This window comes from Ascaphus truei, chromosome 18 (genome assembly GCF_040206685.1).
Source record: "Ascaphus truei isolate aAscTru1 chromosome 18, aAscTru1.hap1, whole genome shotgun sequence".
NCBI lineage: Eukaryota > Metazoa > Chordata > Amphibia > Anura > Ascaphidae > Ascaphus > Ascaphus truei.
In genome coordinates this window covers 37,070,346-37,214,524 of record NC_134500.1, presented here as the reverse complement: position 1 = coordinate 37,214,524, position 144,179 = coordinate 37,070,346, and the positions used below count along the sequence as shown (strand labels likewise).

The following is a 144,179-nucleotide window of genomic DNA, read 5'->3' as shown; positions in this document are numbered from 1 at the left end:
AATTGATAGATACTAAGGCGGCCTTTAATTTAGTGTTATCATCCCAGGCCGAGAAGGAGTTAGCTTGGTCCAAACGCAGATTTTATGAAAAAGCCAACAAGCAGGATACTTTGCTAGCCAACAAGCTCCGAAACAAGCTTCCAAACTTCCGGATAGCGGCAATTAGAACGCAGCAGGGTGCCCTCACCTCCGATCCGAGACAGATAGTGGAAGCATTTCGGAAATATTATGCTACACTGTATGATGGAGATAAGGTTACCCACAACCAAAAAACCTCAGCTACCTTAAAGAGGTTTCTATCTGAGGCGCAGCTTCCGACCCTGGGCAGGGTTGAGAAAGAGGCCCTACAGGGTGATTTCACCCTGGAAGAGATTACGGAGGTAATTAAGTCACTCAAACCAGCCAAGGCCCCAGGTCCTGATGGCTACTCTAATTTGTATTACAAAAAATTCTGTAAGACCCTAGCCCCTCATCTTCTGAAATTATTTAACGGGATCCTGGAGGGGGAGCCCTTCCCGACCCAGATGCTCCAGGCATCTATCTCGGTGATCCACAAACCCGGTAAGGACCCGGCAGACTACAAGAGCTACCGGCCAATCTCCCTGATTAATTCGGACATGAAAATCTTTTCCAAATTATTAGCAAACAGGGTGGGTAGTGTCCTTCCGGGCCTGATACACCCGGATCAAGTAGGCTTTATTGCAGGCAGACAGGCAGCAGATAACACCAGACGGATAATTCATCTGATAGATTTGGCAAAAAAGAAACACATTCCGTCAATGGTGTTGAGTCTGGATGCCGAGAAGGCATTCGATCGTATCGATTGGTCTTACCTACGAGAGACGCTGGGGGTGTTTGGGTTTGGAGGCCACCTTCTAGAGGCAATAATGGCCCTATACTCAGAACCCACAGCAAGAGTAAGGCACCAGGGTTTCCCTTCGGAACTATTTAATATTCGGAGTGGGACCCGTCAGGGTTGCCCGCTGTCCCAATTACTTTTTGCCCTCTGTATCGAACCCCTCGCAGCCCACATTAGGTTATGCCCTAATATAACAGGAATCCAAACGGGGGGGGCAACATCACAAAGCTGCGCTGTATGCGGATGACGTGATTCTAACTATCTCTAAACCGCTGACAGCCCTGCCCAGTATCTTTGAGATCTTGGGCACCTTTAGCATGATCTCAGGGTTTAAAATTAACCAGGCCAAGTCTGAGGCGCTCAACATCAATCTGCCAAAACCAATTGAAAAATTATTAGAGCTAAACTTTAATTTTAAGTGGCAATCCTCCGCTATTAAATATCTAGGGGTATATATCACCAGGGATTATAATACTTTATATAAAGCAAATTTCCCCAAGATGATGAAGAAGCTAAAGGAGGATCTCAGGGTTTGGGCGGGTTACGGGATATCATGGTTCGGCAGAATTAATAGCGTGAAGATGAATTTACTGCCCAAGCTGTTATATCTGTTTCAGACCCTACCAATACCGTTAGTTAAATCTGAGATCCAAGCCCTTCAAGCTCACATCATCCAATTTATTTGGAATAAAAAACGCCCACGAATTGCAAAAAGCCTACTGACAAAACCAGTGGTAAAAGGAGGTCTCTCGGTACCTTGCTTGATGGCGTATTATAAAGTGGCACAATTAAGCCAAATCATTCAATGGCATGCGGACCCCACAAACAGAAGATGGACAGAGCTGGAAAGGGAATGTTGTGCACCAGTGGCACTCCATGATTTGATCTGGCTACCAAAACAATGCAAAAAAGGCATTGGGACACTGCTCTGCGCTGTAGCGAACTCCTTGGCAGTTTGGGAGACATCCAAATTGAAAGCTAATCTAACCTCACCACAAACACTAATGACCCCCCTATGGGGCAATCCAGATTTTGCTCCGGGGCTGGTAGGCGATAAATTTATAAAATGGACGCAAGCAGGGTACAATCGATTAAAGGACCTGGAGGGTACAAGATCTATCAAGACGTTCGATATGTTGAAGGACGAATCAAAATTACCAAATGTAGAGTTATTTAGATTCCTCCAGGTCAGGGCATTCTATAACAAATTCCCCGTTCGTCCCGCACGAACTAATTTTGAACAGCTGTGTTCAAATCCAACGGACACAAGGGGACTGACTTCTCGAATGTACAGGGAGGTAGTCTGTCCGGCTCAAGTAGACAGCCCCCGACTACGATACATGCGACAATGGGAGACAGAGCTAGGGGATACCTTAGAGGACGAAGAATGGGACTACATATTGCAAGCTGCCGCGAAAAGCTCAATATGTGTCACATTGAAGGAGAACGCATAAAAGGTTCTTATGCGGTGGTACCATACCCCAGCTAAATTATCTAAATTTGTCAGGGGTTATTCGCCGCTCTGCCCTAAACAGTGCGGGGAATTAGCTGACCTTAAACACATGCTGTGGTCATGCCCAAGGGTGGCCCCGATTTGGGAAAAAATTCGAGACTGGTTGCAAGGGATTCTCGATTTAGAGATCCCCCTGGACCCATGGCTGTTCCTTTTGGGCAGGCGGCCCCAGGACATGTCTAGAATGACACACAAATTGGTCATGCACTTCGCGACCGCCACCCGGTGCGAGATTGCAGCATTGTGGAAGCAGAATGAGATCCCAATTATCCCCAAAATCAGGAACCGAATTTGGCATGTTTGCCAGATGGAACAGTTGACGAGTTGGGTCAACGACTCTGGCACTAAATTTCTAAAAGTCTGGGACCCATGGCTAGAACAAACCAACATCCCAGGGTTGGACGCCGCCTCCATTTTGCACTAATAATAATAAATGCGTTCTCCTTGGATGGGATAGACTGGACACGGACGTAGGGACACACCAGTCAGAGCCACCCAACAGTTACGCTGAGCGGCAGGTTCATTGGAGAGAATACCCAGTCACTCGAGGTCGCTTAGACCCTCCTCCAGAGCTTCGCAAGATCACCCTCCCTCTCTCCCCCCCACCACCTGTGTACCCCCCCCCCCCCAGTCTTGTGAGTCGAGTATGTCTTGTCTTGCTTCCCTTTATGTGGTTCGTCTGGTGCTGTTAGTGTCGACAGCTGTTTAACACAAAAAAGTGGACTGACTGTAATGTACGCCTATGGGTGGTGAGTTTCTGTATATCTGCTTTCCACAAATAAAAATGAAAGTTGAAAAAAAAAGAGTGAGAGTGCCAGCGTAGTGATCCACAAGTGGAAACTATGTCGAGCAATGAGTGAGTGACAGGACAGGCAATATAAAGTGCGGCTGACCAATCAGAAGTGGGGGCAGACCTGGAGGAGTGCGTGGAGCTGTCTTAGACATGTCCGCTTGATTGGCAGGCAGGTGAGTACTTTTATTCTGGGAAGACAGCTTGTACGTATACTGGGGGCGTGGTTTCACTGCTAGTGCAGTGAATAAATTATCTTCACCTGGCGCACGCTGTCCACGCGCGTGCCCGGGACACATGGCAGCCGCATGGGAGAGGGACGGCTTAGGAGCAGAGACGGACCGCCGGGGACGGCGGGGAACCCCCAGGACAGCGGAAGGTGACCGGCGCCGGCGAGGGGCATGCACCACGACAGCAGCGGGAGGCAAACGAGGTGAGGAGGGGCCAGGCCGCGGGCGCCGCGATCCCCGTATCCTCACAATACCTTTCCCCCTCAGGGTTGGCCTCAGGACGATCCTCCCATGGTTTGGATGGAAACTTCTTTCAGAAACGTTTGAGAAGTCCGGGTGCATGAATGTCTTTAAGGGGTACCCACGACCTTTCCTCAGGTCCAAAGCCCTTCCAATGGACCAAGAAATGGACCTTACCTCTCGAAAGATGGGAATCTAGTAAAGCTTGGACCTCGTACTCTTCGTTGCCCTGTATGAACACTGGGTCTGGTTTAAGAGTGTGGTCCGGAAAGAGGGAACTGGAGATGAACGGTTTGAGAAGCGAAGTGTGAAAGACATTAGGGATTCTCATGTTTTGAGGATATTGAAGTCAGAAGGACACCGGGTTTACCTGCTTCATGATAGGAAATGGACCCAGAAATCTAGGTGCCAATTTGGGGGAAGGGGTCTTGAGATGGATATTCTTGGTAGATAACCAGACTTTGTCCCCAGGCTTGTAGTTGGGTGTAGGTCGGCGATGACGATCAGCCTGGGTTTTAGAAGTCAGGGAGGCCTTTTGAAGTGCCGATTGAATTCTAGACCAAGAGTCCTGTAGGAGGGAGATGTGTTCGTCCACGGTTGGTACTCCAGAGGAGATATTCGAAATAGGAAGGCGAGCCGGGTGGAATCCGTAATTAATAAAGAAGGGCGTCTCACGAGTGGACTCGTTCCTGGAGGAATTAAAGGCATACTCAGCCCAGGGAAGTAATTCCGCCCAGTCATCCTGAGAGTCAGAGACGAAGCACCTTAAATATTTCTCGAGGGATTGATTAACCCTCTCGGTCTGACCGTTAGATTGAGGGTGATATCCTGAAGAAAAGGAAGAGGAGATGCCCAGTCTTTTGGTGAAAGACCTCTGGAATCTGGAGACGAATTGAGAGCCCTGATCAGATACGATGGATGTAGGAATCCCATGGATCCGGAAAATCTCTTTGGATAAAATATCGGCTAGGGCGGGTGAAGAGGGTAATCCTTTGAGAGGGATGAAATGTGCCATCTTGGAAAACCGGTCCACTACTACTAGAATAGTGTTCATGCCATTCGACCTAGGCAACTCAACAATAAAGTCCATGGATATGTGTGACCAGGGGAGCTCCGGAATGGGTAAAAGTAAGAGAAGGCCCTGGGGTTTCTGACGAGGAATCTTGTTACGTGCACATACCGGACAGGACCGTGTGAATTCGAGAATGGTTTTGGCCATATTGGGCCACCAGAAGGTGCGACGGATGAGATCCAAGGTTTTCTTGAATCCTGGATGTCCTGCCGAGTGGGCAGCATGTCCCCAATCAAGTATCTCAGGGACGAACTTGGGCTCTACGTACAAAGTGTCCTTCGGAACCTCAAGATCAGTCGGAAGATGTTTTTGAGATTTAATGATCTTCTCAAGATTCTTGAACGCCGCGATTGCTAGGATCCTTTGTTTAGGAAGGATGGACTCTGTGTTTTTTTCCGGTTTCTCTTCAGAAGAGTATTGTTTAGAGAAAGCATCAGCCTTGATGTTTTTGGTGCCAGGAATGTATGACAAAATAAAATTAAACCTAGAGAAAAATAACGACCAGCGGGCTTGGCGGGGACCCAAGCGGCGGGCATTCTCGATGTACAACAAGTTTTTATGGTCCGTGAGAATCGTGAATGGCAGTTTTGATCCCTCCAGAAGGTGCCTCCATTCTTGAAGAGCTAATTTGACAGCCAAAAGTTCCCTATTACCTACGTCATATTTTCTCTCCACTGGAGAAAACTTCTTAGAGAAAAAACCGCAAAGGTGAATTTGTCCTGGGAAGAAAATCTCTGGGATAGAACCGCGCCAGCCCCACAGTCCGAAGCATCAACCTCTAGAGTGAATGGAAAATTAGTGTTTGGATGTCGGAGGATGGGAGCAGAGACGAAAGCTTGTTTCAATGATTTGAAAGCCGTGACTGCCTCGGGAGACCAAGATGAAGGATCTGCACCTTTTTGAGTCAGTGCCGTGATAGGAGCGATGATGGTGGAAAAGTTGCGAATAAATTTCCGGTAATAGTTACAGAATCCTAAAAATCGCTGAATAGACTTGAGGGAATCGGGTTGCGGTCAATCCACTACGGCTTTCCGTTTCTCGGGGTCCATGGCCAAGCCTCTGTTGGAGATAATGTACCCAAGAAAGGAAGTGGTAGACTGGTGAAAAAGGCATTTCTCCATTTTGGCAAACAACCGGTTCTCTCGGAGACAAGAAAGCACAAACTTCGTGTGGATGATATGGTCCTGTAGGTTCTTGGAAAAAATAAGGATGTCATCCAGATAGACGATTACGAAATGATTAAGGACATCCCGAAAGATGTCATTGATAAAGTCCTGAAAAACTGCTGGTGCATTGCACAAACCGAAGGGCATCACAAGGTATTCGTAGTATCCGCTACGGGTGTTGAAGGCAGTTTTCCATTCGTCGCCCTCTCGGATGCGAATGAGATTGTACGCCCCACGAAGGTCAAGTTTGGTAAAGAGGTTGGCCCCTTGAAGTCTATCAAACAGCTCAGAGATGAGTGGAAGTGGATAACGATTCTTTACCGTAATGTGGTTCAGGCCCCGGTAATCAACAGTCGGAGAGTCCCATCTTTCTTCTTGACGAAGAAGAGTCCAGCCCCCGCGGGAGAGTTGGAGTGACGTATAAAACCCCGTCTCAAATTCTCACGAATATATTCATCCATGGCTTCCATCTCGGGTAACGAGAGGGGGTAGGATTTGGACCTGGGCAAGGTGTACCCAGGTACCAGGTCAATCGGACAGTCGTATGGACGATGAGGGGGTAGGAGCTCAGATTGTGTCTTGCTAAAAACATCCAAAAAATCCACGTATGGGGAGGGTAAGTCTCTCTTAGGATTGGAAGTGTTAGCTAGTAATTGAGACGGACGTACCGTAGATGATGAAGATTCCTCAGAGTTATCCCTCCAGACAATGGGGTTAGGAGATACCCAATCGATATGTGGATTGTGCTTCTGCAACCAGGGCAGGCCAAGAGTGATCGGTGTACCAGGAGCATGAATCACGTCAAAGTCCAAGGTCTCCTTGTGGGAGTGAGAAGAAAAGGTGATGGGACCGGTCTCCAAGGAGATATATGCCGCGGAGAGCGGCCGATTATCAATCCCGACCAAGGCAATGGGGAACTTCTTCTTAGAGATACAATAGGAATCTGATTCTGTTCGGAGAAGGTCTGGTCCACAAAGTTCCCTCCTGCGCTGGAATCAATGAATGCTGCTGTGGAGATACGAAAAGTAGGACCAGAAAGAGAAACGGGAATGGTCAATTTTTTAGGGAGTTCCCTCCTGGATAGGGGACAAGAAGATTTAGCACCCAGGGAGAGCCCCTTCGTACTCACTGGGTTTGGTCGTTTCCCGGAGATGGTGGACAGTCACAGATCCGCTGCTCAGAAGATCTGCAATGATAACACGACTCTCCGGTTGGGCGAAATTGTCGTAAGGGTACCCGAGGACGCTGGACTCCGAGTTGCATCGGCTCTGGGGCTTCCAACATGGACAGCGGGGGGAAGACGGGTCTCGGGGTAGTAGAGAACCTGGAGAAAGGAGCACGGAAAGGTGTAGACCGGGGTTGCTGACGCTGAGCGCGACGTACCTGAAGACGCTGGTCCATACGAATTGCCAGGGTGATGAGGTCCTCCAGAAGTCCTGGCCAGGGTTAAGAAGCAAGTTCATCCTTCAGAGAGTCCGATAAGCCTTTCCAGAAGACGGAGACTAAGGCCTCCTGACCCCAACGAGTCTCAGCTGCTATGGTCCTGAATTCCAAGGCGTACTGGGCCACAGGCCGACGTCCCTGTGAAAGCTGCAGCAGGGAATCAGAAGCAGTCTCTTGTCGTGCGTTGGTATCGAAGACCTGTCAAAAGTCTCGTCTGAAGGCTGCGTAATCTCGGGTAATATCGGGACGCAGTTCCCAGATTGGGGAGGCCCATGCCAGTGCATTACCTGTGAGCAGGCTGTAAACATAAGACACCTTTTTACGACCAGTGGAATACAGCTGCGGAGCCATATCGAACTGGATCTCACATTGATTGAGAAAACCACGACAGGTGTGTGGATCCCCCGCGTAGGGCTTCGGAGTCAGAATCTTCGGACCTGGGGATGAAGTGGATATCGGATCTGACTGCGCCGGCAGGGCATCCGCAGGTGGTGCCTGAAGAGAAAGGTTCTGTACCTGTTGGGAGAGGAGAGCCACTTAAGGCCTGAATTTGTTGGTACATGGCCATCATCATAGAGTCCACGTCTGTCTGGTCTGCGTCTTGTGGGCTCGACATAATGTTACGCCGGTGCTGCCCGCAGACCAGACCCATCCCTTATACTGAGGTGAGGGACGTATATGAGCACGCACCCACAGCAAAAGGAGCGTGTCCGGAGTGTGGTGTTTTAGGCATTGCCAGGCCAGGTGGTGTAAGCTTTAGCAATACTTGCCGGTACTGGTAAAGAAGTGCCGTCGTTGTTGCCGTTTAGCCAAGGTCAGGGATTGGAGAATTCCGGAAGGTCGGAGTCCAAGCAGGGGTCGAGAGCCAGAGATTGACGTCCGCCAAGCCAAGTCGTAACCTGAGAGAATAAAGAGTGAGAGTGCCAGCATAGTGATCCACAAGTGGAAACTATGTCGAGCAATGAGTGAGTGACAGGACAGGCAATATAAAGTGCGGCTGACCAATCAGAAGTGGGGGCAGACCTGGAGGAGTGCGTGGAGCTGTCTTAGATAGGTCCGCTTGATTGGCAGGCAGGTGAGTACTTTTATTCTGGGAAGACAGCCTGTACGTATGCTGGGGGCGTGGTTTCACTGCTAGTGCAGTGAATAAATTATCTTCACCCGGCGCGCGCTGTCCACGCGCGTGCCCGGGACACATGGCAGCCGCATGGGAGAAGGATGGTTTAGGAGCAGAGACGGACCGCCGGGGACGGCGGGGAAACCCCAAGACAGTAGAAGGTGACCGGCGGCGGCGAGGGGCACGCACCATGGCAGCAGCGGGAGGCAAACGAGGTGAGGAGGGGCCGGGCTGCGGGCGCCGCAATCCCCGTATCCTCACAAGTTCACAGTTGGCACCTGCAAGCCATTAATTTTTTCACATATTTATTACATTGGTTTGGTTATGTTTGCGCCCCCATTTTCTTGTTTTTGTGGTCACTTGTATGTGACCAATAAATTGGATTTTATATAACAATATTTTTATTTTATTCTTTGATTTTACAACACCGACTTAGGGCTCTATGCAGTAAGAGCCGAAAAAGTGCAATCGCCAAGGGTTGCCGATAGGCCTTATTTTGGCGATTTGCCCTCGCAGTATTCAGTAAGGGCCGAATCCATGCCGATCCCTGCCGAATCACTGCGAAAGCAAAACTGCCGATGAGCCTGTGCCGATACAGCCTGGCTCCCGATAACCTGCTGATAGGCCTTTTCTGCCGATAGGTGTTTGCAGCAGAGAGAGACCAGCCGCTCTCACAGCGCAAACATCGGCAAAATATAAATTATTTATAAACAACTTTTACTCTTGGTGTACATGTGCAGGGGGTCTCCGGAGCTGAACCGCATTGGTTTCAGGTCCGGGGACCCCCTGCTTCCCGAGAAACAGGCCCCTTTATGAGGTGCCGGTATCATTCTGCATTTAAAGGTCCCGATCACGTGACCGCGGAATGTAAACAAAGCAGAGGGATACCGGCACCCCATAAAGGGGCCTGTATCTCGGGAAGCAGGGGGTCCCCGGACCTAAAACCAAAGCGGTTCAGCTCCGGAGACCCTCTGCACATCTACACTATGAGTAAAACACACATATCAATAAACACTCGTTCCTTACCTTTGCGGCTATGTGCTACGGTAACGAAGCAGCATAAATGTATTTTTAATAATAGTGTACTGTGAGCAGGGGGTCCCCTGAGCTGAACCGCATTGCTTTATGGACCAGGGACCCCTGCTTCCCGAGTTACAGGCCCCGGTATGTGTCATCGGGTGGCAGTGTCGCCGCCATCTTTATAGCGTCCCATTCGCACCGTGTCCGCTATAAATATGGCAGCGACACTGTAACCGATGCCCCAAACCGGGGCCTGTAACTCGGGAAGCAGGGGGTCTATGAGCCACACATCAATGCGGTTCAGCTCAGGGACCCCCTGCTTCCGCACAATAGTATTAAAATACATTAATGCTGCTTCATTACCATAGCGTATAGCCGCTAAGGCAATGAAGGGGTTAAGGCAGAATAGCATGTTTATTGGGGACATTTGCCCCCAATAAACATTGCAATAAACAACATACACCCCCTGTGTATTTAAAATACATAAACAACAATAAATACATTAAATACATATAGCACTCACCCATTTCCGGCTGCCACGATGAAGGCCATCCTCATCTTCATCCTGCCCATGCCCCCTCCGCTGCTGCAAAACAGACACAAGAATTAAAACATCCAATGTAATGCCCCCTAACCCCTTAATCACCATAGCGGTTATTAACCGCTACAGTCATTAAGGGGTTAACTCACCACCACCCACCACTCACCCACCACTCGGGACCCTACATACCCTCCCAAACTAACCCCCCACCCCGTGAGGCCTAACCACCCTCACCCACTACCCACAAGGGAGGCCTACCCACATACCCTTGGGGCCAATATACCCTCCCCCCACCCCCAGTACCCACAATAAAAACAATTCACAGCCCAACATTAAACATCATTCTATTTATTAAAAACATAACCCACCCCCTGTGCCCTCCCATAAATACATGATTTATCCTTTTACATACAGGGTTCATACACCAGCCCCACGCGAGTCCCCGGCGGGCTGGCGGGGCACATGACAGACCTACAGGGTACCAGCAGCTTGTTTCAAACAGGTTCTGGAGGCCTGTTGGTGGGTCCCGCCAAGCGCCATGGCCCCCAGGTGGTCTCCTTGGGTCACCGTGGGCCACAATCGGGTCCCCACTGTAGGCCCGCGGATGTCTGGGAGCCCCGGGTCAGACCCACAGGTGTCTGTGGGGCCTCGGGTGGTTCCCACAGGGGTCTTGGGAACTCATGAGTGCTCACTACGGGTCCGCGGTGCACCCACGGATGTGGGACCACCGCTTCATCCCCGCACCTATGGGTCCTCGGTGCCCCCACGGATGTGGGACCACTGCTTCATCCCCGCAGACTACGGGTCCGCGGCGCCCCCACATATGTGAGGCAACCACTTCATCCCCGCAGGTGTCACCCGTGGAACCACCAGCCTGATACCCGTAAGATACCCGAGGAGACCACAGGTGGTCTCCAGAGGTCTCACACAGAACCAAGAAACCAACCCTGAATGTAAAAAAAATAAACCTGGCCTATACATTCAATACATACATCCCCCCCCACCCCAAACACCTACAGTACAATAATGTGCTAAATAACTATTATCCAGATAGGGATAATAGATTTTTGCCCATTATTAAACACATTAACTAGCATATTCAAATAAATAAAGTACTACTGACCTCATCAATAAGAAGCCCATGTCGCCAGCAACATCCTTGACTTTCGTTGCCCACAAAATACATAGCCAATACAAAGCCAATACATTGCAATTACATTCAGATATCAATTAACCCCTTAAACACCTTATCGGATAATAACCGCAAAGGTAATTAAGGGGTTAAGCCACACTGGCCCGATACCCACCCTTCACCCATTCATTTGTACAGTGGCTTCATCATGCAACTATATATATATATATATATATATATATATATATATATATATATATGAGAAAAAGAGAGGAGAGAGCGCACGTAAATTTAATGAGGGGAAGGGGGAGAGGGGGGATAAAAATGCACTTACAAAAGTACAAATAAAATAGGCATTGCGTGATATAATCACCACCATCCGGTTATTTGTTTCTGTCCTTATGGTGAAATCCGCTCTCAATGCAGGATGGGCAAACGTCCCTGCAGAAGTCTTCAGCAGATTTCCAGGGCCAGTAGATGTAAAATGTTAGTTTGAGAGTCCAAGAAGGTAGCTCTGAATTGCCAGGCCTCTATAACACCAGCGCATGGATCGGTCCACTCCAGCGCTCTATGATGACGTAGTGTCAATGCGTCCAACGTGATGACACTCCCTGACGCGTTTCGTTACTCACGGGCAACTTTCTCAAAGGGCAGTATGGAGAAGGGATACGGCTGGCATTTAAATACATAATCTGATGCTATTGATTGAAAAGCACGCCCCTCCTCAGCTGGAAGGTGCTAAGCGCTGATTGTAGTGCTATTACCAACTAAATATAAAATGAAATATGCGTAGTTACAATATTAACCACTCGAATTGGAGGAGATAGACTACAGGGTTAAACCATAATTACTGAAGTTACTCAACCTAGGGGAAAGAATATATATTTATATCTTATAAATTAATTAAAGCTATGACTCTATAAGCTAATAATAAAACAATATATGAATACAGACAAACTCATTACCCGTAATAAATCACATATAAAACAATGTTAGTTGTAATAAAGGAAAATATAGATCATACATTACAGATATAATAACCGTTACATTAAAACCAGAATGATCTAAAAAGGAAATAGATTAATAAACAATGAATTTAAATGATATATTAATCAATCTATATTGGATGATGAATATGTCAAATAGGGTATGACGAGTATATATATACATAAACAAGTCGTATGAAATGGGGATGGCCATGCCACGAACAAAGCAAGGTGTCAGGAGGGGAGTAAGTAAAACCTACATGAACCATTGTGTTGAATAAATATAAAGGTGATGATAACACCTGTGATATGTGTGTTCATCATTGTCAAAATATTAAATGTGATTGAAACTGTGTATGTAATAATAATTGGATATCTATAAAAATGAATAAATGTAAATTATTATTATATTGAATGTATATCCAAGTTTGCAAAAGACACAATAACTCAACTTAATAAAACCTAATACCAAATATTGAATGTGTACATGTGTCCATAATTAACTATATTTAATAAAAGTGTAAGACTACATAATAGGGGTGATGTATGTGTGAATGATTACATAATGTGGTGGATCAGCACCATTCGTGAGTGTATAGTTTTCTCTTAGAATAGAGCACAGGTATAGATTTTTAGTTGTTACTATATTAATTGATTTTTTATTAGGATTGTAATTTTATTTATGTTCTTTTTTGATTTGATTATTTTTATGAACATATATTCACTTGTAACACTTTTTTGAGATTTATATATCACCCAGAATCAGAGGCGCTGCCTTTTTCCTTTGTTTGTTTTCATATATATATATATATATATATATATATATATATATATATATATATATATATATATATATATATATATATATATATATATATACACACACATGATGAACCAATATACAAATAAATGTAGAAGGGTTATCAAAAACATGCTGTACTACAAATAACACTTCTCCATACAGACACACTACAATAAAATCAATTTCCTTTAATAATCCAATCTGATATTCCAATCAAAATCCTCAAATGCCAATCAAAAACCTAAATACAATATATGCACCATATACATTCTGCAACAATAACATATTCAAAACAAAATACCAATACCTCCAAACAAGTATACTATTTAAACCAATCAAGTAAACATAAATCAATTAGCATTCATTAATTACATCCCTAAACAAGTTACATTCCATCCCTAACAATTAAACAATTAACTAATTCAAGCATTGAACAGAACAATTTATCCTGTGAACAAATATAAGTACCAACAAGAATACAATATACAAAAGCAAGCCTCATCCTGACCTAAAGTACACCATACAATAGCAACAATTACATCTATCTAATTTTAAAATACAGTATACACACATGTATGCATAGCAGCATATCCAAATTAATTTAAAACACAGCAAATCAAGATTTTAAAACAACATAATTTCTTACCCTATATGTATATATCGATCTAGACATACATACATACATACATACATACATACATACGGGGATGAAGCGGTGGCCTCACATCTGTGGGGGAACCGCGGACCCGTAGTCTGCGGGGATGAAGCGGTGGTCCCACATCCGTGGGGGCACCGCGGACCCGTAGTGAGCACTCGTGAGTTCCCAAGACCCACGTGGGAACCACCCGAGGCCCCACAGACACCTGTGGGTCTGACCTGGGGCTCCCAGACATCCGCGGGCCTACCGTGGGGACCCAAGTGACCCAAGGAGACCACCTGGGGGCCATGGCGCTTGGCGGGACCCACCAACAGGCCTCCAGAACCTATTTGAAAGAAGCTGCTGGTACCCTGTAGGTCTGTCAGGTGCCCCGCCAGCCCGCCGGGGACTCGCGTTGGGCTGGGGTATGAACTCTGTATGTAAAAGGATAAATCATGTATTTATGGGGGGGCACAGGGGGTGGGTAATGTATTTAATAAATAGAATGATGCTTATTGTGGGGCTGTGTATTGTTTTTATTGTGGGTACTGGGGGTGGGGGGAGGGGGTATTGGCCCCAACGGTATGTGGGTAGGTCTCCCTTGTGGGTAGGGGCTGAGGGTGGTTAGGCCTCACGGGGTGGGGGGTTTGTGTGGGAGGGTATGTAGGCCTCCCGAGTGGTGGGGGAGGGTGGGTTAACCCCTTAATGACTGTTCGCGCGAACAGGCTGATGGGCAGAATGGCTGGCAGGGAAGCAATTACCATGGAACACCTAATGTGCTCACCAAAATAGTGCAGAGAATCGTGTAGGGATAAAAAATATATATACAAGGATGACGTGGCTGTATGGAATTACTTGTGCGCTGAATCCATCAAGTATTGGGCATGCAATAGCTAACAGTGTGTAAAACAAACTGCAATATTTATCATTAAAGCCCACAAACACAGCTCCAAAGGTCTTAATTGGGGATAGTGCACACCATATAAATAATGACACAATTTGATACATTTAGAACCAATTGGGTGTATAAATAAGTGATATGGGACCCAAATAATGCAGTGTCATTACACATATAGTAAGGCAATGCCCAAAAGATATTCTGAAATAGTCTAAAAGCATGAGTCCAGAGTTGCTGTTGAAGATTAAGAGTGTAGCAAATAGAGATAACGGTTATCAACCAATGACCAAACAAAATGATATGCCTATGCCGATTGTCAAGATCAGATAGGTGCAAGTAAGAATAAATTGCATATTAGCAGTTGTACATATCAGACCTAATAAAGCCCAGAGAGTGCAATGGTCTGTTAAGGTGCAGATAGTGGCCAATGTCACACAGCACCCAATAAAAGTCTGCCAGGTAAAACATCCATCGAAGGAATGTGCTTAGTCTGCTGTGGTAAAGATTCCTAGTATCAGCGGGCCAATCTTGGGACAGGTATACCTTTATAGGAAGCAACTGAGTTTAAAGTCCTCGTTTAGGCCTCAAGGGCTCAGAGTACCCAGGCTATGAATCAGTGTTGCTTCCAGTTGCAACAATGCTCTGTTGCGGTTACCTCCTCTTCCACAGGTCCGAACCTGGGCGATTGGCATGCAGCGCAAGGTGGATAATCCATGCTTCTTCTCTTTGAAGTGCCTGGCCACAGGTTGGTGTGTCAAATCCTCCTTATCTTCAGTGTCAGCCAGTGCCTTCCGGATGGCCGACCGATGGAGGCACAGTCGCTCTTTCAACATCCTCATTGTCTTGCCCACGTAATATAGGCCACATGGGCATCGAATGAAATACACTACATATTTCGATTCACAGTTCATTATGTCCTTGATCTTTAGCCGATTTCCATTATGCGGATGTTGATATGTATTTCCCAGTATCATATACTGGCAATTTATGCAACCGCGGCATTTGTATACTCCCGCTGGTCTCGTCAGCCACGTTGGTTTTACTGCATACTTGGCTGTGGGGTCTGCCTTCATAAGGTAGTCCCCCAGGTTCCGACCTCTACAGTAGCAGAATCTGGGTGGTTTGGTAAAATCTTTGCCAATAGCCTTGTCGTTGGTCAGAATATGGCTGTGTTTCTGAATGCTCCTCTTAATGAAACCAGAGGCTGTGCTAAAGGTGCTTCTGATGTTAAACCGGTTATCGTCTGTTTTTTTGTCTTTTGGTATCAGCAACCTGCTTCTTTCAACGCTTTTGGCCGGTTTCAGGGCCATAGAGACATCATTGTAGCCGTATCCCCGATTCAGGAACCGATCCTTCATCTCAATCAAGGCCTGGTCCAGCTGTAATGGATCACTGGTAATCCGTATTACACTCAAAAATTGCGAATATGGTAAGCCTTTTTTCAGTGCCGCCGGATGATGGCTGGTGGCCAATAGGAGGGTATTTTTGTCGGTGGGTTTTTTGTAAAGTCTCGTAGCTAGTGTCCCGTTGTGCTTATAGACTATTGTGTCAAGGAAAGACACCTCTTTATTACTGAAATTGACAATAAAGCGGATCGTGGAAGGTATTGCATTAAGTTGGTCCACAAACAATAGCAGGTCATTCTCGGAGCCATCCCAGATCAGGAACAGATCATCTATAATGCGTAGATATTTGGTGATGTTAACATTAAATGCATTATTATTCATAATATACTTCTGCTCATATGAGTCCATGTATAAGTTGGCATATGATGGGGCCATGTTGGACACCATCGCTGTTCCCATTAGCTGTAAATAAAACTGATTTTCAAATTTGAAATAATTTTTATTAAGAATAATGTGCATTAATAATAGTAAGAAATCGGGAGGGGGACCCTGGTGATTGGTGAATTGTTCAAAATGACATCTGCTAGCCTCAATTCCTTCCTCATGCGAGATATTTGTGTATAGGCTAGCCACGTCCATGGTCACCAGAATGGTGATGTCCGTTATGCCCGATAGGGTGCTGATTTGATTACTAAAATCTGTAGTGTCTTTTACAAAAGACTGCATTCTGGTGACCATAGGCTGTAAAAAATAATCGATGTTCTGCGAAATGGAATGTGTCAGTGAGCCTCGTGCCGATATTATTGGCCTGCCTGGTGGTGCGGAAGTGGATTTATGTATCTTGGGTAAAATATAGATAACGGGGATGATGGGAAATGGCTGTTTTAAGAAATTCCCTGTTGTCTCCGTGATCCACCTGTTGGTGATACCTAGATCTATAACTGAATCAATTTCCTTTTTAAAGTTTATCGTGGGGTCCGACATCAAACGCTTGTACTGAGAAGTCATGCCCAGTTGCCTGAGTATTTCACCCCTATAATAGGTATATGGCATAACCACAATACCCCCACCTTTATCTACTGACCTAATGATAATATCATTATTGCCCTGTAGGAACTTTAATGCCAAATGTTCCTCTTTTGTCAGATTTGAGAAACTGGTGGGATAATTTTTTATCTTAGGTATGGTCTCATTTTCAACTAAATTCATAAAGGTGAGGATATTGTGGTTGTGTGTTTGTGGATTGAAAATACTAGGCGGTCTGAATATGCTAGATGTGTCAGTATTCACCATAGCATTATTATCAGACCCTGAAGACCTGCTGAAAAAGTCCTTTAGTTTAAGCTGGCAGTTAAGCCTGTACAGGTCTATCTCCCACCAGAAGGGGTCCTGTTTGTGGGTGGGGACGAATGAAAGGCCTTTATTCAAAAGACTTATTTCAGCAGGATTAAGGACATAGTCGGATATGTTGAATATTACAGTATCTACGTCTTGCCTTTGCTCCCCCCTCTTGTTTGTCGTAAGGGATATCTGCTGCTTCCTCCCCCCTCTCCTGATCTCCCCTCTGCATCTGGGTGTTTTGGTGAACGTGTGGAATGTGGAGGCTTGCCCTGCCCTAAAAAAGGCACCGCTGATGTATTATCAGGATTGTCAGAGTGATCTGTATCGCTGGTATTATATGTGCTGTCAGTTGCACCTGCTTTTTTGGATTTATTAAAGTAGCGTCTGTTATATGGTTTGGTCTGTGAGGTATCACTGATCCCTAGTAACCACCTATACATCCGCCTTTCTATGTAATCTAAAGGCAACATACTGTAGTGTGATACAGTCTCCATTCTTTCTTTCTAGTGAAAAAGGTAATCCACTCACAATTTTCCTTTCAAAAATCAGGCATTACAGAGACACTCCTCTCTCTGTTTAGAGCAATGAACATGGATATCCACAGGTGTAGACCCCTTTCACTTTTTCTCCACCACCGCACGAATACCCAGAAATAATAAGAAATACCAAAATTGCGCAATAACATCTTAAAATGTATTGGAGATCATCACAGATAAAACATATGGCTTCACATAAGGAATAATAGGTACAGTCATTGTACGAAATCCTGATAGATAAAGCAATTCACCGGTACACAGTGTGTTTCTTCCCTCTGCTTCTCTGGCTCCCATTGTTACGCAACTACTCATTAATTACCATCAAGTTTTTATCATATGGATTGCAATTAAGTGATTAATTAATTCACAAGTTCTGTGCCTATAAATATGCTAAGCAGTGATAGGGCAATTAGATTCCTGAAGAAGTCGTACCGACGAAACGCGTAGAATCCTGTGTTCAGTATCCAGTCTGTGCAAGTCACAGTTGCGAAGTCCTGGCAGCCGGAGATCCCCCTTACAGCCCTTACAGCACTTCCGCCCACAGCCCTGCGTCAATCGGATGTGACGTTGATGACGTTAACTAATAGATCACAGTTCACGTTGTAATTGAATTTATAGATATTATTTCTGTCATTTGCTTTTAAACACATTGTTACACATACTGTATTTCACTTTTTTAGGACATTGTTATAAGTAAGCGCCGTTGCAATCACATTTTTTTCACTTTTCTTTGTAATCTGTCTTAACAATCTTCAGTTTTTCTTTTTTATATTTAATAATGTTCTCGCGGTATGCGTCAATGTTCGTCTTAATTTTGTCAACCCAGTCAGTGGATGTGTCTGTACTGAGAATGTCACCGTGTTTGCTGGTAATAGTGTCTATTTCGAGTTTAATTTTTGCAAGCTCCTTGCTGGATTGTTCTATTACTAAAATGACCAAATCAAACGAACATTTGTTCAGTTTACCTATCCATTTTTTAAGAAATTCAGGGTCCCCTCTGCCAATGGTTGGTTGGTTTTTAATACGAAAACCCCTAGGCAATAATTTTTCTCTATGGTAATGGGATAAGGTCACACCATGTAGATAAGCATCAACCTCCTTTTTCTTTAATTTAATCAGATCATGAAATACATCTACTGCTTTATCAGGTCCAAATACAGCATCAATGTCCTCAGTCTACCGAATTTTAGAAATTTCAGCGTCACTGTAGCTTACAGTCTCAGACAAATTAGAAAAGATACCAGCCACATCATCAAATTGATCCATTCGCACCGTTTGTAAATGTTACACAATGTATTGTGATGTAGTAAGTCAATTCTTCTGCTCAGTGTGTCAGTTGAGACAAAAGTTCAGTAACAATCCTGGGTGCACATGCTCATAGCAATAGTATAGAATCCACAGAAGCAGCCGGCACTCCACTTGCAAGTAGAAAAAATTGGGTGCTTGTCCCATAAAGCAATAATAAACCATACGATACCGTTTGAAGCACGAGATCAGGAGACAGCACTCTGGTAAGTTTGATCACAAGTTTGGAAGAGGAGGTAACCGCAACAGAGCATTGTTGCAACTGGAAGCAACACTGATTCATAGCCTGGGTACTCTGAGCCCTCGAGGCCTAAACGAGGACTTTAAACTCAGTTGCTTCCTATAAAGGCATACCTGTCCCAAGATTGGCCCGCTGATACTAGGAATCTTTACCACAGCAGACTAAGCACATTCCTTCTATGGATGTTTTACCTGGCAGACTTTTATTGGGTGCTGTGTGACATTGGCCACTATCTGCACCTTAACAGACCAATGCACTCTCTGGGCTTTATTAGGTCTGATATGTACAACTGCTAATATGCAATTTATTCTGACTTGCACCTATCTGATCTTGACAATCGGCATAGGCATATCATTTTGTTTGGTCAGTGGTTGATTACCGTTATCTCTATGTAGCCAGGTCTCCCCAGCCTGTCAGCACCCCCCTCACCTTTTAGCTGATCGCGGGGGCCGCCGAGTCCAGTGGCGGCTCCACCCGGCGATTGCAGAGGTGAGAGTGGTCAGGTCCCGGCTTGGGGGTTGCCAGGGACGCGTGCAGCCGGTTGCCAGGGTCGCACGCGCATCACGGGGATCCCGGTGCTCCCGGAGCCGGGCTGCGAGGGCGCCGCCATTGCCCCTTAGCTCACGCATGCGCAGTGGTCGCGAAAGCGCAAGGATTACCCCAGCTTCAGGGAGAAGTCGCGCGAGAGTAGGGACAGGTAGGGAGATGTTGCGGCGGCCATTAGGGATTCGCACAGGCGCAGGGAAGGAGCGCACGCGGCCCCAATGTAAGTGCAGCCTCCACGGGACTACAACTCCCATGAGGCTTAGGGTCAAGGACACCAGGTGTATGAGTGTGGCCAATGAGGGCCAAGGATGTCTAGGGGAAGAGAAGGATACATTTCGCGCGCTTAGCCCACGCTGGCAGTTGGAGTCAGGGAGTTGTGAGGGAAGGAAGGGTGCGGGGAGTGATTGCAGCTCCTGCACCCAGATAGGTACCCACACCCCAGGTAGGCCCCAACTCCCCACTAGGTTAGTGGGTAAGTGCTGAGGGAGGCCCAAGATAGGGACGCTGCCCTTAGTGTAGTGCTGCCTTGTCAGAGTCACGGCTGTCCGTGCTGTGAGGTCTGACAGGCAGGCACCTTGTTGCTCAGCACTTTGGCTGCGAGCATCCAGTGGGTCACAGCTTGCTGCTGCAGGCGCTGGGATAAGTTAAGTAGTAGTCATGACTGGGAAGAGTTAAGGGGGTGGGGCAGGTTATTAACCCCTGTAGACCCCTAGGAGTTTCCCCCAAAGCCATTAGAGGTTGCTGTGCTGTAGGGACGGCCTATAGTATAGCGCGTGTCACGTAGTGCTGTAGGGACAGGCCCTATGTTAGGGATCCTGTCACAGTAGGGTAGATTAGATAGGGACACAGCGGACGCTGCGGTTCCTGCTAAGAGGTTCGGATCCAAGTTGGGGTCCGCAGAGACTGTTTCCAGGTTGGGATCGCCCCTGGCAGTCCGCGTGCAAGGAGGCCGGTTGGGGATCAGATGACGTCATCCTACGACTGATCCTTTGTGAAGTTGTTGCTGATCCGAGCACCGGAGTGCTCGGCAGGTACTATACAGTCATAAGTGCACCAACAGGCCCTTAGTGTAATTGTGGCTGCGCAGTCACCCATTGCCTCTCTCTACAAGAGTGCGGGACATTGGGTGGGGTTCTTTGGACACTGGGTGGGATCACCTGGTGTTGGGGAAGCGTCCTGTGGGACGTCGCAGTAAGTGTCTCCTCGAGAGAGGGACACCTGTTCTGATATGTTTGTATGGTCTTGTGTTATATGCTGTTTCCAGTAAATGGTATTAGTTAATATATATATCACTGTGTGTGAGTATTGATTATTTGTATGTGTCCTGCGAGGAACCATTCCCCCTATGGTGGGAGCCATCGCAGGTGGAGGTGCTGAATTGAGTAAGTGGTTACCCCTAGTATATATTGCCCCAGGTTCCCCGTGGCAGAAGCTCAGCCCTCCTGTGAGCCAACAGGTAACGCACCACACCTATGGTAACACCGTATGTTTCTCCGCACCCACAGTATAATCTGCGATTGGGGGGGGGGGAAACCTGTTACATTTGGAGGCGCTGCTGAGAGAGACCTGGGGTGCCCTGTTTTCATTTTTTCCAAATTGTCCAATTCATATTTTTCGCCATGTTTGGGCCCGCAAGCCATGAGGCCCACGAACGGACCAAGAGGACAAAAGTATCCCCGCGACATGTGATAGTAGTAGGGAATGTTCCCAGTAGTGCAGTGAAGTTGAAGGAAATTTCTGAGGCCCTAGGGGGACTCCTGGGCATAGACCAAAGGTGGAAGAGGATAGAGCACCGGTACGACCCCACTGACCAGTGTAGTAGACTATGGCTAGTAGCGGATCAGGAAATATACCGGGAAAATGTCCCTCTGACCTTACATTGCCCAGAGGCCCCACCAGAAGGCTACCCTCTTACATACGCAGAGAGCCTTAGTGAGATTAACAGAACTGTGATCAAAATGGAGGCTCCCTCATCCAGTGAGTCACACCTAAAATGGCGTCTCCCGCCTAAGCAGGAGAGCACATGTGCTGCTGACTGCAAGCCTGCACTAAATTGTGTTGCAGAAATCCGTCCGGGACTGGCGGGAAAACCAGAGCTCCGCCCCCGCAATGTGAGGGACTCAGGGCAGAGCCAGAGCCCATCAGTGATAGAGCGTGCCCCTCCTTTAAATTCCACCAGGGGGAGCAAGCACAGTGAACAGCAATCAGCAACCGCTGTTCCCATTAAAGACAGTACAGAATGTAGAGAAACAGACCCTCATTTATATGGAGCATGGTGGTCAAAAGGAGGGAAAATATCCTTTCTTGTGTGCCCGTGCCTACAAAAGGACTTGAATCTATCTGGTGGTATGGACTTTAACCACTTTAGGCTACCAATAGAATATCGGGTGGCCGTGGTGGAGGACGAGGGGTGTTAAGATGTGTTTGTAATCAGTGTGATTTCCCAGGTGGCAAACAGACCTGGGGTCCCAAGTGTGCCTGCTGCGGGGCACAGTTCCTAAAACCAGTACTGCTGTGTGCTACGGAACCCGCAGAGAAAGATGCGGCTAACCAGTCTACTTCAACTACGGAGGGCCCGTGCGCCCTAACCACTGTTCCCCAGACGGAACCACAGAGTCCAGAATCCCAGGGTAAGGTGTCTCTACCCCCATCCCCTCTTAGTGAATCCAGCGACCAATCACTTGTGGTGATGCGCCTGCCGGCGGACCACTCTAGTGAAATCATCGAACCAACTATCTCGGCGGATACAGAGCCTGCTTTGGGCCCGTGTGCCCTAGAGGAGGTGTATCCAGATGTTGCGGACCCTGCTGTGGGCCCGTGTGCCTTACAACGGCCAGTCCGGCCTAATCCAATGGTACCCTCGGTCCTAGGCTTGGGACCAGTACCTAACGAAGACAAGGGTGAGTTGACTGCCCCAGGGGTGTTGGGTGTGAGCCTCCAGGTGACCGCGGAGCACGGTTGCTCCTTAAGTATGGCCACCAGGGTGAATGGCTCCACTCAGCATCGCGTCCTGGCGGAGGTGTCTCCCTTAGAAGATAGCTGTCCAGTAGTGCGAGTGGACCAGTACCTGACGCTTACCGTTCCGGTGAAGAGAACAGTCAGCTCCTTCGTGGTGTCCGGTGAAGCACAGAGGATACCCGACAGTGTCACTGAAGAAGAGAAACCCATTGCAAGCCAGCAGAGTGGTAAGGAACCTCTTTGCTCCCCACAGGCTCCGATGGAGGTGGTCGTGAAAAAGGCCAGAGTTACGGCTCCTGATCTAGGTGAGAGCCTGTGCGCTCCAACCCAAATGGTCCCAGGACTGGGATCCAACTCTCCCGAGTTTCAAGACAGTGAGTGGACTGTCCCAGAAGTGTTTTGGACAAGTCCAAAGACAGCTGAGGTGGGAACTGACAGCATCCCCGAGGACCTGTTGGCCACCGGGAATCACCGCAGTGGTAAGGTATCTACCCCTTACCCCCTGCAGGGTGAAACAGAGACTTTGAGAAAAGAGGCATTGTTCATTTCTCGCTTCCCAGTGGAAGCCTCACAAGCTCTTAGGGAAAAGGACTGTGTTACGAGTAATGTAGTAAAAGTCGCCCCCTTTAAGCCCAAAAAGGGGCGCCCCATTTGCCAGGTAGTGGACCGCGGGAAAGGTCCTGGCCTCCTGGTCTACCGCATCCATGCTGCGGATGACCGGGTAAAGGCCTGGTTCAAAGACATTGTACTCTTCCGTCCACCAGAGGGAGGAAGTAGTACAGAACCAGTGACTGTCACTCCAGAGTGGGCTCTTCAAGAGATTTTTCTGGGGAGGCTCACAGATGCAAAAGTGAGGTACCCCCACATGATCAGTTAGGGGCACCCCACAAAAGGTCTCAGCAAGCAGCTGATAATCAGCTGGCCTCGGGTATTATTGGGTGTGAATTGCCAGATACCCCGCTCTGTAAAGTCGAAATGATAAGTTGTATTTTATATGCACTGCATTTTGATTATATAAAAATTATGTCGAGTAATGTCATTCCCCAAGCGAGGGCGTTGGGTTTTTCACCAGGGGGAGGATGTAGCCAGGTCTCCCCAGCCTGTCAGCACCCCCCTCACCTGGTAGCCGATCGCGGGGGCCGCCGAGTCCAGTGGCGGCTCCACCCGGCGATCGCAGAGGTGAGGGCGGTCAGGTCCCGGCTCACGGGGATCCCGGCGCTCCCGGAGCTGGGCTGCGAGGGCGCCGCCATGCGCAGTGGTCGCGAAAGCGCAAGGATTACCCCAGCTTCAGGGAGAAGTCGCGCGAGAGTAGGGACAGGTAGGGAGATGTTGCGGCGGCCATTAGGGATTTGCGCAGGCGCACGGAAGAAGCGCACGCAGCCCCAATGTAAGTGCAGCCTCCACGGGACTACAACTCCCATGAGGCTTAGGGCCAAGGACACCAGGTGTATGAGTGTGGCTAATGAGGGCCAAGGATGTCTAGGGGAAGAGAAGGATACATTTCGCGCGCTTAGCCCACGCTGGCAGTTGGAGTCAGGGAGCTGTGAGGGAAGGAAGGGTGCGGGGAGTGATTGCAGCTCCTGCACCCAGATAGGTACCCACACCCCAGGTAGGCCCCAACTCCCCACTAGGTTAGTGGGTAAGTGCTGAGGGAGGCCCAAGTTAGGGACGCTGCCCTTAGTGTAGTGCTGCCTTGTCAGAGTCACGGCTGTCCGTGCTGTGAGGTCTGACAGGCAGGCACCTTGTTGCTCAGCACTTTGGCTGCGAGCATCCAGTGGGTCACAGCCTTGCTGCTGCAGGTGCTGGGATAAGTTAAGTAGTAGTCATGACTGGGAAGAGTTAAGGGGGTGGGGCAGGTTATTAACCCCTGTAGACCCCTAGGAGTTTCCCCCAAAGCCATTAGAGGTTGCTGTGCTGTAGGGACGGCCTATAGTATAGCGCGTGTCACGTAGTGCTGTAGGGACAGGCCCTATGTTAGGGATCCTGTCACAGTAGGGTAGATTAGATAGGGACACAGCGGACGCTGCGGTTTCTGCTAAAAGGTTCGGATCCAAGTTGGGGTCCGCAGAGACTGTTTCCAGGTTGGGATCGCCCCTGGCGGTCTGCGTGCAAGGAGGCCGGTTGGGGATCAGATGACGTCATCCTACGACTGATCCTTTGTGAAGTTGTTGCTGATCCGAGCACCGGAGTGCTCGGCAGGTACTATACAGTCATAAGTGCACCAACGGGCCCTTAGTGTAATTGTGGCTGCGCAGTCACCCATTGCCTCATTTTGTGAATATAGTATGTCTCCAATATTGTAATCTGTCTTTAATGTAACTCTTTTTAGAAAATTGAGGAAAATTGAGGATTCTGAAATTTCTGATTCTCAGAAATAGATCTATATAATGACATTTGTACTATTATCTTCAAATTCTGCAGATAATTGGATAGATGATGCACCTCTGCTGTAAATTCTGACTTTTTATTAGGACCTTAAAGTGCTAAACTTTGAGTTTCAAGCATTTTCACCATGTGCTACTAATACCATAACACATTATACACTGGATCAATTTCTTTAATTCTATACACGCTCCCCTCTTTTATTAGCATAAAGGGGTTTTGAGTAGTTTGTCCAGTTTCTTGTGTAACAATTTTTCTTAGTAGGCAATGAGTGCCTACTATATGCAGCACTATTTAAAAGCAATGCTTTGCACCTGTGGTATCAGAGCCACAACTGATCGAACAGTCAATTACCAACATTAATAAAACCTATACATTATAGAGGCTGCACCTCTTAGTAATATATTTTACTTGGAAAGATACATTGAGATTTATATCTCATTTGTGAGTATTCTTGAGTTTTATCATACTTCAATTTACAGTATTGTTTTAAAACATTTTCAGACACGAAATAATGCATTTGTATATGTAAGGGTGTGCTAAAACCTGGTGTGTGTATGGCAGGTTCTCTGACGGCCCGGTATATAGGGGGCCGCCATGTTGTTGCGCAATACTGTGAGGACACGGACAAGGTCGTAGGTCGCGCATGAGTAAGGGGAGCGCGCGAACGCGGGGCCAATAAGGAAAGGCTCTGATAATGGACGGCAACTCCCGCGAGCACTGGGGGCAATCACCTGATGCTAGGAGCCAATGAGAGGGTGGGGATTACGAAGACAGGAACAGGAAGCGTGGGGGCAGAGACCACGTTAGGCAGAGGAGCTCGGGACCGAGCGAGAGGAGGAGTGTGATTGCAGGGGGTCCGTGACCTGCCTGCCTAGGCCAGAGATTACCCCCAGGCCCCTAGGAGATTTTCCCTGAGTCACCGTAGGCTGCGGTACTGTAGGGACGCCCGGTAGTGGAGAGTATTGTCATCTTAGATAGGGACAGCGCACAGAGTTGTGGACAGTCATCTGGGATCAGACGGCTGGACATCTCAGCGTCCGGAGGATCCGAGCGGGAGCAGCGGGCCCTTTGTGAAGAGGCGCCGGTCACCGCCGTGACCGGGAGGTACTATTGTAATTAACGTGTACCAACACCGTTCATCAGGCGCTGATCCTGCCTTAGGAATAACTCTAGTAGGACAGTAGCAAGTGGCTAGCGAACTGCGTACATTAGCTAACCTATTGCAAGGACAACCCTCTATAGAGCGTGGCAGAGCCACAATTGTACAGGACATTTTCATTAGGAATGCGGCCGAGCCGCGTAGTACAAGGACTCCAACGTATAGAGCATAAGTATAGTGTTATAAGATAAGTGCATGTATATTGGGCGATTGCCACAGTTCATATAGAGTATAAGTTCATGATTGCACACAGTAAACTTGGTTGCACGCATTGTTGGTGTATTTCTTGCCCAGGGCGATCTTACGTAACGGGATCCTGGGTAAGTGGAGGCGCTGCGCTAGACTCATTACCCCAGGCTCCCAGCAAGCGGAGGCTCATATCTCCTGGAGCCGCAGGTGTTATACAGCGACCAGTAGTCCCTTAGGAAGGTGTTCAGAAAAAGGGCTACATATATAATAGAAGTTACTTTGTTTTGCAAAATACTGTAATACCCAAATGATGTAGAAAAGTTTTTACGTACAATAGCATGTCAATTAACTGATTTGATGACAATCCTAATGTTAATGAACTCTACTCTCGAAGAACAAGTCATGCTTCTAATGATTTTTATTTTAACTGTAAAAGCAAAGATAATAAATCTAAATCAAGTCTTGCATTCAGAATTACACATCAGCTGGTAAAGAAAAATGTCTTAACATCAACCCTGTAATAACTTTTAATGGCATAAAATATAAGCACCTGTGGATTTATTTAAATCAGACTTACCTGTTTAATCAGACTAAGTTTCAGTTCATTATGACTGTTACTTCTTGTACTCAGATAATTAGACTAGGTGTTTGTGGGTACAGTATGTGATGTTTGAAGGGAAGGTCTTCCTGAATGACTAACTCATAGGTTGGGCTTGAAGCTAATTTGAATAATTGTCAACTGTACATTGTTATAACTTTTGTAATGGGTCAGGTGCCCAGTATGTAAATGTGTGGTATAAATGGGACAGAAACCTCATCAGGTACTTAAGATTCCACTTCAACTCTTCTAAACCTAGCGGTCCTTGCAGACACATGAAAAACATTGCCACAATATCTAGTGTTCCTTATAGAGAGGTAAGTCTATCACTCACTAAGTTGCTATATACTGCAGGCTATATTTTACTATGTGCCTTTTGTTGAGTTGCAACATTTTTTCACTGCTTCTTCCTGGCTTTATTTTTTTAAACAGCCAATTTCTGAGATTTTCTAGGTTTTGTGCATGTTAAATACTGGTTGCTGTCTTAACTCCCCATAAATAATGTTTATACTGCCTAATTATTACATGTGCATTGTGTTATTGTGAGTTTCCTCTGTTTCCTTGTTGGAGGTTAGAGATACTGTGTCAAAATCTTCCTGGGACCAAAAAACTACCAAATTTATCAAAGAAAAATAAACATTAATGATTTATACAGGGATGTGTTTTTTCTCCGGTTTTGTCTGTTTTTTATTTTTTTTTATCAGACTTTGATACATAATAGCAAAATGTTTCGCTGTTAAACCTATTGTTGCATTAATGGCCTCCAACGGATTGCACCAGGTTATGCGTTGCAGGTCCCTGCAGCACAGAAAGAATTGCTATGTAATCCGATTTATATTGTCAATTTATTATACATTTATAAATGCAGAATAGAAATGAGGGGAAATGGAGCACTTGTGCAGTAAGGAATCGATTAAATGACACTAATACAGATCAGCGTTAGCATTTTTAAGATTAGTTTTTCCAGTGGTTGAGATATTCCCGAGGCCCCTGAGCCCGGCCATTGTTCCCAGGTTCTGTAAAATTGGGGCATTCTTTGATTCAGCATGGCTGTGAGCCTTTCCATATTCATAACTGTGTTTATCCTGTTCACAATTGTCCTCCTGGAGGGGGATTTTATTTGCTTCCAGGCCGCGGCAACTGAGCATCTGGCTGCCATTAGTATAGCAGATAACAGTCTAGCTAGTGGGACGGGAAGGTCTTCTAATGGTTTTCCCAGCACGTATGTCAGAGGATTCAGGGGGACCTCCAGTCCTAGTGTTTCTTATATAAGTCTTTGGACTCTGGTCCAGAACTTCTGGATCTCTGGACACGACCACCAAATATGTGCCATGTCACCCTTTTGACCACTTCCTCTCCAGCACAAATCATCCGTGCCGGGGAAGATCTGGCTCAGTCTACTCGGAGTCAGGTACCATTTAAATAGTATTTTGTAAATGTTTTCCTTTGTGATAGAGCACATTGATGTTTTGGAAGCTGCTTCCCAGATATCCTCCCAGTCCTCAAGGTCCACTTGCGTGTTTAGATCCGCGCACCATTTTTGCATATAGGTATGGGAAGGTGGGGGGTGGGAGGCCTCAATTATCCTGTAAATTTCAGAGAATAGTCCTCTCTGGTATACGCCTTTGCGGCAGAGGGACTCGAATCTGGTCTGCGGGGGGAATTTGGGGGTCTGGGACAGAGCTCCAAGGAAATGCCTTATCTGAAGGAATTTGAATATGGGGAGGCTGGGGGCTAGGAATTTAGTTTTGAGCTCTTGGAAGGACAGAGCTTCATCACCAAGCGGGAGCAGCGGGCCCTTTGTGAAGAGGCGCCGGTCACCGCCATGACCGGGAGGTACTATTGTAATTAACGTGCACCAACACCGGTCATCAGGCGCTGATCCCGCCTTAGGAATAACTCTAGTAGGACAGTAGCAAGTGGCTAGCGAACTGCGTACATTAGCTAACCTATTGCAAGGACAACCATCTATAGAGCGTGGCAGAGCCACAATTGTACAGGACATTTTCATTAGGAATGCGGCCGAGCCGCGTAGTACAAGGACTCCAACGTATAGAGCATAAGTATAGTGTTATAAGATAAGTGCATGTATATTGGGCGATTGCCATGGTTCATATAGAGTATAAGTTCATGATTGCGCACAGTAAACTTGGTTGCACGCATTGTTGGTGTATTTCTTGCCCAGGGCGATCTTACGTAACGGGGATCCTGGGTAAGTGGAGGCGCTGCGCTAGACTCATTACCCCAGGCTCCCAGCTAGCGGAGGCTCATATCTCCTGGAGCCGCAGGTGTTATACAGCGACCAGTAGTCCCTTAGGAAGGTGTTCAGAAAAAGGGCTACATATATAATAGAAGTTACTTTGTTTTGCAAAATACTGTAATACCCAAATTATGTAGAAAAGTTTTTACGTACAATAGCATGTCAATTAACTGATTTGATGACAATCCTAATGTTAATGAACTCTACTCTCGAAGAACAAGTCATGCTTCTAATGATTTTTATTTTAACTGTAAAAGCAAAGATAATAAATCTAAATCAAGTCTTGCATTCAGAATTACACATCAGCTGGTAAAGAAAAATGTCTTAACATCAACCCTGTAATAACTTTTAATGGCATAAAATATAAGCACCTGTGGATTTATTTAAATCAGACTTACCTGTTTAATCAGACTAAGTTTCAGTTCATTATGACTGTTACTTCTTGTACTCAGATAATTAGACTAGGTGTTTGTGGGTACAGTATGTGATGTTTGAAGGGAAGGTCTTCCTGAATGACTAACTCATAGGTTGGGCTTGAAGCTAATTTGAATAATTGTCAACTGTACATTGTTATAACTTTTGTAATGGGTCAGGTGCCCAGTATGTAAATGTGTGGTATAAATGGGACAGAAACCTCATCAGGTACTTAAGATTCCACTTCAACTCTTCTAAACCTAGCGGTCCTTGCAGACACATGCAAACATTGCCACAAGATCTGGGGTTCCTTCTAGAGAGGTAAGTCTATCACTTACTAAGTTGCTATATACTGCAGGCTATATTTTACTATGTGCCTTTTGTTGTGTTGCAACATTTTTTCACTGCTTCTTCCTGGCTTTATTTTTTTAAACAGCCAATTTCTGAGATTTTCTAGGTTTTGTGCATGTTAAATACTGGTTGCTGTCTTAACTCCCCATAAATAATGTTTATACTGCCTAATTATTACATGTGCATTGTGTTATTGTGAGTTTCCTCTGTTTCCTTGTTGGAGGTTAGAGATACTGTGTCAAAATCTTCCTGGGACCAAAAAACTACCAAATTTATCAAAGAAAAATAAACATTAATGATTTATACAGGGATGTGTTTTTTCTCCGGTTTTGTCTGTTTTTTATTTTTTTTATCAGACTTTGATACATAATAGCAAAATGTTTCGCTGTTAAACCTATTGCCTCCAACGGATTGCACCAGGTTATGCGTTGCAGGTCCCTGCAGCACAGAAAGAATTGCTATGTAATCCGATTTATATTGTCAATTTATTATACATTTATAAATGCAGAATAGAAATGAGGGGAAATGGAGCACTTGTGCAGTAAGGAATCGATTAAATGACACTAATACAGATCAGCGTTAGCATTTTTAAGATTAGTTTTTCCAGTGGTTGAGATATTCCCGAGGCCATATCTCTCTCTCTCTCTCTCTCTCTCTCTCTCTCTCTCTCTCTCTCTCTCTCTCTCTCTCTCTCTCTCTCTCTCTCTCTCTCTCTCTCTCTCTCTCTCTCTCTCTCTCTCTCTCTCTCTCTCTCTCTCTCTCTCTCTCTCTCTCTCTCTCTCTCTCTCTCTCTCATCATACTACAGTAGATATGCTTATTTTTTCAATTATACTGTATGTAATCCATAAAACTTTTTTTTTAGAAACATTTCTTTTTTTTTTTTTTAACTTAAATTTTATTGCAGTTTTTCCAAACAGGTGATACAGAATACATTATACATTACATTCATTTTTAGTGTAAATCTCCGCTATAGACAGTACCGTATCTATCACAGCCAGATTGTGTTCCTCTCAACCCCGGGGATATCCGTCTGCGCCAGCCAAGGCATCCATACTTTGAGATAATTGGTGCCAGTGTTGTTGACTAGACTCATTTCTATTACACACACACTTTCTTTTTTTATAAACTTTTTAAAAAAAATCAAAAAATGTATACAATATTTATTGTTGCAAAGTTATTACTGACTCAGGAGCAAGATTCAGACCTGAAGAAGACAAAAAAGGCGCACATACAAATACCTTGAATTCCCCGCTGCTTGGCTGGCAAAGATTGGTAATCTTACTAAACTAAATCTGTTTTTCTTTTGAACGAAAAGCAGATTTATTTGAGAAATATTAAATATCTTTTTTTTTTTGCAATCTTTTTTTCCTTTATTGGTTGCATGTATAAAACAAAGATTACAGACAGTAATTTAAGACTGGTCAGTACAGAGAGATTAGAAGTCATAGGCACATGACTGTGAGTCATAGGGCATGCACCAACAAATCATTTTCTTGTTTTTGAGTTGAAAAGAGGGGGATACAGAGGGAGGGGTGATAGATGGGGACGACAGGAGGTGCGGGAGAGAGGGGGGAGAGGAGGGGGGTTGTGGGGCAGGGGAGTCTCAGATCACTCCCAGCCTGTGGTGGGTCAGTTATTGGCTAGGACCTGCGTTAGCATTTTTAAGATTAGTTTTTCCAGTGGTTGAGATATTCCCGAGGCCCCTGAGCCCGGCCATTGTTCCCAGGTTCTGTAAAATTGGGGCATTCTTTGATTCAGCATGGCTGTGAGCCTTTCCATATTCATAACTGTGTTTATCCTGTTCACAATTGTCCTCCTGGAGGGGGATTTTATTTGCTTCCAGGCCGCGGCAACTGAGCATCTGGCTGTCGTTAGTATAGCAGATAACAGTCTAGCTAGTGGGACGGGAAGGTCTTCTAATGGTTTTCCCAGCACGTATGTCAGAGGATCCAGGGGGACCTCCAGTCCTAGTGTTTCGTATACTGCTGCGGCCAAGTTTATTCGAGCATTTGCCCGTTCTTGGCCGCAGCAGTAGCCTGGCGCGCGCCCGAGAGTGACGGGCGCGTGCCGAAGCAGCGGAAGAGCGCCCTCCGATCGGGGCGCTCTCCCTACCGCTGCCGGGTCCGCCGGGTCCCCCGGAACCCCCTGCCGCTGTCCCGCGATCGCGGGACACCAGGGCTCCCTCGGGGAGCCCCTGGACGCGCGTGCAGGGGGCGCACGCTCCCGAAGACGCGTGACCGCGCGTCTATGACGCGCGGCACGCTGAGGGGCGGCCACTAGCAAGCCGGGAAATCTCCCGGCTTGCGGTACCGGCCACACTCGAATAAAGTGTGTCGGTACTGTATAAGTCTTTGGACTCTGGTCCAGAACTTCTGGATCTCTGGACACGACCACCAAATATGTGCCATGTCACCCTTTTGACCACATCCTCTCCAGCACAAATCATCCGTGCCGGAGAAGATCTGGCTCAGTCTACTCGGAGTCAGGTACCATTTAAATAGTATTTTGTAAATGTTTTCCTTTGTGATAGAGCACATTGATGTTTTGGAAGCTGCTTCCCAGATATCCTCCCAGTCCTCAAGGTTCACTTGCGTGTTTAGATCCGCGCACCATTTTTGCATATAGGTATGGGAAGGTGGGGGGTGGGAGGCCTCAATTATCCTGTAAATTTCAGAGATTAGAATTCTCTGGTATACGTCTTTGCGGCAGAGGGACTCGAATCTGGTCTGCGGGGGGAATTTGGGGGTCTGGGACAGAGCTCCAAGGAAATGCCTTATCTGAAGGAATTTGAATATGGGGAGGCTGGGGGCTAGGAATTTAGTTTTGAGCTCTTGGAAGGACAGAGCTTCATCACTCTTCAGCAGATCTGCAACCATTCTAATATCTATGTCCTGGAATTGACCAAATTGGGTACGGGAGCACCCAGGCGGGAATTCTGGGTTCCCGAAGATTGGGGTGAGTTGGGAGGGGGATGAAGCTAGGCTGTATTTCCCTTTGTTTTTGGTCCAAATGGACCACGTGCATTTCATCGGCCCAAGCTCAAGTTTTTGGGGTCTCTTTTCTTTGTATGTCTGGGACCAGAGCAATATCGGGAGGTGGGTGGGGGACACTTGGTGGGATTCTATTGCGAGCCAGCAGTTGGAGTCCGGGAGGTTATTCCAAACCACCGCTTGTCTCAGCTGGGCTGCTTGATAGTATCTAACCACGTCTGGGGCTCCCAAACCTCCTCTTGTCTTTGAGGACAAGAGAACTGATCTCGGGACTCTGGGTTTGCACTGTCTCCAGATGAAGTGTAGGATGTGGGACTGTATGTTCCTTAATTCTGCTAATGGGATTGGTACTGGGACTGTTTGGAAGTAGTAAAGTAGGCGGGGGAGGATATTCATTTTAGCGGATACAACTCTACCAAACCAGGATATCTGGTGAAGGTTGCAAGCGTCTAAGTCTCTTTTGATTTGGTCGAAAAGGGGGGGGGGGGTAGTTAGCCCGGTACAGGGTGCTATATGTGTTGGTTATTTTTACTCCTAGGTATTTTATGTGGGAATTGTTCCATTTATATTTATAATTCGACTGCAGTAGTTTCCAAATGAGTCCTGGGAGGGATAGGTTGAGTGCTTTGGATTTGTCTGTATTTATCTTGTAGTCTGAGACCTGGCTTAATTGGTCTAGTAGTTTCTGTAGGTTGGGAAGGGAAATATGTTGGTCGGCAAGGGTCAGTATTACATCGTCGGAGAAGAGTGAGATTCTATGACAGCGATCGTTATGCCTTAGATGCTTGGTTTGACTCTAATTTGGGCTGCTAGGTGTTCAATTGAGATAGCAAACAATAGAGGGGAGAGGGGGCAGCCCTGTCTGGTTCCATTTTTTATGGAAATTGGGTTTAACTGTCCACCTGGGAGTTTTAGGTATGCGGTGGGATTCTGATAAAGGGCACGGACTCCTTCTAGGAAGGGGCCTGAAAAAACAAATTTTATCATTGTTTGGTCGAGAAAGGCCCATTTGATTCAGTCAAACGCCTTCTCGGCGTCCAGGCTTAGTATCATGGCTTGGAGTTTATTGAGATGCACATGGTCAATGATGTCAATGATTTTGCGGGTGTTGTCAGAGGCCTGTCTTCCTGACACAAAGCCCACTTGGTCTATATGAATTAGTCTGGGGAGAATAGGGTTTAGTCTGTTTGCAAGGATCTTGCTGAAGAGTTTCAGGTCTGTGTTAAGCAGGGAGATCGGTCTTTAACTACCGCATTGTAGTGGGTCCCTTCCTTCCTTATGGATAATGGCTAGGTTGGCAGCCGAAATTGTGCCTGGGATCGGGGCTCCCTCTAGGAAGGAGTTGAACATATCGATTAGGTAGGGTGAGAGGGATGTTGTGATTTTTTTGTAGTAGGCATTGGAAAATCCGTCTGGGCCTGGTGTTTTGGATATTTTAAGGGAGCTTATGGCTTGGGTCAGTTCCTCATGTGAGAGTTTTTGGTTCAGAGTTTCGAGCTCCTCCTTAGTTAGAGAGGGTAGATTACACCGAGCCAGGTATTGGGAGGCTAACTCGGTGCTATCCTTCTCTTGGCCAGGGGGGTGAAGATTGTAAAGGTCTTCATAGAAGTTCGCAAACTCCTGAGCGATTTCTTTCTCAACTTAGAAAATCTGGCCACCTTTTGTGCGAATCTTCGTGATTTGGGCTTTTGCCCTTATACCTCTGAGTTTTGAGGCCAGGAGTTTATCTGCCTTGTTACCCTTGTCGTAGAACCTTTGATTGGTCCATTTTAGTGCTCTCTCTACCTCTTCGAGCTGGGATAGTTTTAGCTCTGTCCTAGTTTTATCCAGAGTTCTAAATAGTTTTTTGGATGGGGCCTTTTTATGTTGTTGCTCTAGGGCTGAGATCTTATCCGTCAGTGCTTTCTGCGTTTTAAGCTTCATTTTCTTCTTATGAGAGGCTAGCGAGATAAGATCCCCCCTAATTGTAGCTTTGTGTGCTTCCCAGAGCGTTGCCGCTGCTGAGACAGAACCGCTGTTTATTTCAAAGAATGAGGTTAGCTTTTGTTTGATTGAGTTCACTATCTGCGGGTCATTGAGAAGGGAGTCATTGAGTTTCCACTTATATGCGGAGCTCTTAACAAAGGGCAGAGAGAGGGTCAGTTCGACTGGAGCATGATCGGACCATGTGATTGGGCCTATATCGGAATGGGAGGATGCCTGGAGAACATTTGTGGTGCCTAGAAAGTAGTCGATCCGCGAGTAGGACTGATGCGGAGCTGAGAAGAATGTGTAGTCCCTCTGGCCTACGTGCTGGGCCCTCCAAATATCTATGAGAGAGAAGTTTTGTATGGTCTCCCTGAATTTTTTGGCTTTTTTCTGGCTCTGGGTTGAGTGGGTGGTAGTGGGCATTTTGGATTTGTCCTGGTCTGGAGAGAGAACCATGTTAAGGTCCCCGACCACTAGCAGGGAGGAAAGAACAGATTGGTCTAAAGAGTCAAGCAGACTTTGGAGGAACTGGACCTGATTTTCATTAGGGGCATATACATTAATGATAGAGATCGGAGATCCCGACAGGGTGCCCTGCAGGAGCAGGTATCTTCCCTCCGGGTCTCTAGTTATCCTGGCGGGGGCGAAGGGGACATTGTTTTTTTATCAGTACAGCAACTCCTCTTTTTTTGTTGGGGGATGAAGCAAAGAAGGCTTGTGGAAAGGCATGTTTGAACGTATTAGGGGGGTCGTTTGAATTAAAGTGGGTTTCTTGAATGCAGATAATGTCGCCTTTGGTTTTTCAAAGTTCTTGGAGTGCTAATTTACGCTTTTTAACTGAGTTGAGGCCCTTACATTAAGGGAGATAATTTTAATTGACGACATTATTTGGGCTTTTGTTCCCAAAGTTAAATACTCTGGGCCCCGTGTGTCTCCCATGACGGGGGCAATTTGGCTCTTTGAGGGGGGGAAGGGAGAAGGTGTTCATGTTTCCTGCTCTGGGGTCCTTATCGGTGGGAGAGGCTGGAGATTGGGGGGGGGGGAAGGGTGGGGGAGGGGGAGAAGACACATATGGGGAGGGAGAGATGCAGGCTTTCCGGGAGCCCAATAGAAATTTCCCTTGGCACCGTGGTGGCAAAGGAAGGGGGTTCAGAACCCCTGGAGATCCTTCCGGGGCGCCAATCATGGGGCGCAGCCAGGATGGGAGGTCCGACACCCTCCAGATTTGAGCCAAGTGGGGAGTCTGCATGCAGCAGGAGTAGGGGGAATAACTCAGGGAACTAGGAACATTGCTATCAAGGAGTCATCAGGTTGCGGGTGGGAGGGTAACTCTTTGAGCATATTAACCTTTATAACCCTTGGTGCTGGGGACTGGTGGGAGGGGTAGTGCCGGGAGATGGGGGGGAGAGAGAGAGGCGGGGGGAGGGGATGGAGAGGTGGGGAGGGTGAGGGAGGGGGGGGAGATGGGTGCTCGTGGGGACATGGCATTAGACCAAGTGCAACACATTATCAACACATTACAATCAACTTAATTTTAGTGCAGGAGACCAAGAGGGGTGCATAGATCTATAAGGATGGGCTTAGAATGCCCCTTTAACCTGAGTGTGCGTGGGGTTGGAGGGGGAATGGGGGGGGGAGTGGAAGGGGGCGAGGGGAAGGGGGGAAGGGGAGGGGGGGTACGTTTGTAGCGGACTTTGGGGAGGTGAAACCGTTGAGTGCGGGAGTATGGGGGTGAACGGGGGACTGGGTTGGGGGGATAGGGAGATAGTGGGGGGAGGTATGTTTGGGATATACGACCTTCCCTCTGGGACTCCTAGCGGGGGGAATAAGTCCTCTGCTCCGGGGTTCCGGGCTTGCGTCGCAGCTGGTAGTCCCGGGGAGATACTCTCCTGCTTTGTCCGGACTGCTGGGGATTGAGGAGCAAGGTTCTCAGGGAAAAGCGGTCCTGTGGAGTGCTCTGCCCAGTGATGACCCCCACTCAACTGGTTTCCAGGGGTCGTTGTGCGGTGGGGTGCGTTGGCAGGCGGTCTATCGCTGTTCCCGGTCAGTCGTTGTGAGGGAGGATATGTCTCGCGGGACATTTTCTCTATGGCAGGTACTCAGGAAGGATTCAATGGCTCTGGGGGATGGATGCTGGGCGAGGCGTGGTGTGGAGAGTCCAGGTGCGATGGGGTGAGACGGAGCGAGGTAAGGAGGGGGGGGGGGGTTGGGGGACACGAACAATTTCGTTCAGGGGCAAGACCCTGTATGGGGGGAGGAGAGGGGGATGCAGTTCCAGTCGCTAACGGATCGTCTCTTTGGTAACTAACGGGTTACGGGCAGGGTTGCGTAGAGGAAGGTGAGTAGGTTTGTGGGTATGGGGGTAGCCATGTGGGGGAGCGGAGAAGAAAAGGGCCGACCGCCAAACGGCTGGGTGGTGTTGGGTTCAGTGGGTCCTCTGGTTGGCGAGACGTTCGGAGGCTCGTGGGGTTTCCGCAGACTCAGGTCGTGCCATGGGGGACAGTCTTCCTCCCGCAGGGGAGTGATGCCGAGGGCCTATAGGAAGTCGTTGGAGTCCTCTGGATCCGAAATAGTAAAGAATCTGCCATTCCTGGGCACTATTAGTTTGAAGGGAAAGCCCCAAAGATATTTTACTCCCTGGTCTCGTAGGAGAGTCGTGAGGGGCTTCATCTCCTTCCTCTTCATGACCGTGGTCCTGGATAGGTCACTGAAAATCTGGACTGTGTAATCTTCCACTTGGACGTCTCCGGCCCTTCTCGCAGCCGCTGATATCCTTTACTTTGCAGTGTAGACGTGGAATTTCGCAATCACGTCCCTGGAGCGGTTTGGGTCTGGGGATTTTGGTCCGAGGGCTCTGTGTGCCCTTTCGAGCTGAAGGTCGTGCTCAGACAGCTCAGGAACTAAGTTCAGGAATATTTTCTTGAGGTATGGCTGGATAGATTACGGCGGGACTGACTCAGGGATTCCACTGAAGCGCAGATTTTGTCTTCGGTCGCGGTATCGTGGTCCTCGAGGGCGCTTTTAAGGTCAGCAATCTCATGGCCCATTCTTGCCATATCGTCCTAAGTGTTAGAGTGGGCTGTCGAGATAGTGTCCATTCTTGTCTCCAGTTCCTCGGTTCTTGTTGTTAGGGTGCCCAGGTCTGCTCTGATGCCTCGTAGGGCCGTCTCAAGGTCCTCCAGAAAACCCCATCTCATTCTGAGGAACAGGGACTCAGAAAAATCTTTATTGAGTTCCTGCTGGGCCGGATTGAATTGGCCGAGCATTGCGGCCTCTGCGGCGTGCTCGTGCTCCTCGGCGCCATCTTGGGAGTCAGAGGACGGCTCCATCTGTCTCTGAGCCGGCGGAAAAAACTTTGTGACAGGGTTCTGGATTTTCCTCTGCTGCTTCCCTGTCATGTCCGGGCTCTCAGGGAGGATGCTGGCCACTTTTGGGGGGTGTTTTAGCCGTTTGGGGTGCTAGGATTAGTTGCTTTGTATGGAGGGTGTCGGGAGCTCTTCACCTAGCCTACCATTCACGGTGACGTCACCGGAAGTCCATCTTTTTGTTTTTAAAGGACAAGAATTGTATAGATCTTTCTAAAATGCGGGTCAAAGAGCTTTGTCCCGATATTTCTTAAACTAATCCTATTTAACTACTTCAATAAAAAAAATATATATAATAATGTAATTGAAATGGCAGAAAGTATTAAGTATTTTAATCAATCTAGCACACCAGAGGTTGCAGGTTTATAGTGCTTACGAATTGACTTACAAATACAAAAATTGTTTTTATGGCCCATGGGAGGTGTATACATATTTTTTTGCACGTCTTTTTTTTTGTTAAGACATTTTTTACTATAATTATTAGAGAACTTATGCTTTTTAACCAGTTTGAACTTTGCTGTAGCATATATATAGCACATATATAGTGCTGGTTACATCTAACTCATTAGGCACTGCATATATACACACCCCATGCTGTTAGCTGCATAATTTTATTTTTCCTCGTCTCTCTATGCAGTGGAAGAAATACATAAGACAGTATAATATTAGTAGTGTAGGACCTACTGAAATAGTGTGATGTGTTTGTAGGCTTAAAGTATTTTTGCCAAAGTATTTAACTAAATGATCCATATTTATGAAGAAAGAATATAGATAAAATACCTAGTAATGCATTGGAGCCTTTTGTCTCTTGTATACACTGGCGACACACTTTATTCGAGCTCGGCTAGTCCCACGAATTCGGGTATACCCGGGTGTATTGAGGTTTGTGACTGTTTTCTGCCCGAGTGCATTGAGTTATTTTCCGGCAGGGATTGAAGCATTTTATTCCCGTTGGCTGCAATACTGCACAGTACATATATATATACTGCATTACAATTCATGAATTTATGCCATCTGGTAGACACGCGAAGCATTGCAGCCTATTAAATCCTAATCATTATCATTTAACAGATCAGCCGCCCATCAGCCAGGCATGAACCCAGGCTGGGAAGGCAAATGCAACGGGGCTTGTCAGAGGTGAGGAGTGGCGCATTCCAGGTATCTGCCAGGTACAAACTGGGTATTTGCTCGAATAAAGTGTGTCGGTGCAGTACATTTTGATCACAAACCCAGTAGCACTCCAAATGACACAAATATACATACACTGGCGACACACTTTATTCGAGCTCGACTAGTCCCACGAATTCGGGTATACCCGGGTGTATTGAGGTTTGTGACTGTTTTCTGCCCGAGTGCATTGGGTTATTTTCCAGGCAGGGATTGAAGCATTTTATTCCCGCTGGCTGCAATACTGCACAGTATATATATATATACTGCATTACAATTCATGAATTTATGCCATCTGGTAGACACGCGAAGCATTGCAGCCTATTAAATCCTAATCATTATCATTTAACAGATCAGCCGCCCGTCAGCCAGGCATGAACCCAGGCTGGGAAGGCAAACGCAACGGGGCTTGTAAGAGGTGAGGAGCGGCGCATTCCAGGTATCTGCCAGGTACATACTGGGTATTTGCTCGAATAAAGTGTGTCGGTGCAGTATGTGTTTTATGGGACTGATGGTAGCTAGGGATAAGGACATCATGTTTTGTAAGTAGGGGGAATTGAAATAGAAAATGTCCTGACACTACTGTCAGGCTTGTACTATTGATTTCTCTTGGTATGTCCCTGATCATCTGCAAGTCCTGTTTTAAAAGAATTACCCTCCCGGCTTGTACTATTGATTTCTCTTGGTTTGTTTGCATATCAAAAGGTGTTTCCTCCCCCCCCACCCACACTCTTCTGTGTGCTGTTAATTGACCAACTGGAACAAGCTGATTTATTGGGGAGGAGGGGGGGGGCATGTGACTGCTTTAGATGTATAAAATAAATATCCCCCTGCATTGGCAAGGTAGCATTGGCATCTTAAGAGTGATGCATTTAAAGTGATCAATATAAGTGACAATAATAGTTAGACTATAGTTTGACTAGAGGTGACTGGGGACTGCATCCTTTCTGCAAACTTTTCCTCAAGGCAACAAACAGTGAGCTTATATGTCCACACTTTGATTCCATGCTTGTTAACCCTGCATATTTTAACCCCACACCCCTTTACAACTTATTTCACTGCAGCCTCTCCCAAAACTGACTGCACAAAACACTGAAACCCTGAATTGACTCTAGCATTGCAATGCAGCAAAACATTTGACAAGGAACAGACACACCCCTGCTGTTTAGTCTGCACACACTCACTTTGCTCACAACAGCTCCATGCAGCACTGCCTACCTCTGGCATAATGAACCTGCTACTGCACCGACACACTTTATTCGAGCAAATACCCGGTATGTACCTGGCAGATACCTGGAATGCGCCACTCCTAACCTCTGACAAGCCCCGTTGCATTTGCCTTCCCAGCCTGGGTTCATGCCTGGCTGATGGGCGGCTGATCTGTTAAATGATAATGATTAGGATTTAATAGGCTGCAATGCTTCGCGTGTCTACCAGATGGCATAAATTCATGAATTGTAATGCAGTTTATTTATATATACTGTGCAGTATTGCAGCCAGCGGGAATAAAATGCTTCAATCCCTGCTTGGAAAATAACTCAATGTACTCGGGCAGAAAACAGTCACAAACCTCAATACACCCGGGTATATCCGAATTCGTGGGACTAGCCAAGCTCGAATAAAGTGTGTCGCCAGTGTATGTATCTTAACTTTTTTCTTTCTCCTGGCCTCATGGAGATGTTACTCCCTCTATCCACTACAAACGCCTCCATCCTGGCCCACACCCAACATCACCATACACCATGGACTACTCAAAAGCCTTGCACTATCTACTGAATGTTGGTGGAGAACTCTAAAAACCAGCACACCAACCACTGCTCATTCTAATGGCAAACATCACAAATTTACAACTTGCAATCAACTAGTCAAATTTCTACGCATACTATTACTCTCTTTAGCAGGTGATATTGAACCTAACCCAGGTCCTCCCATTTCAACTCTATTCAATGTCTCTGAGAATTCCACCTTTAAATTCCAAAAAGGGCTATCTGTCGCCCATATAAACATCCGGAGCCTGCTGTCCAAACTGGACGAATTAAGGGCATGGTGCCTTATGCATAAACCCAAAGCCATCGTTCTTACAGAAACATGGCTAACCCCTAAAACCCCTGATGCAAATATCGCCATTCAGTGATACTCCATTTTTAGGAGAGATGGGTCAAAGAGAGGAGGAGGGGTGTTATTTTATATTGCAGAGACATTACAATTTACACTGTTAAATTGCCCCCCAAGCCCACCCTCTTTTGAAATTCTAGTTGGCAAAATCTGCCTCCCCTTTTCTAAGCCCATCTTGCTCACTGGCATCTACCGCCCCCCTAAAGCCCCTCTACAATCCCTGACTGATATCACCCAGTTTCTTGGCTCCATTTCCTCTCTGAATGAGAAGAGTGCGCTGCTAGTTCTTGGGGATTTCAACTTCAATTGGCTTGACCCTAAAAACCACAAAATCCAGATACAACTCAAGTCAATTAACCTATCACAGCTCATTTCCCAACCCACACGGACAAACCTGAAATCGCATAACCATTCCTTGCTAGACTGGATTCTCTCCTCAAACCCCAGCAGAATCCAATCCTCTGGCATCCTTCCTGATATTTTCAGTGACCAGGCAATAGTGTACTGTGTAAGGAAAATTAAACCGCCCCATTCAAGCCCTAAAGTTCTCCTCACTAGAACATTTAAAAACTTAAACCCACAACAGTTTCTGGATGACCTTACAAACTGCCCATGGCACAGAATCGATTTAATTCCCGACCCTGATTCTGCGGTCGACTATTTCCAATCCGAGTTCTTAAAACTCTGCGATACCCATGCTCCACTACGCAAAATAAGGATACGGGGGGGCCACCTTTCATGGGTTACACCTGACCTTATAGCACTCTACCAGTTAAGGGATGCCTTGTGGAAAAGATACAAAGTAACTGGCACTACCAAGGATCTCAATCACTGCAGATGCATGCGGAATATGTGCACAAGGCAAACAAGGCACGCAAAAGCACAATATTACTCTGACAATCTCCACCAAAATACATCAAACCCAGCTAACTTATGGAAGGTTATCATCAATATATTCGAGCCTACTAACCATCAACAACCAAGTAATATCACTAAGGGGGATATTACTCTGACAAACCCCACTGACATTGCAAATGCATTCAATGATCACTTTGTGGGGTGTGCCACTAACTTATTAGCGAAACGCAGCCCAAACCACAAATCTGAATCTCATCCTGGGAGTACACACATAGCCCCAACCCCTCCCAACACTGCCCACAATTTTCAATTTGGCCCAGTATCTGAAGAGGAGATTACACAAGCGCTACTCAAACTAAAACTAAGCAGCCAATGCGGACCTGACTTACTACAATCTAGGTTCCTACGACTTGGTGCCCCAGCCATTGCCAAACCAATTGCTTCCATAGTCAACTCTATCCTGTCTGCAGGCCATATCCCTAAGACCTGGAAAACTGCCAGAGTTGTCCCAATCTTCAAAAGTGGGGACAAAAACACTGTCTCAAACTACAGGCCAATCTCACTTCTCCCAATTCTATCCAAAGTTGTGAAAAAATGTGTCCACTCCCAATTAAGCGATTTCTATACCAAGACAAATTTCCCTAGCCAACTCCAATCTGGCTTTCGTCCCAAACACTCCACCGTAACTACCTTGCTAAAAGTTTGCAATGAAATCCAGTGTGGAATGGAACGGGGACAACTCACTGGTGCAGTATTCCTAGATTTTGCAAATGTTTTTGACACAGTTGATCATGCTATCCTGCTTAACAAACTCCAGAGCTCTTGAATAGGGAAGCATGCTTTAAACTGGTTTCAGTCCTACCTATCAGGAAGATCCCAACATGTGTCCATCTCAGGCTCTAACTCCAACCCCCTGGATATCACCTGTGGTGTCCCGCAAGGCTCTATTCTGGGCCCCTACTCTTCTCAGTGTTCATTAATGATCTTCCCACAGCTTGTAAGGAAGCCTCAATACACATGTATGCAGATGACACAATCCTGTATGCACACAGCCATAGCCTCTCTGACCTTCAACACATACTTCAGTCTTACTTTTTGAGACTCGAAAACTGGATTTCCCAAAACAAACTGTTTTTAAACACTGACAAGACTGTAACAATGGTATTTGGGACCAAGACTAAATTTTTAAAGCTTCCAGCGACTGAGCTCCTGATTAGAACCAACGCTAACACCACCCTAACCCCTGTCACTAGTTTTAAATACCTGGGCTTATGGTTTGACTCCCACTTAACATTCGGAATGCACATTGATACCCTGACAACCAAGACCTACGCCAAACTAGGGGTACTTTACAGGAACAAATCCTCCCTAAGTCTCCTGGTCAGAAAGCGTATCGCACAGCAGATGCTAATGCCAATTATTGACTATGGAGACATAGTATATGGCTCGGCACCTCAAACCCACCTTAGCAAACTTGACACCCTCTACAATTCAATTTGTCGTTTTGTTTTCCAATGCAACTACAACACACATCACTGCGAAATGCTCAAAGAAGTAGATTGGTCATCACTAGAGTATAGGCGCAAAGTTCACCTTTCCTTTCTTGCCTTTAAATTCTTCATGGGCAAGCTACCCAGCTATCTGAACAAGCTCTTCACCCCTACCACATGCAGCACTTATCACCTGAGATCAGACTCCAAAAGACTGTTCATGGTCCCAAGGCTCAACAAAGTATCCGTCCGTTCCTCTTTCTCCTACCGTGCACCCCAAAACTGAAACAACCTACCAGAGACTCTCACATCCACCACCAGTTTAAGTTCTTTCAAATCTATGGTTGTCTCACATTTTAATCTGGTCTGTAACTGTTTCATACGCCCATAATATATATTTTCTTTAACTGTGCACGCAATGTCTTGTATATAATGTATACCCTGTTCATTTGTATGTAACGGTTTTTGTAACCATGTTTTATTTGTTTTACTCTGTGTCCAGGACATACTTGAAAACGAGAGGTAACTCTCAATGTATTACTTCGTGGTAAAATATTTTATAAATAAATAAACTGTAGAATAACCAAACCTTTAAAATGTACTTTGAAATGCTTTCTTTTGGTGATCTGTGAAATATCAGGGGGGTTTGGCCAACGTGGCCCCAAGGTTTGGGTAAAGTTATTAAATATGAAATCCTGGGCTTGACAGCAATTCATAAGAATAACAAATAGATATTTATAACTACAGTAAGTATGTGGTGAAGGCAGCACTACAGTTCAAGAACTGTATGGACCACTTAAATGTAAATGGTGCACAGAACAAGTGGAGAGACCCCAAATCTCTCCTAAACAAACTATGCAACATTGCTGTGTCACAGTGTCACGATAGCTTACAGGGTTACAATATACACCAAAATAACTGGGTTGAATTGAATGCGACTGTGATATGATAAAGAAAGTTTATTCCTTCAGGGAAGGTGAACACACAATATTGAACAAATAACACACAGAATATATACACTTACTTAGGGAATGGGGCAATGAAGTAATCAGGATCTGGATTAGCAATTCATCAAGGCATCAGGTATCAGTTAGATGTAGTCACGAACAACATTGGGCATAGAGCTGACAATCAGTTATAAAGGATTTGGGCTCTATCCTTAACATTGGGTCTCAGATATTGGTTGACAATTATCTGCACCCAATTACCTTTTGTCAGCTAACGTGGGAAGCACTTTAGTACCTGCCCCCCAGGTACCTGGCACATGCGCACAATCCCTTAGTCAGGCTCCCATTTTCCTAGCCCCACGCAAAAGTGTTGGTGTCTCTGAGTCTGCCAGATGGGGATCTGGGCCGGGGAAACCTGACTAAAGGTTATAGCACTTCATGTGAAAGGCTATGTCCTGCGTTTTCTCCACCCTGTATATACAAACCGGGGGGATGAGCCTTTGATCAGTGGCTTTTGTGCAGACACACTGTCGCCCCCTGCCCATTAACATACCATATGGGTCAGGGATTTTCGCGGGTATTCTACCAGGCATACAGTAAAATATAGTACAGTTCCAATATTTTATATAAATCAAAATATTCCGTTCGGGTGGGCCGAGTGGGCTAAAACTTGCCAGACCCTCATGCCGGAAGGGACTCTAAATGGTGGCCAAGTTTCAGCTCGCTGGGACCCACCAAAACGGAGATACAGTAATACATTTTAAACCGACGTGTTAGAAATTGCATTTCTCTGCCATTGAAATCAATGGCAGAATCACACTTTAAACATTTACCCATACTCCGTTCGGTTGATCGGAGAGGGCTGGAAATTGCCATGCAATCATGCTGGACCAGTCTACATGGTAGCCAAATCCCAGCCCTCTAGTCCTTACAGAACCGGAGATATGGGTTGTTGCAGGGTACATGCAACTACACACACGGGTTCTTTGGATAAGGCTTATTTATTTTAGCCTTAAAACATACAACACACCAAAACAAATAGCTTCTCATCAGCAAACAAAAGAAAAATGTATTTTTCTTCAGCAGACAAAACAAAATAGTTTCTCTTTAGCAGACAGAGTAAAAATAAGGCAGCTACTCTTTTCTATGCAGGAGACAGACAGTTCATAAACCATGTACTTTGCTAACAGACCTTGTATCAGTAATCTCTTCAGTAACTCACTCTCCTGAACAGCTAAGCAGCATGTGTCTACAGCCTGGGGTTTTTAACACACCTTGATTAGGCAGCTGGGATCCAACTAATTGTCCTGAGTTTCCAAGCTGAAGTTAACCTAGTCACTGCTACACTGCAGACTAAACATAGGTCTGCCAGGCATATAGCTGGTGGTTTTTATTTACCCTGTCACATTCCTCCCCTATTAGTGTGTGGCTGGGGCTATGCACGGCTGAAGCCCGACCATCCACGCCTTCTCTAGAAAAGAAGTCAGCATTTGCGTTCTCTTTTCCCGGCCTGTGCTGAATCTCAAATGAGAAGGGGTGGAGGGCCATATACCACCTAGTCATTCTAGCATTGGAATCCTTCATACTATTTAACCACTTCAGTGGAGCATGGTCCGTCACCAAAGTAAAATGGACTCCTGCCAGGTAATGCCTCAAAGCCTCGATTGCACACTTTACTGCGAGGCACTCCTTCTCAATCAATGAGTAGTTTTTTTCCCTCGGGAACAATTTCCTACTCAGGAAAAGGATAGGGTGTTCAACTCCCTCAAACTGTTGTGACAACACTGCCCCTAGCCCAATCTCTGATGCATCTGTTTGCACTACAAAAGGGCTGTTGAAGTCTGGGCTTCTAAGGATGGGACCCTCTGATAGACACCTTTTAATGTCCTCTAAGGCTCTCTGACAATCCCTTGACCATACCACTTGTGTAGGGGCACACTTTTTTGTGAGGTCCGTTAAAGGGGCTGCCACTTCCGAATAGTTGGGGATGAACCGCCGGTAGTACCCTGCTAAACCCAGCAGAGAGCGCACCTGCGTTTTTGTTTGGGCGGTCGGAACTTCTTTCAGGGCAACTACCTTGTCGGCTAGTGGCCTTACTTTTGCACCTCCCACTGCATACCCTAAGTATTATGTTTCCGCCTTACCCAAGGCACATTTCTTAGGGTTAGCTGTGAGGACAGAGAAAACCCGGGCCCTCCCTCCGAAGAAAGTGTTTAATCGGATAAATGAAATGGATGGTTTACGACCTTGAAAATGTTGTACAAGGGTCCCCTCGGTGACGTCGTTTCTCCTATGACTCTGACCCCAATAGGATCTATCCAGGATCCTTGTTAGTACGGGGATACAGAAAAAAAGGGGGAGCACAGGTAGAGGGATAATGTTGTGATTTATAATATTGTGATATATAAAACCTCTGATAAGAAACTCTAATTAAAGGTGGTGGGAGCAATAAAAAATGGAAACACAATTACACGGCCTTGTGTAAATGCTATCACATCAAGGTGTGTTTGTGGTCTTCTTTCTTTTCTTCTCCTCTTTCTTTTTCCTCTGTTGTGGTGTTTTTCTTTCTTCTCTGGTCCAGGTATATTCTTAGGTTCGCCGACGACTTTTCCTTCAGGCGTCACCTTTAAGGCAAACAGATATACACATGTATGAACAATATTGCTGATAACAATAATATACAATGACCAGCTGTAATATGATACAGCAGATAAATGCAGTCACTCACACGGCCAAGTGTGAGTTCAACCTGTGGGGGAGGTATCTTATCTTTGTAACACTTATGGTGGTCGTATCCAATACTTAATGAGCACGTGAATGATGGATAATGATGGGTAATAATAAATATAAAGGATGATACTCACACGGCCTCGTGTGAGTAAACACACATAGGGGTATCTCTAAGTGGTGGGTGATGATTGGTAATAATAAATATAAAAGTTGATACTCACACGGCCTTGTGTGAGAAAACACACATAAGGGTATCTCTGGAGGCTTCAATGTTGGTATCCCGGCAGGGGGAGAAAAGCTAGACGCTCCTCCCCTTAGGTATTGAGACAAAGTATAGTCTTGAATGAACAATACCTACCTTTTATTTAACATTAAAAATAGAACATGAAGTGTTAAAAACGAATGAAAACAAATAAAATGATGCAGCCAGTCTATAGGATGATAAATTGCAGGGATCGATTTACGCAGCTAGCTGACTCCGCGTCCGGATATGCTGCTGCGTTGCTCCGTTGCCTGCTCCTCGACGGTGGCTGAGATTGTCCAAAAACACTGACAGAAAAGAGCAACGCGTTTCGCCACTTTGCGGGCTTCTTCAGGCTCCGTAGATTGGGGGATAAGGCTAATACCGGTATATATGCTGCTGGTAGCCAATCCCCTGTCTTGTCAGCGAAATTGAAATTAATTAGAGAATTAAAAACTCGTAGGTGCTCCCCCAAATGTCTTTAGGGAATGAAGACTCCATTGTAAATGCACCTCATAGGTGCAGACATTAGTATATATAACTCGGGTAGCACATAGTGATGTCCGAATGGGGGAATACATTTAACAGTAACAATACTTGTTCTAAGGATTAGTATAGCAATATTAGTGCTGTCCGAATAACAGACTTTGTGCACAGTGCAATTGATAATTTCTTCTAATGGGACTTATAAGAGGCGTGAAATGAAAAGGTGATTGTGACAACTAGGTTAAAGAGGTATAAGTATATCCTTACTTATACATACGTTTAAAAGTGAGTGTGATTGGTAATCCATCATTTTAATGTTTATGTCAAAAAACATAAACACATTACAACAATAGTTACAAATATAAGGACAGTGGGTGTCTCTATGTGAATCCTAAATGAAATGTTTAAAATAACCATATTTTGTGATATATTTAATCCTTGTGTGCGATATGATACAAATAAAACCTTTTAAAAATGATATATAATATATATATGCACAGATATATACACATATGTGCATAGTTTGAAGATAGCCTTTACACATGAGGCTATAAAATCAATAGAGGATTTATATTAATTCATAATATCATCTAATTTCATGTTCTGTGTATTTAAAAATAAACTGGTATAGTCTAGTGCCAATTTTAACAAATTCAATAGAGAGTATGGAATAAATCTGAATATCATCTAGTGTGATATTCTGTACATATAAAATAATCAGGCAAGGTATACTACCAATTGAACAATATATAGTGATTAATCAAACTTATACAAAAATAAATGTGATAAATATACATCATCAGAATTTACATTTTTAGTTATCAGAGCATACAAAAACATTTTTGACCAAATATATATAATTTGTGGTATGGCCCTGGATCTGAAAAGAATCAGAGAAGAACAAAATAAATAGGCACGTATAGACAAACTACACTGTGTATTATGCACATATCTTAAAAAATCCCAACTCTTATGTTTGGGTTTGCGGAATAATTAGATAGTAATAAGGTCTGGAAAGAAAGGAAAAGGGATTGCTGTGGGGGTTTATCCTAGAGATGAACAGGACTTTAAACTATAAGAATGCCCCCAGATCTATATCTATATTCATTCCTCGGGGGGTCAAAGTTTTAAGTTTGTAGATCCAATACGTTTCCCTTTAACATAATATTTGGAATCTGTCTCCACCCCTCCAGTGTTGATCTACTCTCTCGATCCCTTTAAAACCGAGACTCCCTGGATTTCCTTCGTGAAATAAACTAAAATGTCTTGAGACACTATATGTTAATACCTGCTTGTGTATGTTACCCATGTGCTCCAAAATGCGTACCCTCAGAGGTCTTGAGGTACGTCCTACATATTGGAGACCACATGGGCAAGCAAGCGGTGAGCCTTGCCTCTCTTAGAGATTTGAGGACCGCTTTCAGCCTATTTAGATGGGCCCGCCAGTGTTTACTATAAATGACAATGTCATCTAGGTAGGCTGCGGCATAAGTCCTATGGGGTCTCAGTACCTTATCCACGAGTCTCTGAAATGTGGCTGGGGCTCCATGCAGTCCAAATGTCATTGTCACAAACTGGTATAAACCCATGGGAGTGGCAAAGGCTGTTGTGCACTTGGACTTTTCCTTTAAGGGTATTTGCCAGTATCCTTTTGTCAAGTCCAGCGTGGATATATATTCCGCGTGACCAAGGGCGTCAATTAATTCGTCCACCCTTGGCATCGGATATGCGTCAAACTTGCATACCGCATTGACCTTTCGGAGGTCCACACAAAATCTTACCTTCCCATCGGGTTTAGGGACCATAATTAGTGGACTACACCACTCACTGCATGATTCCTCAATCACTGCTAAGTGTAACATTTCTTGTACCTCCTGCTCTACCAGAGCCCTACGACTTTCAGGCAACCTATAAGGACGGGAACGTACTTTTACCCCAGGTGCTGTCTCGATCGCATGTGAAATTAAGTTAGTTTGTTCTTGTAAATCAGAAAAAACATCATGGAATTGTGTAATTATTGCTAACAAGTCCCCTTTTTGTTCAGAGGACAACTGTTTACCCATTGGGATTTTATCGTCACTCACGATGTTCTCCCGTGGAGGCTGAGGACCCAAGTCCGTTTCCTCCTCCACCGGGTGGATGAATAGAGACCGCTGCATCTTCCAGGGTTTCAGCAAGTTCACATGGTAAATTTGTTTACCCTTTCTGGACCCTGGTTGAGCGATCTCGTAATCCACATCACCCGTACGGCAGAGTACTTTGAATGGGCCCTGCCATTTGATTGTAATGTCTCCTGACTGTCCTGGGCTGATCTAAGATTCTCCCTAGCAAAATGGCCGACCACATCTAGACGCTTCCTAAGGTCTAGTACATATTGCAGGGTATTCTTAGAAGGCGACCGCTGTTCCTCCCAGGACTCTTTTAGGAGGTCTAGGATACCCCGGGGTTGGCGGCCATAGAGCAGTTCAAATGGAGAGAATCCCATGGACGCTTGGGGAATTTCCCGCACTGCAAACAGCAGAAAAGGGAGAAGTTCATCCCAGGCTCTCTTCTCTGAATCTTCAAATTTCCTCAGCATCCCTTTTAGAGTTCGGTTAAATCTTTCCACGAATCCGTCAGTCTGTGGATGGTAGACCGATGTCCGAACCGACTTGACCTCTAGTAACTTTAAGACATCCTGCATCAGTTTAGCCATGAAATTTGTACCTTGGTCTGTCAATATAACCTGGGGAAGTCCAATCCGTGAGAACAGCTCCAACAACTTGTTGGCTACTTGCTTTGCCGTTGCTGTTCTCAGGGGAACGCCTCAGGATATCTTGTTGCATAATCCACTATTACAAGAATAAACCCGTGTCCTATCGCAGAAGGTTCTAGAGGTCCTACCAAGTCTACCCCAATCCTTTCAAAGGGATCTGACACCAAGGGTAGAGGAACCAAAGGACTAGTTATCTGACACTCCGGACATGCCGCACATAGCTTAGCAATATCACTATGCATCCCTGGCCAATAGAATCGGGATGAAATACAGTCCAATGTTTTATCCCTGCCCAGGTGACCACCCCAAGGGACAGTATGGGCTAGAGTGAACACAGATTTAACAAACGCCTTGGGAACCAATATCTGTCTGGTGACCTCCCCTGTTTGTGTCTGCCTATTCTCCCTATACAGGATATCATTTGATAGCTCAAAATGGGGGAATACTATCACCCCCTGTGCATTTAAAATCTGCTCATCAATTTTCACCACCTTGTCATACTGTCTAGCAAGGACTGGGTCTTCCCTTTGCTTCTGGCGAACGTCAGGGAGGTACAGGTCTGGTAAATCTCCAGGGCCCATATCCCCCTCCCTCTGGCCATCCCCAGCCATCACTTGTGACCTCTGACTACTAGAATGGTCACCTTGAGACCCAGATTTCTGCAACCAGTCCTGTTTGTCAGAGCGTCTTTGCTTCCGAGTCTTTTGAACCCGGTGTCTACTGGGAAAAAGTTCTGCTGAGAAGGGGAACAGTTTGCCAGGGTTCTCCTGAGCCATAGAATGAGGCTCCTCATTAGAGACTGGAGCCATTAGGCCTGAAAAGAAAGGCCAGTTCCGGCTGAGCACAATGGGGGCAGGGAGCCAAGGAGCGACTCCTACTTCGAGGTAAGCCTCCTGACCTTTTACCTGTAGCCGGATTTTGACCGTCGGATAGCGTTTTACATCGCCGTGTATACATTCTATACTCCATGGGGAGTCAAAAGAACACACGTTAGGCGGTAACAGTTCCTGGAGGACCAGAGTTTTCCCAGAGCCCGAATCTACAAGGACCTGGACGGTTTTCCCCCCAATTAGGGCTGGAAGTAGCCAGGGCTTGTAATTTTCCCCAGTGAAGGCCGAGGCGACGGTCCTGCTGAATGAACACTCCATCAGTGGACAGTCCACATGCCGGTGGACTTGTTCTCCGCAGGCGGAACATGGAGGGATCCCTCGCAAGATGGGGCTGTGGATAGCGCTCCGCTGGACCGGATACTGGAGACCAGGCAACTGGTGGGTCCTGTGGGCGACGTCCTCGGAAGTTCCTCTCATTTTGCGACGAGCCGATATCAGGAAGGAGATGAGGGTCTCAGCGGGGACCAGCATTTGGACTCCTTCCTTGCTGGAACGACTGCTCCTTCCGTTGGACTTGGCGGTTGCGTATGGATGGGCCGTAGGTTCCCCATTGATCCGACCTCCCTCTTTGGGCGTCCGCAAGTGCCGGTGGAGTCGGGGACACTCGCCTGCTGCTCAGGCCCAAGGAAGTTCTCCACGAGTCGGACCGCCAAAGCTAGGGTTTCAGCAGCGTGGCGTTTTACCCACGAGCGTGAGGAAGGGGGTATTATTTGTAGAAATTGTTCCAAAACCACCTGCTCAAGAATTGCCTCCTTAGTGCACTCCTCGGGTTGTATCCAGCACGTACTGCACCGACACACTTTATTCGAGCAAATACCCGGTATGTACCTGGCAGATACCTGGAATGCGCCACTCCTCACCTCTGACAAGCCCCGTTGCATTTGCCTTCCCAGCCTGGGTTCATGCCTGGCTGATGGGCGGCTGATCTGTTAAATGATAATGATTAGGATTTAATAGGCTGCAATGCTTCGCGTGTCTACCAGATGGCATAAATTCATGAATTGTAATGCAGTATATATATATGTACTGTGCAGTATTGCAGCCAACGGGAATAAAATGCTTCAATCCCTGCCGGAAAATAACTCAATGCACTCGGGCAGAAAACAGTCACAAACCTCAATACACCCGGGTATACCCGAATTCGTGTAAAGTGTGTCGCCAGTGTACAGAAGGCCAATAACCGCTGAGCGAGGACCCGGGGTCTCATCTTAGCGGTGTACTTCATGTTCCGGAACTGCTGCCGGTAGGTCTCTGGGGTCAGACCTAAGCGATCCAGTATGGCGGCTTTTACGTGTCGGTAGTCCATTGCCTGATCTGCTGGGAGGCCCTGATATGAGGCCTGGGCTTCTCCTATGAGGAGTGGGGCCAAAGCAGTTGCCCAGCGATCTGTAGCCCAGCCCTGAGCTTCGGCAACTCTTTCAAATGTCAGTAAAAAAGCCTCTGGATCCTCGTTCGGAGCCATTTTCCTCAGGAGTTTCGGGGGTTTGCTTGCAAGTTCTGGACTGGCAGAACCCTGGAATTGAGTCAGCAGCTTGGCCATCCGCTCCTCCTGTGCTGCCTACTGCTGGGTTAGGAGCTGGGTTTGTTGCTGCAATACTCTTTCATCTCTCTCTGCTTGTAGCCGGGTCTGCTCCTGCATTAACTGTCCCTGCTGTCTGGTCTGCTCACACAGAAACTCTTTAAAAAAATTCTTCCATTTTTTCCATTCTTGTGTGTGTGTGTGTAGCCCTTTAACTGCAGGGGCCTTTCAAAATCCCGGCACTTCTTGACACCATATGTTGCAGGGTACATGCAACTACACACGCGGGTTCTTTGGATAAGGCTTATTTATTTTAGCCTTAAAACATACAACACACCAAAACAAATAGCTTCTCATCAGCAAACAAAAGAGAAATGTCTTTTTCTTCAGCAGACAAAACAAAATAGTTTCTCTTTAGCAGACAGAGTAAAAATGAGGCAGCTACTCTTTTCTATGCAGGAGACAGACAGTTCATAAACCATGTACTTTGCTAACAGACCTTGTATCAGTAATCTCTTCAGTAACTCACTCCTCTCTCCTGAACAGCTAGGCAGCATGTGTCTACAGCCTGGGTTTTTTAACACACCTTGATTAGGCAGCTGGGATCCAACTAATTGTCCTGAGGTTCCCAGCTGAAGTTAACCTAGTCACTGCTGCACTGCAGACTAAACATAGGTCTGCCAGGCATAAAGCTGGTGGCTTTTATTTACCCTGTCACATGGGTTTTCACTTTTTACTCTTTCTGACTTAGTGTTTTAAAGCCACACGGCTTTTCTTCGCCATTGCGGTCAATGGGGCGACCCTCGTAGCAGCCGCGAACCTTTCCTGTGGCCATTGCCCATCGGACCCTGTTGGGGTCAAGTAAGGGGGACCCCCTGAGCTAGGGGCAAAAAGAATTAACCAGCTAGCTGCCCTAGGACCAGAGATACAATTTTAATATGGATGAACTTGGCTGTGACCAAGTTCCCACGCCAATTGAGTGATCAAAGCTCTTTATTGATATTGTATCCGCTTTCAGGGTTTGCGGTTTGGCTGGCCACCAGCTAGTTCCTAGAGGTCGGACTCGAGGAATCCACCTTGAAATGCATTACTCCATTCATTTCAATGGCGAAGTCTGCTCGTCATCTCAGGCGCCACCTGCTGGTATTTTATGATATCAGGAAAAAACCACGGAAATCTCCATTGACTAGCATGGAGCTCTAATGGCGGCCTATGGGATGGGCTGCAAATGGGGATAGAAAAGGCGGGAAGGGGAACAAAGGGCCATAAACATGTTAATGCAATTCACTTTTTCCCTTCCAACCTGATCTCAGTGGATGTGTTGGGTGCACACACCGTAAGGGGAGAAATACATGTAACCAGGGGAGACACATTTTGTTTGCATTGAGGCAGGGGAATAAAAACACATAAACATTACAACAGTTAACCCCTCGCCTCCCATACGATGGTGGGGGTGGCCCTGTGGGGTGTAACCCCTTTATTACTGCCCCCCTCTCCATCGCTACACCTCCCCTTCTCAATGGGTGCCCTGCAGCCCGCTGCCCCTCATGCGGGGCATGGAATAGGCATCTGAGACTGTCCCAGCATTGAGCAAGCGGTAGTCCACTCAAAACCGTGTGGTCTTGTCCTTCTTAGGAACTAGGACTACCGAACAAGCCCAAAGGCTCTGGGAAGGGGTAATTACCCCTAGGGTCAGCATCTCCTCTATCTCCCTCTCTATACTTGTCTTGACCTCTGCTGACACTCTGTAAGCATACTTATGCAGAGGTCGCAGGTCCCCTGTGAGCACTGGGTGATCGGTGAGGTGTGTTTTCCCTGGCATGTCAGTGAAGAGAGCCCTATACGTTTCTAGCATATCCCTGGTATCTGACTTCTGCCTCACTCTTAACTGACCTCCTATCTCCACCTGCTCTACAGTGCCTCCCTGCCTAGCCTCCCCTAGGAGATCAGGCAGAGCATTGCTCGCTGGATCTTCCAGCGGTGGGCTACAAATGGCGATCACCGCTCCCATACTCGGAGCTCTGTATTCCTTTAACATGTTAATGTGATAGGTCTTATTTCTGTCTGGCTCTACCTGTACAACATAGTTGTACTCATTCATCTTTCGGAGAACCGGATATGGTCCCGGCCAGGCAAACATCAATTTGTTCTCCCGAGTGGGTTTGAGAACAAGCACCTGCTGTCCTGGGATGAATTCTCTACTATGGGCATTCCGGTCATATCATTGCTTTTGCTTGGTCTGAGCGGACCTGAGATTGTCCTGGGCCACCTCTATGAGTATCTCTAACCGGTCTCGGATATCTACTACATACTGGATCACAGAAGCATCAGTAGCTTCCCCCTCCCATCCCTCCCGGAATAGGTCCAGAGGTCCCCATACCCTGCGGCCATATAGTAGCTCGAAGGGAGAAACTGTAGATTCTTGCGGTACCTCTTGGTAGGCAAACAGCAAGTGCTGCAAGTGAATCTCCCAGTCTTTCCCCTCTGCCTCTATAAAGGTCTGAAGCATCTGCTTCAGGTTACCGTTTACCTCTCACATAATCCATTTGTATGGGGATGGTAAGGGGTAGTGCGCCGGTGCTGTACACCGCATGCATCCCAGAGACACTGTCCTGGCGTAAATGGTGCCAAGCGCTACCGCCTCAGGGTACCGGTAGCCAAAATTCACCACTGTGAGGATGTAGCGCTTCCCTGACCTACTAGGAATCATAAGGGGCCCTACAATATCCACCACTTCCTTCTGGAAGGGTTCCCCTATTACCGGTAGTGAATTCAGGGGTGTCTTCACACGGTCGCCCGCCTTACCTACCCACTGGCAGGCGTCACAGGAGCGGCAAAAAGTGCCCACATCCCGGGACGACCCCGGCCAGTAGTAATGCTGCAATAGCCGGGCTCTCATCTTAGTGACCCCCTGATGTCCCGCTAGCAGAATAAAGTGGGCTACCTGTAACAGTTACATAGTTACATAGTAGATGAGGTTGAAAAAAGACGTAGGTCCATCAATTTCAACCTATATTGGTTGCTGTCTGTACCCCTGGGGCACTACTAGCTGTCGCCTACCGGTCAAACCCTCCTCTACCCCCGGGTTCCCCTCTTCTCTATACAGCGTCCCCAGTGCCAAAGGCAGTGATCAGTGCCCTCCCCTGCCTGAGACTCGGATGCCCGATGTCTCATGCCAGCCAGGCTGGGGTCTGACTTCACTGCCTCCCTAAACTTGGTCCCTAATTCTGGCCACAACCCAGTCATGTCTATGTCGGGGGAACGGGGTACGGTAAGGGGAAACAGTAAGTCGGTCTGAGTCTGCGACTGAGCCTGGCTTACCATTAATGTATTTTAATAATATTGTGCGGAAGCAGGGGGTCCCCTGAGCTGAACCGCATTGATTTGTGGCTCAGAGACCCCCTGCTTCCCGAGTTACAGGCCCCGGTTTGGGGCATCGGTTACAGTGTCGCCGCCATATTTATAGCGGACACGGCGCGAATGGGGTGCTATAAAGATGGCGGCGACACTGCCACCCGATGACACATACCGGGGCCTGTAACTCGAGAATCAGGGGGTCCCTGGTCCACAAAGCAACGCGGTTCAGCTCAGGGGACCCCCTGCTCACAGTACACTATTATTAAAAATACATTCATGCTGCTTCGTTACCATAGCACATAGCCGCAAAGGTTAGGAACGAGTGTTTATTGATATGGGTGTTTTATTCATAGTGTAATCTGCTTTGTTTACATTCCGCGGTCACGTGATCGGGACCTTTAAATGCAGAGGGATACTGGCACCTCATAAAGGGGCCTGTATCTCGGGAAGCAGGGGGTCCCCGGAACTGAAACCAATGCGGTTCAGCTCCGGAGACCCCCTGCACATGTACACTATGAGTAAAAGTTGTTTATAAATAATTTATATTTTGCCGATGTTTGCGCTGAGAGAGCGGCTGGTCTCTCTCTGCTGCAAACACGTATCGGCAGAAAAGGCCTATCGGAAGGTTATCGGGAGCCAGGCTGTATCGGCACAGGCTCATCTGCAGTTTTGCTTTTGCAGTGATTGGGCAGGGATCGGTATGGATTCGGCCCTTACTGAATACTGTGAGGCATAACATAAAACACAGACAAAGCTCAGTGCACATCCAGAAAAACTTATATACGGTACAGTGCCTAAATATACATGTATAAATAACTAATAAATAAAATGGTCTTTTAGTTTAACATTTTGGCCAAATTGTTGTAAGCCCTTGAGCCAAACTTCACGGCAGACCACGTTTCAAGGGTCCCTACACTAATATAAGTTTTTCTGGATGTGCACTGAGCTTTGTCTGTGTTTTATGTTATGTCTCTGGTTTTAAATATATATTGCCATGCTCAGTAGCACTCCTCTGTGAAACTTATATGCTTATATATATGTTGTGGGTATTTTGGGGGTTCAATTTGAGCTTGTAGGTGTTCTGTATGTTTAATACTGTGAGGGCAAATCGCCAAAATAAGGCCTATCGGCAACACTTGCCGAAGAGATTTTATCGGTGCTTACTGCATGAGGCCCTATGTAACTATGTATATCTGACACAAATAACTATGTCACTATGTAACTATGTATATCTGACAAAAGTAACTATGTAACTATGTATATCTGACACAAGTATCTATGTCACTATGTAACTATGTATATCTGACACAAGTAACTATCTAACTATGTATATCTGACACAAGTAACTATGTAGCTATGTATATCTGACACAAGTACTGATGCGGCCGGGCTGAATCTAATGTTCGCCGGGTGCATAGCGGGCTAGCCGCGGGTCTGTTCTCCGTTTAAAAACGGAGTTTCCCGCGCGGTGGCCGCTTCACTAGATAAGCGCTAATGGTGCTTACTATTGAAAGCGCCCGAGGCGCGGGAAAACTGGAAGGTTTTGGCCGAAGACAGCCGCGCGCTGCGCGCGCTATTTTTAAACTGCGGGGGCAGCCGCATTAGACTCAGCCCGGCCGCAACAGTAACTATGCAACTATGTTTATCTTACAAAAAATAATACACAGATGTATTTACTGTTTGTTTCCTTTGTTAGGTTAAGATTCTGTGAGTAAAATGAGCCTGTTTGACGGTCCACGTCTCTTCTATCACAATGGAAGGAAGCCCTGGGTCTACAGCATGGATTTGATTATTATCATCATTGTCTTTTTGTTTTTTGCCTTTGCTTTTATCCTCATAGTGCCTGGAATCCGAGGGAGAGCGGTGAGTCATATACAGATTTATAAATCACTCTTTGGTATAGATCTTGTCACAAAGAACACAATAGTAAAACGATCCTGAAGAATGGACTTTAGTGATCTTGAAATAAATTCATTCACAGACATGTTTCAACCTTAATGGGTCTCATCAGTGTGAAGTTGATTGTACTGCTGGCTTTGCAATTTTCAAGACTTTAGGGTTTACCATCACGATGATACCCATTAAGGTTGAAACATGTCTGTGAATGGTTTCTCTGGCTTTGCATCTGCTTCCCATGCTGTGCTTTTAAATCTGTGTTAACAGTAAGCATTAGCTTATATGGGCTCCATGTAACAATGGATTTTCAGACAAAAGGTGACACATTGTGTGCTCATTTGCATGTCGTTTCCCAGAGTCCCTTGCTGCAGTGGAAGCGCTGTATGCTGGGTGATAATGGTGAAAGGCAGGGTTGCAGACCTGCCTAAGACATGTGAATGTGCTCACAAGTGATCTTTTTATTTGAGATATATATATTGTGACAGAAACCAGGGGATGGTAATAAATTCCATATATAGGGCTCCCAGGATACTGAACAGTTTCTATCCTGTTTGGCCTGGGAGTGCAGCCTTATAATACATGCACTCCATCCCACAGTTTGGCAAGCGCTGGAACTGAGGGATGAGAGATCCAGACCAGAGTTTGTCTGCTGCCTGATTTCTGTCACCTGTCATGCTAATTAGAGATAAGGTATGTAAGACTGATTTCCTGTTTGCTTTCCCCCCTCTCCCCAAGAGCCTGGAGGCTGGAAGGCTGCTGAACTACAGAGGGGAGAAGCCTCTTTCCCAAACAGGTTCAATCTTTCTGTTCATTTGTCTAAGACTGCAAAAGTACCTTGTTTTGTTGTTGGAAGTGGAAAAGCCACTTCCACCCTGAGTTAGGTAAAAATCTAAGTTAAGTTATCGCTCAGGTGAGCAGCTTTTGTTTTGATGTGTTTCTGTTATATGCACTGTGGCAGTCTCAGTGCCTGGGACTGAATAAACCAGGCATAGCCTTTTTAAAGTAACAGTACGTGACGCCTCATCATTTAACCTACCCTAGAAGACCGTGTTCTAACAGTCCCAGACAAACGGCGGAGCCCCGGAGTAAGCTGTTTGTCACATATGGTGGAGAATGCGGGCAGAACACTAAAAGGTGTGCGGGTTAAAGAACTTTAACAAGAAAAAAAAAAAAAGGTTTTTTTTTTCTCTCCAAACAAGATGGAAGACGTGGTGAGTGCGCTGGTACGCAATGTCGCTGTCCAGAAAGATGCGAATGAAGCCCAGCAAAAGATTAATGCAGCCCTGCAACAGGCGAATGAAACCCAGCAACAGCTGTTAATAGCCCAGCAAGAGACTAATGCAAACCAGCAACGGCTGTTAATAAACCAGCAAGAGACTAATGCAAACCAGCAACAGGCGAATGCAAACCAGCAAGAGACAAACCGCTTGCTGAGAGAGGAGCAACAACGGTTCGCCCAGGGCTTACAGCAGGAACTCGAGATCCTAAGGGGGACTATCAGTAACCTTCCACTGGCAGAGGCAGCCCCAGTCCCGAAAATGACCAGGGCAAGCCACTACCTTCAGAAGATGGGACCCTCGGATGATGTGGAAGCCTATCCTCTCACGTTTGAACGCACGGCACAGAGAGAGGGATGGCCAGAAGCTGAGTGGGCTGGTCTAATCGCACCCTTCCTAAGCGGCGAACCCCAGAAGGCTTACTTTGATCTAGAGCCAGCCGAAGCTAACGTCTATGCAAAATTGAAGTTCGAGATCCTCGCCCACCTCGGCGTAACCACGGCTGTTCGTGCCCAAAGGTTTCACGCATGGTCCTTCACGAGGGATAAAGCCACCCGAAGCCAGATGTATGACCTCATCCACCTCGCCTGGAAGTGGCTACAACCCGAGATCAACTCAGCAAGCGACATCGTGGAACGGTTGGTCATGGACCAGTTCTTGAGGAAACTTCCCTCTGCCTTACGCCGTTGGGTCAGTCGGAGTGACCCCCACAATGCGGATGAGCTTGTGGCCCTCATAGAAATGTACACTGCAGCAGAAGAACACCCGCAACCCACAGTCGTGGAGCAACCCCACTACCCGAGGTTCCAGGACTCTTCCAGAGATGGTAAAAGGGTACCAGGGTTAAGGGGCGCTGAAGAGCGGCGACCACCTTCACGCAGCACCAGCAACAGTGGCTCGCACACTAAGGGCAATAGCCCACATGGGGAGCCGGGAAAAGGCTCTAAGTGGGACACAGACTATGTACCTAAATGTGTAAATTGTTATGAGAGGGGCCACACAGCAAAAATCTGCCCACTAAATGATGAATCCATGCAATGCAACAGCGTGGAACCTTATTCGCTGTGGTCCCAATGTATGGGCCCTAGCCCAGAGGACCCCTTGAATAACCATCTGTGGGCATTTGTAAAGGTTAATGGTAAGAGGGTTCGGGCACTTCTTGACTCTGGGAGCATGGTCACACTAGTGTCCGAATACCTGTTGCCCGTTACGAAGAAACAGGTAAACAGTTCACAAAGAGTGGCAATTTGTTGTATACATGGGGATAATCATGAATATTCCACTGTTGATGTTTTTTTTGAAACAGAGTTTGGTTCTTTAGATTTCAAGGTGGGTATTGTACCCAAACTGGCACATGATGTGTTAATAGGGACCGACTTTCCCCATTTTCAAAAAATGTGGTCCCCCGCTCAGAATAGCGCCCAGAGTTCAATAGCGGACCATAACGAAGTATTAGAAGAAACAAATCCTTTCCCTTTTTCAGAAATGGATGTTGACGAGGGCCCAAATAAAAAGGGGGAAAAGGAGGAGTACTGTAAAATTCCCTTCCCCATCACTACTTTGGTAGGGAATACCCCAAATCAAGATGTTGATCAGGCACTTACCACCCCAGAACCGGACAAGACCCTCGCTGACCTAGAGGTCAGTCCTGGGAGTTTTAAGAAGGCCCAGTGGGAGGACCCCACATTAGCGGTAGCAAGGGGAAATATACGGGACCAGAATAGTACTCCTGGCCAACCAGATAGGTCACTTGCTTACCCCTACTTCGAGGTAGAGAACGACCTAGTATATCGGGTTGATAAAAGGAAATCAGTTACAACTAAACAATTGTTGGTACCGCGGACATTCCGTAACGTAGTATTACACCTCGCACATAGTCATCCATTGGGGGACACCTAGGGGTGGAAAAGACAAAAGAAAAGGTTCTCCGAAGCTTCTATTGGCCTGGGGTTCTGGCAGAAATTACGAATTATTGCTCCTCATGCCCAGAATGTCAGATCACCGCCCCGTTCAAAGCGTACCGCAGCCCATTCGTACCCATTCCCATAATAGAGGTACCATTTGATCGGATTGCTATGGATCTAGTAGGACCCCTAATAAAGTCTGCTAGGGGACATCAGCATATATTGGTAATATTAGATTATGCCACCCGATATCCGGAGGCAGTTCCCCTACGTAGCACCTCTGCTAAAAACATAGCAAAAGAGTTAGTAGTTCTGTTTTCCCGTGTCGGAATTCCTAAAGAGATTTTATCTGACCAGGGAACACCATTTATGTCCCAAGAAACAAAAGAGCTATGTAAACTCCTAAAAATCAAGCACCTCAGAACCTCAGTCTATCATCCACAAACAGATGGTTTAGTGGAAAGGTTCAATAAAACCTTAAAGAGCATGTTACGCCGGGCGGTCGATAAGGATGGGAAAAACTGGGATTGTTTGTTACCATACCTGTTATTTGCCATTAGGGAAGTTCCCCAATCATCCACAGGTTTCTCCCCGTTTGAACTATTGTATGGCCGACACCCAAGGGGCTTACTGGATATAGCCAAAGAGACTTGGGAACACGAGGTTACCCCTTACAGAAGTGTAATAGAGCATGTTGCCCAGATGCAGGACCGCATTGCTGCAGTCCTACCCATAGTGAGGGAACACATGGAGAAAGCTCAAGAAGCACAGAGGAATACGTATAATAAGGGTGCTAGGGTCAGAATTTTTTTTCCAGGTGATAGGGTACTAGTTCTGGTTCCCACCGTGGAGAGTAAATTCCTTGCTAAATGGCATGAGCCATATGAGGTCTTGGAAAGAGTGGGAGAAGTAAATTGTAAGGTAAGACAGCCAGGTAGGAGGAAACCTGAGCAAATTTACCATATAAACCTACTCAAGCCCTGGAAAGATAGAGAGGTCTTGTTAACCCTAGTACCCCCAGGTCCGTCAGAGAATCAAGAAACTGACCCAGAGGTTAGCATAGCTGAAACCCTGTCCGTACATCAGAAACGAGAGGTCCAGAATTTAGTGAGAAGAAACAAAGAAGTCTTCTCTACACAGCCAGGTAGAACTAGCGTAATTAAACATGACCTAGTCTCTGAACCGGGGGTCCGAGTTAACCTTAAACCATACCGAATCCCAGAGGCCAAGAGAGAGGCTATAAGTTTAGAGGTTAAAAAAATGCTAAAACTAGGCGTAATTGAGGAATCCCAAAGTGGGTGGAACAGCCCTATAGTTTTAGTCTCAAAGCCAGACGGTACAACAAGGTTTTGTAATGACTACCGGAAACTAAACGCGGTGTCAAAATTTGATACTTATCCTATGCCCAGGGTGGATGAACTTGTAGAGAGACTGGGCAAAGCCCGATATCTCACAACCCTAGACCTAACAAAAGGGTACTGGCAGGTTCCCCTCACAGAAAGGGCAAAAGAAAAAACAGCCTTCTCAACCCCAGATGGCCTCTTTCAGTATAAGGTGCTGCCTTTTGGCTTACATGGAGCTCCCGCCACATTCCAAAGAATGATGGATAAAATTTTAAAACCACATGCTCGGTATGCTGCCGCCTACCTAGATGATGTGGTAATCCATAGTGAAGATTGGCAGTCCCACCTTCCAAAGGTCCAAGCTGTGCTCGACGCAGTTCGGTCTGCCGGACTAACTGCTAACCCCGCTAAATGCACTATTGGTCTGGAGGAGGCCAAGTATCTGGGGTATTCTATTGGTAGAGGGTTACTCAAACCACAAACACTCAAAGTAGAGGCGATACAAAATTGGCCAAGGCCAGTTACAAAAAAACAAGTAAGGACCTTTTTGGGGTTAATTGGCTACTATAGAAGGTTTATTCCCAATTTTGCAACTAAGGCAACCCCACTAACCGACCTCACAAAAGCAAGAGGACCGCTAATGGTAAAGTGGTCCCCCGAAACCGAACAGGCCTTTAACAGCCTGAAAGAAGCTCTCTGTGCCCAACCAGTGTTGGTCACACCTGACTTCTCCAAAGAGTTTGTAGTCCAAACCGATGCATCTGAGGTAGGGCTGGGGGCGGTACTCTTCCAGGAGTCTCAAGGTGAGGAGCACCCCATCCTTTATTTAAGTAGGAAACTAAATCCCCAGGAGAAAAATTACTCCATAGTAGAGGAAGAGTGTCTCGCAATAAAGTGGGCTGTAGAGACACTCAAGTACTACCTGTTGGGGAGAAAATTCCGGTTGGTCACAGATCATGCACCCCTTACCTGGATGTGTCAAAATAGGGAAAAGAATGCTAGAGTGACCAGGTGGTTCCTAAGCATACAACCCTTTAAATTTTCTGTGGAACACAGGTCAGGGCACAAACATGGCAATGCTGACGGGTTGTCAAGGATGCACTCCCTAATATCCATGGTCGCTCATCCCTCGAGGTCTGAGCTGGGGGGGAGGATATGTGACAGAAACCAGGGGATGGTAATAAATTCCATATATAGGTCTCCCAGAATACTGAACAGTTTCTATCCTGTTTGGCCTGGGAGTGCAGCCTTATAATACATGCACTCCATCCCACAGTTTGGCAAGCGCTGGAACTGAGGGATGAGAGATCCAGACCAGAGTTTGTCTGCTGCCTGATTTCTGTCACCTGTCATGCTAATTAGAGATCAGGTATGTAAGACTGATTTCCTGTTTGCTCTCCCCCTCTCCCCAAGAGCCTGGAGGCTGGAAGGCTGCTGAACTACAGAGGGGAGAAGCCTCTTTCCCAAACAGGTTCAATCTTTCTGTTCATTTGTCTAAGACTGCAAAAGTACCTTGTTTTGTTGTTGGAAGTGGAAAAGCCACTTCCACCCTGAGTTAGGTAAAAATCTAAGTTAAGTTATCGCTCAGGTGAGCAGCTTTTGTTTTGATGTGTTTCTGTTATATGCACTGTGGCAGTCTCAGTGCCTGGGACTGAATAAACCAGGCATAGCCTGTTTAAAGGAACAGTATGTGACGCCTCATCATTTAACCTACCATAGAAGACCGTGTTCTAACAGTCCCGGACAAACGGCGGAGCCCCGGAGTAAGCTGTTTGTCACAATATGTAACCCTTGTGCCCCCCCCCCCCCCCAGACTCATCTGTGGTGTCTAGGGTGCGTGAGGGCAGATTACATGCATAGTGGTGGTGCATACCTGCGTGGAACAGGAGGGCCTGAGCTTCCCGCAGTGTTATGGGGGCAGACAGGACCAGGCTTCTGGGGTATTGGCCTCCATGGTATCTTAGTGGTGGTGCAGCGCCTCCATCTTCTATAGCTCCCAGGGATATGGGAGAGGACCCGTATAGAAGAAACTCCCTGGTCCATGGGTGAATGCTCCAAATCACACAGTCTTTGGTAAAAGCCACAGGGTCTTTATTGTACTCACAGTTTATTAGAGCAGCACACAGCAGCAATAGTACACAGCAAAACACTTCCTTCACAGTGTACAGGATCTGTCTCCTTCTCCTCTCCTTCCCTCCAAATAGTTCTCCTCAGGATGGTCTGAAGGGGGGTCGTTGCTCCCTGCCTCCACCCTCAGCCCAGGGCGCTCAGGGTGGGGCTAGCTCGTCCCTCACCCCCTAAGCAGGGTGAGGGGCACTGGTCCACCTATAACTCACTAGGCCCTACTCCTCTGGAACCTAGGATCTAGCTCACACCGTCTGACTGTCCAGTCAGACGCTCCAACACTAACAGAACTGAGAGCACACAGGAACTGCAACTAAGTTTGGTCAGCCCCGCCCCTCATGACATCAACAAAACCTCCCCTCTGCATCAGGCCTACAGCAGAGTCAGGCTTGCATCTATCAATCAGGCAGGGCTTACAAGGGGGGAAAACCCATGATTACAACTGGGGCCTGTCATTAACAGGACTTACCACAGTATTAGGAAGATGTTATAGCCCATGCTGTTTACAGGGGGCTACACTCTACCTATGGTGGAATCCAATGGTCCCCACTTGGACCTAGCTATGGCAGTACCATCCTGCAGTGAACAACCTGGGGAACAAACACAGGTTACACATTTTATCCTAACATTTTAGGAGGTAGTAGTATTAGACAACTGAGTACCAGTTACTCCCAACGTGGAGAACCTGGTGATAATGTTTGGGATCTGGCTTCCTCGCTCTCCTGCCATTATGATCCGTGATCGTCACAGCGAAAGATTGGACCGACCCATGCTCTGGCCGATAGCTTACACCATGCATGTATCTACAGCTCCATATGCGAACCAATTCACTTATCTTGTCTTCATTATGGTAACCCCCTTGACCAAACTTGATCCGAAGATATTCCTGGACGGCCTCCCTGAGCCAACTATCTCGGTTCTCTTCTATTTCACTCATGATAGGCTCAGGCACATAAGGGTATTCATATCCGTGGGACTGCCGGTATCTAGCCACTGAGGCCCTGTCAGCTCTACTCAGTTTGATGAGCTTTCTGTTGCCTGCCCTGCTTGACAGTACCCAAAACACAGGCTCTTCCGGAGCTACTTCATCATATAAGATACTGGGGCCTCGGGGTACAACAAGTTTCTGCTCTATCTCCCGGTACCTATGATCTAATTCATCCTCCACCTCTTGTTGAGTGAAAGAACCAGCCGCCCACCAATGATCAACAATATTATTCTTAATTAATAGGAACCGCATACGGTCCATCCCCTCATGGTATTCGGTGAATAGGGGTGCCCACCACTTGTCACGGTGCTCGTACTCTGTGGAATGACTAGTGCGTTCTACCTCTGACTCTACCTGAGATGATACACCGGACGAACCCGCATCAGTAGATCGCGAGCAATCTCTCCTCCCTTTGGCATTAAAGTACCTGGTAGGGTTCATCTTATGAACCACATTGCTGGTAGGCCCAGCCTCTACTGGAGTGTGGGACCCACGGGCCCTCCCTCTAGCTGCAGGAGAAAACGGCACAGGGTTAGGCACATGTATAACATTTGAATACGGTATCTCCCCATCAGACCCCTCATCGCTCAATTCCCAATCCCGCAAGTCCTTGGAGTATTTGGGGTATTTACATAACTTATCCCTAGTAGGTCCCGGTGGCACCACTCATGACGGGGCAGGGGCAGTGGCCGGGGCAATGGAGCTATGGGCTGGGGCTGGGGGAACGTCCAACTCAATGTCGAGCAAGCGGGCAATTCCGCAACCAATGGATGCTTTCTTAGACGCACTCTCCGCCATGCTTCTGGCTTCTCTGGAGGTGCCTCGACTCCTTAGGGTAACCAGTGCAAGGGCCGTATCTATGCTTCGTGAGGAGAACAGCGCTCCCGGCCTTCTCTTTCCGGTGGAACCGGAAACGACGTCATCAGGGGTGCCCGCAGAATCTCCATCCGCTCCGTCGTCATGCACCGGAAGTGCGTCGAGAACCGGCATGGGCGGTGGTGGAGCATCCGGTGCACGGCTGGACAAGTAGGCCTCAAGCCTCTCCTTCTCGTCCTCCGTGGTTGCGGTCTTTGCCTGGCGGGAGTAAGGGGGTGGTGGAGTCTCCTTACCGCTCCGCTGCTGTTTGAGGATATCAGGCTCCTCTAGGGTCGTCTCAATCGCCATCTCCTTCGCACTGGGAGTCACCACAGCCGTGGGACTGCTACGAACCTTCGGTCGCACCAGCGCTCGCTGTCGGACGGTGTCCGCACTCGTCTGCTCCTCCTTGATGCCGCGTGGGTGGTTCACCGGTAGGCGCATCGCCACCGATGGTACACCAGCCTCTTCCTCTGAGGATATCACGATCGTATCCTCCGCTCGGGAGTCACCGGGTTCTTCGGCGATACAACCAGTGGGTATAGGTACAAAGCTGGCGGGCTCTGGTACCTCCACTGAGGTCGCGCTCTTCTCCGTCGACGGCTCTTTTGGCTCAATAGCCGGTCGGGCCTGGGTTCTTCCCGCCTGCTTGTAATGGGGAACCAGGGCCGTTCTCTTGGTGCTTTCCGCCACCTCTGCTATCGTTCCCGGAGAGGCACCCCGTGGGGTCTCGGTCAGTGGCCCCGGCTCGGTAGGCCACAAGTAGAACGTGCCACACTGGAAGCATCGTGCCTTGGTGCTGGGTACCTCGCCGGGTACCCCGCAGTGGACGCACAGGCACCTCAGGTATTCTTTCTCCACGATCTCTATTACCAGCAAGCCGCCTGGTACTTGGAAGATCGAAGTATTCATCTCGGTCATGGTTCGTTCAGGGTTGGAACAGCTCAGTATTTCAGCTCCTTGCTCCTCGAATGGCAGACAAAAGTGAAGCTCTTCGCTCTGGCTTCCGGTCCCTCCCTTCGCTGGGGAGGACTCTCCTGATTGGCTCTCCTGGGGCCTCCTCCCTCTGGTGGAATCCAGAGGCGGGGCCTTCTCTCCGTCGGTGTGACGTGGCCTGGCTTTCTGACCAGCCACGACACAGGTGGGTGGGCTTTCAGCTTTTGTGCCGCTCCGCTCCTCTTGCAAGGAATCTGGGTTTGGCGCCAGACTCTTGCACATTTCCCGCCACATTTTTCTCACTGTCTCTTTGCACGATTCACGTGCTTGCTCCAGGATGGGCGGGAACTGCCATTTTAGATCGGCTCTCTTGCTCCGCGGAGCACATATAGGGGCGGACGCCATCTTGAATGAGCCCTCCAAATGTACATGTGCCCTATTCTCAGTGTCTACTGGGTATCTCGTACCTAGACACTGACTGACCTCCACTCGTGTGCTCTGCATTCTGTTTCTGTATCCCACTAATATGAGGGGGCTTTACCCCAGGCTCAGCGGAACTCCTCTCCTCCATGCACTGTACTCGGTGTCTACGGTGCAAGTGCTCTGTGGTGCATTTGTGTGGGTGATAGCTAGTGTACCGGGTATCTCCCTAGGTACGGGCGTCTCCTACTTTTGGCCACTCATAGCGCGGGCCCTGGGCCATGGTCCCTGGACAAGTTAACAGGCTGACCCCCCCAGTTGCCTCACGCTATCTGCCTCAAGGGACTCGAACAGCTATAGCTATTCACCCCTCCTACGCCACCTCCTAAGGGTGCCCAGGGCGTACTGTGTGAGAGTCTACGCTCCCCTGACTACCCTCGGTGTACAATGGCGCCCTTCCTTCTCCAGCACTTGCACGGAGAGTGCATCTCACTCTTCCCGTTCCGCCTCGCTGTAAGCCTGACCTGTTCTGGCATCTCAGCAGTGCCTCCAAATGTAACCCTTGTTCCCCCCCCCCCCAGACTCATCTGTGGTGTCTAGGGTGCGTGAGGGCAGATTACATGCATAGTGGTGGTGCATACCTGCGTGGAACAGGAGGGCCTGAGCTTCCCGCGGTGTTATGGGGGGAGACAGGACCAGGCTTCTGGGGTATTGGCCTCCCTGGTATCTTAGTGGTGGTGCAGCGCCTCCATCTTCTATAGCTCCCAGGGATATGGGAGAGGACCCGTATAGAAGAACCTCCCTGGTCCAGGGGTGAATGCTCCAAATCACACAGTCTTTGGTAAAAGCCACATGGTCTTTATTGTACTCACAGCTTATTAGAGCAGCACACAGCAGCAATAGTACACAGCAAAACACTTCCTTCACAGTGTACAGGATCTGTCTCCTTCTCCTCTCCTTCCATCCAAATAGTTCTCCTCAGGATGGTCTGAAGGGGGGTCTTTGCTCCCTGCCTCCACCCTCAGCCCAGGGCGCTCAGGGTGGGGCTAGCTCTTCCCTCACCCCCTAAGCAGGGTGAGGGGCACTGGTCCACCTAAAGCTCACTAGGCCCTACTCCTCTGGAACCTAGGATCTAGCTCACACCGTCTGACTGTCCAGTCAGACGCTCCAACACTAACAGAACTGAGAGCACACAGGAACTGCAACTAAGTTTGGTCAGCCCCGCCCCTCATGACATCAACAGAACCTCCCCTCTGCATCAGGCCTACAGCAGAGTCAGGCTTGCATCTATCAATCAGGCAGGGCTTACAAGGGGGGAAAACCCATGATTACTACTGGGGCCTGTCATTAACAGGACTTACCACAGTAGTAGGACGATGTTATAGCCCATGCTGTTTACAGGGGGCTACATATATATATATATATATATATATATATATATATATATATATATATATATATATATATATATATATTATTGCAAAACTTGTTAGACCCTATTTACCATTGTTTTTATTCCCTATTTTATTAGTTCTCTTAAAGCAATTAAGCTTGAAATATTTACAGTATTTAAAATACTGTACAGATACAAAATATTATTTGCAATTTCATGATGCAAGCATAGTTCTCTGCAATGATATTTCATACATAAGCAACATTATAAAAAGAGATCATTCTCAACCTCTTATTCACAGAGAAAATTCTGGGTTTTCAGAATAATAACAAGCCTCTTTATTGGATCAGTAACTGTTGGTAAGTATTTTATTTGTTTCTAAAACATTAAATGATATTCAATTTTGTAAGTTATTCTTTGTCTATTTTTGATGTTCAAAAATAGTCATATGTTTTCCTTGTCAATTCTGGTAATATGCAGCAGTTCCTTTATGGACAGAGAAACCAAACTTTCTGCTTTCATAAATACTCTCACAGTCTCCTTTTCAGTACCCCAACATTAATGTTAATGGCTTCCCTAGAAAGATTCAATGAACCCTAAAGTAGAACTTAAAAATTGAGAAATTTATATTTTCTCCGGGACCATTTTATTCTAATGTCACCTTTTAGTAACTGTTCTTTTACTTTATCTTTTTGCCCAATAATGTCGCCAAATGAGTACGTTTTCAGCAATATGTCACAGACAGTTGGCAAAAGTTGTGTTTGCCCTATTTACAGTACATGTCTCTGCATTAAGCACATTTTGCTAGCCGATCTAGGGATTTTATATCACTTGACAAATTAGTATATCAAATGAGATTGCAATGTACATTAACTTAACACTTGGTGAATCGCTGAGAAATCTGACAGCTTTTTTAACGACTCAGAAAGGGTTCATGTGAAACTTTCACACACGGCTTGTCTGGGATTCTGGGGGAACACATATGTAATAGTTTACAACATCACAAAAAAGGTTGGGTAAAGATTTGAAAATCCCTTCAATGCGTTTGATTACCACGAAGACATTAAAATGTTTAACAATGTATGTAAAAATAACTGTACTGTACTTTTCAAAAGCACTTATTTTTATCAAATGAAAACCGGATCCCTGAGAATTACAAAGTAGTGTTTGGTAACTACACAAATAATGGCAATGTAAGAATGAAGCGATCACAGTAGCTTGGGGCCACTGTGCCTGGGTACACAGATTTGCTGCTCTAAATAATATCAGCAAAAGACTGCAATGTTAATATAATGAAGCTGCACTCTTTAATTTTAACTGTATAATTAAAGAGGGTAATGTCACGGGAGACCGGGTAATTTACACCTTTTTAATTGGATCATTCACTGAGCAAAACAAGGTAATGAAATAAATTTAAGCTTATGCACACAAATTCACTTGCACACAATGGAACACAAAATACAGACAAAAAGACACTGGGGTCGAAAACTAGACTTTGTAAGGCGCAGGGAACCCTAAATAAGAGTTTTACCCTGACCAGGACTTAGCCCGGAATCTCATGGTACCCAAATCGGCGTGAAGTTCCACACGCCACCGTTCCCTTCTCTTCTGAGAACTCGGAATTTCTTGACTACCAGTTACTGCTGAGGCCGAGTTTATTCGAGCATTTGCCCGTTCTCGGCCGCAGCAGTAACCTGGCGCGCGCCGGAGGGTGCCGGGCACGCGCCGAAGCAGCGGAAGAGCACCCTCCGATCGGGGTGCTCTCCCTCCCGCTGCCGGGTCCGCCGGGTCCCCCGGAACCCCCTGCCGCCGTCCCCCACATCGCGGGACACCAGGGCTCCCTCGGGGAGCCCTGGACGTGCGTGCAGGGGGCGCTGACACCCGATGATGTGTGACCGCGCATCGGTGACGCGCGGCACGCCGAGGGAGTGGGGCTAGCAAGCCGGGGCATCCCCTGGCTTGCGGAACTAGCCCTGCTCGGATTAAGTGTGTCGGTAGTGTAGTACCAAACTCCTGGAACTCAAATCAGCATGTAATCCCAGCCGCAACTGCTACATTCGATTTTGAGAACTTGCCCGCAAAAAGCTAGACTTAGAATTTGGCAGGCAGGCTTTTCAGGCATGAAAACGAAGCCGGTTGCTCTGCTATTCCGCAGAGGCAACTTTGAAAAGCCCGCCGGCACTCTTTCTAACTATGGACACGAATATGATTGGTGCATCGATCCTTATAGTATTCTGAGTTTCATTCACAAAACTCAGCAGCCAATAAGAGCATGGGAACTTTCCCAAGCAGCCAATAAGAGCCAAGCTAGTCCAAAAACCAGGTTAGCGGGAAATCTGAATGAACCAAGGGACATGCGCGAGTTTGCCTCCTTTGTCCCTGGTTACTCAATGCCACCCGTAGTGACAGGCTCCTCCAAGTCTGACAGAGCAAATGGCAGCCCGGACGACTGCCATTGTTCTCCGGACTTGGATACTCAGCCTTTCCCCGCTGCCAATTCGCCTTTCACACCTCTGGCATCCTCTGACTGCTTTGAACTCCAATGTCCAGCAGACTTTCTGGCACCAACGTGGTGGCTCTGACAGTCTGTTTGAACACCGATTCCGAAAGTCCCCAACACACAGTACATTACAGTACCCCACAATGTATTAATAAAATTAAGTTCTAATACACTGTCTAAATCTCTGGGTATGGGGAATAGAATAGGAAAGATATACTTTTATTCCTAGAGTATCAGCCTGTATTCCCCACACACTATCTTATGGACTTCGTCTGGACTCTGACGTCCCCCCCACAACCTTATATATGGTTGGGGCACCCACAAACCCTATACCAGTTTGGGGTTACTTGGCAATAACTGGGGTACTCCCCTTTGTCATGGGAGACCAGGCAGTTTACACCTTTTTTACCGGGATCATTCACTGAGCAGAACAAGTAGTAAAACAAATGATCAGTTATTCACTTAAAATAGGCATACACACAGTGGAATACAAAATACATAAGAAAGACATAATTACTGGAGGTCGGCGCTACAAAACTTGACTTTCCTAGCTTAAATAGAACATAAAACAACGTTTTTTAGTTGACTGGGACATAGCCCAAAATGTCCTGGAACTCAAATCGGCATGAAGTTCCTGATGCCACCGCTCTCTTCCTTCCGGAGGTGTTGAAATAACTTAACCAAACGTCCTGGAACTAAAATCGGCTTGAAATCTCAGCCACGACCGCTACGTTCAATTCTCAGAACTTGGCCGCAAAAAGTGGGACTTTGAAAATATTTTGACCTGAAATTTCTGAATCCGGCTCGCTGCTATTTCTCCAAGAGCATCTTTTTATACATTCAAATTTGCCGCTGCTGTTCTGGCATTTAGAATTGGGAGAATCTCGTGAACGGATTGGCTGAGAGAGAGAGATTGTTCCATTTTTCAAGAAAATCAGCGTTACAGAAGGGGCAACATGGCAACAAGAATAAAAGTAAAGTTAGTTCATGAAATACTACAACCAATCTGAGCGTGGGAACTTTCTAAACAGCCAATCAGAGCGATGCCAGTCTACTGAAGCCAGACATGCGCAAGATTGCCACTTCTGCCACTTGGTATGCAGAAGCCACCCGCTGGTTTAGGCTCCTTACAGTTTGGTCGGGCAAATGGTAGTGCGAGGACTCTCATTCAGCCCAGGAAATGGGTTCTCAAGCCTAAACCTCCTGCCCAAATGTTCTTCACACCTCTGGCATCCTCTGAGGCTTTCATGTCCGATGTCTAAGGAGCCTCACTGGCACCAAGCTTGGTAGCCAAATGGTCTCTCAGAACATTGGTCCTGAAAGTCCCAGCTCATTATACTGTGCACAAGCATATATGTTTTAAACCACACTGTTTAATAAAAATATACACTTTAACTTTCCTAAGTCTTCTGGTTATGGGGAATAGAATAAGAAACTGCACTTTTATTCTTACTAGCCATATTCCCCACACATTATACTAGACTTAGACTTTAAAAGCTTCTCATGTATGGTTGGACTACCCAAGAACCCCTATTCCGGTTTCTGGGTGACCTGGGCATTAACTGGGTATCCCCTTAACCTATGGACCCCTTGACCGTTCCAGGGTCACCTCACATCCCTATGCCCCATTTACCTTTCTGGTCTGTGCTGAAGCAGGGAATCCTAACGGTGAGTTGCACAAGCATTTTCAAGGGGAGAGTTTGACAGGAGCAATGTGCCTATATGTATTCAGGATTCTGACCTGATTCCCAGGTACATTTTTGGGATATCCAGCAACTCTGGGCCCCGACTAGCTAGGCACATTCTGACAAGACTTTCTCCGCAACCCCTCCCCCCCTCCTGAAACTTATAGCCCAGCAATCTCTGCTTGCTGGCACACCTGGAGAAGTAAAAACACATCCTTGTGCCTCATTCACCTTTCTGGGCTATGCTGAAACAGGGTATCCTAGCGGTGAGTCGTGCTTGTGTTTTCAAGGGGAGATTTTGCCGGGACAATGTGCCTACATGTATCCTAGAATCAGGCATGATTCCTGGGTACATTTTTAGGGGAACTAGCAACCCCGGACCCCAACTGCCTAGCCACATTCTGACAACTATTCCTCTGCAAAACCCCCCTTGAAGCTCATGCCCCATTGTCACGGGAGACCAGGCAATTACACCTTTAAACCAGGATCATTCATTGAGCAAAACCAAGAAGTAAAACAAATTGTCATTTATTCCATTGAAACAGACGTACACACAGTGGATTACAATTAAACAGAGGAAAAAACACTTACTGGGGGGTCTGGGCTACAAAACTAACCTTTCATTGTTGATATAGCACAGAAAACACAGTCTTTACAATTCCTTTAGATGGCCGGAACTAAGCCCGAAAAGTCCTCGAATTGATCTGGCATGCAGTTCCTGCCACCACCGCTCTTTCCACCCTGGAGGTGCTGAAATCCCTTGACTGGGAGCGAGTACCAATATCCTGGTACTCTTTTTGGCTTGCAGTTCCAGCCGCGGCCGGTACAATCTATTCTTAGAACTTGGCCCCGAGAAGTGGGACTTAGAAAATTTCCTGCCTTGAAATTTCTGAAGCCGGCTCGCATCTATTTCTCCCAGAGCATCTTTTGGTCATTTCAAATCTGTCGCTGCTGTCTTGGCGCTTAGAATCTCTCGACCTGATTGGCTGCAGGGTTTCTTATAGGATTCTCAGTCCCATTCACTGAACCCGTTAACCAATCAGAATCCTCACTAGCCTGTCACAAATTTGCCTGTACTTTGAAGCCGGGCGGGCACAGATTTGGATTCTGCAATGGGCATGCGCTAACTTGGCACCTGTGCCACTTACTATGCAGATCCCTCCTGCTGTGCCGGGCTCCTCAGAGTCTGGGCTGGGCAAATGGTTGCTGGATAGCCGCCTTTCAAGCCAGGATGTGGGTTCTTGAGTTTTAACACTGGTACTCTGCCCGCCCTAACACCTTGGCATCTCTGAGACTTTCAAGTCCAGGACCCGAGCATACTCAGTGGCACCAACTTGGTGACCATCTGCTCTCTCAGAACCAATGACTTGGAAATGCCCCAGCTCATATACAATGTATAAATATATGCACCTTTTATACATCAAGTTAATAAAATGTAATTAAAAATATTTCAAGACCCTCTTGTATTTTGTTTTACTGAAACTCTCCGCACGTTCATTCCCAGAGCTCTACGAACTTCCTAACAGAAGTTAGTAAAAAAAAAGTTGCTTCAAAAAATGCTTAGACACAATTTCCCTGCTCCTTATACTTTCACTGTGTGAGGCTGGGGGAGCCACAACGCCCTCGGCGCGCTCCTCACTCACCTCCTTCGGTGGCCGGTGTTCCTTCGAGGCCCGCTCCTGGCTCCGCTGCCTCCGCCGGTTCCTCTGGTGGCCATCTTGCTACAGGCGTGCGTGTGCGCACCCGCTCCTGCCTTTTGAGGTCTTCTTCCACCAACGTGGGGCACATGCAACGCGCACACGCACGGGCAACACACACTGGCTCCCTCTCATCCAATTCACCTTAGCCTTGCCATTATTCCTACTATCGCAGACCTCACTCTACACTTACCTCCATACTGCAGTTTTCTCATTGGACGCTCTCACCTACATATGCTCAACTGTACCACTGGCACTTTGGCTTAGCATAGTACCAGTTGCGTTGTGTTTACCTATCCTTGCCTCCACAGTCTTATCTTACTGACCCTTGCTCTGTGTTCTGACCCGGCTTTCCTCGACCACCCACTCTTCTCCAACCCCAACCTCGGCACCCAGACCATATGACTCTCCTCTCTCCAAACTCAACCTCGGCTAAAGTACCCGCAACGATCCGTAACTCTCCTGCACGACCCCTGGCAAGTTTACCGACTCTCCGTACCTCTCCACTCCCAACCCGGCTACCTTGACGAAACCTAAAATCCAGATGGGCCCTTGTGGCTGTGGGTGGCGTTGTATCTAATCCCCACCTCAGCACAGCAGGACCGCCTTGTTTGTGGTGAGCACACCGTGACTCATGAGCCGGACTTAGAAAATATTTCCATCCTCGCCACCTTATTGCTGGTGGGAGATATTCCGAACCCTCATACCTGGTTCTGGGGGTTGGGGCATATACTGAGGGGACCCTTACTATTCCAGGGACCCTTGAATGTACCCGGGATGTGATTTATGCCCATGCTCCGTTATACCTTTCTGGTCTGTGCTGAAGCTGGAAGACCTGGTGGTGAGTCGCGTAACTGTTTCCTAGGGAGGGTTTTGTCCAGTGGTCTGTGCCTACATGCAGCGCACATACCATAACTGGGTTCAAGAGCTGATACTTCAAACTCCCCAATGTAGCTCAGAGGTAACCAGCCAGGCATAATACCTTTATTATTGGCCTGGTAACCCCATCACCATCACACCCAGCAATCCCTGCTCGCTGACATACCCGGAGAGGGAAAAACACACAAAACATTTTTATTACATGTGATACATTTGAATGTTACAATGTTTCTGGGTCAAAGAGCTTGACCCCTTATACTCGGATCAGGGGTAACCAAAACCGGGCTTCACCTTTATTTGTGAGCCGGGTTACCCCCTACCGTCATAGGTAACTAGAATTGATTTTTAATTGTAATATTCAGCTACTGGAGCCAGTAGAAACCTTACAGTGGGGTCTCCTGGCGCTGAAATAGAACTGCTTAGTAAATATGGGCCTTAATCTTTATTTAAATTAAATGCCCCCATATTTACTAAACTCCCATCACCAGAGCAAAGTGATAGTAAACCCCAGTATACTTCTACTGAATATTTAGCATTCAAAAGTTTGCAGCAATAAAGATTGGACAGATAGAGCAGATGAGATTCAAATACATCTTTCTAAATATGTTAGAAAACATGGGCCATTGGGCAAATTCATCAAATTGTGCTAATACAGATAAGGACACTGTGACACGGAAACTCTCATTGACAAACATCTCTATTTACAGCAAAAGTTCAAATAGTGATGGGAAACCCTGGCAATCGTATATTATGTCTACAATAGTCATTGCACATACTGTATAAAGCATTATGGTGAATGACAGAATATGTAAAAGAGAACAATGTCACCTGATTTCTATAAATCCCTTTAATATTTGTAGCTGTTAACTTCACTTCAGACTGGGAGGTAGGAATTGTCACTGCTACAACTACATACAAGTCCATCAGTAATTCTATGGTGAATGCCGACATTGGTCTGCACGTTGGGCTGAACGGGATTAATATCACTCTGAAAGGTGAGACTGGTCACATTTGGAAACGTTATGTATACTGTACTGTATATAGATGTTTTAGAGATGAGTGAGTTTGCGGAAGAAACATTGGAGGGCCTCTCCCCATGACCGCCTGTGGTTTGGAGGCAAAACTCCATTTGTGGTCCTGGCTTGGGGAGAAATAATGCAAAAACAAACATTGTAGCAGCATTTCCTCTAAGGGGCACATACTTCTGGACATTTGTATAGTAGGGAGGGAGGATGGGGAGGACGCACCGAAAAACTACTAAACTAGCCAACTTTAACAAATTACTAAATATAAATAATAAAAAAATAATATTCTCTAGTATGTACTTATATATGTGTATAGAGCAAATATCTATATATTGTAGTGTATATATATTTATATATACTGTATTATGGTTTATTTGTAAAGCACCAACTTATTCCACAGTGGGTTTCAGAGTGGCATTCATTGCATACACAGAATGCCATACAGATAAGAACAAGCATGTACAGACTGATTCAGAAGGTAATCAGGGCCCTGATCCAGCGAGCTTACAATCTACATGGAATAGGGGACAATGTTGAAAAAAAAAGTTAAAATGATTGCTCATTGTGGGATGTAGTAGGCCTCAGGATGGAGTATGGTTCATCCCTGCAGCTGGTCCTATTAAGGTTTGGGGTGTGGATGTTATGGGGTGTTAGCATGGAGTTTGGTGCAGCCACAACGCTCGTACAGTAGGGATAGTGGAGATGTTAGGGGTGTTAACAAGGAGTTTGGTGCAGCAGGGATTGGGGGAGATGTAAGGGGTGTTAGCATGGAGTTTGGTGCAGCCACACAGCTATTACAGTAGGAATGGGGGAGATGTTAGGAGTGTTAGCATGAAGTTTGATGCAGCCGTACAGCTGGTACAGTAGGGATGGGGAAGATGTTAGGGGTGTTTGTCACGGGAGACCAGGCAATTACACCTTTATACCAGGATCATATCACTGAGCAAAACCAAGGAGTAAAACAAATTGTCATTTATTCCATTGAAACAGACGTACACACAGTGAATTACAATAAACAAGAAGAAACACACTTACTTGGGGTCTGGGCTACAAAACTAACCTTTCCTAGTTGCAATAGCACAGAAAACAAAGTCTTTACACAGTCCTTTAGATGACCAGGACTAAGCCTGGAAAGTCCTGGAACCAAAATCGGGATGCAGTTCCTGATGTCACCGCTGTATCCACTCTGGAGGTGCTGAAATCCCTTGACCGGGAGGGAGTACCAAACGTCCTGGTACTCTATTCGGCATGCAGTTCCAGCCGCAACCTCTACAAACTATTCTGAGAACGTGACCCAGAAAAGTGGGACTTTAAAAATTATCCCCTTGAAATTTCCAAAGCCGGCTCACTGACATTTCTCACAGAGCATCTTTGAATTTACCGCTGCTGTCTTGGCGCTTAGAATCTCCTGAGCTGATTGGTTGCTAGGTTTCTTATAGGATTTCAGTCCCATTCACAGAATACCTTAGCCAATCAGAGTGTGGGAATATTTCCACCAGCCTATCAGCGATTTGTTGGTACCCTGAATCTGGGCGGGCACAGATTCCAATTCTGCAAAGGGACATGCGCCAACCTGGCACCTCTGCCACTTAGCATATTGAACCCCCCCGCTGGGCCAGGCTCCTCAGAGTCTGGGGAAGGGCAAATGGTCACCGGATAGCCCTTATTCATGCCAGGACATGGGTACTCAAGTATAACTCCGGTACTCCGCCCGCGCTAACACCTTGGTATTGTCATGGGAGACCATGAAATGTACACCTTTATACCGGGATCATTCCTTGAGCAAAACCAAGGAGTAAAACAAATTGTGTTTACTCCTTAGAAACAGACATACACACACCGAATTACAATATGCAGAAGAAAACACACTTACTGGGGGTCTGGGTTAAAAACTAACCTTTCCTAACTCAGTCCTTAAAACAATGTCTTTACAAGTCCTTCCAATCACCGGGATTTACCCGCAGAAGTCCTGGAACTGAACTCGGCATTTAGTTCCTGACGCCACTACTCTCTTTCCACTCTGGACGTGCTAAAATCCCTTGACCGGGAGCGAGTACCAAACGTCCTGGTACTCTTTTCGGCTTGTAGTTCCAGCCGCGACCGCTACGTCTTTTTTCAGATCTTGTCCCCTGAAAAGTGGAATTAAGGAATTTTTCTGCCTTGAAATTTCTGAAGCCGGCTCGCGTCTATTTTTCTCAGAGCATCTTTTGGTCAGTTCAAATCTGCCGCTGCTGTCTTGGCGCTGAGAATTTCTTTAGAATCTGACTGGCTGCTAGGTTTCTTGTAGGATTTTAGTCCCATTCACAAAACACTACAGCCAATCAGCACGTGGGACTCGATATGTTAAGATGCAGAGGTGCCAGGTTGGCACATGCTCTTTAGCAGAATCCAAATAGGTGCCCACCCGGCTTCAGTATACCGGAAAATCGGTGATTGGCTGGCAGGAGAATTCCCACGCGCTGATTGGTTGTAGTGGTTTCTGAAGGGGACTCTAAAACCTATAAGAAACCTTGCAGCCAATCAGGACCTCAGATTCCAAGCGCCAAACCATCAGCGGAAAATTCAAAGAAGCTCTGTAAGGAATAGACGCGAGCCGGCTTCAAAGATTTTGACTGAAGAAATTTTCTAAGTCCCGCTTTTTGAGGACGTAGCGATCGCGGCTGGGATTGCATGCCGAATTGTGTTCCAGGACTTTCATGAATACCTCCCGGTCATTGGAAAGGGCTCCTAAAGAGGTCGTTTGTGACAATTTTGTTTTGAGGAAAAATTATTTAGTTAGCCCCTTTCCCAGTAAGCATGTTAACCGTGTAAATTGTGTTACTTTGTGTGTATGTCAAATGCTGGAATAAATTACAACTCATTTTACTGCGGTGTCTTGTTCAATCATATGATCCCGGTAGGAAAAAGTGTTAATAATCCTGGTCTCCCGTGACAACTGAGTAAATGGTTGCCGGATAGCCCTTATTCCTGTCAGGACGTGGGTACTTGAGTGTAATTCTGGTACTCCGCCCGCCCTAACACCTTGGCATCTCTGAGACTTTCAAGTCTGGGACCCGACCAGACACAGTGGCACCAAGCCTAATGGCTATCTGGTCTCTCGGAACCAAGGACTTGGAAATTCCCCAGTTCATATACAGGGCAAACACATATGCACTGTCATACACCATATCAATAAAAATCTTACAAAATTCTTCTAAGTCCGTCATCTACTGAAAAGATGTGCACGCTCATTTTCAGCGCTCCAAGACCTTCCTATAAGAAGTTTTAATAAAAGTTGCTTCAAATAGCGCTTAGGTTCATTTTAAGGGACCCCTGACTATACCTGGGATACACATATCGCTGTGCCTATGTTTACCTTTCTGGTCTGTGCTGAAGCAGGGACTCCTGGTGGTGAGCTGCAAGAACATTTTCAAGGTAGGATTTTGACCGGAGCATTGTGCTTCAAGTTATCCGAGAATCTGACCTGATTCCCGGCTTCCTTTTTGGGGTATCCAGCAACTCTGAAACCCCGCTACATAGCCACAATCTGAAAATACTTTCTCCGCAAAACACACACTGAAACTCATAGCCTAGCAATCTTTGCTTGCTGGCACTCCTGGAAAGGCAAAACCACAAAAATTCTTTATTGTCGCATATTTTCATACAATGCATAGCAGTACATAAACGACAGCCAGGTCCAAGAGCCGACACTTTAGGACCCCACAAGGTGAGTCAGGGGCAACCAAGTGGTCTTGACATATATTAGTGAGCCCGGTTACCCCCTCACCATCACACCTCCCTCCTCACGATGGAGGCTTGGTTGCAAATGCCCCAACCGGCGGTTCGACTAGCTGGACACCCCTTGAGGTTCTGGGCTCACTAGGGCTGTCCTGTCAAGAAGAGTCCATCAGCAATTCCATGTTCGCTGCCTTTCTTGTGTTGTATGGATAAGTCAAACTCCTGCAATGCAAGACTGCAGCTTAGCAATTTGCCATTTCCCCCCCCCGACACCCATAGTAACCAACTTAACGGATTGTGGTCCGTGACCACGGTAAAGGTCCTGCCATACAGATAGGGCTGCAGTTTCTGCAAAGCCCAAACAATGGCCAAACACTTTCTCAATAGTGGCATAAACCACTTTGCAATATTTTATGGTACAATAATATTAATCTTGTCCCTCTAGAACTTTTTCATATCAAGCAATCCCTTTCTGTGGTAACAGGCCTGATCAAGCATGTTCTCTCCCCTTCATCTTTCCCCCACAAAAGATTATTTTACCAGCCATGCAAAATTGCAACCTTTCAACTGATGACTTTTGTACTGTATAATGCAGCCGCCTTTTGTTCTTTCACTTCCTGGAGAGCTGGGAAAGTGACGTACTGTATACTGTCTGTAAGATGGTGATAAGTCATTCTGTAAACTATTGCTGATGTTTCATTTTATTGTTACCAGGAAACCCTATTCATCAAATTAATGAAACAATAAATTACAATGAGCAGTTTGTCTGGAGTTTGGGGATGGATTACAATGAATATTACAATGAAGGACTTAAAAGAGGCCTACCTAACCCAATACTGTACGTTGCAGAAAAATTTGCGCATTTCAGCCCATGTGGCTTTTTCACCCAGTATAGAATATCTGGACATTATGCCTCAGCTTGTATGTGGTAAGTGACATTGACACTATTTGGTAGAGAGATGCTGTAAAAGTTAAATGTCTTTCTTTATATTCTTGCTGCGGCATATAATAATTCTGTATTGTGGTTTGTAACATAAGAGACGTTTATGTATCCTAAGATATTACTTACATTCACAAATAGCAGACTTAGCGGTGGTTGCATCAAATAGGTTGTATTCTTTTCAAAGAGATTGCATGTTATTCCTTCTCTGGGTGGAATCCTTTATTTCTCTGCTTGAAATGTTCTGTCCTGTCAGATTCCTCTCCTGGTGTTATCCTGTCTCTCTATCTAACTAATCTGTCAACTTTTATGCATAAAATATTACTTAGCCTTCCTACTCCCAGCACCATGACTGAACATGGCATTACATATGTTCCTTCCACAGCTCTGTCCTTGTCACGAAAGACCAGGCACTTTACACCTTTTTACTGGGATCATTCACTGAGCAGAACAAGTAGTAAAACAAATGCTCATTAATTCACTTAAAATAGGCGTACACACAGTGGAATACAAAATACATCAGGAAGACACACTTACTGGGGGTCGGCGCTACAAAACTTGACTTTCCTAGTTTAAATAGACCATAAAACAAAGTCTTTTAGTTGACCGGGACTTAGCCCGAAATGTCCTGGAACTCTTTTCGGCATGAAGTTCCTGACGCCACCGCTCTCTTCCTTCCGGAGGTGCTGAAATAACTTAACCGCAACTTAGCTCCAAACGTCCAGGAACTAAAATCAGCTTGAAATCCCAGCCGTGACCGCTACGTTCAAGTCTCTGAACTTTGGCGCAAAAAGTGAGACTTGTAGAAAATTTCTTGACCTGAAATTTCTGAAGTCGGCTCATTGCTATTTCTCCTTGAGCATCTTTTGGTACATTCAAATTTGTCGCTGCTGTTCTGGCGCTTACAATCTGCTCTCCGGATTTGCTGAAGGATTCTTATAGTATTTCAGAGTTCATTCATGCAATACTTCAGCCAATCCGAGCGTGGGAAATGCCCTACCAGCCAAGCAGAGCGATGCCAGTCTACTGAAGTCGGTCAAGCAGGACATTGGAATCAACCAAGGGCATGCGCCAACCTGGCACCTTAGCCCCTTGGTATTCAGGAGCCACCCGCTGGTTTAGGCTCCGCACAGTCTGAGAAAGGCAAATGGTAGTCCGAGGACTTCCATTCATCCCAGGATGTGGGTACTCGAGCCTAAATCTCCTGCCTAAATGCCCTTCAGACCTCTGGCATCCTCTGAGGCTTTCATGTCTAATGTCTGGGTAGACACAGTGGCACCAAACTGGTAGCCCAGTGACTCACCCAGAACATTGGTCTGGAAAGACCCAGCTCATTATACCGTGCACAAGCATATGTACATTAAACACACTGTTTAATAAAATATACTTTCTAAGTATTTTGGTTATGGGAAAAAGAATAAGAATCTGCACTTTTAATCCTACAAGCCATATTCCACACACACTATAATCTGGATTTAGACTTTTAAAACTCCTTGCAACCTTATGTATGGTTGGAGTACCCCAGGACCCCTATACCGGGTTCTGGGTGAACATGGCATGAACTGGGGATCCCCCCTTAACTTAGGGACCCCTTGACCATTCCAAGGACACCTCACATCCCTATGCCTCATTTACCTTTCTGGTCTGTGCTAAAGCAGATTATCCTAGCGATGAGTCGGCCAAGCTTTTTCAAGGAGGGATTTTGACCAGAGCATTGTGGCTATATTTATCTGGGATTCCGACCTGATTCCCGGGTACATTTTGGGGTATCCAGCAACTCTGGACCCCGACTACTTAGGCACAATCTGAGAAGATTTCCTCTGCAAAACCCACCCTGAAACTCATAGCCTAGCACATAGCCTAGCAATCTCTGCTTGCTGGCTGTAATGCTTGCGCTCGGCACGAACAAGGCCGGATCCTGGTACTGAGGTGGGAAGATATGACACCACGCACCCACGGCAGCGGGGGCAGGCCTGTTAGGTGAATAGTCTGGAATGCCAGGTTGGGGTTGGAGAAGATGGGTTAGAAAAGTACTTGCCGGGTCATAGGGCGGAGCCAGAAGAGAGGTCAGAGTCCGAGTGCCGTGGTCAGGGGTAGGAGCCAGGAGAGTGGTCAGTCAGTGTCCGAGAGCCCAGGTCGAAGGTTGGAGGGTAGCGGATCGTCAGAGGCAAGCCAAGGTCGAATTCCAGAGAGTGGTCCTAAAGTCAAGCCGGGTCGTTACACAGGAAAGAAGACAACGAGAGGTTCAAGTACAAAGCACAAGGCAAGGCAGAGATGTGGAAATGCAAGGCTACCATAGAACTATGCTCAGCTGGCAGAGCAGGATATAAATAGGAGCCAGGATCAAATGAGACTGGGGGCGTGAGTCCAGCAGCGCAGGGATAGGCTGGGAAACACCTGAAGCAGGTGAGCAGGCAGTTAGTGTTGCCGCATGGCTTGAGAGCGGTGCACGTGCGTCACGCATGCGCACCACATGGGGGGAGCATGCGGCACAAGAGGGGGTGGCTGAGCCTAACTCCGCATGATTCTTAGAACTCCCCTGCGTCTGCACGCATCCTGTAATGCAGCCGAAGGTTTGTCCCACGGGGGGTGAGGAGAGAGACCTCAGTGAGCTGGAGACCTCTGCCATGGAGTGTTGTAAAGTGGCTGGTAAGGGGGGAACCCTCTTTGAGAGATGTGTTCCCTGATTCCTTACAGTACCAATATGGCTTGTGGGGGTGCATGGCATGAAAGCGCTTCAACAACAGAAGGAGCGGCTCAGTGAGTAAAGACACTGACTGGCACTGAGTTTGAAGCAGGGGAACCTGGTTCAATTCCCGGTGTCGGCTCCTTGTGACCTTGGGCAAGTCACTTTATCTCCCTGTGCCTCAGGCACCAAAAAACATAGATTGTAAACTCCACGGGGCAGGGACTGTGCCTGCAAAATGTCTCTGTAAAGCGCTATATAAAACTAGAACATGCTATTATTATTATTAATATTAACCTGGTAGCGTGTATTTGATGATGGGGTATCCATGACCTCTCCTCGAGTCCAAAACCCCTCCAGTGGACCAGGTACTGGACAGATCTCCTAGACTTTCTCACATTTATAATTGATTGAATCTCATATTCTCTTTGGCCCTGTAATATCACAGGCTTGGGAATCGTAGGCGTCTTATGAAATCGTGGACTCTGGGACATGGCTTTCAGGAGGGAGATATGAAAAACTGAGGGTATCTTCATTGATGGAGGAAGCTGAAGGCGATATGCAACAGGGTTAATCTGTTCCAACGCGGTAAAAGGACCCAGGTACCTGTGGGCCAATTTAAGGCTTGGAGTGTTTTTTGACGAGAGCCAAACCTTGTCTCCTGGCTTGAAGTCAGACACCTCTTGGCAATGACGGTCCACTTGCACCTTCTGTCTGTGAATCGCCTCCTCCAGTGCCTTCTGGATCTTCCTCCATGATTCTTGCAGAACCTTAATTCGGTCGTCTGCTGTCGGAACCCCGGAAGAAACTGATGAAATGGGAAGCCGAATCGGGTGGAAGCCGTAATTTATTAAAAAAAAACGGAGATTCGTGCGTGGAACTGCTCCTTAAAGAGTTGTGGGTAAATTCCGTCCAAGGAAGAAAGTCCACCCAATCGTCTTGACTGTCGGAAACGAAGCACCGCAGGTATTTTTCTAACGTTTGGTTTGTTCTCTCGGTTTGCCCATTCGTCTGAGGTTGGTTACCCTGAAGAAAAATGGAGAGTGATGTCCATCCTTTGGGCGAAGGCTAGCCAGAACTTGGAAATGAACTGCAATCCGTGGTTGGATACAATGGTCAGTGGAACCCTGTGAATGCAGAAAATTTCTTTAACAAAAATGTCTGCTAAGATAGCAGAGTTGGGCAGCCCTTTGAGAGGGATAAAATGAGCCTGCTTTGAGAACCTATCAATGACCACCAGGATAGTTTTCATCGCCCTAGAAATAAGGAGCTCCACAACAAAGTCCATCGACAGGTGGCTCCAGGGACACTCCGGTACTGGCAATGACCGTAGAAGACCTGGTGGCTTGCTGCGTTGTTTTGACCTGAGCGCAGGTCGGGCAGGATTTGACGAATTCCTCGATGTCCCTCAGCATGGTAGGCCACCAGAAACTACGTTTGATGAGGTCAGAAGTTTTTCTGGTACCCGGATGACCGGAAGACTTGGATGAGTGGCCCCACTTTAGTATTTTGTTTTTGAAAGCGCGGGGCAGCATATAAAAAACCATCTGGCACCTCAAGACCACTAGGAAGATTAGTTTGTGCTGCAAGAACCTTATCCAAAATATCAAAGGAATTGTCTGAAATAACGTACTTGGAAGCTAGAATCGTCTCGGAAACATCTTCAGATTTGTCTTCGACCATGAACTGACGTGACAGGGCATCCGCTTTTTGGTTTTTCGACCCGGGGATGTAGGAAATTAAATAGTTAAATCTTGAGGAAAAGAGAGACCACCGGGCCTGACGGGCTCCTAGGCGGTGCGTGTTCTCTATATACAATAGGTTTTTGTGATCGGTAAGGATCGAAATAGGGTTCTCTGTGCCCTCCAAAAGGTGCCTCCATTCCTGTAGGGCGAGTTTGATGGCCAGGAGCTCCATATTGCCGACATCATAATTTTGTTCTGCCGGGGAAATTATTTTTAAGAAACCACCACAAGGTTGGAGTTTGTCCCGTGAGGACTGCCTTTGAGCGAGGATGGCGCCTGCGCCGATATCCGATGCGTCTACCTCCAGGGTAAAGGGAAGCCTGGGGTCAGGGTGACGTAAGATAGGTGCGGAAGCAAAAGTCCTCTTAAGGGTCTCGAAGGCTCGAAGTGCCATAGGTGACAAGACTGTCATGTTAGCTCCTTTCTTAGTCAGAGTGGTGATGGGAGCCACAGTAGTAGAAAAGTTCTTGATGAACTTAAAATAATAATTTGCGAATCCCAGGAATCGCTGTATGGCCTTCAAGGATGTGGGTTGTGGCCATTCTAGTACAGCCTTGAGCTTGGCCAGATCCATGATGAATCACGTATCCGACATAATGTATCCCAGGAAGGCAATGGAGGATTTGTGGAACAAGCATTTCTCCAACTTGGTGAATAAGAGATTCTCTCAAAGGTGCGTTAAGACCAGCTTGGTGTGATGGATATGGTCTGTGAGAGATTTAGAAAAAATACAGATATCATCAAGATATACTATGACGAAACTGTTGAGAAGGTCCCGAAAGATCTCATTCACGAATTCCTGGAAGACTGCTGGGGCATTACAGAGACAGAAGGGCATGATCAGATATTCGTAATGCCCATCCCGGGTGTTAAAAGCTGTCTTCCATTAATCTCCTTGGCGAATGTGGATAAGGTTATAGGCTCCCCGGAGGTCAAGTTTTGAAAAAATAGTAGCCCCCTGTAAGCGATCAAAGAGCTCAAAAATGAGTGGCAAGGGGTAGCGGTTCTTGACCGTGATCTTAAGACCCCAATAATCTATACAGGGTCGAAGGGACCCATCTTTTTTCTTTACAAAGAAGAACCCAGCACCAGCTGGGGAAGAGGAATTCCGGATAAACCCCCTCTTCAGGTTTTCCTGAATGTATTCATGCATGGCCTTGGTCTCGGGTATGGAAAGAGGGTATGATCGGCCTTTGGGGAGGACAGCACCTGGCAAGAGATCGATGGGACAATCAAAGGGTCTGTGGGGAGGAAGAACCTCGGTGTGTACCTAGTCAAAGACATCTGCGAACTCCGCGTATACCACTGGAAGGGAGGCTTTGTCTTCCTTGGGAACCTTTACTCCGCCGATCTGTTGCTTTAGGATGAGACAGGATTTGAAGCACTGAGGGCTCTGTTGTATGGTTTTTTTTGTAGGTCCAGTCTAGCTTTAGGTTGTGTTGTTGCAGCCAAGGGAGCTCCAGTATCACCTCAACTGATGGAGTATGAATCACGTCCAGGGTGATCTCCTCCTGATGACCGTCCTCAGTGGCGAGGGATAGTACGCACGTCTTCTAAGAAATGTAGGCCGGTTGAAGTGGATGTCCGTCTATGGCCTCCAACCCGATGGGCACTGCTTTGGGCAGGAGCGGAACTTTATTCTTGGTGGCGAAATCCTGATCAATAAAATTGCCGCCAGAACCGTAATCAATGAATGCGGAGGTGGTGATCTGGAATTTGTCCCCACTGAGAAGAATGGGCAGCATAATCCGGATAAGAAGTTTTTCCTGGGAAGAAGGGGAAGGAGAGATGGTGCCCAATGTGACCCCTTTATACCTCATTGAGCTTTGGCGTTTCCCTGATGGAGGGGGCAGCTTGCCAACTGATGACTAGGACGACCACAGTAGTGATACAGCCCGCTGTCCCACCGACGCTGTTTCTCCATCGCGGATAACCGGTGACTCCCAAGTTGCATGGGATTGGGTTCATCTTGAGGCTGGGGAACAAAGGGAACAAGACTGTGAGTAACGGATCTAGTGAGAACACACTGAGGGAGCGAGCGTTCGACCCTCCTTTCCTGGAGATGCTGGTCAACGCGGATACAAACAGAAATAAGGTCTTACAATCTGGTGGGTCTTTCTTGAGCCGCCAGCTGATCCTTGATAGGCTCGGCAAGTCCCTGCCAGAAGGCTGCGGACAGGGCCTCATAATTCCAGGCGGTCTCGGCCGCGATGGTCCGGAATTCCAGGGCATATTTGGCGACAGATCGGGAACCCTGAGAGAGATGGAAGAGAGAAGAGGCCGCCGTGATCTTGCGACCGGGAGTATCAATACCTGTTTGAATTCCCTGAGGAAGCGAGGATAATCGTGCATGATCTCGGGTCTCTGTTCCATATAGGAGATGCCCAGGTCAGCGCGTCACCAGTCAGCAGGGCAATGATGTAAGCGACTCTTGATCTTGCAGAGGGAAAGCGAGAAGGGGTTAACGCAAACTGAATTTCACATCGGTTGAGGAATCCTCTGCATTCGTGGGGGTTGTCCGCATAGCGGTTTGGGGTAGGTAGTCATGGCTCCGTAAATGTGGGGGAGTCCAGAGGGAGAGGGACTGCAGCTGCAGTGGCAGCAGGACTAGGTGGGTGCTGGGGACGAGCCATCTTAGAGATTTCTTGGGTTAAGGAGGTGAGTTGCGCCTCCAACCAGTAAAGTCGGTCTAGGGGGCTTGACTGCCCTGCCTTGTTCATTGGGCTGAGCATAATGTAATGCCACGAACAAGGCCGGACCCCGGTACTGAGGTTAGGAGATATAACACCACACACCCACGGCAGCGGGGGCAGGCCTGGTAGGCGGATAGTCTGGAATGCCGGGTCGGGGTTGGAGAAGATGGGTTAGAAAAGTACTTGCTGGGTCGTGTGGCGGAGCCAAAAGAAAGGTCAGAGTCCGAATGCCATGGTCAAGGGTAGGAGCCAGGAGAGTGGTCAGTGTCCGAGAGCCGAGGTCGAAGGTTGGAGAGTAGCGTATGGTCAGAGGCAAGCCGATGTCAAATTCCAAAGAGTGGTCCTAAAGTCAAGCTGGGTCGGTACACAGGAGAGAAGACAACGAGAGGTTCAAGTACAAAGCACAAGGCAAGGCAGAGATGTGGAAACGGAAGGCTACCATAGAACCATGCTCAACCAAAGAAGAGATGGCTGAGCAGGATATAAATAGGAACCAGGATTCAATGAGATTGGGGGCGTGAGACCAGCAGCGCATGGATAGGCTGGGAAACACCTGAAGCAGGTGAGCAGGTAGTGTTGCCGCGCGGCTTGAGAGCGGTGCACACGTGTCACACGTGCGCACCACACGGGGGAAACTATGTGGCACGAGATGGGGGCGGAGCCTAACTCTGCATGAGTCTTAGAACTCCCCTGCATGCGCATGCATCCTGTAATGCGGCCGAGGGTTTGTCCCGCGGGGTGTGAGGAGAGAGACGCAGTGAGCTGGGGACCTCTGCCGTGGAGTGTTGTAAAGTGGCAGGTAAGGGGGGATCCCTCTTTGAGAGAGGTGTTCCCCGATTCCTTACACTGGCACACCTGGAAACGTAAAAAACACAACAATTCTTTATTGTCGCACATTTTTACAGAATGCATTAACAATCACTTTGCTCAAAAGCTGACACTCCCGAACCCCAATACATGGATCAGAGGTAACCAAGCAGGCCCCCCACCATCACAGAACTCCTACTCCCAGCACTGTGACTGAACAAGGCATTACATATGTCCCTTCCACAGCTCAGTCCTCCTACTCCCAGCACAATGACTGAACATGGCATTACTTATGTTCAAAGCTCCGTCCATCTAACATGATGTCAGACCTCCTTATTGTACATATAAGGAACTCAAGCTTATTATCAGAAATGGTTGCATCAGCTTCAAATCTCACAGATCTTGTCTGATAGATCTAGAGATCTAGATCAGATTGATACATTTATTCATTTATAAATAGATCTATCTGAACACACCTCCTTTACTTAGAATACTTACTTCTTTCCGTGTAAGAATATCTACAGAACAATTCACGTGGCGTCTGTTCCTATTCCAAGTATACAATTAATTCAATTACAAAATAAATATGAATGGCCAGATGCCAAAATGGCCCACTACTTGCAATAATGACTCATCTGACTCCTCCTTGTCAAATTGCATTTTAGCCTACTACAGTATATGTAAATCATGACCTTATCTGCCCCAATGTATAGTACTAAGGAAACAATTGTGTATTTCTGGGGCATCAAATGTATTTAAAAATATCATTTTGATTTCAATGCAATTTTGTCTTTATTATGCACATCTGTTGCAATTTGTTTACCCCAAAAATGCACTACTTTTTGCTTGATATATTGGGGTCAGTTGAAGAGAGTAGGAGAAAAAGATAAGGGAATCCCACATAGAAAATAGAGGTATGATAGTGCAGATTGCTTTATAGTAAAAACACAGTAAAAAGATATATTGCACTCATAAGAAAAATGCAAAAGTTGACATATGTACCACCCAGGGTAAGATTTTGGGGTATATACAGCACGCCCTCTCCCACCGGTACTCCAGCTACAACGGCCGTTTCACAGAGAAAGTCCAGGGACAGAGGGACCAAATCACTGCTGAAATTAACCCCTGAGGAAGCTCGAGAGTGAAACACGTAGGGTGGATCTACTGTATACAGACGTTGAGAGTACTGCTCAGTTGTTGGTGGACATTTTGGAAGCTGTGATTTGGTCACTCTGTCCCTGGACTTTCTCTGTGAAATGGCCATCGCAGCTGGAGGAACAGGAAGGAAGGCCACTCTTTTGTAAATCGGTGCTAAAGTATTAAGAAATGAAATCGAATCGCTCTTTAAAAAGTCATGATTTACATACAATAGACTAATACTAGTTTCATCTCTGATTATACTGTAGATACAAGGGGTTTGATTTCCTCTGTCTACTCCTTTTTGTTGGATGTCCCTGTGTGTACAAAACGTGTTTGCACAGCAAGCTCTTCACCCCCTTTATTGGCCAAGGTGGCATAAGGCAACAAAAAAAAAAAAACACGATTGACAAGCACATTCCCATTCATAGGCCCCTGAGAAAAAAATAAGATAAGTATTTTTTTAAGATTGCTTAGATTATCTTAATAAAGCCAATCAAATAGGTACATTGTTTAAAAAAAGGGGTGATTTTGTCTAGCTATTATTGTCTGCACTGTTAATGGAAAATACTAAGCATAGACAAATAAGTTTACTAGTAACGTGTGTTTACTTTGTTATTTGGTATATTAAATTCTTATATTTCTATCCTTAGAAGTACAGAATCAGTGTTTATTTCTGACATGTGCTTCTACTGTATATAATCTACAGCGTTGAAGCTCAGAGGTCACCTACCTATTGTACCTGGGTTAGATATTTAGAAGACAAACATTTTAATTGTATCAATGGGTTTGGTTTTCCAATTACATCAGGAAGTAAAAGCTGACTGATTTATTAGGAAGTTGGGTGTATTCCCCTTTATAGCAAAGCAATTAACTTTCTATGCAGAATAAATATAGAATCATTATGTAAATATTCAATAACATTTAAGATTAGGTGGACAGTACTGGTTATGTTAAATGTGTCTTGGCAAGTACAGTATGCTCAAACTATTCCAATAGCTTTGTGATGATTAATCTGTTATTATAACCAAATTATTTGGAAAATTGTTATAAGGGTGGCAGAATATTGGTTAGAGCTTTTAGTGATGATTAGTACTAGATTAAATTGGACAATTTAAAAGCTCTACATAGGATAATGTAGGGCTGATTAAGGTTACTCAGAGAATTCCTAGGCCATGAAAAAGACTGCATGCAAAATATTTCTAATGTTACTATTATTTCTATATCTGCTGTTACAGCTGCTTATTGTAATATTAGTTTAAGAAGGCACCATTACCCATATAATACCTGTATGTACCACATCTTAATACTTGTATATCATATGTATGACATAATGTACTATACAATATGTTCCCTCTTTTACCTCCCAAATTGTACAGTACAGTACTTTGGAATAAGTTGACCCCCTATATGTAAATGGTAATAATAGACATAGTTGCATTTGTAAATTCAATCTGCAATACCTGTGCCAACATTTTCCTTTTTTTTGTATCCAGGCACCCAGTTTAAAATACATTTACATTTAGAAGGGGACATTTGACTTTTTTTTTCAAGCAGCTTCTAGCCAGCGAGACAATTAGTAAGGGGTCATCATTAGCAGCCATGAGTTGTGGTCAATGTCACAGTATGCATATTTACCCATTTCAGGGCAATGTCCAATAAAGTATCCGGATTAGAAGCCCCCAGAAGTAGCACTAATGCCACCCCAGACTAGAAGACGCTCCCATTTCCCATATTGCTTAAAAATATGAAGCAGTATGGATTGATGCTTTAAATCAATGAATAAATCCCCTAACGTTTTACTTTATATTGCAGGGTGGCATTTTGCTCGTGGATTGCCTGCAATGTTCTTTTCTTCATGCCAGTTTTTATATATGGAGCTTATATGATCCTGGTGACTGCATCTTTTATCACCTTCTCACTCATTTCTTTCTTAACTGTGAGAAATGTACCCGTTTGCGATATAAAGTTTGGAACAGCTTCTCTGAAGACTGACTTTGGAGGGTCCTTCTGGCTGAGTGCTGTTACTGGTGAGTTATAGAAATACTTCACCTTAACATTCCATCTAATGCAACACAAAAACATTTGCTTTGCCACTGGGAACCTGTTTAATAATAGAACGAGAACAACAAACAAACAATAGTCAGTTCCATATTTCATATCCATCACTCACACTTTTTTCACTCTGACCTGTACTGGTAGAAACGAGCTTTGATGTCATTACCTTACTGTATACCTGCATAAAAAGAAACATATGGAAATTAAGGGAGTGATGGATCTATGCAGATTTGGAGCAAAATGTCTTCATTTGTATGTTGCATCTCTTTGTGTTGATGTACCCGACTCTGTACCTCTGCCTGTAACCCAACTCTGTATAATCAAACAGGATTCTGTCCCTTGGTTCTGGTCTGTGAATATATACCCCTACCGTAGCTCTGCGGGTCCCCTTCCTGATCTAAGATGAGCACCGTTATGCTTTTGCTCAGCCCAAAAAAAATGTAGCCCGCTAAGGCAGGTAGAGCCATTTCTCTCCAAGGACATCTAATTGGAGATCACAAGAAACATCTCACCAGCAGAACTCCCAGTTGGAGGCCCTCCAGGTAGGTTTTACCCCCACGTCGCCCACCCTGGGATACCAGCACCTCTTCGATACAGAGGAGATCTCACCACGTGCAGAGGTTTTCTGAATTAATATTCGATGCAGTTTTTACTCCAGTCCCCCATGTTTTGTACCCACCGGGCTAGGGTAGCATACATAATCTCTTTAATTATTAATTAAGCCTTAGCATGGGCCTCCCCTATGTGGGAGAGGGAGTCTGCACTTATTAATGACTCTCCTGCCTTCTTACAGTAATTTAAAGAGTATTTGATGCCCCTGGTAGAGTAATTTGGCTTCCTCCTCACTTCTTTGATTCATCAGGGAACACGCATTTTTGGTTTACCTTGACGTTTGGTATGCAGGCTTACGACGCTTTAGCCAAAGGGTTTAACTAAAAACCAAGTAATTATTATTATTCAAGTATTTAAACTTTATACTCATTATCATATATGTTTTGTCAATTTGATGTAGCATTGGGCACCCCTGTCTTCTGTTGTATACATTTGCCACGCTCAGTAGCACTCATTTTGGCATAAATATATATTCATGATGTGGTGGATGTAGGAGTTTGAGCTAGCTGGGAATGTGTTTGTTAATCAATTTCTGACTGGTAACAGTCAATGGAGGCTGGTGGCACCTCCCCCCAGAGCTCACCCCTCCCCACCTTTTTAGCTCGGGACGTTTTGGCAATTTGCTGAATGGACAAGACTCACTGCAGTTGCTTCCCCTCATACAGAGGTAACAGGAAGGGTTCACAGTTTTAGTGTTAGGACCTGCATTTTTGGTTTACCTTGACGTTGGTATGCAGGCTAACGATGCTTTGGCCAAAGGGTTTAACTAAAAAAAAACAAGTAATTATTATTATTCAAGTATTTAAACTTTATACTCATTACCATATATGTTTTGTCAATTTGATGTAGCATTGGGCACCCCTGTCTTCTGTTGTTCAACACGTATGGTGGGCCAGTTTGCGATTGAATTCCATACCCGTGCTCCTGAGATGGGGTGGAATAATGAAGCTCTGTTGGCAGCCTTCAGGCAGGTATTTCAGAGCATATCAAAAGAAAAAACAGCGCAAAAAAACCTCATAGTGTAGTATATTAAAAGATAATTTTATATAACAAAGGTGAGTATTGCACGTACATCAGGATTAAAATAACACAGCATGACATGTTAGGGACATGTTACCACTCGGCGGGACAGCAGCACAGGAACACCGGATATGGGCTTTGGTAACCTTCCTCTGGTAGCAGGAACCCAGGATCGAAGAGACCAGCTCGCAGTCGAAATTCCTTCCTTGATAATGGGGATATCACTGCCGTTGGTTCAGAGGAGGTAATTCTCCTGTCCGGTTCCGGGTTAGTCCGCGTGTGCGTATGACGTCATAAAGTGGCGTCTCTCTACCGTCCACGTCGCGCCGCGCTGGATATTCCACCAGATAAGCGAATGTCCCAGAAAACAGCTGTTCAAGCAGGAAACACCTCAATGGGTAATAGAAAGTCAGGAACGCGCCCTCTCCTACGCGTTTCGTATCGAAATACTTCTTCGGTTCCCTGTGGAATATCCAGCGTGGCGCGACGTGGACGGTAGAGAGACGCCACTTGATGACGTCATACGCACACGCGGACTAACCCGGAACCGGACAGGAGAATTACCTCCTCTGAACCAACGGCAGTGATATCCCCATTATCAAGGAAGGAATTTCGACTGCGAGCTGGTCTCTTCGATCCTGGGTTCCTGCTACCAGAGGAAGGTTACCAAAGCCCATATCCGGTGTTCCTGTGCTGCTGTCCCGCCGAGTGGTAACATGTCCCTAACATGTCATGCTGTGTTATTTTAATCCTGATGTACGTGCAATACTCACCTTTGTTATATAAAATTATCTTTTAATATACTACACTATGAGGTTTTTTTGCGCTGTTTTTTCTTTTATTTTGTACTAGTTTGGAGTGCTGAGCCATCCCATCAGAACAGCGGCACAAACCTCATCCTAATCAGGTTGTCTTAAATCCCTTAAGGGTCACAATATCAACAATCACCTTTAACCATATATGAGCGCAGATCACTCTTTTGTATCATTTCAGAGCATATAAAGAAAGACTGACCTGTCGGGATACACCCAAAGACATGAAGGAAGTCATCTCTTTATGTATCTGGATGGACTTTATGTATCCAGATACAATAACAGCAAGCCAAGCGGGATCGTACCCTTAGAACCTCTACTATTTGGATAGCCCATCATTTCAAACCTTCTCTAACAGCATATTTCCCTTTTCCCTGATGGGGAACCCATGAAGTTGGGTAGTACAAAATTATCTGAGCAGGAGAGAACTAGGAGATGATCCAACGGTCTATGCCTGTACTGTGGGCATTTTGCCATAAACTGCCCTAGCAAATAAGGTTATCTCATGCACCCAGGGAAGTTGAAGGAATATTCTCTGGGCATTTCAACTATTCCTGCACCATCACAACCCACACGGCTCCTCCTCCTGGCTTTACGGGAGGTCCAGGGCTCAAAGAGTAGGTGTAGCTGTTTGTGCAGCTAAAGAATATTGACTCGGAGCTTGGGGGCATGGTGCGCGTGTTGTGCACGAGCACTGCACACAGGTAGTGAGCAGCGCGATCCGGAGACGGAGCCTAAATCCGCGGCATTGGATGACGCCATCCTGGTGCGCATGCGCGCTGCATGCGTCAGGTAAGGAGTGCAGTCCATTGGCACCCCGCGCATGTGCGGTGGTGCTCGGGAGGATGCGCGGGGCAGTTGCAAGTCCGTAATCCTTACAGTACCCTCCCTCCCCTTTAGAGGAGACCTCCGGGTGAACCCTGCGAGGCTTCCGGGGGTATTTCAGGTGGAACTCTTTGATGAGTTCGGATGTGTGGACTTGCTGGTGTGGAATCCAGGATCGTTCCTCGAGACCGTATCATCTTCAGTGGATGAGATCATGGATTGTCCCTTTTGTTTTCCTAGAGTCTAGGATGGCCTGAACTTCGTACTCCTGCTGGCCCTGTACGATTTGTGGACCCAGTGGTGCAGGAGATGGATCTGGGAAGTGGAGGCTGCGGTATGCAGGTTTCAGTAGTGAAATATAGAACACGGATGGAATCTTAATTGCATAGGAAAGTTGCAGGCGGTATGCCACCGGATTGATTTTCTCCAAGATCTTGAATGGACCCAAGAATCTTGGGGCCAGTTTGAGTGTGGGGACTCTTTGGCATATGTTCCGTGAGGACAGCCATACTTTGTCTCCCGGTCTCAGCTCTGGAGTTTCGCGATGGTGGCGGTCTGCCTGGGTCTTCTTTCTGGCGGAAGCCTCTTTTAGGTTAATCTGGATCTTGGTCCATGAATTTTGCAGTGCTAGGATCCGGTCGTCTGCTGCAGGAACCCCAGAAGGAGGGGAAGAGATGGGCAGTCGTGCTGGATGAAAACCATAGTTTACGTAGAAGGGCGAGACCTGTATTAATTCGTTCCTCAGGGAATTATGGGCGAACTCTGGCCACGGGAGAAGGTCTGCCCAGTCGTCCTGGGTGTCCGCGATGAAGCAGCCAGGTACTGGCTCCAAGGATTGATTGGTCCTTTCTGTCTGTCCATTAGTCTGTGGGTGGTACCTGGATAAAAAATGCAGGGATATGTCCAATTTCTTTGTTAAAGCCCACCAGAATCTCGAGACGAACTGGGACCCTCTATCCGATACGATGGTCGTGGGAGTTCCGTGGAGACGGAAGATCTCCTTACAGAATATGTCCGCCAGTGTGGGGAAGTCCGGTAGGCCTTTAAGTGCCTGTTTCGAGAAGCGATCTATGACTACTAGTATAGTGTTCATACCTCTGCATCTTGGCAGCTCTACTATAAAATCCATAGATAGGTAGGTTCCCCCAGGGGCGGTCCGGGATGAGATTCAAGAGCCCTTGCGGTTTGCTGCGGGGAACCTTATTCCTTGCACATGTGGTGCATGCATTGGTGAACTCATTTATGTCGCCTTGCATGTTTGGCCACCAGAATGTCCGTGTGATCAAGTCTGTGGTTGTTTTGGTACCAGGATGACCGGTGGGTTTTCATGAGTGTCCCCATTCCAAGATTTTTTTGCTGAAGGGAAGTGCTGCGAAGAGGAATCAATCCGGGACCTCCAAACCTTCCGGAATGTTAGTTTGATCCAGCAGGATGTCATCCATTATGTCAAATGTGTTGGTGGAAATGATGAACCTGGCAGGCAGGATGGTCTCTGATTTGGCTTCGGTTTTGTTCTCTGTTAAGAACTGTCTGGAAAAGGGCATCTGCCTTTAATTTTTTGGAACCATGTATGAATGATATGATGTAATTGAAACGAAAGAAGAATAGGGACCAGCGGGCTTGACGGACTCCTAGTCGTTGAGCGCTTTCCAAGTACATGAGGTTCTTGTGGTCGGTGAGGCTTGTAATGGGGCTCTCTGTTCCTTCCAATAGATGTCTCCACTCTTCTAAGGCTAGTGATGGCTAGTAGTTCTCTGTTGCCCATGTCGTAATGTTGCTGTGCCGATGAGATTTTTTTAGAGAAGAAGGCACATAGGTGTAGGTTGGAAGACATTCTTTCTGTGACAAAATGGCTCTGGCTCCGATGTCTGATGCGTCCACCTCCAATGTGAAAGGTAGTCTGGGATTGGGGTGGATCAGTATGGGTGCAGAGATGTAGGCTTTCTTTAAGACATTGAAGGACAGGATAGCTGCAGGTGGCCAGGACACAACGTCAGCTCCTCTCCTGGTGAAAACTGTGATGGGTGCGACAATGGAAGAGAATTTGTGGATAAACTTTCTGTAGTAATTGGCAAACCCTAGGAACCTCTGAATGCCCTTGAGAGACGTGGGGAGCGGCCAGTCCACGACGGCCTTCAGTTTGGAGGGGTCCATAGAAAACCCAGAATCAGATATGATGTATCCTAGAAAGGTGGTAGATTTTTGATGGAAGTTGCATTTTTCCAGTTTGGCATAGAAGTGATGCTGACAAAGGCATAGAAGTACCTGTTTGACTTGGTTAATGTGCTCTGAGATGGTCTTGGAAAAAATTAAAATGTCGCCCAGGTAAACAATAACGAATCTGTTCAGCAGGTCTCTGAATATTTCATTTACAAAGTCTTGGAAGACCGCTGGGGCATTACACAGACCGAACAGCATTACCAGGTATTCGTTGTGACCATCTCTTGTGTTGAATGCCATTTTCCACTCGTCTCCTTGACGGATCCTTACTAGGTTATAGACACAGGGGAGGTCCAATTTGGTGAATATGGTGGAGCACTGGAGACGAGCTCCGATATCAATGGTAGTGGGTAGTGGTTTTTAATGGTGATCATGTTTAGTCCTCGGTAGTCGATGCAGAGTCTTAAGGTACCATCTTCTTGACAAAAAAAAAATCCAGCCCCCTGCCGGTGACGAGGATTTCCTGATTAACCCTTTTTGGAGGTTCTCCTGGATGTATTCGGACATAGCTTTGGTCTCTGGGAGAGAAAGAGGGTAAGAGCGTCCTCTGGGCATGGTGGAACTGGGCAGGAGATCTATAGGACAGTCGAAGGATCGATTGGGGGGTAGTACCTCTGACCTGGCTTTGTCGAAAAACGTCTCTGAATTCTGTGTATTCTTCTGGTAAAACGTCTTGTGGCTCCTCTGGGGTCTTCATGCTGCATATCTTTTGAGGTGGAACTGCGCATGTTGCGGAGCATTGTTGGTTAAAAGAGATGGGTCTTTGCTTGGCCCAGTTAATGAGTGGGTTGTGGCGTTGTAGCCAAGGAAGTCCCAGGATGATCTCGGTGGATGGTGAGTGGATCACGTCTAAGGTGATGTTCTCCCTGTGGGTCTGTTCGCACACCAGGGAGATTTCCGCGGCCTGTAGGATGATGAAGGCCAGCAGCAGGGGACGTCCATCAAAGGCCTCCAATCCTACCAGGGTTTTTTTTTTTCTTAAGGGGATGTTGTTCCTTGTGGCGAATTCCTGGTCTATGAAATTTCCTCCGGAAGCAGAGTCGATGAAGGCAGATGTGCTCATCGCGAGGCCGGAGCCTGAAGGGATACAGGAATCAGGATTCTGTTGGGGTTCTGTAGGGGTTCTTTGGTGATGGAGGAGTTGGAATATACTCCCACAGTGACTCCTCTGGGACTCCGTGGGGATCGGTCATTTCCCGACTTGAGTGGGCAGCGGAGGGCTAGGTGCGAGGTTTGCGCATGCCCTTAGAAAACTAAGAAGCCCTCTCTCAGGTGTTGCCAAGTATGGGCAACTCTGGGATAGGTGGGAATGTTACTCCCACGAATGAGATTGGCTGCAGAGGTTACAGATAGGGATTTGTACTGCATACGAATTTCTGAAGCCGATTGGGAGAGTCAGATTCATCATGCAGTGAAAGATTAATCTAAGATGGATTTTAAACTTTGTAACATCGTAATCCAAGTCAAGAGTTTGTAAGAAGTAAGGAATCCAGAACCAATTCTACGGCGGTAGAACAAAGTAAGCAGCTATGGAGGAGAAACAGTGGTTGCGAGAGGCGCCACTATCCAAAGACTGTATTCGGCTCTGTTTGTGCACAACTCCCGCTCCTGGGAAATTGTACTTAGAGACTCTTCCAGAAGATTTTGTTTTGCCCAGTCCCAGTAAGTGTATTTCAAGTGTTTTTTTGTAAACTAAGCTGTGTATGTTCATTCTGTAAATAAATCACAATTTATTTTATCTCTTGCTTTGCTCAATCAAAGGGTATTTTGGTGTTAAAAGTTCTGGTCTACCATGACACTCGATAACCGACTTATCGAGGCCTTTTCGGCCAAAATGTCTACTGCTATCCAGAAAGCCTCGATAAGTGGGCGATAAAGGCACGAATCGCCATTTTTTTCTGCCGTCCAAAACACATTGCCGGGTGAGCAGTAATAAGCCACTTATCGGCAGGTTTTGAAACTTTTGTGAAAAGTTGGTGTGAGCCTGGGGAGAAGCTGCTGAGAAGGCGGTGAGAGAGGACTTAGAAAAAAAAATGCTTTTTTCCTGCTTCGGATTGATGCCGGGTGTCTCCAGAGCTGATACCCAATAATATCAGCACCAGAGACCCCCGGCATGAATTGCATGCAATAAAAATTAACAAGACTTGACAAAGCGAGCATGCGCGTGAAACGATCGTCGGCAGCAGACAGTTACACTTAGGCAGCAGAGACATACACATGTTAGTAAATGTAATGTTGCAATTATAGAGGCTAGTGGTCCCTAAAACCACATTATTTTATCAGCCCTGATGTACTCTAGTATATAGCTGAAGGCACGAGGAGTCTCATCTCCATTCCTATATACCAGCCATTGAAGGCTGCGTTACTGAAACAGGTGGTTTCTAAACACCACACTCATTGTAATGAGTACTGGTATATCCAAACCATGTCCTCAGCTGTATCCAGAGGGAGCCACGTAAAACTTTTAACCGTGAGGTAGCTGCCAATGAGGGTCTGCTCAGTTTCTCTAATAGCATAAAAGGAAAGGGGGAAACTATTTGCTTTATCACTGCTACATTCTAGCGGCTTATATGCAACATAGTTGCTGAATTATGTCAATTGAGTTAATCTCACCAGCCTGTTTGTAGACGGACGTTCACAGAGGTACACTGGCGACACACTTTATTCGAGCTTGGCTAGTCCCACGAATTCGGGTATACCCGGGTGTATTGAGGTTTGTGACTGTTTTCTGCCCGAGTGCATTGAGTTATTTTCCAAGCAGGGATTGAAGCATTTTATTCCCGCTGGCTGCAATACTGCACAGTATATATACATATACTGCATTACAATTCATGAATTTATGCCCTCTATTAGACACGCAAAGCATTGCAGCCTATTAAATCCTAATCATTATCATTTAACAGATCAGCCGCCCATCAGCCAGGCATGAACCCAGGCTGGGAAGGCAAATGCAACGGGGCTTGTCAGAGGTGAGAAGCGGCACATTCCAGGTATCTGCCAGGTACATACCGGGTATTTGCTCGAATAAAGTGTGTCGGTGCAGTACACACTTTGAGTCTTTATAATGTGAAATTATAATAGGCTTTATTGTGCCTTTTCCTTTTCATCAGGAAATTATCCAAACACAGGGGGGGAACAAAGCTTCCATTCACTTGGGAGTATTTCTAGTGAAATCCTTATGCAATTAATTCACATCTCCCTAGTCAAGCATTTCTCTCAGCCCCAAAACATATAGCATTAAAATAAGCAGATATAAGCAGTCTCTTAATAATGAAAGTCTTATCTGGTTATCAGCTGTAGAGTAAGCTTCTCTGCTCTCCTGGAACCGCACCCGTGCGTGCACAGAAAAATATCAGCATCCAGGTTTAGAAGTCTTATTTGGTGTCTTGCAATCAGCTCTGCTGGGCAGAGCTCAAGAAATGTGCTGTCTCTAAAGGTCAGCTCTCAGTCAGAGCTAAGGTGTCACTTCCTGTCTCAAAGGCAGGCTTTTTCTACCACCTGTAATCAGGCAGGTGGTGTTTGTTAATTTGCTACCAGCAGTTAACCACCACACTGCTGGATTAGAGGCACATTTGTGAACAGGGATAAGTCCCTTGTTACACTGTTCCATACCTCCCTCCTATGTTAGCCACATCAAATGTGTTTGATTTAAAAAAGGCTCCCAACCAGTGCCACTACCAACAGCATTGATAGCTGCTTACCCTGAAGGGTTATTTAGCCGCACCACACAGCGATTTACAGCTACCCACGGGATTTTGTCGTTTCTACTAGGTTTAACCAACAGAGATATACCTGGTTCAGCTGTGTATATTACCGCTGGATATAAATATTAGCACATTCTTTCTGAGGGATTTAACCCTCCACTGCAACAAACGCTAGCTACTGAGATATTCTAGAGACCCTGGCAACTTTTAATTTTATTTTTATTCCTCAATTAGTTTTTGTCCTTCACTTATTCACCACTATATTTTAATTAAGATTAGAAATAAACATTTTTAACACATACTGTACACTCTTCATACTTTACAACAAGGGGTGTTTGAGTTTTTCTACAAGCCGGGTTCTTATTCTTGGATGTATTATTTATCAATATATACCAGTAAAAGCACCATACTCCCCAGAATTCACTGTATCTAGATTACTAGCTGAGTAGAGGTTTCAAACATCCCTTCCCCCTCCCCCACTCTTCCCACCAGGTATAAATGCACTTCCTACAGGAGGTTGTAGAGCAAGGTTCCTATTATTATGACCAGTGGTCGACAAATCACCACCTAGTACCACATGTGTGTTGCTTGGGCCAATAGGAGCTCGCCACAATGTTAAATCCACTCGTCCGGGGCGTGCAAATGTATAGGTTTGTCGAACACTGATTATGACAGTCCCAGCATGTTACTATCTGTGGATTCCCTTGTGCTGACATCTGCCTGTGACCCCGACTCTGCACTTTTGCAGCTTACCTTGACCTCATAGCCTGTGACCCCGACTCTGCACATCTGCCACCTGAATTGATCCTCTGCTTACAACCTGACTGTGTATACTCTAACAGAACTCTCTCCCTTGGCTCTGATCAGTGAATATACCTTAGCCTTGTGGGTCCACTTTCTGATCTGAGACAAGCACTCTTGTAACTGGCAAATTAGGTTATACAGATTAATATTTTTTTTAATTAACGCACACATTCCCAGCACGCTCTAACTCCAACACACATACACACACACACGTCAAAAAGAGTGCTACTGAGTGTGGCCAATGTATACAAACAAAAGACAGGTGTGGCCAATGCTACATCCAATTGACAAAACATATAAAATAATAAATATAAAGATTAAATACTTAAATAATAATAATAATAATTACTTGGTTATTTAGTTAAACCCTTTGGCAAAAGCGTTATAAGCCTGCATACGAACGTCAAGGCATAACCAAATGCAGGTCCTACCACAAAACTGTGAACCTTTCCATTTATGAGGGGAAACAACCACAGTGAGTCTTGTCCATTCAGCAAAATGCTAGAATTAATATTTTTTATACTGAAATGAAACTTGCCATTTTTATATCTGAAAAAGAAAGAATCTTAAATACCTTGCAACATTCGAACTCCACGGGTTCTGATAAATAGATGCACAGTTCTAGTTATGTGGAAAACACTAATTTCCATGTACTGTAGAACAACCATCATCTTTCCTCATAACCATTCATGCTCCTATACAATAACTGTTTTACTTTTCAGAAAATTAATATGGTTATCATCTATTACTTATTCTTCTTAATTTTCACAACATCTGTTCACTTTTTAGTAATCTGTATTATTTGTAATGTCTGTATCTTTTTTCCTCCTATTTCCTTTTTATGGTCTTATTTTTATGGAACATTGTCATATTCTTCTTTTCTAGGTCTTTTTTGCTTCCTTATCGGGATTACATTAATAGTCATGAACTTTTGCTTTCCCGAGAAAATGAAGATTTTGTTTAACGCAATCGATGAAGAGGAAAAGCCAACAGAACTATACATCAATCAACTCTGTTCAGGGAATGATACAGTCACTCTGGATTTATAGTTACTATCAGAAATGGTTAACCTTTGATGGATATCGGCTTGAAAATGACCTCCATTACTGAGTGACACAAAACAGTCCACTTTATTGATGAGAACATATTGGGGTGGGAAATACCAAACAGGGGTCTGAGCCACACCATCTTCTAGTACCACAAGGCTACTCCAGGGTTCTGTACCCCCATATTTATTAAGAATCTGGAGAGAAGACGCGACCCATAAATATTATAACTATACTATTGCCTTTATGATATTTACTATTTTTATCTATGACAGCATGTAAAATGTTATGACAGCATCACATGGACACCAGACACACCATGTAAACTATAGGAGAGAGAGGTGTTCTCCAAAAGGAACATTAAACTGTCAACCAGGAAGTGCAAGTGGTCTGCTTTTGAAGAAAGCCAGGTGGAGGCAGCTACTACAGGTATATGCACTCCTTTTGCTGCTATATGAAGGATATGCACAAAGGTGGCTATGGAAAAACAGAACAGAGACAAAAATATTCAGTGTGCCAGAGGGCCAGACATATACTGAATTTAAATACTTTATTTAAAAATAAATATAACTTTACAAACTGCAGAAAATGATTCCACTTCCTTCCCACAGCACACAGTGTTATTGGATTGACAAGTCTAATGCACCTTAGAAATAGGCTAAAAAACACACAAATGCTTATCGCTCTCCAACTATTCAATATAAAGTCTATTTTCATTCATGGTGCATAGGGTAAAAAACTGATATAGACACATAAATCCAAAGGGGTTTTTTTTTTTACTTTAGAGGTGGTTCCATATAAGGGCGTACACTCCTACATCCCATTCACACGCATCCCATCATGCAACATACCCTTTGAGTTCAATTCTGACACAATAACAACAGCCATGGTTTTTAGTATGTTTAATGCATATCACCATGTTCATGATTATTTGGGGGTAAGTGCTACTTATCAGGACTGGGCACATACCAACATTGATACAATAACCATCAGCTGGATTATTTTCTCCATATTCTGTGTATGCAACTAAGTACTGTAACAGAAGGTCTGAGGAAAATAGAAATCCTCCATACATTCTCTACTAATTACTCTTGCAGCAACCTGCAGGACACTTCTAGCGCAGCATTACATTGTAGTTGGTTTACAAACCTTTTTGTGAGGAATATGCCACTAAACATCCACATCAGGATGTCAACAAGGAGTTAACTATCAGGGGACCACCCATTTCCTGTTACTAAAACAGGTATTTAAGGGATTAGTGAAGTGAGTCTCACTTACCACTTTAAGCCCTGACGAAGCATAGGTTCCTATGCGAAACGGTCCGTCGGTTTTAGATGACGTCATCCCTTTGACGTAGGTGGAGGCGACCAGGATGAGGCCAGGAGATTTTGTGTACCGGGTCTAGCAGCAGACACGCGGCGGAACGGGTTGTATGAGTCTTTACCTTACGAGCCATACACTTTTCATGCCGGCTATACAACTTTGTGTGTGGTGTTGCAGCACTGTATGACACCTTTGTGGGAGGCTATTTATATCCAGGGCTTCCCACCAGTGGGGATTGTGTGCTTGTATATGCACGTTATACAAAAGTGTATTAGACCGGAACAGCTGGCATTCTTGCAGGAGGGTGTTTATGTCTGCGGTGCCCCACTGTGGGGGATTATCTGTACATTTATATGCACCCGTTTTAGCGCAGATGTATGGGCGTCTACTAGATGTCCCTATCTCATGTCAGTTTAGGACATTTACAGCTAAGATATACACCTTTGGTGTTAGCTGAATGCTAAACTGCTATAAATATATACACTCTGTCCGTCTTGGCCATATAAATCTCAAGTCAGCTAATACCCTGAGTATCATATACCTGTATACTGGGTACCCATATATACCTTTAGCATACCTGATATTGGGAGCTTACTTTTCCCTGGTCACCTATCCTCCTCTTATTTTAACACACTTCTCTTTGCCCGTTTACCCCACACCCCCTGATTTACCTTTCCTTGTATATATATATATTTAAATAAACCTTTTTTGTTTTGCGTTGCGTAATACAGGGCTATTGGCCCGGGACTTATTGGTCCCTCCCACTTTTTCTCGTGAGTGCAGCCCTGGGTTTCTTGCTCCACTGGGGGCTTTAAACCCCCCCCCCCCCTTTGGATTTATGTGTCTACCTTAGGAATAGGGTATGGTGCCCACAACCTCTGTTATTCAGAACAACAGCTTTAACAGTGTGAGCTAAAACAGCTGATGGCTTGCACCACTGTCACAGTATACTTGGTTTTGAGATCTACTTCTCATTGAGTGCTCATACCTGTACAAAGCACTTTACCCACTTCATGGATGGAGAAGCATATCTAATAAGCAGTCTTCTGCGATGAGTCCCCTTCTTGCATGGGACAAAGTTAATTTATTTGAATAGGCTGTAATGTATTCCAGCACTGAATGTTCCTTATAGCAGAAGACTGCATAGTAAATATTGCACACTGTCCTTTTTAAGATTTATTTGATTGGAATTACTAGCTCAAGTCACAAGCTCACTTTCTTATATTACTTCCCCTCTGTATCTGCTTTATTTGCTGTGCTTCACCTTGTTTTTACTTGCGTGTGCCAGAAAACATGTGTTTTATTTCATCTCTATTAGAATATGAAGAGAGAGAAAAGCAATCCTTTAGATGAGGTTTACTCCTAAATACTCCAAGTGGTAAAAGACCCCTTAGAGATGTATAATGACCTGGACAAAGCAAGAATTAACTTTAAATACATATGCAATTAACAAGAATGAGAAAGGACCTTCAAAGAGCTGCAAAATAGAGGCGACATTAACGTAATACAATGTATCTATGATGTATTAACCTGACAGCTAAAAAGTTAGAAATGTATTAAGACAGAATTAATTGAATAATAAAAAAAATGTAATTATAAAAACCACAAGATTTGGGGGTTATCAAACCACAATGTTTACCGGTCCCAGTAGAGAGATCTAGTACTTAGTGGTAATTTAAGCAAAATGATAAGCAATGAATGAAGCCTGTATATTTATACTTACAGAACAAATAAAAAGAAAGCTGTATGGTGCTCAAACAAAGATCAGTAGCTTGTATAAGCACATAGTAAGTACACTGAATATTCACTGTGCAAATCCTTGAAGTATCACATATGAATGTATAGACCAATAGTCAAATAATGACTACACCACTATCCACTGTTAATCGAATAGCTGGATGGAGTTCCACTTCTGGAATAGTAAAAACTCCCACTGGCTAGTGTCCAGATATATGAGCATCGATGTGGACAAATAATAGGGTGTACAAGAGTAATATTACTCACATCTGTGTGGTCTTCTGTGTGATATTCCTCCACAGGTGTGTGCTTCCGTTTTTCCACGAAATCCAAACAGGCAGGCAAAGGAAAGTTGGAGCACCACTATGAACAGTGAAAAAAAGAAGAGAGAACTGCAAGAGAGTGTGTCCCATAAATAAAAACATTTAATGAATCAGAGCATCAGCATCTGAGTCTCCTGGTCAGAAAACGTATCGCACAGCAGATGCTAATGCCAATTATTGACTATGGAGACATAGTATATGGCTCGGCACCTCAAACCCACTTTAGCAAACTTAACACCCTCTACAACTCAATTTGTCGTTTTGTTCTCCAATGCAACTATAACACACATCACTGCGAAATGCTCAAAGAACTAGATTGGTCATCACTCGAGTCTAGGCGCAAAGTTCACCTTTCCTGTCTTGCCTTCAAATTCTTTATGGGCAAGCTACCCAGCTACCTGAACAAGCTCCTCACCCCTACCACATGCAGCACTTATCATCTGAGATCTGACTCCAAAAGACTGTTCATGGTCCCAAGGCTCAACAAAGTATCCGGCCGCTCCTCCTTCTCCTTCCGTGCACCCCAAAACTGGAACAACCTACCAGAGACTCTTACATCCACCACCAGTCTAAGTTCTTTCAAATCTAAGTCTGTCACACATTTTAATGTGGTCTGTAACTGTTTCATACGCCCATAATACAAATTATCTTTAACTGTGCATGCAATGTCTTGTATATAATGTATACCCTGCTCATTATGTAACTATTTGTAAACATGTATTATTTGTCTTAACTCTGTGCCCAGGACATACTTGAAAACGAGAGGTAACGCTCAATGTATTACTTCCTGGTAAAATATTTTATAAATAAATTAATAAATAAATAATAACTAAAAACGAGCCCACGGACGCGTTTCGAGCAGTACGCTCTTTATCAAGGTGCTTATTGATCCTCCCTTACCAGGTATCTGATATACTTGCATTTTCCCGCCATCTGTCCCCCTGCGTCCGCTGCCTGGACACGACACGAATGACGCGCCGTGCGCGACACGGGGTGGTGATGTCAGCGCGTCAGTACAGGTATACAGACAAACAAAAACTTTATTAACAAAAAAAACAAAAAAACACAACATAATCCCCACAAGAAAACCTTGCTTAAAAACAAAGACCTGGCAGTGTACAATGCCTTTATCTCAACAACAATTAAAAGTAGAACAGTACATGAACACAGCATATAAATGTATAACAATAAAAGAAAAAGAAAAAAGATATAGACTAAAGACCATAAAAATAATTTATAAATTGAGAAGCATCTTGTAATGAACAATTGGACCCCAATATTCTCAAATTAAGAAAATAATATAAACATGAATTTAAACAAATAATAAAGAATATATATATATCACAATCATAAATGATAATAGAAAATATACAGGGTCAAAATCGTTCAGATCATATCTAAGTAGTTGATGCATAAAAGAAATCGAGAATGAGATGTTGGATATAAACATAAAGAAAGTTGTTAAATAACATGAACTAATAACCATATAATCATGTAATTGTTTTATCAATACCATTTATATAGATATATATAAAAAATAATAAGAATGGTATTGAAAATCCATAATACCTGATACTGAGAGAGAAGTATACCAACAGGAACTATATATAATTTGTACATACTTAGTATACAGAACAAGAGATATATAACCTCTGTTCCGTTTATCTAATAAACAGTCAGTTTAATGCAAAAATGGGCTCAGATCCCAATCCGAGTTTAAACCATTTGGTATTCTGGTATTTAAGGTTAATATCCAGTAAAGTTCCCTTTTGTCTAACAATTCCATTCTATTACCTCCTCTAATCGGTTTTGGGGCATGTTCTATTCCTCTATATCTAAGTTTGTTAACACTTTCAAATTTACAATTAGTGAAATGTTGGGCAACTGGATGGGTAAGGTCTCCTAACTTACATAGTTACATAGTTACATAGTAGATGAGTTTGAAAAAAGACTTCCGTCCATCAAGTTCAACCTATGCTATATTTAGACAACAGATACTTTATCCTATATCTATACTTATTGATCCAGAGGAAGGCAAACAAAAAACCCCATTTAGGGGAAAATTCATTCCTTCCTGACTCCAAGAATTGGCAATCAGATTATTCCCTGGATCAACATCCTTCCCATGTATTCTTATTTGGTATATCCCTGTATACCTTTCCCATCTAAAAAGATGTTCAACCTTTTTTTAAACAAATCTATTGTATCTGCCATCACAGTCTCCATGGGTAATGAATTCCACATTTTAACTGCCCTTACTGTAAAGAACCCTTTCCTTTGTTGCTGGTGAAATTTCCTTTCCTCCAACCTTAAGGGATGGCCCCGAGTCCTTTGTACTGCCCGTGGGATGAATAGTTCTTTTGAAAGCTCCTTGTATTGTCCCTGAATATATTTGTATATAGTTATCATATCCCCTCTTAGACGCCTCTTTTCTAATGTAAATAAATCTAATTTAGCTAGCCTCTCCTCATAAGTGTAAGGAATCCACTACTGGCTTTGACTATTGCCTTGCAGACCTGTGCAGTTGCAAGCTTCCTCTGGCAATCTATGGCACAGGTGCTGCCTCTCATTGCAGCTTCTGCCCTGTGTTCTTTCATTGGAGGAATTCTCACACACCCTCCTCCTGTGATTGGATCTCCGCCCTTTATATTCTAGGCGTCGGCACTGAACCAGTGCCGAGCATAACTATTCCTACCTCTATGTTACTGTCTCTGCCACAAACCACCCCAGGCCTCTCTCCTAGTGTTCTTACCTTCAAGTTCCTGAGTATCCAGAGGCCTGGTCCTGGACGTCTGTGCTGAAGCGTTGTTGCCAGCACTGGCCTGCTGCTATCTCCTTGCAGTGGCCTGCCCTGGACGTCTGTGCTGAAGCGTTGTTGCCAGCACTGGCCTGCTGCTATCTCCTTGCAGTGGCCTGCCCTGGACGTCTGTGCTGAAGCGTTGTTGCCAGCACTGGCCTGCTTCATTAACGACGATGCTGCCTTCTCCAATCCTGACCCTGCGATGTACGACTACGAACTGCGCACTCCGGATCAGTCTGCGTGGACTAAGGTCGGTGATTATATAACCCCACCTCAGCCCCGCGGTCCGGTCCCGGTTTGTGGTGAGCATCGGCGTAACAATAAGTTAGAATGTCCATCCCCTTTATTAATTTGGTGGCTCTTCTCTGCACTCTCTCTAGTTCCATAATGTCTTTTCTTAGGATTGGTGCCCAAAATTGTACTCCATATTCAAGGTGTGGTCTTACTAATGCTTTGTAAAGGGGCATAATTATTTTTACTTCCCTTCCATCCATTGCCCGTTTGATGCAAGATAAGATCTTGTTTGCCTTTGCAGCTACTGCATGACATTGGGCACTATTGCTAAGCCTGCTGTCTACAAGCACTCCTAAATCCTTCTCCATCAATGATTCCCCCAATATATCTCCATTTAATTTGTAAGTCGCCTTTTTATTCTTGCATCCCAAATGCATAACCTTACATTTATTGGTATTAAACCTCATTTGCCATTTACCTGCCCACGTTTCCAGTCTCTCCAAGTCCTTCTGAAGAGAAATTACATCCTGCTCTGATTATATTACCTTACACAATTTAGTATCATCAGCAAAGATGGAGACTTTGCTCTCGATCCCAACCTCAAGGTCATTAATAAACAAGTTAAAAAGCAGGGGTCCCAGTACCAATCCTTGAGGTACTCCACTCACGACTTTAGCCCAACCTGAAAAAGTTCCATTTATGACAACCCTCTGTTGTCTGTCCTTTAACCAGTTTTCAATCCAGGTGCATATATTATTACTGAGTCCAATTTTCTTTATTTTTTACACCAACCTCTTGTGTGAAACCGTATCAAAAGCCTTTGCAAAATCTAAGTAGACCACATCAACTGCATTACCCTGGTCTAAATTCCTACTTACCTCCTCAAAGAAACAAATAAGGTTAGTTTGGCAAGATCTATCCTTCATAAATCCATGCTGACTATTACTAATAATTTTGTTTTCCATTAGGTATTCCTGAATATTATCCCGTATTAAACCTTCAAGTAGTTTCCCTACTATTGAAGTCAGGCTTACAGGTCTGTAATTCCCCGGGTGTGATCTAGCTCCCTTTTTTAAATATAGGCACCACATCTGCTTTACGCCAATCTTGTGGTACTGAGCCTGTGGAAATGGAGTCCTTGAATATTAAATATAATGGTTTTGCTATTACTGAGCTTAACTCCTTGAGAACTCTTGGATGTATGCCTTCGGGGCCAGGTGCCTTATTTATTTTAATTTTTTCAAGTCGCTTATGAACTTCTTCCTCAGTTAACCAATTGGTCATTAATATGAAGGTTGTGGCTTCCTCCTGTGGCGCTACTATGGAACTTGATTCTTCCCTGGTAAACACAGAGGCAAAGAATTTGTTTAATACCTCTGCTTTTTCCTTATCTCCAATAATCTGCCTACCCATCTCACACTGAAGGGGTCCTAATTTGATTAATCTAATGTGTTCCTGTAACAGGGGACTTATCCCTGTTCACAAAGGTGCCTCTAATCCAGCAGTGTGGTGGTTAACTGCTGGTAGCAAATTAACTAGCACCACCTGCCTGATTACAGGTAGTAGAAAAAGCCTGCCTTTGAGACAGGAAGTAACCCCTCCCTAGCTCTGACTGAGAGCTGACCTTTGGAGAGACAGAGCAGAGGTTCTTGAGTCCCAGGAGAGACTGACCAAAAGAAACCCAGATCTCTGGAGCTCAACGGTCTTGAGCTCTGCACTGCAGAGCTGAATTCAAGACACAGGGAAAACTACTGCACCTGAAGCTGAACCAGGAAGTGAGATTTTCCCTCCAAGAAACAGATAAGACTTTTATTCTTAAGAGACTGCTTATATCTGCTTATTTTCATGCTATATGTTTTGGGGCTGCGAGAACTGCTTGACTAAGGGAGATGTGAACTAATTGCATAGGATTTCACTAGAAATACTCCCAAGTGAATGGAAGCTTTGTTCCCCCCCCTGTGTTTGGATAATTTCCTGATGAAAAGGAACAGGCACAATAAAGCCTATTATAATTTCACATTATAAAGCCTCCTAATTGTGTACCTCTGTGAACGTCCATCCACAGTTCCCTCATTCTAGCCTTTAAGGCTCGGGTAGTGCGTCTCACATATTGCCTACCACATCCACAGTCCAAAAGATAGACTGTGAATGTGGTATTGCAATTTATGAATGAAGTAATAGGGAATTGTTGTCCTGTATTAAATGATACAAAACTGGAACATGGTTCCATATAAGCACATGAGACACAATTCAAGCACTTGAAACATCCTTTAGGAAGATTACCACCCTGTGTGAGGTTGGAAGAAGAAAAAAGGCTTCTAGAAACATGATTCGCTGTAGTCTTACCTTTTTTAAATACGAAGCGTGGACCCCCTGTATAAACCTTTTTTAACAATGGGTCTGCGGATAAAATACCCCAGTGTTTTTTAACAATATTTTTTAAACAGTTTGCTTGTACATTATGTTGGGTGACAAAAAGCTGTGTGCTGTGCACGCGCATAGTAAGTGAAACTTCTTTGACTTTTGTCACAGAAATTGACTTATAACGTGCGTGCTCGGCACACATGTGTCAGTCAGTGTGTCAGTCAGTGTGTGTATGTGTGTCAGTCAGTGAGTATGTATGTGTGTCAGTCAGAGAGTATGTATGTGTGTCAGTCAGAGAGTATGTATGTGTGTTTGTTTGTGTGTGTGTCAGTCAGTGTGTGTATGTGTGTCGGTCAGTGTGTGTATGTGTGTCAGTCAGTGTGTGTATGTGTGTCAGTCAGTGTGTGTATGTGTGTTAGTGAGTGTGTGCATGTGTGTCAGTGTGTGCATGTGTGTCAGTGTGTGCATGTGTGTCAGTCAGTGTGTGCATGTGTGTCAGTCAGTGTGTGCATGTGTGTCAGTCAGTGTGTGCATGTGTGTCAGTCAGTTTGTGCATGTGTGTCAATCAGTTTGTGCATGTGTGTCAGTCAGTGTGTGCATGTGTGTCATTCAGTGTGTGCATGTGTGTCAGTCAGTGTGTGCATGTGTGTCTGTCAGTGTGTGCATGTGTGTCAGTCGTTGTGTGCATGTGTGTCTGTCGTTGTGTGCATGTGTATCTGTCGTTGTGTGCATGTGTGTCTGTCGTTGTGTGCATGTGTGTCAGTCAGTGTGTGCATGTGTGTCAGTCAGTGTGTGCATGTGTGTCAGTCAGTGTGTGCATATGTGTCAGTCAGTGTGTGTGTGTGTGTGTGTGTGTGTGTGTGTGTGTGTGTGTGTGTGTGTGTGTGTGTGTGTCAGTGTGTGTGTCAGTGTGTGTGTCAGTGTGTGTGTGTGTGTGTGTGTGTGTGTGTGTGTGTGTGTGTGTGTGTGTGTGTGTGTGTGTGTGTGTGTGTGTGTGTGTGTGTGTGTGTGTGTCAGTCAGTGTGTGAGTGTGTGTGTCAGTCAGTGTATGTCTCTCTCTCTGTGTTGTGTGAATGTCTCTCTGTGTCGGTCAGTGTGTGCATGCGTATCAGTCAGTGTGTGTGTGTGTGTGTGTGTGTGTGTCAGTCAGTGTGTGTGTCAATCTGTGCCGGTCAGTGTGTGCATGTGTGTCAGTCAGTGTGTGCATGTGTGTCAGTCAGTGTATGTGTGTGTGTAAGTGTGTGTCAGTGTGTGTATGTGTCAGTCAGTGTATGCCTCTCTCTCTCTCTCTGAATGTCTCTCTGTGTCTGTCAGTGTGTGTATGTGTGCGTGCGTATGTGTGTCAGTGTGCGTGCGTATCAGTCAGTGTGTGTGTGTCAGTCAGTGTGTGTGTGTATTTGTGTCAGTCAGTGTGTGTGTGTGTCAGTCAGTGTGTGTGTGTGTGTGTGTGTGTCAGTCAGTGTTTGTGTGTGTGTGTGTGTGTGTGTGTGTATGTGTGTCAGTCAGTGTTTGTGTGTGTGTGTGTGTGTGTATGTGTGTCAGTCAGTGTGTGTGTGTGTGTGTGTGTGTGTGTGTGTGTATGTCAGTCAGTGTGTGTATGTGTGTGTCTGTCAGTGTATGTGGTCCCTCTTTCTGTGTCCTGCCCCCTCTCTCCTGACTCCCCCCACCCCAGGCAGAGCTGCGGACCCGCGGCGGCTCTGTCTGAGTCTCTCCTCCCCCTCCATCCCCCACCCCCAGGGAGACGCGGCCGCACCGGGCCTGGCGTATGTGAGGAGCAGATACCGTGCTTAAAAGGCCCCCCCCTCCGGCAGTGCTGCATGGGAAGCGGCGCGCTCAAACCGCCCGCTTCCCTCGTTACCGGAGCAGGAGCCGTGAGAGGCGAGAGGGCACGATAACGTGTCTGAGCGCGCATGCGCGGCATATGCTGACAGCGCAGCGACCATAAGCGATATCTTCTCGGTTACCCTTCATGATCCCGGGGCTCCTCTCCTCCTCCGGCCCCGGCGGCGCTCAGTCAGCGGGACACCGGGAAGGGGAAGCGGAGGTAGAGAAGAGGGAGGAGAGAGGCTGAGAAGCGGCTCCTCCTCTCACAGCCGGAGGACTTGCGGGCCGCCATCTTAGTACACCCACAGCACCGGAAGCTCTGCGCCAGCCATCTTGGTATACCCATGGCAGCGGATGTGTGGGGGTAACGGCGGCCGTTAGGAGCGGCGGCGGCCGCATGTCACAGCGGGTGTGTGGGGGGAGTGGCGGCCGTTAGGAGCGGCGCCGGTGGCTATCGCCGCCGCATGTCACAGCAGATGTGGGGGGGACTTCCGTTTCATTTTCGTCTCCATCTCTCCAGTTTTGCCACATCAGAATAGGTGCCACTAAAGAAGTTTCACTTCAAAAACTGGGTTATTACCATCCCATGTATCAATGGATCTCTTTTTTTTGTTTGTTTATCCAGAAGGCCATCTCTACTCATGCCTGCCACTTCATCAAATGACTCTTGAGATTTGAAATTGAATAGTCCCTTTCTTCAAATCTAATTATTTATTTATTTATAAAAATATTTTACCCGGAAGTAATACATTGAGAGTTACCTCTCGTTTTCAAGTATGTCCTGGGCACAGAGTAAAACAAATAATACATGGTTACAAGTAACAGTTACATAAATGAACAAGGTATACATTATAAACAGAGACATTGCGTGCACAGTTAAAGAAAATATATATTATGAGCGTATGAAACAATTACAGACCACATTAAAGTGTGAGACAGCCTTAGATTTGAAAGAACTTAAGCTGGTGGTGGATATGAGAGTCTCTGGTAGGTTGTTCCAGTTTTGGGGTGCACGGAAGGAGAAGGAGAAACGTCCGGATACTTTGTTGAGCCTTGGTACCATGAATAGTCTTTTGGAGTCTGATCTCAGGTGATAGGTGCTGTATGTGGTAGGGGTGAGGAGCTTGTTCAGGTAGCTGGGTAGCTTGCTCAGAAAGTATTTGAGGGTGAGACAGGAAAGGTGAACTTTGCGCCTAGACTCTAGTGATGACCAATCTAGTTCTTTGAGCATTTCGCAGTGATGTGTGTTGTAGTTGCATTGGAGAACAAAACGACAAATTGAATTGTAGAGGGTGTCAAGTTTGCTAAGGTGGGTTTGAGGAGCCGAGCCATATACTATGTCTCCATAGTCAATAATTGGCATTAGCATCTGCTGTGCAATACGCTTTCTGACCAGGAGACTTAGGGAGGATTTGTTCCTGTAAAGTACCCCTAGTTTGGCATAGGTCTTGGTTGTCAGGGTATCAATGTGTATCCCGAATGTTAAGTGGGAGTCAAACCATAAGCCCAGGTATTTAAAACTAGTGACAGGTGTTAGGGTGGTGTTAGCGTTGGTTCTAATCAGGAGCTCAGTCACTGGAATCTTTACAAATTTAGTCTTGGTCCCAAATACCATTGTTACAGTCTTGTCAGTGTTTAAAAACAGTTTGTTTTGGGAAATCCAGTTTTCGAGTCTCAAAAAGTCAGACTGAAGTATGTGTTGAAGGTCAGAGAGGCTATGGCTGTGTGCATATAGGATTGTGTCATCTGCATACATGTGTATTGAGGCTTCCTTACAAGCTGTGGGAAGATCATTAATGAACACTGAGAAAAGTAGGGGCCCCAGAACAGAGCCTTGCAGGACACCACAGGTGATATCCAGGGGGTTGGAGTTAGAGCCTGAGATGGACACATGTTGGGATCTTCCTGATGGGTAGGACTGAAACCAGTTTAAAGCATGTTTCCCTATTCCAGAGCTCTGGAGTTTGTTAAGCAGGATAACATGATCAACTGTGTCAAAAGCCTTTGCAAAATCTAGGAATACTGCACCAGTGAGTTGTCCCCGTTCCATTCCACACTGGATTTCATTGCAAACTTTTAGCAGGGTAGTTACGGTGGAGTGTTTGGGACGAAACCCAGACTGGAATTGGCTAGGGAAATTTGTCTTGGTGTAGAAATCGCTGAATTGGGAGTGGACACATTTTTCCATGACTTTGGATAGAATTGGGAGAAGTGAGATTGGCCTGTAGTTTGAGACAGTGTTTTTGTCCCCACTTTTGAAGATTGGGACAACTCTGGCAGTTTTCCCGGTCTTAGGGATATGGCCTGCAGACAGGATAGAGTTGACTATGGACGCAATTGGTTTGGCAATGGCTGGGGCACCAAGTCGTAGGAACCTAGATTGTAGTAAGTCAGGTCCACATTGGCTACTTAGTTTTAGTTTGAGGAGCGCTTGTGTAATCTCCTCTTCAGATACTGGGCTAAATTGAAAATTGTGGGCAGTGTTGGGAGGGGGTGTGACTGTAGGGATACTCCCAGGATGAGATTCATGTTTGGGGTTTGTGCTGCGTTTCGCTAATAAGTTAGTGGCACACCCCACAAAGTAATCATTGAATGCATTTGCAATGTCAGTGGGGTTTGTCAGAGTAATATCCCCCTTAGTGATATTACTTGGTTGTTGATGGTTAGGAGGCTGGAATATATTGTTGATAACCTTCCAGACGTTAGCTGGGTTTGATGTATTTTGGTGGAGATTGTCAGCGTCATATTGTGCTTTTGCATGCCTTGTTTGCCTTGTGCACGTTCCGCATGCATCTGTAGTGATTGAGATCCTTGGTAGTGCCAGTTACTTTGTAGCTTTTCCACAAGGCATCCCTGAACTGGTAGAGTGCTATAAGGTCAGGTGTAACCCATGGAAGGTGGGCCCCCCGTACCCTTATTTTGCGTAGTGGAGCATGGGTATCGCAGAGTTTTAAGAACTCGGATTGGAAATAGTCGACCGCAGAATCGGGGTCGGGAATTAAATCGATTCTGTGCCATGGGCAGTTGGTAAGGTCATCCAGAAACTGTTGTGGGTTAAAGTTTTTAAATGTTCTAGTGAGGAGAACTTTAGGGCTTGAATGGGGCGGTTTAATTTTACATACACAGTACACTATTGCATGGTCACTGAAAATATCAGGAAGGATGCCAGAGGATTGGATTCTGCTGGGGTTTGAGGAGAGAATCCAGTCTAGCAAGGAATGGTTATGCGATTTCAGGTTTATCCGTGTGGGTTGGGAAATGAGTTGCGATAGGTTAAGTGACTTGAGTTGTATCTGGATTTTGCGGTTTTTAGGGTCAAGCCAATTGAAGTTGAAATCCCCAAGAACTAGCAGCTCACTCTTCTCATTCAGAGAGGAAATGGAGCCAAGAAATTGGGTGATATCAGTCAAGGATTGTAGAGGGGCTTTAGGGGGGCGGTAGATGCCAGCAAGCAAGATGGGCTTAGAAAAGGGGAGGCAGATTTTGCCAACTAGAGTTTCAGAAGAGGGTGGACTTGGTGGGCAATTTAACAGTATAAATTGTAAGGTGTCTGCAATATAAAATAACACCCCTCCTCCTCTCTTTGACCTATCTCTCCTAAAAATGGAGTATCCCTGAATGGTGATATTTGCATCAGGGGTTTTAGGGGATAGCCATGTTTCTGTAAGAATTATGGCTTTGGGTTTATGCATAAGGCACCATGCCCTTAGTTCGTCCAGTTTGGGCAGCAGGCTCCGGATGTTTATATGGGCGACAGATAGCCCTTTTTGGAATTTAAAGGTGGAATTCTCAGGGGCATGGGACAGAGCTGAAATGGGAGGACCTGGGTTAGGTACAATATCACCTGCTAAAGAGAGTAATAGTATGAGTAGAAATTTGGGTAGTTGTTTGCAAGTTGTAGATTTGTGATGTTTGCCATTTGAGTGAGCAGTGGTTGGTGTGCTGGTTTTTAGAGTTCTCCACCAACATTCAGTAGATAGTGCAAGGCTTTTGAGTAGTCCATGGTGTATGGTGATGTTGGGTGTGGGCCAGGATGGAGGAGTTTGTAGTGGATAGAGGGAGTAACATCTCCATGAGACCAGGAGAAAGAAAAAAGTTAAAATACATAGCAGGTTCATGATGCCAGAGGTAGGCAGTGCTGCAAGGAGCTGTTGTGAGCAGAGTGAGTGTGAGCAGACTAAACAGCAGGTGTGTGCCTGTTCCTTGTCAGATGTTTAGCTGTATTGCAATGCTAGAGTCAGTTCAGGGTTTCAGTGTATTGTGCAGTCAGTTTTGGGAGAGACTGCAGTGAATAAGTTGTAAAGGGGTGGGGGGTTGAAATATGCAGGTTAGCAAGCATGGGATCATAGTGTGATCTGAATAGCTTACCGTTTGTTGTCTTGAGTAAAAGAGTGTGCAGTAGATCCAGTCCCCAGTCACCTCTAGTCAAACTGTAGTCTAACTGTATTTATCACTTAAAAACCTCACTTTAAATGCCTCACTGTCTAATGCCAATTGCAGTTCCTGCAAAGATGCAGGAAAGGTGTTTGTTATATACAGCTTAAACAGTCACATGACCCTCCCCCTCCCCAATCAATCAGCTTGTTCCATTTGGACAATTAACAGCACAGAGTTAAGAGGGGAAAAAAAACTTTTTACATTCAAACATACTAACTTATATCAATTCTACAAGCCCAGATTCAGTCTTTTACACAGGGTTTCAGCATCAGGAAAATTAGGAGTTCCTGTGATTGTTTAAGGAAGTCCTCATTATTAGAGCATATTCGTTTTAATCGTATGAGTTGTCCTTTAGGAATGGAATTAAAAAGAGCTGTCTGCTCTCAAATAAGTGTTGTGTGAGTTATTTTTTCTATATACATCTGAACTAATCATCATATTCATATTGATAATAAAAGTAAATCTAAGTATTGTATATGACGAAGATCATATGTGTAAGTGAATTTTAAATTTAAATCATTGTGATTTATAAGTATGTGTAAGCATACTCCTTGAGAAAGGGCTGGAGAGCCTGAAACATGTAGGAGGTTTTGTTTTTTATGTTAATTTTTTTTTTTTTTTTTAACAATGTAATTTAATAAACCTTTTTTTTGCTACCTTTGGGGAGTTGATCGGTGCTTTCTCTGGGTTCCTGCTGTTCCACCAATTTTTTCAACTCTACTGCCCCACGATTGGAGTGACGCACTTCCGCAGCGCAGGTTCAGGCAATTCGATACGCCTCATGGGAGAACGCCGAGAAGAGACAGGCGCACCTCCATGTGAGTAGCCTGAAGTTTTTCCCGGACGGTCTGAGGCTTCGGTATCACAGCTTCAGGTATCATAGCTTCAGCACGCGGGATCTTACAAGGCTTTATCATAAGGACACAGAAGCTTTATCATAAGGACACAGGTATTTACCTTATTATCTTTGGACATTCAGGGATGCAGAAGCCAGGACCGAGATATTTATGCTAATGAGTTACTAAGGGTTCGGTTCAAGGCTGGCTCTAGTTTCTCTAGCTACTCTCTTATCTTTCCCTGTTAGTTCAGTCCTTCATTGTACACAATAGGCAATGTTATTTGCCCAGGAACTTATAACCTGATTTGCTGCGGATTTAGAACCCTCTCTTGGACTTCATATATGTCATATACTTTTCATTTTTGGGTCTCTCAGATGATTTCTCAGAGTCTCTGTATCGCTATTTTTGGAGCTGGGAGTAGTTACCTATAAAAGATTGGGTGTATGATAGTGCTGGTAACAGTAATGTACAAGAGTGACTTAGGGCCAAACTTGGGAGGAAGTTTGAAGAGCTCTGTCTTTGAAATGTTACATTTGAGTCGGTGGAGGGCAATTCAGAGACGTTGGTCTGTACAGCAGGTGGAAGGTCAGAGGTTGAAAGTAAATTTGTGTTTCATTAGCATATAGGTGATATTTGAACCCAAGAGATGTAATAATGTCACTAATAGAGAGAGTGTGTAAAGAGAAAAGAGAGGTCCTAGGATAGAACCCTGGGATATGCCCACAGAAAGTTCGACTGGAAGAGTAGGTGTTGGCAAATGAGACACAAAGTACGATGGGAGAGGTAAGAGGAAATCCAGGATAGAGCTCTGTTACGGGTACCAAGAGTATGGAGAATGTGAAGGAGAAGATGGTGGCCAAATGCTGCAGAGAGGTGAAGCAATATGAGCATAGTGTAATGGCCTTTTTATTTGGCTGCATGGAGGTCAATGGTTATTTTAGTGAGGGTTGTTTCAGTGGAGTGAGCAGTTCGGTAACTGGATTGTAGAGTATCTAGGCAAAAATAGGAGGTGAGAAAATGGAGCAAGCAAAAGAATAGAAGGCCTTCAAGCAGTTTAGAGGCAGGAGGGAGACAGGATGATAATTAGAGAGAAAAGTAGGATCAAGCTTGCTGTGTTTGAGTAAGGGTATAACTATCATGGGAGACCAGGTACTTACACATTTATAGAAAACCGAATAAAATCAATTGCTCAAACTTAGTATTCAGATATTTTCAACATTAAGGGTGCATGGGGAATATGCGACAGCAACACAAAAGGACCAAAGAGAGATCATGAAAAGAATCCCCAAATACTGTACTTGCACTCTACCTACAATAAAGATAATGAACATGGATAGTCCAAACAAATGCTGAGTATTTAGGATTTATTTCTAGGGGGGTAAAATCCAAAAAAACAATAACATTTTATTAATAAACTCATCTAAGTGCTTATAATGTGAATGAAAATAATAAAAAGTTGGCTAATATACCTCACGATAGATTGCCAACTTGGTAATTGTGAAGGTCTCACAGATGTGGTTCATGTACATGCACTAAATTACAGTTACCACAGTGAAGCTGTGTGGTTTCAGATCAAATGAGCAAAGTGCAGCACCTTCTATGGGTTATCATATAGATTAAGGACTTGATTATACATCAAATACTCTCTGCCCTTGCTTAAACTACACACACAACTCAATCTGGTCACAGACAGCCTACTGGTTGTAAAACTGATCATTTAACAGGAAAGATACATAAAGTAAATAGATTGAATCTCTGTATATGTATCAATAGTGACCTGCTTCATATATAATGATGGTCTCACACATTATAACTAATAGTATCATATAACGTGCCTAACAGGCATGACCAGGAATTGCAATAGCTTTCATCCTAGTAACCATGTGCATTTTAAAGTAGCCAGATTGCGTGTCCTGTTGATTCAGCTACATTGTATCAATAGCTCTCACTCGCTACAATTAGGAGTGCGGTAAATACATACACGAAACAGGACAAATGACTACCTCAAATTTGACGAATATGCACACATGCCAGAAAAACCTCCTCAATATTGTAAGAGATTCATACAACCAGTTCTAGGCGTCTTTGATTCTACCGGCATTCATCTCCTGCGGCTGACGTCATCTTCGATGACGCCGCCGGAACCCGAAGATCATTTCGCGCCAAACACGGGCGCTTCTTCAAAGGGGAGGAGTGTGTGCCTAATACAGGTAATTCAGATTTAAATATCCCGCTTTGAGGGTGGAGCGTGCGACGTGTAGCACCAATTGCACAAACCGCATTTGTATATGCTTCATACAGGTTTCCACTGCTATTGAGGGATGTGAACAGATCTCATTTAGTCAGTAGATCTGTTAATTTATGATTGAATAGTGCGGGTCAATAATCTCCCGCATACATAACTCTATAGGATAGGAGGTGGAAGGACTGATGGAAACAGATCCATATATTCTAAAATTAAAAACAGAAATGGTATATACTATTACACAGGGAGCCTACCATGTATTGTAGTATACGTTGATTACTTATTTAAAGCTTACGGTATCCCTATATGGTGTACAGTATATATTTAAGACCAGGGTAAATAACAATAAAATAATTATAAAATGTTATTATGTAGGAGTGTGCTTGTAAGGTCCGGGGGAACACCTCTCTCTAAGGGGGTTCCTCCCGCGACTTTACCTGCCTCCGTTCCAGCTCTTCCTCCTCGCCGCCGCGGGCGGGATCTTCCTTCTCCTCCGCTTCCCGTGGCGGCTAGTGAACACGCGCATGCGCGCGCACGGCCGAGGACCTTTACGTCCTCCCTCAGGAGGAGTTCCCACCCCCAGCTGAGGCCACGCGCGCCTCTCCCGTGCGGCGCACGTGCCTGATGCGCGTGCACCGCTCACAAGCTGCACTTCTAGCACAGCTGTGGTAAGTTTCTTCCTACCAATCCCCATCTTCCCTGGGGCCGCTCCCTCGTTACTCCCCCTCTCCCTATTGGTCCTTCCTCCTACTTATACCTTGCTCAGCCATTCATTCTTTGGCTGAGCATAGCTTTGTATGACCTGTGTTAACCATAGTCGTGCCTGCCTCAGTTCCTGTCTCTTTGTCTCCTTAGTGATCCCTTGTGTACCGAACCGGCCTGGCTGTGGATCCGCTCTGGACTTCTACCTTTGGTTTGTATCCTGACCTCCTGGACACCCCGACCCCTTTACCTCGGTTTGCGGATTCCGACCAACCTCCCAGCTCTGGACCCCAGGCTCTCGGTACCACCTATCTTCTGGAACCTCCCTTCTCGTCTGGCGAGTATCTTACTTTATCTTATAGTCCCAGACGGTTCCAGATGCCTATTTTCCACTTTCCAGGCGTGTCCCCGTAGCTGTGGGTGCAGTTTGTTACCCATCTCACCTCAGTTTCGGGGTCCCTCCTTGTCCGTGGTGAGCACAGCGTAACAGTGCTATTGCTATGTGGACAGCCCCTAAGGTCAATACGATCCGTCTGCAGTTAACATATATCCATCTACCTAATTGTGGTCAGTGTAGGAATGTACTATAGTTCAGTAGTCTGTATATTATATATATATATATCAAACAAAACAAAAAGAACGAAGTAGCGCCTCTAATACAGCCTATACAAAACTGTGATTAATGAAAACCAACTATGAAAGCATCCAATGGGGTGGCATATGTGGGTAAATTAAATCCAAACCAGTATTAACCAAGGGTAATAGGTTCTATAACGTAGTAAAAAATTTCAATAACAAAGACCTAATACTTTAATATATAAAAAATACTAAATAACCATAACATATAAAAAGTATATAATAAAAAATGTAAAAATTGTAATAAAAAATATGTAAAAATGAATGAAAAACCTAAAAAACTTCAGAAAGAACAAAGTCCTGTTCCAGAACAAAGCATCCAGATATAAGGCAGCCCGTTTCAAAGGGGTCACTACTCCCTGTTGATACCTATGAAAAAAGAAAAGAAACAGGCGCACACCTAGTGCATTAAAGTATAACAAATAGTTTATAGAACAATAAAAACAGTCAAATGCCCACTCACAAAAGTACAGGGTTTAAAAGCAGGTATGAGATAGGCTCTCATAAGCCAGTACTGCCGTCTGGTATCAGCAATGGAGTCCTCTCCTGTCTGCTCTCCGCATGGTCTGAGCAACCGGAAATGACGTCCCTCTGGTCGGGTGCAACACACAGGAAATCCCTCCGGGAACTAGGACCTCCAGTATCTTACTTCTGGTCAGTGAGACATCAGGGGAAGAGGATTCAGCGTTTCTTTCCTCACAGCCTCACACAGCCTGCAGCGTCTCGCAACCCGCAAAGGTAAAGTTCGTGGGGAAGTGACAACCTCAGCCTTAGCCACGCCCTACGAGTTTCGTCATCTATGATGACTTCATCAGGGAAACCTTGCGGGTTGCGAGACGCTGCAGGCTGTGTGAGGCTGTGAGGAAAGAAACTCTGGATCCTCTTCCCCTGATGTCTCACTGACCAGAAGCAAGATACTGGAGGTGCTAGTTCCCGGAGGGATTTCCTGTGTGGTGCACCCGACCGGAGGGACGTCATTTCCGGCTGCTCAGACCATGCGGAGAGCAGACAGGAGAGGACTCCATTGCTGATACCAGACGGCAGTACTGGCTTATGAGAGCCTATCTCATACCTGCTTTTAAACCCTGTACTTTTGTGAGTGGGCATTTGACTGTTTTTATTGTTCTATAAACTATTTGTTATACTTTAATGCACTAGGTGTGCGCCTGTTTCTTTTCTTTTATATTTCTTTTCTTTTATATTACTATACTATGGAGCACTACAAATAAAATTAGGGTGACATTTATTCTCTGAACATGATGGAGTTAAAATAAATGGAGAGTATATGAACCCTTCATTCAGTCCAAGGGGACTCAGGGTTTGTAGGCTAAAAATCCACCTGCATTCTTTCTGGAGCAAATGCTTATCCCAATCCCCTTGCGAGGTCCTAGGGGTAACTGTTCAATACCTGAGAAATGCCGTACCCTACAGTCCCCATGGTGGACACCATTAACATGTCTTGCCACAGGTGTATCGTGGCTATTCCTAACTGACCTAATAGGTTCTAACACACGGACCTTTAATTGTCTATATGTTTTCCCTATGTAACCCTTATTCCCCCCCCCTAGACTCATCTAACATACTGTATCTAGGGTGTCTGAGGGCGGATTACATGTACTGAGTGGTGCGTACCTGCGTGGAACAGGAGGGCCTGAGTCTCCCGCGGTGGTGTGGGGGATAACAGGACCAGGCTTCTGGGGTAGTAGCCTCCATGCTTCCAGTGGTGGTACAGCGCCTCCATCCTCTATACCTTCCCAGGGTATGGGGTAGGACCCATATAGAAGAGTGACCCCTGGTCCCAGGGTGGATACTCCAGAATCACACAACAGTCTTTAGTAAAAAAAGGTAATGTCACTCTTTAATGCTCTGAGCAGCGCCCGGCAGTAGTAGCTACAAGCAGCTACAACAACAACAGCAATGTCCACAGTTCACACGACCCTCCACTCTGTACAGGCCTTTCCTCCTCTCCTTCCCTCCAAGTGTGCACTCCGACAGGATGGACTGTGCTGGGGCTTCAATACCCCACTGCTCACCTCAGAGGGTATCCTCTGGGTGGGGGATGGATTCTCCCCATCACCCCATCGTCGGGGTGAGGGGCATTGGTCCACCTGAACTCGGCTCGCTTTCCAAATGTCATAGGCCAGAGTTCTCTCTCTTGCTTGCTCCCAGGACGAAGCTGGGTATACTCCTCTCACTCCCAGGACAGACTCCAGAGTCCACTCCCTCGTAGACTCCAGAATAGACTAACTATCACTTACAGGAATGGGCTGCTAAATAGGCTTAGCCGCACCCCTCATGATGTCAGCAGGACCTCCCCTCTGTCTCATGCCTGCAGCACAGTCAGGGGCCTGCATCTATCACTCAGGGCAGGGTTGAAGGGGGGAAAACCCATGATCACTACTGGTGCCTGCCCTTAACAGGACTTACCACAGTAGGAGGAAGATATGTATAGCCTGTGCTGTTTACAGGAGGCTACACTCTCCCTCTGGTGGAATCCAATGGTCCCCACTTGGACCTAGCTCTAGCAGCACCATCCTGCAGTGAACCACCTGGGAAACAACACATATTATGGCAGTGTTAGCATAACATAGGCACATGAAGTAGTTCAAGAAAACCAACACGGTTACTCCCAACGTGGAGAACCCTACTAATAATATTTTGGATCTGGCTTTCTTACTATTCTGCCATTGTGATCTGTGATGGTCACAAAAAAGATTGCACCGACCCATGCTCCGGTCGATACATCACGCTGTGCATGTATATGCACCTTCCTATGCTCCAGATCCTAACCAACTCACTTATTTTGTCCTCGTTATGATAACCTCCCTGACCAAACTTGGTCCGAAGATATTCCTGCACAGCCTCCCTGAGCCAACTATCCCGATTTTCTTCTATTTCCCTCATGATGGGCTCAGGCACATAAGGGTACTCGTATCCATGTGACTGCCTATACCTAGTCACTATGGCTCTGTCGGCACGGCTCAATTTAGTGAGCTTGCGGTGACCCGCCCTGCTTGGCAGTACCCAAAACTCTGGCTCTTCCGGAGCAATTTCATCAGACAGTATACTGGGGCCTTTGGGTCGAATGAGTTTCTGCTCGATCTCCCGGAATCTATGGTCTAACTCGTCCTCCACCTCCTGAGGAGTAAAGACACCTGTCGCCCACCAATGATCAACGATGTTGCTCTTAATGAGCAGGAACCGTGTACGGTCCATCCCTTCATGGTACCCAGTAAACAGGGGCGCCCACCATTTGTCACGGTGCTCGTATTCTGTGGACGGACTAGTGTTCTCTACCTCAGATTCTGCCTGTGATGAGACACCGGACATCCCCGCCTCCGTAGAACGTGAGCAATCTCTCCTCCCCTTGGCATTGAAGTACCTAGTAGAGTTCATCTTATGAACCACCTCCTGGACAGGCCCAGCCTCGGCTGGAGTATGTGACCCTCGGGCTCTCCCTCTAGCTGTAGGAGAAAACGGCACAGGGTTAGACACAGGTATCACACGGTCATAAGGTATCTCCCTATCCGACCCCTCATCGCTCAACTTCCAGTCCCGCAAGTCCTTGGAGTTCTGGTAAGTGCTTCTGCAGGGGGCCAAGCTTTATGTATCATGTGTTCAGAATATCCACAGTGCTATTCATATGCTTCTTTAAGCAAGTGTGTCTTAAGGTGGGTCTTAAAGGTGGATAGAGAGGGTGCTAGTCGGGTACTGAGGGGAAGGGCATTCCAGAGGTGTGGGGCAGTCAGTGAAAAAGGTTTAAGGCGGGAGGGGGCTGCAGATACAAAGGGGGTAGAAAGAAGACATCCTTGAGAAGAACACAAGAGTCTGGATGGTGCATAACGAGAAATTAGGGCTGAGATGTAAGGAGGGGCAGAAGAGTGTAAAGCTTTAAACGTGAGGAGAAGAATGGAGTGTGAGATGCAGGATTTGATCGGAAGCCAGGAGAGGGATTTCATAAGGGGAGATGCTGAGACAGATCTAGGAAAGAGTAGAGTGATTCTGGCAGCAGCATTTAGGATAGATTGTAGGGGAGACAGGTGAGAGGCAGGAAGGCCGGACAGCAGGAGGTTACAGTAATCAAGATGGGAGAGAATGAGGGCCTGAGTCAGCATTTTAGCAGTCGAGCAACAGATGAAAGGGCGTATCTTTGTTATATTGCGGAGGAAAAAGCGAATGTGAGAGAGGAGTCGAGTGTGACCCCTAGGCAGCGTGCTTGGGCTACTGGGTAAATGATCATAGTTCCAACAGTAATATGGAAGGAGGTAGTAGGGCCAGGTTTGGGAGGAAGTATGAGGAGCTCTGTTTTAGCCATGTTGAGTTTAAGGCGGCGGAGGGCCATCCAGGATGATATAGCAGAGAGACATTCAGAAACTTTGGTTTGTACAGCAGGTGTAAGGTCGGGTGTTGAAAAGTATATTTGTGTGTCGTCAGCATAGAGGTGATAATTAAACCCATAAGATGTTATTAGGTCACCGAGAGAGAGTGTGTACAGAGAAAAGAGAAGAGGTTCCAGGACAGAGCCCTGGGGTACCCCCACAGAGAGATCAATAGAGGAGGAGGAGGTGTTAGCAGAAGAGACACTGAAAGTACAATGGGAGAGGTAGGATGAGATCCAGGATAGAGCTTTGTTCCGAATACCAAGAGTATGGAGAATATGAAGGAGAAGAGGGTAGTCCACAGTGTCAAATGCTGCAGAGAGGTCGAGTAATATGAGCAGAGTGTAATGACCTCTGTCTTTGGCAGCATGGAGGTCGTCAGTCATTTTAGTGAGGGCTGTTTCCGTGGAGTGAGCAGTGTGGAAGCCAGATTGTAGAGGGTTTAGGAGAGAATAGGTGTTGAGAAAATGGAGCAAATCGAGAGAATACAAGACGTTCAAGGAGTTTAGAGGCAAAAGGCAGGAGGGAGACAGGTCGATAGTTGGAAAGACAGGTAGGATCAAGCTTGCTGTTTTTGAGTAATGGTATGACTGTTGCATGTTTGAAGGAGGATGGAAAGGTTCCAGAGCAGAGGAAGGAGTTAAAAATGTGTGTGAGCGTAGGGATTATAGTAGGAGCAAGAGGTTTTAGGAGATGGGAGGGAATGGGGTCAAGAGGGCAAGTGGTAGAGGGAGAAGAGGCGATCAACAGCGACACATCCTCCTCTGAGACAGTGGAAAAAGAGTCAAGGAAGGCAGGAGGAGAGTTAGGAAGAGGTGTAGGATGGGAGGAAGAAACAGAGGGGATGTTCTGCCGTATGGATTCCACCTTTTCCTTAAAATAGTCAGCAAAGTCTTGAGCGGAGATGGCGGAAGGAGAGGCAGCTGAGGGTGGTTTGAGTAGAGTATCAAAGACAGAGAACAGTTGGCGTGGGTTAGACTTGTGCATGTTGATTAGAGTAGAAAAGTAGGCTTGTTTAGCTTGCGAGAGGGCAGAGTTTAAACAGGATAGCATAAATTTGTAGTGAAGGAAGTCTACGAGAGTGTGAGACTTCCTCCAGAGGCGTTCAGAGGAACGAGTGGAGGAACGCAGCATGCGTGTGTGGGAATTTAGCCAGGGTCTAAGGTTAGAAGGGCGAGGGCGGCAGAGAGAAATCGGGGCATGTAGATCAAGAGACGAGGACAAGACAGAGTTGTAGTTCCTGATCAGGTTGTCAGGGTCTGTAGCAGAGCTGAGAGAGGAGAGGGAGGAGCGTAAAGGGGACTTAAAGTCAGGTAAGTGAATAGAGCGCAGGTTTCTGCAGAACCGGGGGGTAGATGGAGGTGGAGAAGGGGAGAAGCGAGATAGGGAGAATGAGATGAGATGATGGTCAGAGAGAAGAAATGGGGAAATGGAGAAATCGGAGAGAGAGAAGTTTTTAGTGAAAACCAGGTCTAAGTAGTGGCCATCCTTGTGGGTGCTGGCTGCAGTCCACTGTTGAAGGCCAAAAGAAGAGGTTAGAGAAAGAAAGCGGGAAGCCCAAGTGAGAGAGTGGTCATCAATGTGGCAATTGAAGTCCCCAAGGAGAAGAACAGGGGAGTCTGAGGAGAGAAAGAAAGAGAGCCATGATTCAAAGTGAGAGAGAAAGGCAAAAGGGGGATGAGTAGAGGTAGGTGGGCGATAGATGACCGCCACATGGACAGGGAGAGGAGAGAAGACCTGGACAGTGTGAGCCTCAAAGGAGGGAAAAGCAAGAGATGGAGGAATAGGAAGGGTTCGGTAACAGCAGAGAGAGGAGTACAGGAGCCCCACGCCTCCACCCCTGCCCTCAGTTATTATTTAAAAATAGAAATTCACTATCACTCAAAATACCAATATTTTTACCTTTTTGTAAGAGAACATCTAGATCGTCTGAGAAAGATTTGGTGGGATCGGCGGACAGAATGGTGTAGGTACTGCGATCACCAAGAATTCTAAGTGATTCTTCTAAGTAGTAGTCTCTACTCATGACTACTGTACCACCACCCTTATCTGCTGCTTTTATCACCAAACCTTTATCATTGGCCAATTTATTAAGGGCTATGATTTCTTTGGGTGTAACATTATTCTTACCCTTAGAATTATGGGCCAATTCCTCAAAATCATTGATGATGAAGTTATAGAAGGTATCTACAAAGTTACCCTTATCAAATTGAGGGAAAAAGGTAGATTTGTTTTTGATTTGTGTATGACAAAAAGTAGGTGCTAAAACATTAATATTAGAAACACTACTTTTGTCAATTTTGGGTAAATCAAAGTTCCTTTTTAAAAAATGCCTTTTTATAGTAAGCTTCCTCAAATATTTATTTGCATCAATGAACAATTTAAAAGCGTCTGGCTTCGCAGAAGGCGCAAATTTAAGGCCTCTAGAAAGTACTAGTAGATCTGGGTCAGTTAAAATGGTATCACTGATATTAAAAATGCCTGATGTGTCAATCACTTGGCTTTTTTCTTTTGTACATCTTCCTCCTCTGGTTCCTCTCCTGTACTTTCCTCTCCGGTTTTCTTTCCCTGTGGGGTCTGAGGATCCTTCCCCTCCAGGGTTGCGAACCGGTTCTTGTGTTCCCAAACCTTCAAATCTTTCCTCCATGGGAACACAAGATCCTCCTCCCTCTCTCTGGATTGTTGTCCTTTCTCCAAAAAAAGAGGCAGAAGAAGAGGAAACTATCTCTTTCTTATTATCTTTTTTATTTTTATACTCCTTATTTGAATAAGACTGCTTACCACGCTTATTCTCTAATTCTCTATCAATGTGATCATTTTTGTTGTCATATTTCTTATCATCTTTCCTATAGGGACGAGGGGATTTAGATCTATCATAAAAGTGTGTTTTATGTGTGGTAGACTGATTGTCTGCAACCTTAGTATCAACCTCAATAATTTTAAAATCTTTAATTGTGTCTTTAGGTTTAGACCAATTACGGATAGTGTTATTCTCATAGTCTAATTTATCTCTCTGAAATTTCCTCACTTTAACAGAAATGACCGTGGAATGTAATTTATCAATCCTAGTTTGTAATTTCTCATCTTTATCCTTAAAACTAGTAGTATCCACAAATAGTTCTAATTTAGTTTGAAGGTCATTAATGGATTTATCCAAATTTTCTAGTGATTCTTTATGATCAGAAATAAGGAGAATCATCAATTCAAAAGAGCAGGTGTCAATAATGTGTTCCATTTATATAAAAAAAACGTTATCAGTTGAATTTAGAGTAGGCTGCTTGAATATGCGCAAACCTCGTGGAATACGTTTGTATTTCAAATAATTCTCTAAACTTACCACATCCCATAATTTCCTCGTTTCAGAGAATAAAAGTTTCTCTAGCTCAAAGAAATAAGGGGATATGTCCTTGTGACAGGGTGAAGTCAACCCCTATCAGTTATGCCTGGGAAACATATGTCTGAGTGCTTCATCCAGCACTCATAAGGGTTAACTCAGGTGGAAGCTAGCTAATCATGATGTAAGCTGACACCTGAGAGCCAGCAAGGTAGATAAGGATCTTGTTACCAGCAGTAGCTGCCTGTCTCAGATGAGAGCACGTGGATAGATGTGCTGCTAGCCAGAAGGATACAGCACACTACTTACTGCAGCCAAAGTAAGATTTCTTTCATTTGTTTGCATGACTGCTTAAAAAGACTCTTACGGTTTGGGTATGGTTTAGCCAGCCAGCCTGCTAGCTAGGACTGCTGTGTTAGTCAGTTTTCTCCCAACGTGGAGCAGGATTTATTTGCTTAAAGGGACAGTGTACCCGCATGTTATGTTGCTGTGGAGAAATAAAGCCACTGAACGTTTTCATTTATCCTGAAACTACACGTGTGGACTGTTCCCTGACCTCGGCTACAGGCCATCCTGCCACAGGTGGTGTCAGAAGTGGGATGTTGGACGGGCCCTGTATCTGAAGGGCCACACACACACAATTTTTTCTCAGTTCCTTGAGCAACAGCTCCAGCTAGCAGAGAAACAAGCTGAGCAACAGGCCCAGCAATCTGAGCGACAGGCCCAGCAAGATGAGCGACAGGCCCAGCAAGATGAGCGACAGGCCCGGCGAGAGGAAAAGCTACTCCAATTGCTGGCTGAAGGCCCAGCCCCAGGCAGACCAGGGATTCCAAATAACCCACCGGTGATGCTGCATAAAATGAAGCCAAACAAAGACCCAGAGGCATTTCTCCTCACTTTTGAAAGGGTAGCCACGGCCCACGGCTGGACAGTTGATCGCTGGGTAACGACTCTGGCTCCACTCCTCATAGGGGAAGCTCAGGCAGCCTACCAGGCTCTTCCAGCAGACGAGGCCATGGACTATCAGCAACTAAAGGCTGCTATTCTGGATTGCTGAGGCCTCACTCCAGAGACCTACCGACGGCGGTTCCGGACAGTCAAATATACAAACAGAGACAGACCCCGGGTCGTAGCCCACCGCTTAGTAGACTTATGTACCAGGTGGATACAACCGGAAAAACATGACAAGGCAGAGATCCTTGAACAGTTTGTGCTCGAGCAGTTCATACAGATACTGCCCCCCTCCTCCCGCTCCTGGGTAAAAAGACATGCTGCATTTTCCCTGGATTCAGTGGTCCGCTTGGTGGAAAACTTCCTGGGCGACGACACCCAACAGGATAGCTGGGAACGGCCGGTGCAAACACCAGTTGCTTCTGGTGATGCTAGAGGCAGGAGAGCCGACAATCGAGGGGTCTACAACCCGCCAGCTCGGGAGATCCAGTCAACCCGATTGGAAGACCTTTTCCCATCTCGGAGGGTTCCTGGTACAAACTCCCGCAGAGATGCTGTGACAGAATGAAGTCAACTCCTATCAGTTACGCCTGGGAGACATATGTCTGAGTGCTTCATCCAGCACTCATAAGGGTTAACTCAGGTGGAACTTGGGTAGACAGGAAGTAATTTGACACCTGAGAGCCAGAAAGGTAGAAAAGGATCTTGTTACCAGCAGTAGCGGGCTCCCTCAGACAAGAGCACATGGATAGATGTGCTGCTAGCCAGAAGGATACAACACACTACTTACTGCAGCCAAAGTAAGATTTGTTTCATTTGTTTTCATGACTGCTTAAAAGACTCTGAAGGTTTGGTTATGGTTTAGCCAGCCAGCCTGCCAGATAGGTCTGCTGTGTTAGTTAGTTTTTCTCCCATCGTGGAGCAGGATTTATTTTGTTAAAGGGACAGTGTACCCGCATGTTATGTTACTGTGGAGAAATAAAGCCATTGAACATTTTTCATTATCCTGAAACTACACGTGTGGACTGTTCCCTGACCTCGGCTACAGGCCGTCCTGCCACAAGTGGTGTCAGAAGGGGGATGTCGGACGGCCCCTGTATCTGAAGGGCCACACAGAAAAAAAAATGGAGAAATTTTTTTCTCAGTTCCTTGAGCAACAGCTCCAGCTAGCAGAGAAACAAGCTGAGCAACAGGCCCAGCAAATACAATGGCAGGCCAAGCAAGATGAGCGACAGGCCCAGCAAGATGAGCGACAGGCCCGGCGAGAGGAAAAGCTACTCCAATTGCTGGCCGAAGGCCCAGCCCCAGGCAGACCAGGAATTCCAAATAACCCACCGGTGATGCTGCATAAAATGAAGCCAACCGAAGACCCAGAGGCATTTCTTCTCACTTTTGAAAGGGTAGCCACGGCCCACGGCTGGACAGTTGATCGCTGGGTAATGACTCTGGCTCCACTCCTCATAGGGGAAGCTCAGGCAGCCTACCAGGCTGTTCCAGCAGACGAGGCCATGGACTATCAGAAACTAAAGGCTGCTAATCTGGATCGCCTAGGCCTCACTCCAGAGACCTACCGACGGCGGTTCCGGACAGTCAAATATGCAAACAAAGACATACCCCGGGTCGTAGCCCACCGCTTAGTAAACTTATGTACCAGGTGGATACAACCGGAGAAGCATACCAAGGAAGAGATCCTTGAACAGTTTGTGCTCGAGCAGTTCATACAGGTACTGCCCCCCTCCTCCCGCTCCTGGGTAAAAAGACATGCTGCATTTTCCTGAATTCAGCTGTCCGCTTGGTGGAAAACGTCCTTGGTGACGACACCCAACAGGATAGCTGGGAACGGTCCGTGCAAACACCAGTTGCTTCCAGTGATGCTAGAGGCAGGAGAGCAGACAATTGAGGGGTCTACAACCCGCCAGCTCGGGAGATCCAGTCAACCCGATCGGAAGACCCTTTCCCATCTCGGAGGGTTCCTGGTACAAACTCCTGAAGAGACGCCCATCCTGGGTCCAAGGCCACTGGATCACTCAAGGGAGGCCGCCACCCACAGTATTCCCCGAGAACCTGGACTCCTGTCACCCACCCGGTGGAGAGGATAACCCCACCAACCAGAAGGGAGGACCCCATCCAACAGCCGAGAGGTCCAAACACCAAGCCCCATCGAGAGCTTCCACGGACGACCGAGTTTGCGGACTCAGGAGATGAGGAAATGGACTGTTCATATGGCAGAACCACTGCCACAGCTTGTCTCCGAGGGGACCACAATCCGTGGTTAGTCCCAGCATCTCTGGATGGGACAAAAGTAAATGCCATGCTTGACTCGGGCTCTGGAAAAACCCTGATCCTAGAGGGCCTAATTCCAAGCAATAGACAATCTTATGACTCTCCTTGGAATATCGAGTGTATCCATGGGGATACAAAGCTTTACCCGACGGCGAACGTTCTACTACGTATCCAGGATAAAGAGGCTAGCCTACTAGTGGGAGTTGCCCCCTGGCTACCTGCTCCTGTTCTACTTGGCCGAGACTGGCCCTACCTCGAAACATTGTTGGCCCCTACTCCTACAGAGCCTACTTCTCTGGTACCGGAGAAGCCCGGAGACTTGTTCCCTTTTTCCCCAGAGTTTTTCCCCCATAGACACCATGTCCCAAAGACACGTAAACAGAGACGTGCCGAAAAAGAGGACTGGTTAAGAAAGGCTGGGACTTTTGGTAACATTAGTCAGCCCAAAGGACTGCAGGTCATGGCCAAGGATGACCAGGGTGGGGAACAGATAGATACGGGAGTGTTGCCAGCCCTGGATCTTCCTGACTTCCGTCAGAGGCAGAGGGAGGACCCAGCTCTGGCTAGACAATATGAGAAGGTGGTACAGGTCAACAACAAGATAATAGACCATGGGAGAGCAGTTAACAACGGAACAAAGGTCAGACCTACTTGATGTATGTGACCAGTTCTCAGATGTTTTTTCTGAGCTGCCAGGGCAGACTGATTTAGTGTCCCATAGGATTGAGACAGAACCTGGCGTAAAAGTACGGTCCCGTCCCTATAGATTGCCAGAGGGCCGAAAAGACCTGGTAGAGAGGGAGATAATAGACATGTTGGAATTGGGCGTGATCGAGGAGTCCCACAGCGAATGGTGTAGCCCTATCGTGTTGGTCCCTAAACCAGATGGGAAGGTGAGGTTTTGCGTAGATATGCGAAAGGTAAATGCTGTATCCAGATTTGATGCATATCCAATGCCTAGGGTGGATGAATTGCTTGATTCGCTTGGTAAAGCAGAGTATATCTCCACCCTAGATCTCACGAAAGGATATTGGCAGATACCTCTAGCGGAAGAATCCAAATGCAAAACTGCCTTCGCCACCCCTCTCGGTTTATACCAATTCGTCACTATGCCATTTGGATTACATGGGGCTCCAGCCACGTTCCAAAGGTTAATGGATAAGGTACTACGACCCCATAGGGCATATGCCGCGGCCTACTTGGATGACATTGTCATCTATAGCAGACACTGGCAGTCTCATATAAAAAGGTTAAGGGCAGTCCTAACGTCCTTAAGAGAAGCAGGGCTCACTGCAAATCCAAAAAATGTGCCCTGGGTAAATCCACTACAAAGTACTTGGGCTATGCCGTTGGGGGAGGGATAGTAAGGCCACTAGCTAGCAAGGTAGCCGCCATAAAGGAAGTCCCCACCCCACAGACAAAGACACAGGCCCGCTCCCTTTTGGGGTTAGCAGGGTATTACCGGTGGTTTATCCCCAATTTTTCGGAAATTTCTGCACCCCTAACAGATCTGACAAAAAAGAGTGCCCCAACCCAAGTTAAATGGTCTTGGGAATGCCAAGACGCCTTTGACATGCTAAAAAAGTGCCTGTCAGAGGGCCCCGCTCTTCGGAGCCCAGATTTTAAAGAGCCCTTCATCATCCAGACGGATGCCTCAGAGGTAGGACTGGGAGCAGTGCTGTCTCAGCAATTTGATGGTGTTGAACACCCTATACTGTTCATCAGCCGGAAGCTGTTCCCAAGGGAAGTGAGGTATTCCGTTATTGAGAAGGAGTGCCTCGCTGTAAAATGGGCAATTGAGGCCTTGAGACATTATGTCACCGGAGTACACTTCACCCTGGTCACTGACCATGCGCCCTTGAAGTGGTTAAACACCATGAAGGACACAAATCCAAGGTTGACCAGGTGGTATATGGCCCTCCAACCCTTCTCTTTTGATATTCAGCATAGACCTGGAAAAGACCATGGAAATGCTGATTTTTTGTCAAGAGAAGGAGTAGAGGGTCGGGCTTCAGCCATGTGGGACACTAGCCACACACAAACAGGGGAGGTATGTGACAGGGTGAAGTCAAACCCTATCAGTATGCCTGGGAAAAATATGTCTGAGTGCTTCATCCAGCACTCATAAGGGTTTACTGAGGTGGAAGCTAGCTAATCATGATGTAAGCTGACACCTGAGAGCCAGCAAGGTAGATAAGGATCTTGTTACCAGCAGTAGCTGCCTGTCTCAGATGAGAGCACGTGGATAGATGTGCTGCTAGCCAGAAGGATACAGCACACTACTTACTGCAGCCAAAGTAAGATTTCTTTCATTTGTTTGCATGACTGCTTAAAAAGACTCTTACGGTTTGGGTATGGTTTAGCCAGCCAGCCTGCTAGCTAGGACTGCTGTGTTAGTCAGTTTTCTCCCAACGTGGAGCAGGATTTATTTGCTTAAAGGGACAGTGTACCCGCATGTTATGTTGCTGTGGAGAAATAAAGCCACTGAACGTTTTCATTTATCCTGAAACTACACGTGTGGACTGTTCCCTGACCTCGGCTACAGGCCGTTCTGCCACAGTCCTCCTCTAGAGGAGTATCCATGTGCTCACTTACATCAGATATCTCATTACAATCAAATACATGATGAAGATTTATATGTCTAAGATTCCTTTGTGAAAAAACATTGCAAGGTGCATCTGCCATATTGAGTGTATAAAAATTAGTGACAGTGATAACAAAGATAAATTGATGATCAATGTGAAAAAATAAAATAAATACACAATATAGTGGAGTGCTAAGAATATATATGAAAAATATATAATATACTAAGGGGTGCAGCTAACAATGATGGAACACATTCCTGTACCACTATCTTTATCGTCCCTATTTTGCAGCTCTGAAGCTAGCTGCAGTTCAATGAATGAATGAACGAACTATGTGCTAACTGTATTTGCGACACAAGGGGGGGCTGCTAGCGCTGTGCCAAGCGCTGATTGAAGACGTGTGCCCGTGAATAAGTTGCTGCTTTCAAGATAGGCATCAGTTTTCAGACCACAGACGATGAAACCGCAAAGTCAATTGAATAAGTGGTCTGCGGTTTAGCTGAAGTGCCTTCTTGATACATAGAATCCTGCCATCTGGTTATGCACTTGAATTGGAGTAGTGGCACGTGTCTGCGGTTACGGATCAAAGACAGGTCGGATACATTGAATGCCGGCTTGTAACCCAGACCGACTATAGGTCAAACCGCAGCCCACATCACAGAGCCCCTTCAATTAAGTGGATAACTTGCGTTAGGAAAGAGCTAGTACTCTAATTTTTGGAGTGCCGCTAGGTCAAAAGAAACCATGAACAAACATATAAGGTTTATAATTGTTGCATATGCAGAATATACATTTATAAATAAACTGTATTCTAATGGTGTTTTAAAATGTGCAGGCAGGAATCCTTTCCTGTCCTGAATCCATTAACATGCCCATATGTTATGGATGAATGAGCTGAGGGATTTTTCATCTCCGAACTTCAAAAGGCATCCTGCTAAGGTGGTGCCTCAGTGTCTGAACTTCTCATAGAGTTGAAAAGCCTCAGAGACCCTAGGTGTTAGGGTGGCCAGGATATTGTTAATTGCCAGATACCGGTGGGAAGTATGGGCACTTCACACTTTGTAGTCAAACCCCAGACTTACTGTCGCCAGGTAAGGGGTTGGGCACGTTATGCTAAGCAGCTCAGGTGTGAGGTTAGCACATGCTCTGTGCAAACCGGGAAGCAACTTCTGTCCTCTTTGTAAGGCACTGGCAAATCGGTGATAGGAGGGGAAATTTATTCCCATGAGAGGTTTGGGTGTATATGTTAGGTATAGGACCCTTAACCCTATAAAAATGCCTGCAGCCCAGTCCCAATCAGTTCCATCTAAGATTCATCTAAGCTTTTCCAAGAAACGTCCAAGTTACAGCGTCAGCAGTTACGGAGTGTGAGGGGTTAACCTACATCGTACCGAAGATTTGCACCCTCTTCCAGAATTCGTTTGAGCTAAGGATTCCCGAACGAATCCTGAAAGGACTTTACGAAAGAATTCCTTTTGGGGGAGATAGCAGGCTGGCAAGTTGCGTCCCTAGCCAAGGACTGTCGCAGGACTCAAACCGCGCACCCACTTGCATGCATGCAGGGGTGCCCAGAGACTTTGATTCATTCTGTGGACATTTTATTTCATTTCCCCATCCCAGTAAGTGTATATTGACTGTAATTGTGAAGTATTGTGTGTTTGTCTTAAAAGGAAATAAATCACAATTTATTTTACTCATCTTGTGTGCTCAGTCCAGAATCCCGGTATAATTTGTTGGTAAGTGTGAGGATTCGCCATCCTGATGACCGGAACTCACCTCTTCCACCTTCTACATCTGGCACTCAAGTATTGCAGTCCCACGGCGGCTCCACTGCGCGTGGGCGACGCGCGATTAGCCTGCACATCCAGATCTGTTCCCAGGCTCCGCCTCCGCTCTGAAGACTGACATGCGCGGTGTGTGAGTGGCGCGCGATCGAGTCGCCACCCCTTGACGTCAGTGAAGCGCAGAAGACAGGCTTCCCCTGGACCCGCCTCCAGGCTCCATTCCCGTTAGGAGGACATGCATGCGCAGTGCACGATTGGCGTGCGATCAGATCCCACCTCCAGACATCAGGGACGCGCGCGGGACATAGCTCCGCCCCTAGACCTAATCGGGCTGCAAAATAGGGCGCACCTGCGTGACCCAGCAACCTATCAGCACGTTCCCTTTAGTTCTGCCCCACTTCCCATTGGAGGGAGGTTCCTTAAATAAATACCAGACTCATTGCTGAGCATAACCTTGTGTGTGATGCCATGCCTTGCTGCATCCTGACCTTGTTCCTGCCTTGTGCCTTGCCTGCCTTGTTCCTGATCTCCCTGATACCTGACCCTGCATCGTTCACTGGACTCCGCACCTCTCCAACTCTGACCCGGCTACATACAACCATCCTGATCTCTACAACTCTGACCTTTGCAAAGTACCCCAATGATCTGCTACTCTCCAATCCTGACCTTGGCAACGTACCCCAACGATCCGCTACTCTCCAATCCAGATATGGCAAGTATAACGACTACTCTACTTTCCCTACTCCTGACCCAGCTTGCAAGACTAATCTACATCCTAGGCGCGCCGGCATGACTGTGGGTTGGCCTTTCTCAATTCCCTACCTCAGCACCATGGTCGCACTTCGTTTGTGGTGAGCTATGCGTTACAGTATGCTCAGCCACACAAACTTCGACCCCGCTGAGGAAGGAAGAGTCCTGATCATGCACGCCAACTGTGGCAAGAACAGGGGTTAATCAGGCCTAAATAAAGGTATTATACCCGGCTGATTAACCCCAACTTGCATTGGGAAGGAAGGGGTTAAATGTATTTACACCACACTGTTATATTTGCCCTGTCCCAGCCTTCTTAACCCCAATTTGCAGGCTGTTATCTGCCTGCTGTAATAGAAGTGAATGTAATGCCTGCTATATTCTTTTGAGACACAAGATGGAGTAGTGAGCACCGAAGCCAGCGCTGATTGAAGAAGCGTGGCTGCGGTTAGCGGTCTGTTTGAAGTAGAGGTATCCATTTCTATTTATTTGACCCCGTAACCACAAGTCAATTGGATAAGTGGCTTGCAGTTAGACTTGAAGTGCTTTTACCTATACAATGTATCCATACCTCGTTAGCCTGCAGAACTTGAAAGGCAGTGGGTCAATTGACGTGAAATGTAGGTCAATTGATGGGGGAACTCGGTGAACTTGAGTTCCCACAAGAAAGCCGTTTCAATTAAGCAGGCTAACTCGCGAACGGAGGCACCTAGCACCCTGATTTTTGGTGTGCAAGTACAAGTAAATAAAACACAAATATACATATATAAATTACAGTCATGGAACACCTAGAACATGATGTTTTAATAAAGTGTATGTAAGGATGTGGTAGGAACCTCATATGTGTGTTCAGTGTGTGTCCTGTTGTTGTGCTGCCTCTGTTCAGTGAGAAGCTTGTGGAGTGTTTACAACAGTGTTGCAGTGTGCCCTAGCAGAGTGAGACAGGCAGTGTGATGCAATAGCTGAGCTGTGTGCCTGTGCAGATTAGGCAGAGAGGCTCCGTGGAGAAACTACAATTCCCATGAGCTCATGGGCAGTCACCTGATGTGAAGAACCAATCAGAAGGCTAGGATGACAGGGACAGGAAAGGGAAGCGTGGGGGAGAGGTCACGCTAGAGACAGGGGTTCTGGAAGGTAAAGGAGGAGGGTGTATGCGTGCAGGGGGTCTGTGACCCGCCTGCATAGGCTAGCTTTACCCCGCAGGCCCTTAGGAGAAACCACTGAGTCACAGTAGGTTGCTGTGCTGCAGGGACACCCATAGTGGTAGCAATCAGTCACCTTACTGTGTAGACAGTTAGGGACAAGCGTGCGGAGCATGTTTGCTGGTGAGCTGCTTGGGACCAGACAGCTGCACTGCAGACATCAAAGACAAGCAAGGATTCGGCTGATCCTTTTCGAAGCATTACCGGTCACTGCCGTGACCGGAAGGTATTTACGTTAAGTGCACCAACACCGGTCAACAGGCGCTGATCCCGCCTTAGGCGTAACTCTTTGAGGACACTAGTGAGTGACCAAAGGCCTAATACACTGAGTTATTCTAGCTACTAGCACAAGGACACGGTGTGTGGGGCACGCGGTGGCGGGACCCGGACATACTCATTAAGAGCATGGCTGAGCCACTACTGTACAGGACAATACTCATTAAGAGCGTGGCCGAGCCACTCAAGTTATAAGGACATTATCATTTAGCTGCGTTAAGGTTATATTGCATTATAGGTTATGTGTTGGGTTATATGCTGCGTGTGTATTAATATGATAGAGTGCTAAGGTTATTGTGCATATAGTAAAGTTGGTTGCATCATACATGTGTGTGTATATGTTTCTTGCCCAGGGGAATCTCACATCACGGGGATCCTGGGTAAGTGGAGGCGCTGCTCTATAAGTGTTACCCCAGGCTCCCAGCTAGCGGAGCCGCAGGTGCGTGCAGTTACCCGTAGTCGCTTTAGCGTGTCAGAAAAAGGGCTACATTTGGAGGCGCTGCTGAGATACTCAGACCTGGGGTGCCCTATATTTTTTATTACTGTGCAACCATTTTTTTCTCCCGCCATGTTTGTGCCCTCGCAGCCTGAGGTGCGCAAGTGGGCCCAACGGCATGAAATTCCCCTGACACGTGCCTTCAGCCTGGGACACGTTCCCGCTACCCTCTCCCTGGGTACTGTGATCGATCTTGTCAGGAAACTCCCGCTCATGGACACTGCCCGAGTGCAAGATCACTATTACGACCCGGAACAGGACAGGCGCAAAATACTATTTGTCACTGACCAGGACATATGCCCCAAAGCCCTGCCCTTAGTATTACTTCTGCCCGAGGCTCCCGGCATCCACTGTCCGATAGTACAGGTGGATTCCACCGAACCACTGGCTGCGTCCACACCCCAGAGGGGATACGCCGGCTCGTTAGGTACCGTCACAACCAGCTCTGATCGCACCCCTAAGAACAGTTTGAACCCCCGGTGGCCAATAGGCCCGCGCTGAGCAGAACCAGCCTGTCAAGGCTAGACGCCTATTTACATGCTGGGAGTAGCCTGCCGGATAACGCCTCCATCCCTGCGCTAGCAGAAGCCATTCACCAGACTACACAGTCCCTCCAATACCGAAAACTGAAGGCGTTTTCTGGGGACAAACCCACTCCCCTGGGAGAAGTCGGGTTCGAGGAATGGCTGGACCACACGGAACAGGTACTACCCGAATGGTCATGCACAGATGCCGTCCGGAGGCAGCGCATAATTGAATGCCTGAGGGCCCCAGCATCCCACATGGTGCACTGCTATCGGGACGACCACCCGGATGCTGACGCGGCTGGCATCATCCACTGCCTGATCAAAGTGTATGGGGTTCCTGTGGATGCCTTTGCGCTAATGGCCAGGTTCCACGCTCTGGCCCAGAAAGAAGGAGAGATGGTGTCTGACTTCCTTCGACGGTTGCATCTGGACCTGTGGACCCTGGTGAGGAAGGGGGTGGTGCAGAAGATGGATGCCGACGGACTACGCACCACCCAGCTACTGAGGGGACTCCTCCCCTTGCACCCGGTGTCTGTACGTGTCAGCGGCTGTCTCACGCAGGGGCAAGCACTGGCGTTCGACGACTTGATGGATCAGGTTCAGGCCCATGAGACTGTGCTACTTGGGCGTGAAACTAATAGACTCGAGAATAAATTTCCTATTTAATGGGTGCATTGTGGGGTCTACTTCCAAAAAGGAGTTGACTGCATCCAACCTTTTCTGATGGGGTATATTTGTATAGAGGGATTTTATGTCACATGTAATCCATACATATGAACTCTTCCATTTGAAATCTTTAAATAAATTTAAAACTGCAGTAGAATCCTTCAAATAAGAGGTTAATTCACCAACATACGGTTGGAGACAAAAATCCACGTATTGACTAAGATTGGCTGTCATAGATTGTATACCTGACACGATTGGGCGTCCGGGTGGATCCACCAAGGCCTTATGTATTTTCGGCAGGTGGTAAAATATGGGGATCCTTGGGAATTCAGAAAATAGGAAGGCGAACTCTATTGTAGTGATGACGGATAGAGTGACTGCATTATCTAATAGCGCTTTTAGTTCCCTTAAAAACTCGGCTGTGGGGTCCTTCAATAATTTGACATAGGACGATGTGTCGTTAAGAAGCCTTAAAGCTTCTTTTTCATAATCACACCTATTTTGGACTACTACGCCACCACCTTTGTCCGCCTGCCTTATAATTAGGCTTGCATCATCCTTCAATGTTTTAAGGGCTAGGGATTCGCTTACACTGAGGTTATGTTTAATGTTACCTGACTTAAAATTACGTGATAAAATGTTAAAATCATTGATGACCAAGATAATAAAAAATGCACAAATGCGCACCAGGGATTAGTGGAAGGTAATTTATTAAAAATACACACAAACTCTGAGGGGATCCAACCCCACCTCAGAACAGCTGTGCAGCTGGACGGCTAA

General features: G+C 46.0%; 1 protein-coding gene across 6 annotated transcripts; it reads left to right on the top strand.

The window, feature by feature from the left end:
• Positions 1-27,304: 27,304 nt before the first annotated feature.
• On the top strand, positions 27,305-108,871 carry LOC142469163 (dual oxidase maturation factor 1-like). Of its 6 annotated transcripts, XR_012788977.1 has the most exons (8): positions 29,940-30,045; positions 58,651-58,817; positions 70,392-70,449; positions 77,712-77,846; positions 82,308-82,521; positions 93,417-93,631; positions 93,988-94,201; positions 104,542-104,667. XR_012788977.1 is itself a non-coding variant. In XM_075576116.1 (7 exons), the coding sequence occupies exons 2-7, from the start codon at positions 58,671-58,673 to the stop codon at positions 104,703-104,705; spliced, it is 933 nt and encodes a 310-aa protein (XP_075432231.1). In that variant the 5' UTR covers positions 27,305-27,367; positions 58,651-58,670; the 3' UTR covers positions 104,706-108,871. The 6 variants fall into 6 exon arrangements, 5 of the variants coding, with proteins under 5 accessions (XP_075432231.1, XP_075432230.1, XP_075432234.1 ...); XM_075576116.1 differs by lacking the exons at positions 29,940-30,045; positions 93,988-94,201 and adding an exon at positions 27,305-27,367 and having other exon boundaries at positions 104,542-108,871; XM_075576115.1 differs by lacking the exon at positions 93,988-94,201 and having other exon boundaries at positions 104,542-108,871.
• Positions 108,872-144,179: the final 35,308 nt, after the last annotated feature.

What these genes read in the sequence shown, in the direction of transcription:
- LOC142469163 (XM_075576116.1), top strand. Translation starts at nt 58,671, where the DNA reads ATGAGCCTGTTTGACGGTCCACGTCTCTTCTATCACAATGGAAGGAAG. An exon ending in TATTGGATCAGTAACTGTTG is followed by an intron (nt 70,450 to 77,711) that starts GTAAGTATTTTA and finishes TAATATTTGTAG; the next exon opens with CTGTTAACTTCACTTCAGAC. An exon ending in TATGCCTCAGCTTGTATGTG is followed by an intron (nt 82,522 to 93,416) that starts GTAAGTGACATT and finishes TTTATATTGCAG; the next exon opens with GGTGGCATTTTGCTCGTGGA.